At 43.3% G+C, this 144,179-nt stretch overlaps 1 protein-coding gene across 5 annotated transcripts; it reads left to right on the top strand.

Moving 5' to 3' along the window:
- The first annotated feature begins 71,031 nt into the window (after window positions 1–71,031).
- N4BP1 (NEDD4 binding protein 1) lies at window positions 71,032–118,850 on the top strand. Of its 5 annotated transcripts, none has more exons than XM_089902999.1 (7): window positions 71,032–71,433; window positions 97,387–99,080; window positions 106,369–106,499; window positions 108,072–108,168; window positions 110,304–110,411; window positions 112,059–112,192; window positions 114,018–114,128. In XM_089902999.1, exons 1-6 carry the CDS (start codon window positions 71,236–71,238, stop codon window positions 112,159–112,161), a joined length of 2,331 nt encoding a protein of 776 aa, XP_089759125.1. In that variant the 5' UTR covers window positions 71,032–71,235; the 3' UTR covers window positions 112,162–112,192; window positions 114,018–114,128. The 5 variants fall into 5 exon arrangements, with proteins under 5 accessions (XP_089759125.1, XP_089759124.1, XP_022410910.2 ...); XM_089902998.1 differs by having other exon boundaries at window positions 113,991–114,102; XM_022555202.3 differs by having other exon boundaries at window positions 71,034–71,433; window positions 112,085–112,192; window positions 114,018–118,850.
- The last annotated feature ends 25,329 nt before the right edge of the window (window positions 118,851–144,179 follow it).

Below are 144,179 nucleotides of genomic sequence, written 5' to 3'. Positions count from 1 at the left end.
GAAATCTGAGCTTCAGAGAGGTTTGTTAGCTTACCCCAGAGCACACAGCTAGCAAAGATCTGGAAGAATTCCAAACGGAGTGGTCCCTGTCCCTAACCACTGAGATATGCTGCCTCGGCAATGATTCAGGAACCCCAAGGCAGCCCCAGCTCCAGCCCACATGATCTATCCCACCCATGTGGGCTCAGGCAAGGCTCTTCCTCTCTGTGAGTGTGGTTTCCTTCTCGGTTAAGAAGTCTGAAGGACTTCCCCAATGTGGCTGCCCTTGGCCTGTGGTCTGAACTACCCTTCCTTCACCTACCCCAGCTGCCTTCCCCCGAGAGCATCCTGTTAGGACAAGCAGGACCCCACATTCTCAGACACTGCGGCTGGCAACTGGCACAGCTTTTCCTGGAGACAGATGTGCAGTGTGTTATCAAAAGCCTTAAAAATACTCCTAGCGTTTCCCTGAAAGAAGGATCAAAAGTAAGAGCACAAGTGCTCACGGGCCTAAATGTTCACGTCAGCATTATTTACAATAAGGGAAACCCAGAAACCACCTAGATATCCATTCATAGTGGATTGGTTAAACAAACTGTGGCATGTCACTCAGCAGGAATATCACACAGCCTTTAAAAACTGAAAAATGGCTCGTTTGCAATGTTATTCTTTACAGCATTATTTGAAAGGGTGAATATTAAGGAAAATATCCAAATGTCTATCAATAGTGACTGGTTAAATAAATTGCAGCATATTCATATAATGGGTTACTATAGCATGACAAAACGAAATGAGGAAGTTCTGCATACACTTGCTGTAGAAAGTTCTCTCAGAAACACTGTTCAGTGAAAAAGCAGGGTTTATAGTGTGGAACAATGATTATAGTGTGCAACCTTTTGCAGAGAAATAAAACCCTATATGCATACCACCTTGTATCATCGCAAGGAGACTCTGGAAAGAGATCCAAGAAATGAGCGAGAGTTTTTGGTGAGAGTAGTCAGAAGGGGGACAGGAATGAACAAAAGCTCCTCACCGTAAACCTTTTTATTTTTTAACCATGTGAATGAATTACTTAGTTGCAAAATTAAATATTTGAAATTCTAAATTGTGTTTTAGAAGTATATTTAACCACATGTGGAAACACTTATACTATATTGTTAAAGAGCAGAAACAGTTTACAATAGAGAATGTTTGACCTTGAGCAAGTCTTATGTCTCTGAGCCCCAACTTTCTTATCTATAAAATGGCAAAAAGGATACCCACCTCACAAGGCTATGGTGAGGTTAAAATGAGATCAGAGGAAGTAAGACATGTTAGCAAAACACACAGTTGATACTAAATAACTACAGCTACTAATGATCTCATAAAAACAGCACTGGGCTTATGTGTTGTTAAACATGGCTGTCTCTTGGTGGTGGATGCAGGTGGTTTTTATTTTCTTCCTTGTTCTTTTCTAGATTTTTCAATTTTGCCATAAAGAACATATATTCCTTTAAGAGAACAATGGAAATATTATTTGCAAGGTGACAGAAAACAATATTTAAAGTATTTTTCATAGCCCTCCCCAGCCCTGTCCCAAGGTTACTAGAAGGTTCCTGAGCGGGTCTGTGCAGGCGGATCAGCAGGGCATGGATGGCACTTACTGGGAAAGCTCTGAATTGTGGGGTCACAGGCAACTGAAGGGACAACCTAACAGTTCATCTAGCGGGAAGCCCCACAGGTGAGGATGCAGAGCCCTGAAGGCGAGGACACTGCCCCAGCTTGGAATTTTGCCATTTGCAGCAAACATGGATGGACTTGGAGGGTATTGTGCTAAGTGAAATAAGTCAGACAGAGAAAATACAAACAACAAACTAATGAATATAACAAAAAAGAAGCAGACTCACAGATATAGGAAACAAACTAGTGGCTACCAGTGGGGAGAGGGAAGGGAGGACAGGAAAAATAATGTGTAGGGGATTAAGAGGTACAAACTATTATGCTAAAAATAAATAGGCTACAAGGATATATTGTACAACAAGGGGAATACAGCCAATATTTTTAATAACTATAAATGGAGTATAACTTAAAAATTGTGAATCATTATACTGTACACCTGTAGCTTATACAATATCGTACATCATCTATACTTTGATTAAAAATATGATTTTAAAAAATGTACCTTCAGACCCTAAACATACAAAAATTGTTATCACCAACCCTTATTGAGACCTGAGTGCTGACCAGGTGCTGCTCTAAGGCTTTAGGTGCCTTAATGCAGTCAATCCTCACTACAGTCCTGTGAGGTATTATCCCATTTACAGCTTAAGAAACTGCTGTAGAGAGTAGCTAACCAACTTAGCCAAGAGTGCAGAGTGTGTAAGGAAGAGAGCCAGGATTTAAACCCTGTCGGTTCACCCCTAGAACATGTGTTCATAATCTCTATGCTCTGCTATGGACAATGCTCATTGGTGGTCAGGCTTTATGATGAAAACGGATTTTGGTTTGGGTAGGAATCAAACATCACTTGATGACAGATAGATAGATAGAAGATAGATAGATAGATAGATAGACAGACAGACATCAGTCTGGTGAACAAAACAAGGTATGAAATCCAGATATCGTAACTGTGGTTAAACCCAAGTACCACAGGGTGTATAGAAACCAGTTGCCTTGTGAGTATCAACTGGGAATACGGAGGCAGTTTGAACTTCAGGACCAGAATCAGACATTCTCCATCAGAACCATCCTCAAAATGCTGCCAAATACTCATCCCAACCAGTGGCCAGATGTTCATTGCACTTTGGGGTAACCCGTGCTAACTTTGCCATTTCTGACTGTGAAAACCTATAATCCTAGGGTCTTTCGAGGAGACTGCTTCCTAAAGAAATCCCCATTTGGGGCATGAAATCTTGGTCTATTTGTTAAAATATGGGTATCATTGGCTTGTGTTTTGTTCCAAATGTCCTTTCCCAGGAGAGGTCACACTAAATAAAACAAGGCCCCAGGTCTCTAATCCCTCCCTTTGCAGCCAGATCTTGGGAAATGTATATGTGCATTTCAGGTGGCCCTCTGTGGCTTGAGGGTGGTGGTTTGGCAGTCCCTGGCTATTGAAGATCGAGGTCTTGGTCTCATGTCCTTACCCTCCCTCTCCCGTGTCTCCCATTTCACTTGGAGGGAATCCTCTCAGTGTGAGCTCGTCAGCAGCCGTCGTGGTCACTGGGCAGGTTTTCCACTTCATTTCTTAGCCTGTTAAGTTTAATGTCCCTATGCTCGGTGAAATAGAGGGAATGGCTTCTCCCTGTGGCTGTAACAGTGGTTTTAATCTTCTCTCAGAGATTCTACCAAGATACATACAGTTCATATTTATTCACTGCACGCAGTAGATTCCTGGATCAGCTAGCATGGCTTAAATGTGAGGCACTATCAAAGCAGAGAAGCTTTTCCTAATCACTGACTTCCTGAGTGCCTTTCATGGCAGAATACCACCCAGCTCCCTCCATCCACACTGGGAATCAAGAAATCAAGGCATTATCCTTGACCCTCCTCCTTCTCCCTGCCCCCTGCGGTGCATCCACCATCAAGTCCTATTGGTTTATCCTCTAAAATATATCTCAATCTATGCATGTGCCTCCATCTGTACCACACCCCCTAGCCACCATCAGCTCCTACCTGAACTGCTGCAAACAGCTTCTAACTGGTCCCCTGCTTCTACTTCTGCTCCCATCTGATCCATTCCACAGAGCACAACCTGAGGAGCTTTTTAAATTATAAACTGGTTCATGTAATACTCCTTCCCTGCTTAAGCTCTTCAGTGGTTCCCCACACACTTAGAATCAAGTTCAAGTTTCCTACTATGATCAACAAGGCCCTGTGTGATCTGGGACTGCACAGCTATCCAACTTCTACAGCTGCCATTTGCCCTGTGTGCATTCCAGTCCAGCCATGCTCTCTGCTGGAGTTCTCCCAGAAGCAGACCTTGAGACAAGGATTCGGTTCAAGGAGATAATTTGAGAGATGCTCCCGGAAGCACTGTGAGAGAGTGGGAAACGTGTAACGGTGCATTACTGAGGGGATCACTTCTGTGGACAGTAGGGGCTCAGCTCTCCTGGGGACCCTCTGTGTAGACATGCCTCAGAGTGGTCTCAGCACGGAGTGAGGAAGCTGGGGAGTTTACCACCCTCACTGTTGAGCATAATTCTGGGGACATTAATTCCCAGTGCTCTGGCAGAGTGTCCATTTGGGCCTGGGAACACTCTTTTTCTTTTTTTTTTTTTCTTAGCTCTCCTTTTATTTTTTTTCTTTACTTTTTTAACATCTTTATTAGAGTATAATTGCTTTACAGTGGTGTGTTAGTTTCTGCTTTATAACAAAGTGAATCAGTTATACATATACATATGTTCCCATATCTCCTCCCTCTTGCATCTCCCTCCCCCGCTCCCTATCCCACCCCTCTAGGTGGTCACAAAGCACCGAGCTGATCTCCCTGTGCTATGCGGCTGCTTCCCACTAGCTATCTATTTTACGTTTGGTAGTGTATATATGTCCATGCCACTCTCTCACTTCATGGGCCTGGGAACATGCTTAAGCAAGAAGACACAGGGCCATGCCTGCCTGGATAGACTGAGGGATCTGGCTGGAAAACCGTCAGCATTGGGTTCTGCAGGACTACTCAGTGTGTTGTCCCCAGACCAGCTACCATCCACAAAATGTAACCAGTCTGTGATAAGATGAGGAGCTTGGGCCAGAATGTCGATTAACTACATCACTGAGCATGCTGCTGGGTTCCACTGACATTTTCTTCAGAGCCAGACTCTCTCGATGAAGGAAGCAGTGCATTACCGTACACTCTGGCGCAAGCTTCTTCCCACGTCATAGCCTGGCAGTGTCAGAGACCGGTGCCTTGAATAGCCCCGTATATTACCCTCCATCTGCCGCTAGAACACCCTGAGCATAGTCCCGCCACATGATCTCTATCTTTGCCGTTCCCACTACCTGAAATTATTTTCTCCCAGCTCCTCCCCAGCCTTCTTATGGTTTATGTGGTCCCACCTCAGGGAGGCCTTCCTGACTCCCTATGTAACATATCCACCAACACGGTATCCTTTGTCAGTGCAGCTATGTATTTTCTTCAAGGGGCTAATCATACATGTTTATTCTATGCGTTTGCTGGTTAGCACACTGTCAATCTCCCCACTTGAATATATGTTTCATGGGGGCGGGAAACTGGCCTTTTGCCATCACATCACCAGCACCAAGCAGAGTTAACCTTCAGTAAACACAGAATGGGTGAATGAATGAAAATCCATTCCAGCTTCCTTAGGGAATGTCCTCCTTCTGTCAGAAGGTGCTTAGTGCTGACGTGCCCTCCCCTTGGCGTCAAGAGGGAACACAGCTCCCCCATGCTCACCGTTGAGCTCCCATGATTGCAGCCACATCTTGATAACAGTGCTCCAGAGTCCAACCTCCCAAGACCAAGACTCTTCTCCATTCTTGAAAAGCTGTGTACCAACCCCTTTGGAGCCACCTACCTGTGTGGCTAAGAGCCCTGGCTTGAAATTAGACACACATAGCTTCAACCCCGAGCCCTGCCACTCACCTATTGAGAGACCTTGGGCATGTGGCTTCATCCCTGTGAGCCCGAATTTTCTCATCAGGGTCCCTGTAAGGGTTAAAGTAGACCACTTGTGTAGAGCAGGGTTTCTTGACCTGGGCACTAGTGACATCTTAAGCTGGGTAATTCTTTGTTAGGGTTGGGAGTGGGCGTGCTGTCCTGTACATTGTGAGATGTACATCAGCATCCTTGTTCTCAACACATTAGATGCCAGTAGCAATGCCCCTCAGCTCCACGGGAAAACCAAAAATGCCTCCTGACATTTTCAAATGTCCCCTGGGAGCAAAACCACTGCCAGTGGATAGCCACTAGTGTGTCTTTAACAGAATGCCTGAGAAGCTTATTACCCTATGTACCTCAGTTTCCTTACCTATAAGATAGGCATAATGATGGTGCCTAATTCATAGACTGGTGTGAGGAGTGAGATAATACATATAAAGTGTCTAGCAGAATACCTTGTAGGTGCTAGTGCTTTTAAAACTAAAAGCTACTACGTGAGGTGATGGTTGTGTTAGTTAACTTGATTGTGGCAACCATTTCACAACATTTATGTATGTTAAATCGTCACATTGTATACCTTTTAAAAAATCATATTGTACAACCTAAATATATACAATTTTTATTTGTCCATCAGAGCTCAGTAAAGCTGGGGAAGTAAAAGAAATAAAAACATGCTATCTTTCATAAGGAGAAACAAGTAAAACAAAAAGCTATTTTTATCATTAAAACTATAATTGGTTGCAATTATTGCCATTTGTATTAGAGCCCCCCTTTAATCACTATTCTGAGTTCAGTCCAATCACCCACGTAGCTTAGTTTTCCCAGAAAGCCTTATTGGTCACACTGCATCCCCCAGAGCTAGAGCCCTTTTCCTAATCCCCAGCTACCCTGGAGCTCCCCAGATATCAAGGTACCCGCTCACCTTCTAAAGCCAGTATGGCTGGCTCTGTTGGGAGCCTCATGGCTACGTCCTACTCACCTGTGGGGCATTTAGTTATCTCATCGTGGCCACCTAGAGCTGACAACTTCAACTGAGTCAGAATATTAAAGATTGTTGGTTGAGCTTCCAGAATACCATGATTTTCCTGTCCATTTGAACTTTCTTCATTAGTAAGGGCTACATTGGGCTTCATACCCAGCTTTTGATTAGAGTATTTTAAAAGACAGTGAAGTAAATGAGGTCAGTGAAGAATTTGAGGATGCTGAGCTCTCCTTTACATTTTCCTAGGGACCCAAAGAATGAGACATGGATTCCTAATAAAGCAAGAGACTGTGGTCAGCCATAAGAAAGAGTCACCAAGGAAATGTAGCTTTTAAAAGGAAAGGGAGAAAAATGGTGGCTCCCCATCCATGGACACCTCCAAGAAGAATTAGGTGTGTCAGATTTCCATGTGCTGAAGGAAAGGCTGGTACCACTGATCTTTGTAGGTCCTTCCCAATTCCGGGATTCTAAGCAGCATCCCTCCAATTACGCTGCTTCCCCCCACGTTCTGTGCATGGGCAGGACCACACTTCTAGCTATCCAGCCTGATCAGGCACCCAGCGCATCTCCTGTCTGGCCCCTGACTCAGCTGATCATTCTACAGAGTTGAACCCCACCCTCCCGACCCTGGTTAGCTGCTGCCATGACCATGGAGGGGATAGGAATGACATGCCTCTCAAATACAAAATTCTAGATTCATCCATTCCACCAGGCAGCATCTCCTAAGTTCCTGTGCTGTGTCTGGTGTCTTGTAGTCATTAGGGTTTCCAGGATGAACCTTCTATTAATGGCGTCTTCAGAGATTTCATAACTTAGTAGATTTAGAGATTTCACTGTTTACATGCCAATTTATGTGACTACGAGTGTATAAATGTATTTTTATTTTAATCATTCCTGGTGCAAAGCTTCCTAAGATTCTTACAGACGTCACTATCTCACAGTCTACATTTTTCCTGGAACTCCAAGGCTGTGATTGCGAGCCCCAAGTGCTCTGTGGCCCTGTGATACGGAGCAGCTCTCCACAGTCCTGAGTGTGGTTTTTATTGTATTCTTATTGTTCCTTTCTCTTTCACTATCCTCTGTCACTCATGAGCAGCAAGATTCTGCCTGCTCTTAACAAACCATGATATTCAGCAAGCACACGTAATGGGGCAACAGCTTGATAGCAATTCTTCCTCATCCTCTGACCCTCCAGATACACTCCTCTATCCATGAACTCTGGACAGTGGGTACTATAGTTATGCCCATTCTATAGATGAAGAATTGAGTCTCAGATAGGTTAAGTGACTTGCCTGAAGTCACAGTAGCAGAGCCGGAACTCAAACTCAGACTGACTGATTTCCAAGATCGAATCCCTATCCACTCTGCTATACTACCGGGAGCTTGTCACCTTAGCTGGGATGATCAGAGAGCTCTGTGGCTCTATCCAAATCTTGATGGTTATGAGCTTTAAAATAATTACGACTGGATACCCCACAGGTATTTCCTGAGCATGTAGTGCCATCAGGGATATGAAAGAGGATATCAAGTCCTTGACAGGCTCGCAGTCTGCCTGGGAACACGGGCAGGAAGCAGCAAGAGGACATCACCAGACAGCCTGTAAGGAATGTGTTGGGAGGGTCCAGAATAAATGGTTCAGCAGACCAACCTCAACCCAAGGCTCCGCTTTCCACCAGAGGTGCGCTGTCAGCCCTGAATCAGAACACCTTAAAGAGCAGTGGGAGGGATGAGCTCACTTTCACAGGGGCTGTTCTAGCAGGGACAGGGGTCAGAGGCGCTGTGCTGCGTAGAGACAGGCTATATGGCTCCAAAGACTCTTGCATCCATTCCCCAAATCTTGGTTGAACATTTACGACATGCAAGGCACTGTGCTAGGCTGAATGAAACAGGCAAGGCCTTGGGAAGCTTGCATTCTCACGGGGGAGGCAGCCAACAATTAAACAAACCAGAGAATTAGAGACAGTGAGAAGCAAATGGGAAAGGCGCTACTTCAGGTGGGAGGAAGAGGTGAGTGACAATCTTTCCAAAGATATAGCATGTAAGTTAGGACATAAGAGGATGAGGAGGGGCCATACAAAGAGTGTTCCAAGGATATGGAAGAGTGCATGAGAAGGCTCTGAGGCCCCCGGTGGCCCATGTGGATGAAAGCTATCTTGCCCCCCAGCAGGCTTTGCAGGTGGAGCTGTCGAAAAGAAAGAAACACTAACAAGAGGGCTCATGGGGAGTGATTAGGCAGCTGTCCCTTGTGCAGCTTTGTTGTTAAGACCTGAGAAGGGAAGATGGAAGGATGACCTGCTACAACTGGACAACTCTAAATATTTGATGATAAATGCTGATATAATAACTGATAACGATAATGATAAAAATGATCAAGAGACCAGGCCATCAGGGGGCAATGTTGCCCCTGGCATTGTGTATGTGGCCTTTTTCAGCCTCAAATAAAGGACAAAGTAGAGAGCAGTGTTCTTCATTCTTTCTGCTGCCTGTGACACACCTGAGAAGCCCAGGGACCAGTCTCACTGCCCAGAGCCAGCTGGTCCCTCGTATATGAAGGCATTCCTGCTGCTGCCAAGTCCCTACTGGGATCCAGGCACCATGATGCTCACAGGCTTCCCTGTTGCTAGAAAAACATGCTGCCGTCGAGCCCTTGTGGCTGGTGGGTAACATATCTGGCTTCCCCCTTAACTGTGAACATCTTGAGGACAGAACCAGGTCTTAACCGTCCTTATGTTCCCGGCACCTCCCCTGCCGTCTGGTGCACAGTACATGCTCAGTAACTATCGTCTGGAAGGAGGGAGGGAAAGATGGAGGAATGGATGGATAGAGACTAGATCAATTGCTCACCGCCAGTCAGGGCTAGGTACTTCACAGCTGTTCAGTAAATAGCTAAACGATGTGCACAAGAAAATGGCAGATCTCAATAAAATATTCATTGTTGCTGGTGTTGGTTGGATTAGACCTTGAACAACTGTTTCTGTAAGATACTGATTCTGTATATCCCAGAATGCCTCCTCTGACATTCACATCAAATAAAAGCACATTGTAGTATAGTGCAAAGGCAAAAAGCATAAGGACCACAGCCGGAGACCAGGTTCTGCCACTTACCAGGTTTGTGATTCTGGGCATATTTTCATAAGTCTCTGTTTCTTACCAGGGAGAGTGGGGACAAGTGTGCCCACCCCAGAGAAGGATGGTAAGCATAAAATTGGATACTGGTTTTGAAAGCGCTTTGGGGGTTTTTGTTTATTTTTTGTTTTATCAAATAAATATGCATTTATTGAGTATCTGCTGAATATTCATCACTGAGTGAGTGCTGGAGAGAAAGATAAAAGACAGCGACTGCCCTGGGGGATCCCACAGTCCAGCAGTTAAGACAGACCCCGGAATGGGAATCGCTAATTTTATGTGTCAGCTTGGCTGGGCCATGGAGCCCAGGTATTTGGTCAAACATTATTCTGGATGTTTCTGTGATGGTGTTTCTTGGATGAGATTAATACTTAAATCAGTGGACTTTGAGTAAAAGAAGATTGCTCTCCATAATGCGGGTGGGCCTCATCCATTCAGTTGAAGGCCTGAATAGAACAAAGACTGACCTCCCCCAGAGGCAAAGGAATTCTGCCAGCAGAGGCCTTTGGACTTGAACAGCAACTCTTCCCTAAGTCTCCAGCATTCCAGCTTACCCCATCAGATTTTGGACTTGACAAGACTCCATAATCATGTGAACCAATTCCTTAAAATATATATATATATATATATATATGTATTTCTCTGGAGAACTCTGATTAATACAAGGGACAGTAGCACAATAGTGAGTTATATACCCTAAGAAGAGTCCTTATGGACCTGGTGCATCCAGCAGCAATTGCTCCATCTGGAAGAGTGTAAAGAAAGGTCTTGGATATTGGAGCAGGGTCCTAGAGACTAATTTTCTGTTAAGAGACGAGAAAAGCTCTCCCAAGCATCACTCAACAGGTTCCTGCCCACTCCCTCCATTTCCTTAGTAGCTGTACGGATTTTGATCTGATCCTCTCTCTATCCTTCTCTTTCCCGGGCCTTTCCAACCTGTCATCTAGTTTGAGTGCCCAGCTGTGTGACCTAGGCAAATCCTCTAACTTCTCTGAGCCTCAGTTTACTCCTTGCTAAAAGCCTATTTCATGAGGTCTAGAAGGCACCTTGTACACTGAAGGACCCTATATTTCTTGATTATTATTAAAGTATCAAGTAGATTCATGCCCTAAGGAATATCAGTGAGTTTCTTCAGATTTCTGTCCAAGGAGGTAACGGGAAATGGGTTGACATTACAGCATGCAGTATTTGAGTTAGCTGTAAGACAAATATTTAACAAATTTGAACAGTCAGATTGTGTTATAGAAGATTGTGGAATCTTATATTCTGGAGTTTCATTAAAAACAGAGAAGCTGACTTTTTCTTCCCTCTCTGTTTCCTGGTGCGCGAGGAGAGGGGATTAAGAGCGCTGCTTAAAGGAGCTCCAGAGACGGGCACGAGCCGCGGGTAAAAGCGTGGACCCCAGAGACGGGCATGAGACGTGAAGGCTGCTGCCGCCGCCACCAAGAAGCCTGTGTGCGAGCACAGGTCACTATCCACACCCCCCTTCCGGGGAGCCTGTGCAGCCCGCTACTGCCAGGGTCCCGTGATCCAGGGACAACTTCCCCGGGAGAACGCACGGCACGCCTCAGGCTGGTGCAACGTCACGCCGGCCTCTGCCGCCGCAGGCTCACCCCGCATCCATACCCGTCCCTCCCCCCGGCCTGAGTGAGCCAGAGCCCCCGAATCAGCTGCTCCTTTAACCCCGTCCTGTCTGAGCAAAGAACAGACGCCCTCCGGCGACCTACACGCAGAGGCGGGGCCAAATCCAAACCTGAGCCCCGGGAGCTGTGAGAACAAAGAAGAGAAAGGGAAATCTCTCCCAGCAGCCTCAGAAGCAGCGGACTAAATCTCCACCATCAACTTGACGTACTCTGCATCTGTGGAATACAGGAATAGACAACGAATCATCCCAAATTGAGGAGGTGGACTTTGAGAGCAAGATTTATGATTTTTTCCCCTTTTCCTCTTTTTCTGCATGTATGTGTATGCTTCTGTGTGAGATTTTGTCTGTATAGCTTTGCTTCCACCATTTGTCCTAGGGTTCTATCCGTCCTTTTTTTTTTTTTTTATCTTTTTAAAAAAATTTTTTTTCTTAACAATTATTTTTTATTTTAATTATTTTACCTTATTTTATTTTATCTTCTTTCTTCTTTCTTTCTTTCTTTCTTTCTCTTTCTTTCCTTCCTTCCTCTCTCCCTCCCACCCTCCTATCTTTCTTTCTTTCATTCTTTCTTCCTTCCTTCCTCATTCAGATTTGATGGAGAAATTAAAACATTTACAGACAAGCAAAAGTGAGACAGTTCAGTACCACCAAACCATCTTTACAATAAATGCTAAAGGAACTTCTCTAGGCAAGAAACACAAGAGAAGGAAAAGACCTACAATAACGAACCCAAAACAATTAAGAAAATGGGAATAGGAACATACATATCGATAATTACCTTAAATGTAAATGGATTAAATGCTCCCACCAAAAGACACAGATTGGCTGAATGGATACAAAAACAAGACCCATATATATGCTGTCTACAAGAGACCCACTTCAGACCTACAGACACATACAGACTGAAAGTAAGGGGATGGAAAAAGATATTCCATGCAAATGGAAACCAAAAGAAAGTTGGAGTAGCAATTCTCATATCAGACAAAATAGACTTTAAAATAAAGACTATAAGAAGAGACAAAGAAGGACACTACATAATGATCAAGGGATCGATCCAAGAAGAAGATATAACAACTGTAAATATTTATGCACCCAACATAGGAGCACCTCAATACATAAGGCAAATACTAACATCCATAAAAGGGGAAATCAACAATAACACATTCATAGTAGGGGACTTTAACACCCCATTTTCACCAATGGACAGATCATCCAAATTGAAAATAAATAAGGAAACACAAGCTTTAAATGATACATTAAACAAGATGGACTTAATTGATATTTATAGGACATTCCATCCAAAAACAACAGAATACACATTTATCTCAAGTGCTCAAGGAACATTCTCCAGGATAGATCATACCTTGGGTCACAAATCAAGCCTTGGTAAATTTAAGAAAACTGAAATTGTATCAAGTATCTTTTCCGACCACAGTGCTATGAGACTGGATATCAATTACAGGAAAAGATCTGTAAAAAATACAAACACATGGAGGCTAAACAATACACTACTTAATAACGAAGTGATCAATGAAGAAATCAAACAGGAAATTAAAAAATACCTAGAAACAAATGACAATGGAGACACGACGACTCAAAATCTATGGGATGCAGCAAAAGCAGTTCTAAGAGGGAAGTTTATAGCAATACAATCCTACCTTAAGAAATAGGAAACATCTCGAATAAACAACCTAACCTTGCACCTAAAGCAATTAGAGAAAGAAGAACAAAAAATCCCCAAAGTTAGCAGAAGGAAAGAAATCATAAAAATTAGATCAGAAAGAAATGAGAAAGAAATGAAGGAAATGATAGCAAAGATCAATAAAACTAAAAGCTGGTTCTCTGAGAAGATAAACAAAATTGATAAACCATTAGCCAGACTCATCAAGAAAAAAAGGGAGAAGACTCAGATCAATAGAATTAGAAATGAAAAAGGAGAAGTAACAACTGACTCTGCAGAAATACAAAAGATCATGAGAAATTACTACAAGCAACTCTATGCCAATAAAATGGACAACCTGGAAGAAATGGACAAATTCTTAGAAATGCACAACCTGCCAAGACTGAACCAGGAAGAAATAGAAAATATGAACAGACCAATCACAAGCACTGAAATTGAAACAGTGATTAAAAATCTTCCAACAAACAAAAGCCCAGGACCAGATGGCTTCACAGGCAAATTCTATCAAAATTTAGAGAAGAGCTAACACCTATCCTTCTCAAACTCTTCCAAAATATAGCAGAGGGAGGAACACTCCCAAACTCATTCTACGAGGCCACCATCAACCTGATACTAAAACCAGACAAGGATGTCACCAAGAAAAAAACTACAGGCCAATATCACTGATGAACATAGATGCAAAAATCCTCAACAAAATACCGGCAAACAGAATCCAACAGCACATTAAAAGGATCATACACCATGATCAAGTGGGGTTTATTCCAGGAATTCAAGGATTCTTCAATATACACAAATCAATCAATGTGATACACTATATTAACAAACTGAAGGAGAAAAACCATACGATCATCTCAATAGATGCAGAGAAAGCTTTCGACAAAATTCAACACCCATTTATGATAAAAACCCTGCAGAAAGTAGGCATAGAGGGAACTTTCCTCAACATAATAAAGGCCATATATGACAAACCCACAGCCAACATCATCCTCAATGGTGAAAAACTGAAAGCATTTCCACTAAGATCAGGAATAAGACAAGGTTGCCCACTCTCACCACTCTTACTCAATATGGTTTTGGATGTTTTAGCCACAGCAATCAGAGAAGAAAAGGAAATAAAAGGAATCCAAATCAGAAAAGAAGAAGTAAAGCTGTCACTGTTTGCAGATGACATGATACTATAAACAGAGAATGCTAAACATGCTACCAGAAAACTACTAGAGCTAATCAATGAATTTGGTAAAGTAGCAGGATACAAAATTAATGCACAGAAATCTCTGGCATTTCTATACACTAATGATGAAAAATTTGAAAGTGAAATCAAGGAAACACTCCCACTTACCATTGCAACAAAGAGAATAAAATATCTAGGAATAAACCTATCTAAGGAGACAAAAGACCTGTATGCAGAAAATTATAAGACACTGATGAAAGAAATTAAAGATGATACAAATAGATGGAGAGATATACCATGTTCTTGGATGGGAAGAATCAATATTGTGAAAATGACTATACTATCCAAAGCAATATACAGATTCAATGCAATCCCTAACAAACTACTACTGGCATTTTTCACAGAACTAGAACAAAAAATTTCACAATTTGTATGCAAACACAAAAGACCCCGAATACCCAAAGCAATTTTGAGAACAAAAAACAGAGCTGGAGGAATCAGGCTCCCTGACTTCAGACTATACGACAAAGCTACAGTAATCAAGACAGTATGGTACTGGCACAAAAACAGAAACATAGATCAATGGAACAGGATAGAAAGCCCAGAGATAAACCCACGCACATATGGTCACCTTATCTTTGATAAAGGAGGCAGGAATGTACAGTGTAGAAAGGACAGCCTCTTCAATAAGTGGTGCTGGGAAAACTGGACAGGTACATGTAAAAGTATGAGATTAGATCACTCCCTAACACCATACACAAAAATAAACTCAAAATGGATTAAAGACCTAAATGTAAGGCCAGAAGCTGTCAAACTCTTAGAGGAAAACATAGGAAGAACACCTATGACATAAATCACAGCAAGATCCTTTTTGACTCACCTCTTAGAGAAATGTAAATAAAAACAAAAATAAACAAATGGGACCTAATGAAACTTCAAGGCTTTTGCACAGCAAAGGAAACCATAAACAAGGTAAAAAGACAACCCTCAGAATGGGAGAAAATATTTGCAAATGAAGCAACTTACAAAGGATTAATCTCCAAAATTTACAAGCAGCTCATGCAATTCAATAACAAAAAAACAAACAACCCAATCCAAAAATGGGCAGAAGACCTAAATAGACATTTCTCCAAAGAAGATATACAGACTTCCAACAAACACATGAAAGAATGCTCAACATCATTAATTTTAGGGAAATGCAAATCAAAACTACAATGAAATATCATCTCACACCAGTCAGAATGGCCATTATCAAAAAATCTAGAAACAATAAATGCTGGAGAGGGTGTGGAGAAAAGGGAACACTCCTGCACTGCTGGTGGGAATGTGAATTGGTAAAGCCACTATGGAGAACAGTATGGAGGTTCCTTAAAAAACTACAAATCGAACTACCATATGACCCAGCAATCCCACTACTGGGCATATACCCTGAGAAAACCAAAATTCTAAAAGAGTCATGTACCAAAATGTTCATTGCAGCTCTATTTACAATAGTCCGGAGATGGAAACAACCTAAGTGTCCATCATCGGATGAATGGATAAAGAAGATGTGGCACATATATACAGTGGAATATTACTCAGCCATAAAAAGAAATGAAATTGAGCTAGTTGTAATGAGGTGGATGGACCTGGAGTCTGTCATACAGAGTGAAGTAAGTCAGAAAGAGAGAGACAGGTACCGTATGCTAACATACACATATGGAATTTAAGAAAAAATAAATGTCATGAAGAACCTAGGGGTAAGACAAGAATAAAGACACAGGCCTACTACAGAATGGACTTGAGGATATGGGGATGGGTAAGGGTAAGCTGTGATGAGGCGAGAGAGTGGCATGGACATATATACACTGCCAAGCGTAAGACAGCTAGCTAGTGGGAGGCAGCCGCATAGCACAGGGAGATCAGCTCGGTGCTTTGTGACCACAAAGGAGGGGTGGGATAGGGAGGGTGGGAGGGAGGGAGATGCAGGAGGGAGGAGATATGGGAACATATGTATACGTATAGCTGATTCACTTTGTTATAAAGCAGAAACTAACACACCATTGTAAAGCAATTATACTCCAATAAAGATGTAAAAAGAAAAAGAAAAAAAAACAGAGAAGCTCCTGGGACATCAGCATGCAAAGGGCAAGAATTTAGAAAAAAATGGCATCTTGAGTCACTCCAAGGGCATAGTTGGATACAAAACCTAGATGTCTGGACCTAAAATTGGCATCAGAGGGAGGACAGGTGGGCTAGCTATTCTCTGGGATGGGAAAAGCATTGACCATGGAAGGATGTGAGTCCTCTGATCCACTCTCCCCACTAGACAGAGAAGCAGGAGGTAAAGGTGATGCATCTGCCTGGCCACAGGCCAGAGTCATCCTCAGACACCAGGGATGACCCTGCAGAAAGCCCTGTGTGGTCAGTAAATCTATAGAACCTGCCCACTAACTGAGGACCCATCACTAGCCTGATGCAGGCTGGGCCATTCAGGGGATAAACTTCTGCACGTGGGGCTCTCTACTTACCTGATGGACCCAGATTCTTTTTCAATAACCAGTTTTATTGTTCAAAGATGAAGGAGAATGCCCCGTGGACAGAAGAAACCAAATCCGTGCAGAATTCAAATGGCTGCTGCATCCTCTTCGTAGATTCAAAATATACCAGCATATACTGTTTCCCTCTTATGAGGAGCAAGCTACTAACTAGACTGTTCAAGGGGTGTTCCTTAAGTCTCAGGCTAAACTAAAGCCCAGACACACATTAGGGAATTGAAAAGTTCATAAGTCTAGAGCCTCAAACTGGAAAATAAGAAAAACGAACCAGAATTGTAAAAGGATGGAAAGGCAAGACACTCATGCAAGTATTCAGAGCCCAAAGTGGTATTGTGATAAGATCAGGGGCCTCGTGAGCCTGAGACCTGGGTTCAAATCCTGATTCTAACCCCTTATTAGTTTTGTCATCTTGTCTTTCCTTGCTTACCCTCTCTTTGCCTCGCCTTCTTTTTCTATCAGATCTAGTGATACCTACTCTCCAGGTATTTGAATCAAATCTAGTGACATCTACTCTTCTATTCTTCAACATTGTGAGCATTAAAGAACGGAGGATATCAGTAGCTAGTGTGCCTGACACATTGTGGGCTTTCAATAAACAGTCACAGTTAATGTTAATTCACCAGAAATGCTTCTTTAGGCTTGCATTAAAACACACTGAATAATTGTTTTGCAATCCAGACATACAGCAATGAGATTATAATCGAAGGAACAACATAGTGTGCACTATGTAGAAGCTCTAATTCCGTGCTACCATTTGGTTTAGAATTTAACGTTTTCATTTTTATTTTATGCCCAGTGCAGAAATGCCTCAAGTTTATTTACCAACTAGACGCTAATGTGCATTCTAAGGGAAATTACCCTCACCAGGATCTGACTATGGTTGTAAAATTATAAATAACAAATCACTTAGTGAAAAAAAAACATTCTTTTTTGCTTTTAAATAAAGGTGAGAGAGATATTGGAGTTCATAAAATAAGTCAGCTCTGTGCTTTGCTCTCTTCAACATGTCACCAAAATCCAGGGTCCCCCCGTCTCCATTTACCTTAAACTGAACCGAGGCTCCCAGCTCCTGAAAATGAGGCCACAAATGATCAATTACATCTTAGTGCATGAAGGCAAAGGTTAAATGTATTATTGCTCACCACAGGTCGACCCTAACTTCAGGATTAATGCCATAAACAAAAAAGGAAAAATATAATTAGGCCTGTGAAGGTACCAGCTTTAGTCTCCAAAGAATTACAAAGGGAAATGGTGACCCCTACTGGTAGAAAGTAGAACAGCCAGCCCGCCTTGGGCACACGGAGGGAGGAAAGGACTTTTCAGATTCAGACTGAGGCCCACTGAGGATCTCTGTGAGAAGAAAAGGATTGGATCTTCTCGTGTAGGTTGGAGCTGTTTTTGTATTTGCAAAACAGAGACTGAATGAGAGGGAGTGTTTCGGCCCAGGGTGTGAAGCCCGAAGGCAGGCTCCTTATGGACGCAGATGGACTCTTCCGCCTCCGACTCTATCCTGTCTGCCAAGGCTGAGAGGAAGGCAGGCAATGCCGCCGCCCACCAGCCCCTTCCCATACAAGCCCTGATCTCAAAGCCCAGAGCTCACTTTCCAGCTTAGAGGTTCAAGGCCCCAGGTGCAGATCCCATTATAAGGAGTCTCTTCATGGGCAATTGAGAGGGACGCATCATCCCTTAAAGTGCCCTGGAGAAGGGAAAATCCATAATCCATTGAGCCAGTCTCTGAACAATTGTGGAAGAGGATATAGAGCAGGCAGAGTGGCCAAAGATGACAGTAGCCGTCACCAGGACCACTCAAAGAAACCACACGTGGGAGTACACGGGGCTGCTCACCCACGAGTCCTGGCTCTCTGCTGTCTGGGCACACACTGGAAGCATACTTTCTGGCCCACCTATGGCTGGATGGGACCTTGTAAATAGTTCCAGGCAGCTGTTTGAGCAGAAGTCAGAGCGTTTAATCATGGGTGCAAAACCTTCCAGAGTTCTTTTATCCACAGTGAGCAGAGTTCCCCCCGTGCCCAATCTGCAAGCACCATGTACTATAGTAGAAAAATAAAACTTGAGATTTGGGGGTTGTTTGTTATGCAGCATCACTTAGTCCATTATGACTGACTCATCATCTAAGCTCACAGGTTGAGAACTTTGTACTCAGAAGAACGTTGACATTCAAAGAGGATTTGTGAGGCCATATCAGGCCAGCCAGGGCTTAGCTGCTTCTTGAATTGATTAGAACACAAGTCAGACTGGTGCTGTTTTTGGTTCGGAAGGGCACTTCCCTGCCTTTTGCACACCTTGGCACATGTAGAAAATGTTAATATGTGTATGGCACCCAGGGGTAAACTGAAGGAAAATTAGGAATATCTATATAGGATTTGGCGAAAACTGCATTTTCTTTTCTTAATGTTATATAATTATAATATGCAAAGATTTAGGGAACATGTTTATTATTAAATTTGACAAACCCTCCCTTTAAAATCTTTTTTAATATTTTAATGGAGAAACTTGGGCTTGTTTTGGTGAATATAACTTTTTTTGCATTACATTTTATGCTTGAAATGGCCATACACAATTCCTGATAATGAGTTGTTAATGATTATTTCTTCAAAGTCTTGGTATTCGCCATCCATGAGAAAATTTGTATATGCACAGGTAGTGAGGAAATTTTTAGATTATCTTTACAACAATTCCAAAATTGTTAAAGTTATTCTTCTAGAATTGAATGGCTCTTTTGAATGTTGAAATTTCCTGTGACAATGCAAATGGTTTCTTCATTCAATGGAGCTTTTTCACATCGTGTATTTCAAAAGTGATGAAACTCTAATTTGCAAAACACAACACACATATGAATTGTTAGAGCTGTCACCCTGTGTCTAGCTTGGACACCAGGGAGAGAGCTCATCAGCCACAAATGGACAGAAATATCCAAGATCCATGATGTTTCTATGTCAGGGTTTCCACCGTGAGCTGCGCCCTTCTTCAACTCCTCATTGCCACCCCATTCGTCTTATAAAGAAAGCCAATCTCCTCCCTGCCCAGCTGACAAAGCCCTCCGTTCTGGCCCTAGGACCTTCACACAAGCTATTTGTTATCTCTGCCTGGAACATTCTTGCCCTGCTTTCTCCCACCTAACCCCTATTTATACATCTAATTGCTCAGAATGCCTTCTCTGACCCCCAACCCCAATAAAGTCTCTCAGATGGAGCCTGAAGTGTCACAGGCCCATCAGACTAGGTTCATGTTTAGGTTTTAAATTAACTACAAGGAGAGTGTCCACTTCTACTGCATCAGGGGAACATCAGGCTGGAGATTTGGGGGGAGATCTTTGAAATCACAAGAAGAAATTTCCTCCATGCTAAGGGCGTGGGGCGAGTACCATATCCATCTTCTCATTTATCTAATTGAATGATCCATCCATTGATCTACCCATCCAATGATCCTAGCATTCCATCCTAATTGAACGACCCATCCATTGATCTACCCATCCAATGATCCAATGAGAACTTACTGTGTGCCAGACACCATATTATTGACTTATTTTATTGTATTTTAATAACTTTTACTTTTCCTTTGTGGCCCATATTACAATTATAAATAGATATTTATCTAGGTGTATTTGTTTCCCACTAGACTGTCAACTCCATAAGACCAGAGAGTGTGTCTTTTCTTGTCTACTACTGTATACCCAAGACCTGACACAGTCCCTGTATTAATATATATTTGTTAAATGAATAAATGAATTCATGCAAGAAGAATGCACTTGGCCATGGAAATTCTACACAGCAGAGAATCCACATAAAATAATGGAAGAGTGAATCTGAAAGAGCTTAAAATGCTAACATAAAATACATTTGGCCTACTCCCCTTGCTACCGACTCACACCCACTCTGCCCTCCTGCCTTCCCTTATTCACTATTATCCCTTTCTGCTCCTGAATCTGTTTCTCTGGCATTCTAAGTTTCTCTATTCTCTGTAGCATTCACATATGGCATCTGGTACACACTGGTACAGAGTAAGTGCTTATTAAATACGTACTGAATAAATGCTAGGATCGTTGGATGGATGGATGAATCAATCGATGGATGGATCATTGAATTAGATAAATGAGAGGATGGATATGGTACTCTCCCCCCCCCACCCCTTAGCATGGAGGAAATTTCTTATTGTGATTTCAGAGATTCCCCCCCAAATCTTCACTCTGATGCTCCCCTGAACCAGTGGAAGCGGACACTTCCCTTGTAGTTAATTTAAAACCTAAACATGAATCTGGTCTGATGGGCCTGTGACATTCCAGACTCCACCCAGGCAGCCTCTCCGTTACTCCTAATGACCAGCCTTGAAATGGAATTACTTCATTCTTCAGAGGAGAGTGCGGGAAGTTTTTGCCTCTCTGAACAGCAAGCACATACTGCAAAGACATTCTGCTTCTATAAATATGCTTTCCTAAATGTTAAAGGGTTAGCGCAATTTCCAAAGGTATCTGCCTCGAAGGAGCCCTTAGACGGTATTTAATTGAACTACTTTTTTCTTTGAGAAGTGAGGAAACTAAAATGAAAGGAGTGGAAAAGCTTCTTGGTTTTATGTCAGAATATAGGCTTCTAGATAAAATAATGGAAAGAGAATTTTCTGTTATTAAACTCGGGAAAATGAACATAAACGGCTCAACCAAGGAGAGAACAGTATGTATAGGATTTTTATAGGATAGTTGGAGGAAAAACAATCTCCTTTTAAACTCTGTTTTCAAACACTTGACAACTGTTGAAGGCACGTTTGCTGAGAAAAATCATTAGAAATCTCTCTCCCTCCGTTGGCATTCAAAAGTGAACATTAAATATAAACACGTCTACAGCAAGTTTAAATATTAACTTCTTTCATAATATCCCTAAGTGTTTCCAGAGCAAATTCCTTTGATCAGAGAAAACTGAATTTTGTAAAGGTCGAAAAGAGATCACCTAACGGAAGCAAGCTCTCTGAAAACAGACAAATGATCGATTTGTCATTTTGTATTTCTGAAAACATTTGAACGACAATTGGCATACTTTCAACCCAAGTCACATCAAGGAGCCAGCAATTAAATCCTCGCTCCTGTTCGATGTATTCAGAATGTTCGTGTAATTCTGAATTTGATGTGATGTTCTCTGGAGACAAAGAGAACTGGGGACTGCTGGGTCAGCATTCACAGGATGCTGAGAAGAGAAGGTGAATGCGTGCACTGGTTTTGATTACCGCACAGTACAAGCGGCTGTGCACAGAACCTGGCGGCACCTTTCACTTAGACCACAGTGCAAATGGCGCCCCCTAGATTCTGCAGTGAACAACCTGCACATCTGTACTTGGTGCAGTTTGTAAGTTGTACTGTGGTCTTTTGTTTGCCTACCTGGCACGGAAATATTCTTTCAAGTTGAGGGGAACCCAAACCACAGGACCCCAAACCCCATTATGGTAGCCAAAGGGGATACGTATTTCCCCTTCCCCAGAGCTTGGATCTGGGCCACGCTCAGTCAAAGTAAGCCAAAGTAAGCCAGTGCTTTTGCCCAGAACTCTAAATCTAAAAGCAGTGACACACACACAAAATGAAAGCATTAATTTGCAAAGATACATGCACCCCAATGTTCATAGCAGCGTTATTTACAATAGCCAAAATATGGAAGCAACCTAAGTGTCCATCAACAGATGAATGGATAAAGAAGATGTGGTATATATACAAAATGGAATATTACTCAGCCATAAAAAAGAATGAAATTTTACCAGTTGTAACAATATGGATGGACTTAGAGGGCATTATGCCTAGTGAAATAAGTCAGACAGAGAAAGACAAATACTGTATGATATCACTTATATGTGGAACCTAGTATAGAAAACAAACTAGTGAATATAAGGAAAAAGAAACAGACTCACAGATTTAGAGAACAAACTGAGGTTATCAGTGGGGAGAGGGAAAGGGGGAGGGGCCAGATAGGGGTAGGAGATTAAGAGGTACAAACTACTATGTATAAAATAAATAAACTTCAAGATATACTGTACAGCACAGGGACTATAGCCAATATTTTATAATAACTATAAATGGATACAAATTACTATGTTGTACACCTGAAACTTACATAATATTGTACATTAGCTATACACCAATTTAAATAAATAAATAAGTAGTGAAACAAAAAATGCAGGCAGGCTGAATGGAAATCATCAAAGACCGCAGAAGTGGAGTTGAGAGGCCAGCAGTGGTGGGTCCAGCGGGCTGCCACGGACCCCTGCTCTAGGGTGGCCCCTGCCTGGGTAAGGACATGTGGAGGGCTGAATCCAGGCCATGCTCTGCTCACCAAGCTGGTCCTCTAACACGTGGTTGCAAAGCAGGCTCCTTTTTCTAACCCACACAGATGAGGAGCCGAAGTCCTGAGCAGGAGTTCAGGTGGAGGCACCAGCAGTTTATTCCAGGGCATAACACTGGCTGTGTCCTCAGCCACCCAGCCTCCCCTGGTCTCTGGTCTCCAGCCTTCCTGTGGATCCTGCAAGCTGCCCGTTACCCTCCCAACACGTCACTTTTCTCCTTAAGGCTGCAAGAGTCAGTTTCTGTTGTGTGCACATCTGGCGTCTGTCCAGCGGGGACCCCTGACCACACACCCCTTCTTAACAACTTATCCCACCTTGCTTTGTCACGTAAGGGTCCCTGGCAAAGGCCAGAATTAATGGGGTGTGTGGAATTAGAAGAGAATGAGCATGTTGGACGAGACTACTGTTCCACTACCCAGATAATAGGAACTGGTCTCCACGTACTGAATTTTTTAAACAGACAGTGATGTTAGAGAATATCTGTCAGATGTTGGCAGATGAAACCCAGCAGAGGCAAGTGAGTTGTGGAAGGTCACCTAGCTAGTTAATAGCAGCTTCTACAAGCCTCTCTACCTTGGCTGCTCAATTGCATTATTTCCATGGACACCAGGATGTGGCTGGAGTTGAGTCAAAGAGGGGCATCACTTCCGCTCACCAAGCTGTGCCAAAACGCTCACAAGATGCTTTGCTGAAATCAGCTTGCCTTCAAAATTTAACCCTAGCCCAGAAGTGCAAACCTGAAACCTTAAGGGCAATGTTGTGAGATGTTTTCAACATTAAAAAATTAAGATCTACAGTATAGAGCTGCCTCCACTTGTGGTTCCTGGAATAAAATAACAAGGACCCTTGAGGTAGAATGGGAGGTGCATACATGAGAGAAGCGATGAACCGCTATTCGTACAGTCAGACATGTGCACGTTTTCTCCCAGAATAAAAAGAACCTTTGTCCCACACATGCTACAGAAAATGTGGGAGGGGAGCAGTAATGAAGGGCAGAGGGGCTAATCCAAGGCAAGTTTGGTTTCAGTGCCTCGCTTGTCTTAGTCTTGGTTCACAGGATACAGGACATCAAGGAAAGAATGAAAGCATATGTTGCATTTTCTCAATTACTGAGTGTGTGTTTCTTAGTGAGAAAATACAAAAATTCATCAGACAGTGTTTCAACTGTTATACCTCACACAGCAGTCTAATAAGACACAAAGGGTAGGAAGGTTTAGCCCCATCACAGAGGGTAGGAAGGGTAGGAAGGTTTAGCCCCATCACAGAGATCGGCAAACTGAGGCCGACCACAGAAGTAGCGGTCTTTCTCCCCGAGCTTCATCCAATAGACCACAGAATCCCTACAGTTCAGAGATCAGGAAAGTTTTCAATAAAGAGCCAGGTGGTAAATATTTTAGGCTGTGGAGACCATACAGTCACAACTACTCAACTCTGCCCATTTGGTAAAGGCAGCCATGAACGTAAACTAATGGGTGTGGGTGTGGTCCAGTAAAACTTTAAGAAACAGTGGCCCAAATCCGGCCCATGGCCATGGTTTGTTATGGCTGATCAGAGTGTGCCCTCCGATACCCACCCGCTGTATCATCACAGACTCTCTAACTCAACCTCGAATGTTTTCGAGGTAACATCATCTCTCAGATCCAGAGGTGGTAATTACTGCCATAAGAGACAACATCCTTTGATTCTCATAAACAATAACAGGCAGAGAGCCGTGTCAGAGGATGGTAAACCTTTCGGACACACCCCTGTTGCTGAGACAATCTTCTCTTACCAGGAAGCCGAAAGCCCCTCTCACTCCCGCCGTGGGTCTCTCCATATAGCATGTATAATTCGATGCACAGAATTAGTATGTGATATCTCCTCTCCCCTCGCAAGCATTTTTGCCTGAAAAACCAGACAGCAGTCTCATCGTGACAGCACGAGAATAACTTGTCATCCTGGTAATGGTCTAACTGCATACAAGTGTCTGTCATAATGAAAATTGGTCTCTTCCATTTCAATTCATTTTGTCAACAATCCAAGTGGAACCCGAATATATCTTCCAACACCACTGCACACAGAGCAAATAGGAAGAGAACTTTAAAGTGGACCTCATCATCATACAACTAAATATTTACATTAAAAAAGATCCTCTCTTCTGGAAGACATCCCAGCTCCACCATGCTCCCCTGCCAGCACACCTGCAGCTTTTCGTAGCTAATTAAGAAACTCCAGAAAATGCATTCAAAAGGGCCTCAGCAAACAGATGCCCACTCCATTAATTAAACAAGCCGGAGCAATCACCCAGGCTGTAATTGGAAAATGTGCTTCCTTCCTCCACTGTAAGGCAATCACAGTTATTTGCAAATGTTTTCTGATAGCTTCTCAAAAGACAAAGTAGGCTCTGGCTTCCTCTAGCAAGGGGCAAGATGTTTAGGAAAGGTTAGAGGTAGGAGGCAGTCACCCAAGTTCACTAATTAGCTCTTCTGCCCCTTCCTCTCCCTCCAGAAGACTGTGCTAATGAGAAAAGGAAGTTTAAGTGTTAAAAAAAGAAAGGAAGCTTGCTAATACTACTTAATGGCATAAAAACGTTCCCATGCAGTGCACTCTTCAGAGCTCTAATTAGGATGCACTGTGGTCCAGTGTGTGTAGAAAGTAGCCACAGCCCAGTGGTCCTCCGTTTAGCTGAGTTCTCACCAGTGCTGGGAGCAGGAGGGAGGTGAAGAAGGCCACCTGCGGAAGGAGGAAGGAAACAAAATAGCGGGGAGTCTCTCCTATCATCTCGTCTTTGGGTTCCAGGCAATGTTTTAGGGGAGCCCTGGTCTTAAGTAAAATTCCCTTAGTCATGGATTATCCTTAAGCATCTCATTCAGGGCTTACAGATGCCATGGCCTCCAGGAGCCAGTACTCAGGTTATTAAGCTATTGCTCTGAGCAGTAAACCCACCCTTCTACACTCTCCTCTGTGGTGTGGGGCTAAGACTTTGCAAATCACTTCTCCTTTGCCAGCTGGCTTCCTGTTAAGTGCCACTGATGGAGGGCACTAAAGGGAGACTGAAAAGCTGGAGGAGTAAAAAAGGACCTGCTCTTTCCTGTTTTGCTGTTTCCTGTTGGCATCAACCAAGTGATGGCCCTTCCCCTCAGCAACAACAGTGGGTCCCATTTCCAAGCTCCTTCCGGCCCTCCCAGATATAAACTCATGGCATCCTCCCTACCCACTCAGATACACCAGCCCCAGCTGGTAGCACTTCCTTCTCAGAGTTCTGAGTCCCAGTTCCATAGGGCCCCTCCTCCAAGAACCTAGGTTCCAATAGCCCCATGTTCTTAACTTTGTTTCTCAAGCCTTAAGAATAATCCATGCTTTGTGCAGTTACTACCTTTTGATACCTCAGTATTCCCTTTTTGCCCTTCAAGTCCCTATAAAAGAGAGAATTTAAAATAGAGAAAGCTAGTGAGGTTTTTTTCTACTGCCTTGACTCTGACTAATCCAATATTTGATACCGAAAGTGGTCTTAGGAAGCTGATCCTCAAAGATGGGATTCTGGGATTGGTTGGGTCATCTTGTCCTTGGTCTGTTGAAAACAGTGCTGTGGTCCTTGAGAAATAGGATATTAGTACTAGTAACCTCTAGTGAGCAGTGACACCATGATTAATCACATTATCACCTGTAATTATTTCCTTTCACAGTTTCTGCGAGTCAGAAGTTCAAGGAGCAGCTTAGCTGGGCAATTCTGGCTCAGGGTCTCTTATGAAGTTGCAATCAAGATGTCAGCTGTGGGCAAATCAAGGGACGGCTTGACTGCGGACTGGTGTGCTCTTATGGCTGGAACGTTGGTGCTGGCCGTCAGCAGGAGGCCTCAGTTCCTCTTCACATGGACCTCTCCACAGGGCTGCTTGAGTGCCCTCACAATATGGTGGCTGGATTTCCCAAAAGTGAGTGGTGCATGACAGAGTACAAAGAAGACACAGCCCCATTCCCTAGCCAGGGTTGGACACTGACCCAGGAGGTGTCCTGGAGGGAAAAGCTCTGCTTAAAAAGAGAGAGAGAGAGAGAGAGAGAGAAAATGGGAACCTGTCAGATCCTATCCCTCAGGAATTTGATCAGGAATATTTGGTGGTCAGAGCCTAATTCCTAAGGGTACACACTGGAGGGGTGCTCTGAAGCAGCAGGGTCTATAAGTGAACTCAATTTATGCAGAAGCAAAAGCCATCCAGAGGAGAAAAATATTTGGAGGGTAGAGGGTACACAGAGACTCAGAGGACAGGGAAGAAGGATGTCAGTAACAGCAGGAATAGTAAAAGCAAATATTGTGAGATGTTACATTACTTGAAGGTAGCATATCTACAAATTCCAGTGGAGGGGCCAAAAGAATCTTGCTGGTAGAAAGGCCTCGGACCCTTTCAGTCCCTGAACTATGCCTCACTCTGACTCTCTGACAACTCCCAGGACAAGCCCAAGTCTTGTCTCTTTTTTGCCATGTTTCTTCTTATTAAAACCTCATTGCTGCAGTCATCTTTGTAAGGTACTCTTCCTTACACCAAAGCAACCAGATAAGCCAGGGCTTTTAATCAAATAAAACATCTTAGGGTTTACACAGCTCTCTTACAGCCCACTGGCATCAAATCCTCACAGCAGCTCAGAGAGGGAGGCAGAACAGTGATGGCTCCATCCCACAAATGAGGAGACTAAGGCTCACAGAGATTGAAGGAATCGACCAAGTTCATGCAACTAGTAAGGTAAGTCAGGGCAAAGCTCAAATCCAGTTCTACCTGCCAACCCAGTGCTCTTTCCCATGTGACCATATAACTACTAGATAAAGGAACGACCGAAGAGACGCTGAGCCACTGAGTACCCTCCACAAGACAAGCACAGTGCCAGGAGTTCAGAAATATTAGGGAACAACAGAGAAAAAGATTTCTGCCTTATGGAGCTTCCGTTCATGTGTGTAGCCATGGGAAGCAAACTACAGATGTAAGGTGAATTCTCAAAGCCCACCATGAAATCTGCCTCTTTATCCTGCCACTTCAGCATTTCAGGCCTTGTATATAATTATTAAATACACACATGCAGCCTTATTTATTTATACACATAATTGCTATAACTGTGAGCTAGGTGAGCCACTTCACCTCTCTGAACTCCGGTCATCCTACCTACAGAATGGAGTGCAGTGACATCCATGCCTTTTGGTTTGTTATGAGAATTCAGTGGTGTGTTGCACTTAGCACTGTGCCTGACACATAGTGAGCCCTGAATAAGCAATACCCAACTGCTGTCCTATCATCTTCGTTGTTGTTACCTCTGAACTCCAGTGGGTGACAGCCAAGCAGATTTAATTTTGAAAATATGCAGATTTTATTAGGAAAATAAAAAGCGTGGCCTGTTATGTCATTAGTATTTCCTATTTGCCCCCAGTTCTGATATGGCAACTGTGAGGAATGTTTGACCCATGGGAGATGTTCAATGCAATTTTTAATTAAATTAATTAATATGTTGCCTTGAATTAATTAATTCATATTCAAGGTCCCTTTCCCCATGCCACCTTCTTCCTCACTTGCCCAGGAAGAAGGAATCTCCATGGACTGCTCAGATCTGTGAACACTATCGGGCTGAAGGGTAGAGACACCCTGTAGTAGGAGGTGAGAGGGGTAAGGAGACTGGAGCTGAGATCCAGCCCCTCTCCTCACCTCCTGCCTCCTCTCCCACATGGCACCAGCCCTGGCACAGGACTAAGCCAGCCTGGTACCAGGCACTGTCTTTCTACACCAGCTCTTCTTGTAAGTCTTCTGGCTCTAGAGGGATGGAATGAATCAGCCTTCCTTCTCGACGATAAGAACTCAGCCTTCAGTCTTCACACTGAGGGACCACATAGGCAAAGCAGGACCCATACTCCACTCCATTTCCATAGTAGTCTGTGTAAAAGGGTTGGTCCACGTTGCCCAGGTCAGCTTGCCAGAGTGTTCTGCATTGGGAGACAAGGGCCAATTTCCATTTACCACTGCTCATTTCCCTCAGGGTTCTGGTGGGAAAAAACAGGCAGAATTTGTTTTTCCTCACTTCTTGGCCAAACTTCACCTTCACACTATCTCTCACTAGGATATCTCACAGAATGAACAAATAGATGAATATGCATTTATTTATCACAGTCCCTACCTCAGGGAACTTATGCTCTGATTACGGGAGCAGAGCTGGCTTCTAGAACACTCTCCAGTGCTCTCTTTTCCCTTAGAGACTGAGAGGACCATGGGGTCCAGGTGATGCCGCTACAAGAAGATGGTGACTCTGGTTCCCTGAGTGTCTATGTGGAGAAGGGCCCCTTGCCAGCCCACATGGCCCAGGGCTGTTTGTTAACACAGCATAACTTAGACCATCCTGACTCTGTGGTTTAGGTGTGAACTGCTTAATTTCAAAGACATGCTGCAGGTTGAGTATCAATAAAATCTCCTGAGAATCTGTCTAGTCTGTCTTAATTTCTTAAATTATATTATTCCAGGATCCTAGGGGCCATGGTGAAGAGACAGGTCCTAGTAATCAATACAAAGCAGCCAGGAGGGAAAAAAAAAAAAAGTCACCAAAACAGCAACATAATGAAAGTCACCAGAAAAGCAACATAATGAAAATTACATTCTTGGAAGACCCTCTTGTTCTGATACGAAGATATATCAGTGGAGGTAGGGACTAGAGGGGTATAGAACAAATTCAGCTAGGAATGATAAAGACACAGGAAAAAAGAGGCCATGAAATGATGCTAGAGGAACCATGAGACTCAGGGAAGATGGTGGGAAGAGGGGCCTGGAGACTCCAGGCAGCCATGTGAACTTTGATCCTTCCTTTGCCCATATTCCTAGAGTCCCCAAATCATTTAGCTTCTCTGTATCTGCCCTTTCCTTGCCATCCCCACAAACATGACCAAGCCTAATCATTTTAGGCAAAGCACCATCTTCCTCAGCTGATGAAACAAACTTGCAACTCATCATAGCTGCTACTATCCACATGGTCTTGGATCATATCTCCTTTTCTTTACTGGAGATTCCGAGAGCTTTCAACTTTCTGTTTTGGCAGATTCTGCTAACAGAGGTGAACAATAGTGGCAAAGGAAAGCTTCCTTCTGAGGAGAAAATTTCCAACATAGAAAAATAACTGTCCATTCCCCCAAGCCATTTCTCCTTGTACCCGGGTGGGAATAATACATTGAGTCTGCATAATATGTCTAGCTAACTTCAATAAAGAGAGGAGGACTTTTAGAATTGAAGCCATTTGTTAGGATGGTGGAGGAAAAGGGGGTAAGGAGTGGTTCCCTCATGACTTTGTGAAGCCTGCATGTTTACCTTCAGATTTAATTTACATAAGAAAGAAATTTCTACCTGTTCAAAATATTCTTATCTTGGGTTTTCAGTTATACATGGTTAAATCTAATTCTTACTGGTACCATGGGGCTTCCTACTTCCTCCATTCTTTATTGGAGAAGAAAGTAAAATATATGCACTGACCTTTCATATCACAGCTAGTAGGCAGCAAAAAAGCGCCAACCAAGATCTCTCTGACTCTGAAACCTAAGCTTTCCAGAGTTGCCACAGAGCTGCTCTGACTAGCATTTTGATAAGCAAAGAATGGCACACCTGATGTCAGCACAAAGTACCAAAAGCAGGGAAAGGTACCAAAAGTGAGTAGCTTTCCTAAAGCTACATTTTATTATATAAACAAAGGGAACTGTCTTAAACAGTATTCTTTCAGATGTAAAAGAATCTCCACTCAAACTAGATTAAACAAGGAAAATTTAATTAGTTCAAAGAACTGGGAAGTATGTAGATTTGCTACCTTCATGCACATATGAATCAAGGGACTTAATGTTGTTCTCTGTCATATATTCTCTATCTTTATCTCTGTCTCTTTGTCCTTCACCCAGTATGTTGATCTCATTCTCTTCTATAGCAGTAAATCTTTCTCTGTTAGGCAAAGGGAGATGGTCCTTGACAGTCCCAAATTTACATTCTCCCAGCCTAACACACTCAGCCAAAAGAGCATCCCTTTGCCTCAATGTCCCTATATCAGTCCCAGAGAAGACCATGATTGACACTGTCTACCCCTGGAACAATCACTATTGCTATGAAATGAGGTACCAAGATTGGCTAGGCAGGGTGGGGTGTATAGGATTGGGGCAAGGGATGGAGATTGACATTTCCATTAGAATGTAATGGGGGAAGGATGGCTCCCAAAGTAAAGGACAAAAGAGCAGGAAAAACATTGTATATTCACTCCAGGAGTCACTAAATATTTTTGAGCAAGGGAGTAACAAAATGAAACAAGAAAGAAACAAAATAAAAAGAAACATGGGGACTTCCCTGGTGGTGCAGTGGTTAAGAATCCGCCTGCCAGTGCAGGGGACACAGGGTCAAGCCCTGGTCTGGGAATATCCCACATGCCACGGAGCAACTAAGCCCGTGTACCACAACTACTGAGCCCACGTGCCACAACTACTGAAGCCTGCATACTCTAGGGTCCACGTCCCGCAACTACTGAGCCCATGTGTTGCACCTACTGAAGCCCACGTGCCTATAGCCCATGCTCTGCAACAAGAGAAGCCACCACAATGAGAAGCCACACACTGCAGCAAAGAGTAGCCCCTGCTTGTCACAACTAGAGAAAGTCCACGTGCAGCAGTGAAGACCCAACACAGCCAAAAATTTTAAAAATTAAAAAAAATATAAAAACATGAATGCCCTGGGCAGATGTGTTGGTGGGTAAAAGGAGGCAGCTTTTAGAATAATCAGGAAGGGAGTAATGAAGGGCTTAACCTGAGGAATGGTAATACACAACGAAAGAAAAGAAGGGTCAAAAATGCCAGCCCCATGTCTACTTCCAGCCATGAGGGAATAACAGTGTCTAGACTAACCCCTCTAGGGAATTGGGAAACTGTACAAAATATATTTCCGGATATTGGGCAACAGGCAACAAAAGACTGTGATCCCTGAGAGAAGAGAAATAAACAAAGTGAATTCCATGATCACCCCAAATTTCTGCCTGAAGTCAATTTCCAGATTGTGGCAAAGAGAAGGGGAACCTGAATAGAGCACAGTGGGTATTGTTGAATTGAGGAGTCAGAGATCAAGAGTTTTAGGGAGCTGAGTTAGCTAAAATTTGTGGGGCAGAATGTCAAGAAGGAGAGAGCTTTTATAAAATGAGTTCCAAATATGTGCACAGGGACCGCCTTGATTCTTTGTTCAAATAACAAGCTCTGTATGGTGAAACTACATAAAGCTGGGCAAAGGACAAACTCTGGGGAAAGAATAATTACTAAAGAGCTGTAGACTAGATAATTCCCAGAGTTCACCCTGGACCTGGAATCATTCAAGTTCCCACCAGCAATAATGGAGAGACCTTACTGAATCACACAGTCTTTAGTAAAAGGCAAAATAACCCCAGTGTCTTAGTAGTGAAGCTAAACTAATCCCAGGGGAAAATTACTCTAAAGTCACCCTTAAAGAGCTTAAAAACGAGTCTCAAAAGAAACAAGCTACCTTGAAGCGATCAATGCAACACTCAATGATGCAAAATATACAATGTCCAACTTCAATAAAAAATTACTAGACATCTGTAGAAGCATGAAAATGTGATCCATAAGAATTTTAAAAATCAATAGGAACAGAGGTAGAAATGACAAAAACTATGTAATTAACAAGGGTCCTAAAACATCTCTTACAAATACATTCAAAATGCTTAACTAGTAAAAGGAAAGCATTAACATAATAAGGACAGAAGTGGAGGTCATAAAAAAGAATCAAATGGAACTACCAAAGATGAAAAAATACAATATTTCAAGAAAAAACTTCACTGGATAGGAATAACTACATAGTAGACACTGCCAAAGAAAAAAACTATAAAATTGAAGACATAACAACAGAAACTATACAAAATAAGGCACAGAACAACAAAAGAAGATTGAAAAAATGAACAGAGCCTCAGTAACCTATGGAACAACATCAAACATTTTTTTTTTTTTTTTTTGCAGTACGCAGGCCTCTCACTGCCGTGGCCTCTCCCGTTGCGGAGCACAGGCTCCGGACACGCAGGCCCAGCGGCCATGGCTCACGGGCCCAGCTGCTCCGCGGCACGTGTGATCCTCCCGGACCGGGGCACGAACCCGCGTCCCCTGCATCGGCAGGCGGACTCCCAACCACTGCACCACCAGGGAAGCCCCAAACATTTTAATGTATGTAAAATTAAAGTCCCAGGGAAGAGGAGAGATAAATGAGCAAAGAAAAAATGTCTGAGAAAATCACAACAACAACAACAAAAAAATATCTGATATGGGAACAACCCAAATGACCATCAACAAATGAAAGGATAAAAAAGATGTAGTATATATACACAGTGGAATATAACTCACCATGAGAAAGGAGGATATCCTGCCACTTGCAACAACATGGATGGACCTTCAGTACATTATACTAAGTGATATAAGCAGACAGAGGAAGACAAGTACTGTAAATCACATATATTTGGAATCTAAAACAACAACAATGTTTTAAAAAAAACAAAATAGGGACTTCCCTATTGGTCCAGTGGCTAAGACTCCACGCTGCCAATGCAGGGGGCCTGGGTTCAATCCCTGGTCAGGAACTAGATCCCACATGCTGCAACTAAGAGTTCTCATGCCACAACTAAAGACCCTGCATACTTCAACTAAAGACCCTGCATGTCACAACTAAAGATCCCACATGCCACAACAAAGATCCCACATGCAGAAATGAAGATCTCACATTCTGCAACTAAGACCCAGCACAGCCAAATAAATAAATATTTTTTAAATAAATAATGTAAAAAATAAAAAAACAAAACAGAGTTAAACAGTGGTTACTAGGAGATGGGGGGTGGATTGATGGTGTTTAAGGGTACAAACTTGTAACAAGTTCTAAAATAGCAATAGATATTTAATGTACAGTTTATTGTACTACAGGTATGTAATGTGATCAATATCATTACAACTGCAACCATATTACAATATAGAAATGTATCAAAATAACATGACGTACACCTTAAATTTATACAGTGTTACATGTCAACTTTATCCAATAAATAAATAAATAAATTTTAAAATGATAAATTTGATGAAAATTGCAAACTGACAGATCCAAGAAGCTCAACAAGACTCAAACAGGATAAACATAAAGCAAAGTATACCAAGACACGTTTTAATCAGATTCCTGAGAACCAGAGGAAAAAGACACATTACATACTGAGGAACAAAGAGGAAAATAATTTCAGACCTCTCCTCAGAAACCCAGAAAACAATGCTAAAAGAAAATGCTAAATGAAAATGCTGAAAGAAAAAAATTATCAACTTAGAATTTTATACACAGTAAAACTATATCTCAAAAATGAAGGCAAATAAAGATATTTTCAGGAAAAAACTGAAATAATTTATCACTAGCATATCTGCACTGTAAGAAATGTTAAAGAAAGTACTTCAGGCAAAAGGAAAATTAGGCCAACTAGAAGCTTACATATAAACAAAAGACTGAGGAGACAGAAATGGTGAATATAAAAGTCTTTTTTCTAATTTTTAAATTTCTTTAAAGATAATGGTTTGAAAAAAAAATAACAATATATTTGGGGATTTATGACATATATAGAGGTAATATATATGTGCAAAGTATGGGAGGGGGATATGGAAGTATATTATTGTAAGATTCTTATATTGTACATGAAGTGGCATAATATTATTTGAAGGTAGTCTGCAATGTTAATTATGTATATTTTAAATCCTAGAGCAACCATTTAGAAAAATATTGAAAAGGTGTTTAACTAATTAGCCAATAGTGGAAATAAAATGGAATACCAGAAGACACTCAACCCAAAAGAAGGCAAGAAAGAAGGGGAGAGGGAATAAAGAGCAGATGAGACAAATAGAAAGCGAATATCAAGCTGATAGACTGAAATCCAACTTTTTAAATTATTATATTAAATTTAAATGGTCTAAACATTTCAATTAAAAGGCAGATTGCCAAACTGGATTTAAAAAACAAAACAAAAAAAAACATGATCCACCTATATGCTGAATTCAAGAAACTCAATTTAAATATTAAAATACAAACAAGTGTAAAAGTATAGAAAAAGATACATGATGTAAATAATAAAAATAATAAAGTTGGAATGGCTATGTTAATATCAAACAGAGTAAACATCAGAACAAGGTCTATTGCCAGGGATTAAAAGGAATTTTTCATAATGATAAAGAGTCAATATATCAAGAATATGTAACAATACTAAATTTTAGTGCAAATGATAATAGAGCTTCAAAATATGTGTAGCAATAACTAACAGAATTGCAAAACAAAATAGAATAATCTACAATTACAGTTGGATATTTCAACACTCTTCTCTCAATAATTAATAGAACAGTAGACAGTACATCAATAGAGGTATAGGACACTTAACACTTTCAATCAACTTGACATAGTTGACATGTATAGACTACTCCACCCAATGACTGTGGAATACACATTCTTTTCAAGGGCGTATGGAACTTTCAACGAGACAAACTATATACTAGACCACAAAACAAGTCCCAATAAATGTAAATGGATTGAAATTATACAAAATATGGTCTTTAACTACAATGGAATTAAATAAGAAATCAATAACAATATGTGGAAAATTCCCAAAATATTTAAAAATTAAAGAACACATTTCTAAATAACATATAAGTAAAAAAAGAAATCACAATAGTAATAAGAAAATTTTGGACCTAATGAAAATGAAACCACAACATGTGAAAATGTGGGGAGTACAGCTAAAACAGTGCTGAGAAGGAAATTTATGGTTTCAAATGCTTTAAAATTAATGATCTAAGGTTCCACCTTAAGAATCTGGAACTCCACTTCTTATTTGCTACAGGACTTAAAAGACAAATGCACTAAAAAATTATAAATCTATGTGATTGGTACAAAATATATAAAGATATAATTTGTGACATCAATAATATAAAGTAGCAAGCACAAGTGAAAAGGAGTAGAGTCTTTGTATACAACTGGTATTAAATTGGTACCAATTTAAAATAGATTGTTATAAATTTAGGATGTTATATATAATATCCACAATAATCCAAAGAACATATCTATGGAATATACACAAAGGAAATGAGAAGAAAATCAAATGTTTCATTACCAAAAAAAAATAAAATAAACACAAAAGAAGCAGTAATGGAAGAAATGAGGGATTAAAAGTCACAAGACATACAGAAAGCATAACAAAATGGCAAAAGTAAGTCCTTTCCTATCAGCAATTACTTTAGATATAGATGAATTAAACTCTTTAGTCAAAAGGCATAGAGTGGACCAGAGGGCAGACAGCAGAAGCAAGAAGAAGTAAAATCCTGTAGCCTGTGGAACAAAAACCACATTCACAGAAAGACAGACAAGATGAAAAGGCAGAGGGCTATGAAGGAACAAGATAAAACCCCAGAAAAACAACTAAATGAAGTGGAGATAGGCAACCTTCAGAAAAAGAATTCAGAATAATGATAGTGAAGATAATCCAGGACCTCAGAGAAAGAATGGAGGCAAAGATTGAGAAGATGCAAGAAATCTTTAAAAAAGACCTAGAAGAATAAAAGAACAAACGAACAGAGTTGAACAATACAGTAACTGAAATGAAAACTACACAAGAAGGAATCAATAGCAGAATAACTGAGGCAGAAGAACGGATAAGTGACCTGGAAGACAGAATGGTGGAATTCATGGCTGTGGAACAGAATAAAGAAAAAAGAATGAAAAGAAAGGAAGACAGCCTAAGAGACCTCTGGGACAACATTAAATGCAACAAAATTCGCATTATAGGGGTCCCAGGAAGAGAAAAGAGAGAGAAAGGACCGGAGAAATATTTGAAGAGATTATAGTCGAAAACTTCCCTAACATGGGAAAGGAAATAGCCACCCAAGTCCAGGAAGCACAGACAGTCCCATACAGGGTAAACCCAAAGAGAAACACGCTGAGACACATAGTAATCAAATTGGCAAAAATTAAAGACAAAGAAAAATTATTGAAAGCAGGAAGGGAAAAATGACAAATAATATAGAAGGGAACTCCCATAAGGTTAACAGCTGACTTCTCAGCAGAAACTCTATAAGCCAGAAGGGAGTGGCATAATATACTTAAAGTGATGAAAGGGAAGAACCTACAAACAAGATTACTCTACACGGCAAGGATCTCATTCAGATTTAATGGAGGAATCAAAACCTTTACAGACAAGCAAAAGCTAACAGAATTCAGCACAACCAAACGAGCTCTATAACAAATGATAAAGGAACTTCTCTAAGTGGGAAACACAAGAGAAGAAAAGGACCTGCAAAAACAAACCCAAAACAATTAAGAAAATGGTCATAGGAACATACATATTGATAATTACCTTAAACGTGAATGGATTAAATGCTCCAACCAAAAGACACAGGCTTGCTGAATGGATACAAAAACAAGACCCATATATATGCTGTCTACAAGAGACCCACTTCAGACCTAGGGACACATACAGACTGAAAGTGAGGGGATGGAAAAAGATATTCCATGCAAATGGAAATCAAAAGAAAGCTGGAGTAGCAATACTCATCAGATAAAATAGACTTTAAAATAAAAAATGTTACAAGAGACAACGAAAGACACTACATAATGATCAAGGGATCAATCCAAGAAGAAGATATAACAATTATAAATATATATGCACCCAACAAGGGGGAGCACCTCAATATATAAGGCAACTGCTAACAGCTGTAAAAGAGGAAATCAACAGTAACACAATAACAGTGGGGGACTTTAACACCTCACTTACACCAATGGACAGATCATCCAAAATGAAAATAAATAAGGAAAGCGAAGCTTTAAATGACAGAATATACCAGAGAGATTTAATTGATATTTATAGGACATTCCATCCAAAAACAGCAGATTACACTTTCTTCTCAAGTGCGCATGGAACATTCTCCAGGATAGATCACATCTTGGGTCACAAATCAAGCCTCAGTAAATCTAAGAAAATAGAAATCATATCAAGCATCTTTTCTGACCACAACGTTATGAGATTAGAAATGAATTACAGGGAAAAAAATGTAAAAAACACAAACACATGGAGGCTAAACAATACTCTCCTAAATAACCAAGATATCACTGAAGAAATCAAAAAATACCTAGAGACAAATGACAATGAAAACACAATGATCCAAAACCTATGGGATGCAGCAAAAGCTGTTCTAAGAGGGGTGTTTATAGCCATACAAGCCTACCTCAAGAAACAAGAAAAATCTCAAATAAACAATCTAACCTCACACCTAAAGGAACTAGAGAAAGAAGACAAAATATGCCCAAAGTTAGCAGAAGGAAAGAAATTATAAAGATCAGAGCAGAAATAAATGAAATAGAAACAAAGAAAACAATAGCAAAGATCAATAAAACTAAAAGCTGGTTCTTGGAGAAGATAAACAAAATTGATAAACCATTAGCAAGACTCATCAAAAAAAGAGGGAGAGGCTTCCCTGGTGGCGCAGTGGTTGGGAGTCTGCCTGCCGATGCAGGGGACACGGGTTCATGCCCCGGTCCGGGAAAATCCTGGGAAGAGGCTGGGCCCGTGAGCCATGGCTGCTGGGCCTGCGCGTCCGGAGCCTGTGCTCCGCGGCAGGAGAGGCCACAGCAGTGACAGGCCCATGTACCGCCAAAAACAGAGGGAGAGGACTCAAATCAATAAAATTAGAAATGAAAAAGGAGAAGTTACAACAGACACCACAGAAATACATGCACAAATTCTTAGAAAGGTATAACCTTCCAAGACTGAACCAGGAAGAAAAAGAAAATTCTATCAAACATTTAGAGAAGAGCTAACACCCATCCTTCTCAAACTCTCCCAAAAAATTTCAGAGGAAGGAACACTCCTAAACTCATTCTATGAGGCAACCATCACCCTGATACCAAAACCAGACAAAGATACTACAAAAAAAGAAAATTACAGACCAATATCACTGATGAATATAGATGCAAAAATCCTCAACAAATTACTAGCAAACAGAATCCAACAACACATTAAAAGGATCATACACCATGATCAAGTGGGATTTATCCCAGGGATGCAAGGATTCTTCAATATACGCAAATCAATCAATGTGATACACCATATTAACAAACCGAAGAATAAAAGCCATATGATCATCTCAATAGAGGCAGAAAAAGCTTTTGACAAAATTCAACACCCATTTATGATAAAAACTCTCCAGAAAGTGGGCATAGAGGGAACCTACTTAAATATAATAAAGGCCATTTATAATAAACCCACAGCCAACATCGTCCTCAATGGTGAAAAACTGAAACCATTTCCACTAAGATCAGGAAGAAGACAAGGTTGCCCACTCTCAACACTCTTATTCAACATAGTTTTGGAAGTAGTAGCCACAGCAATCAGAGAAGAAAAAGAAATAAAAGGAATACAAATTGGAAAAGAGGAATAAAGCTGTCATTGTTTGCAGATGACATGATACTATACATAGAGAATCCTAAATATGCCACCAGAAAACTACTACAGCTAATCAATGAATGTGGTAAAGTAGAAGGATATAAAATTAATGCACAGAAATCTCTGGCATTCTTATACACTAATGATGAAAAATCTGAAAGTGAAATTAAGGAAACACTCCCATTTACCACTGCAACAAAGAGAATAAAATATCTAGCAATAAACCTACCTAAGGAGACAAAGACCTGTATGCAGAAAATTACAAGACACTGATGACAGAAATTAAAATGATACAAATAGATGGAGAGATATACCAAGTTCTTGGATTGGAGGATTTAACATTGTGAAAATGACTCTACTACCCAAAGCAATCTACAGATTCAATGCAATCCCTATCAAACTACCAATGGCATTTTTCACAGAACTAGAACTAAAAATTTCACAACTTGTATGCAAACACAAAAGACCCCGAATAGCCAAAGCAATCTTGAGAACAAAAAATGGAACTGGAGGAATCAGGCACCCTGACTTCAGACTATACTACAAAGCTACAGTAATCAAGAAGTGTGGTACTGGCACAAAAACAGAAACATAGATCAATGGAACAGGATAGAAAGCCCAGAGATAAACACACACACATATGGTCACCTTATCTTTGATAAAGGAGGCAAGAATATACAGTGGAGAAAAGACAGCCTCTTCAATAAGTGATGCTGGGAAAACTGGACAGATATATGTAAAAGTATGAAATTAGAACACTCCCTAACACCATACACAAAAATAAACTCAAAATGGATTAAAGACATAAATGTAAGGCCAGACACTATCAAATTCTTAGAGGAAAACATAGGCAGAACACTCTATGACATAAATCACAGCAAGATCCTTTTTGACCCACCTCCTAGAGAAATGGAAATAAAAACAAAAATAAACAAATAGGACCTAATGAAACTTCAAAGCTTTTACACAGCAAAGGAAACCATAAACAAGACCAAAAGACAACCCTCAGAATGGGAGAAAATATTTGCAAGTGAAGCAACTGACAAAGGATTAATCTCCAAAATTTATAAGAAGCTCACGCAGCTCAATAACACAAAAACAAACAACCCAATCCAAAAATGGGCAGAAGTCCTAAACAGACATTTCTCCAAAGAAGATATACAGATTGCCAATAAACACATGAAAGAATGCTCAACATCATTAATCATAAGAGAAGTGCAAATCAAAACTACAATGAGATATCATCTCACCCCGGTCAGAATGGCCATCTTCAAAAAATCTAGAAACAATAAGTGCTGGAGAGGGTGTGGAGAAAAGGGAACACTCTTGCACTGTTGGTGGGAATGTGAATTGATACAGCTACTATGGAGAACAGTATGGAGATTCCTTAAAAAACTACAAGTAGAACTACCATATGACCCAGCAATCCCACTACTGGGCATATACCCTGAGAAAACCATAATTCAAAGAGAGTCATGTACCAAAATCTTCATTGAAGCTCTATTTACAACAGCCAGGAGATGGAAGCAACCTAATTGCCCATCAACAGATGAATGGATAAAGAAGATGTGGCACATATATACAATGGAATATTACTCAGCCATAAAAAGAAACGACATTGAGTTATTTGCAGTGAGGTGGATAGACCTCGAGTCTGTCTTACAGAGTAAAGTAAGTCAGAAAGAGAAAAACAAATACTGTATGCTAACAAATATATATGGAATCTAAGAAAAAAAAAAAAGGTCATGAAATACCTAGGGGTAAGATGGGAATAAAGACACAGACCTACTAGAGCATGGACTTGAGGATATGGGGAGGGTGAAGGGTAAGCTGTGACAAAGTGAGAGAGTGGCATGGACATATATACACTACCAAACGTGAAATAGATAGCTAGTGGGAAGCAGCCACATAGCACAGGGAGAGCAGCTCAGTGCATTGTTACCACCTAGATGGGTGGGATAGGGAGCGTGGGAGGGAGGGAAATGCAAGAGGGGAGAGATATGGGAACATATGTGTATGTATAACTAATTCACTTTATCATAAAGCAGAAACTAACACACCATTGTAAAGCAATTATACTCCAATAAAGATGTTAACGAAAAAGAAAAAACACCATAAGAACCTGTTCATTTAATATCTTAACATATATTCAAATATATACAAAATACAATTTACTTTTATAAATATGTGATATTTAAAGCAATAGAAAATAGGAAAAATCCTCATTGTAACGTTAATTTTTTAAATTGTGTAGAATATATAATAAAAATATAAAGATTCTAATATCAAAAAAAAAGAACTAAGTAAAATCAGCCACTTTAAAAAAAAAAAAAAACTGTGGGATGCAGCAAATGCAGTTCTAAGAGGGAAGTTTATAGCCATACAAGCCTACGTAAAGAAACAAGAAAAATCTCAAATAAACAATTTAACCTTACACATAAAGGAACTAGAGAAAGAAGAACAAACAAAACCCAAAGTTAGTACAATGAAAGAAATCATAAAGATCAGAGCAGAAATAAATGAAATAGAAACAAAGAAAACAATAGCAAAGATCAATAAAACTAAAAGCTGTTTCTTTGAGATGATAAACAAAATTGATAAACCATTAGCAAGACTCACCAAGAGGGAGAGGACTCAAATCAATAAAATTAGAAATGAAAAAGAAGTTACAACAGACACCGCAGAAATACAAAGCATCCTAAGAGAGTACTACAAGCAACTCTATGCAGAAAAAATGGACAACCTGGAAGAAATGGACAAATTCTTAGAAAGGTATAACCTTCCAAGGCTGAACCAGGAAGAAATAGAAAGTCTGAAAAGACCAATCACAAGTAATGAAATTGAAACTGTGATTAAAAATCTTCCAAGCAACAAAAGTCCAGGACCAGATGGCTTCAGAGGTGAATTCTATCAAACATTTATAGAAGAGCTAACACCCATCCTTTTCAAACTCTTCCAAAAAATTGCAGAGGAAGGAACACTCCTAAACTCATTCTATGGTATCACCCTGATACCAAAACCAGACAAAGATATTACAAAAAAAGAAAATTACAGACCAATATCACTGATGAATATAGATGCAAAAATCCTCAACAAATTACTAGCAAACAGAATCCAACAACACATTAAAAGGATCATACACCATGATCAAGTGGGATTTATCCCAGGGATGCAAGGATTCTTCAATATACGCAAATCAATGTGATACACCATATTAACAAATTGAAGAATAAAAACCATATGATCATCTCAATAGAGGCAGAAAAAGCTTTTGACAAAATTCAACACTCATTTATGATAAAAACTCTCCAGAAAGTGGGCATAGAGGGAACCTACCTCAACATAATAAAGGCCATGTATGACAAACCCACAGCTAACATCATTCTCAATGGTGAAAAACTGAAAGCATTTCCTCTAATATCAGGAACAAGACAAGGATATCCACTCTCACCGCTCTTATTCAACATAGTTTTGGAAGTAGTAGTCACAGCAATCAGAGAAGAAAAAGAAATAAAAGGAATACAAATTGGAAAAGAAGAAGTAAAACTGTCACTGTTTGCAGATAACGTGATACTATACATAGAAAATCCTAAATATGCCACCAGAAAACTACTAGAGCTAATCAATTAATTTGGTAAAGTTGCAGGATACAAAATTAATGCACAGAAATCTCGTGCATTCCTATACACCAATGATGAAAAATCTGAAAGTGAAATTAAGGAAACACTCCCATTTACCATTGCAACAAAAAGAATAAAATACCTAGGAATAAACCTACCTAAGGAGACAAAAGACCTGTATGCAGAAAACTATAAGACACTGATGAAAAAAATTAAAGATGATACCAACAGATGGACATACCATGTTCTTGGATTGGAAGAATCAATATTATGAAAATGACTATACTACCCAAAGCAATCTACAGATTCAATGCAATCCATATCAAATTACCAATGGCATTTTTTACAGAACTGGAACAAAAAAATCTTAAAATTTGTATGGAGACAAAAAAGACCCCAAATAGTCAAAGCAGTCTTAAGGGGAAAAAAACGGAGTGGAAGGAATCAGACTCTCTGACTTCAGACTATACTACAAAGCTACAGTAATCAAGACAGTGTGGTACTGGCACAAAAACAGAAACATAGATCAATGGGACAAGATAGAAAGCCCAGAGATAAACCCACATACCTATGGTCAACTAATCTATCACAAAAGAGGCAAGGATATACAATGGAGAAAAGACAGTCTCTTCAATAAGTGGTGCTGGGAAAACTGGACAGCTACATGTGAAAGAATGAAATTAGAACACTCCCTAACACAATACACAAAAATAAACTCAAAATGGATTTGAGACCTAAATGTAAGACTGGACACTATAAAACTCTTAGAGGAAAAGATAGGAAGAACACTCTTTGACATAAATCACAGCAAGATCTTTTTTGATCCACCTCCTAGAGTAATGGAAATAAAAACAAAAATAAACAAATCTGGCCTAATGAAACTTAAAAGCTTTTGCACGGTAAAGGAAACCATAAACAAGACAAAAAGACAACCCTCAGAATGGGAGAAAATATTTGCAAATGAGTCAACGGACAAAGCATTAATCTCCAAAATATATAAACAGCTCATGCAGCTCAATATTAAAGAAACAAACAACCCAATCCAAAAGTGGGCAGAAGATCTAAATAGACATTTCTCCAAAGAAGACATACAGATGGCCAAGAAGCACATGATAAGCTGCTCAACATCACTAATTATTAGAGAAATGCAAGTAAAAACGACAATGAGGTATCACCTCACACCAGTTAGAATGGGCATCATCCGAAAATCTGCAAACAACAAATGCTGGAGAGGGTGTGGAGAAAAGGGAACCCTCTTGTACTGTTGGTGGGAATGTAAATTGATACAGCCACTATGGAGAACAGTATGGAGGTTCCTTAAGAAACTAAAAATAGAATTACCATATGATCCAGCAATCCCACTACTGGTCATGTACTCAGAGAAAACCATAATTCAAAAAGACACATATACCCCAATGTTCATTGCAGCACTATTTACAATAGCCAGGTCATGGAAGCAACCTAAATGCCCATCGACAGACGAATTTATAAAGAAGATGTGGTATATATATACAATGGAATATTACTCAGCCATAAAAAGGAACAAAATTGGGTCATTTGTTGAGACGTGGATGGATCGAGAGACTATCATACAGAGTGAAGTAAGTCAGAAAGAGAAAAAGAAATATCGTATATTAACACGTGTATGTGGAACCTAGAAAAATGGTACAGATGAACTGGTTTGAAGGGCAGAAGCTGACACACAGATGTAGAGAACAAATGTATGGACACAAAGGGGGAAAGCCGCAGGGGGTGGGGGTGGGGATGGTGGTTTGATGAATTAGGCAATTGGGATTGACATGTATACACTGATGTGTATAAAATTGATGACTAATAGGAACCTGTTGTATAAAAAAATATATATTTTAAAAAAATTTTTTAAAGGCATAGAGTGAATAATCGAAAAGAAAAAGTTCCAAATATATGACATCTACAAGAGGTTCATTTTAGACCTAAGAAATACGTAGACTGAAAGTAAAAAGATATAAAAAGATAATTCATATGACTAATAACTAAAAAAGAGCAGGGATGGCCACACTAATACCAGACAAAATAGACCTTAAGTTAAAAAGAAACGTTGCAAGAATCAAAGAAGAGCATTCTTTATTGATAAAGGGGTCAATTATTCAAGAAGATATAACAATTACCAAATATTAGAGCTCAAAAATATATGAAGCAAACATTAACAGAATTGAAGAGAGAAATATACAGTTTTACAATAATAGTAAGAGATTTCAATACCCCCACTCTCAATAACAGATATAACAGCTGACAGAAAATGAAGAAAGAGAGGACTTAAACAACATTATAAACCAATTGGACCTAACAGTCATATACAGGACACTCCACCCAGTAATAGAAGAATACATATTTTTCTCAAGTATACATGGAACATTCTCCAGAAGAGATCATGTATTATGCCAAAAATTTTTAATAAAATTTAAAAGATTGAAATGATACCAAGTATCTTTACCGATCACAATGGAATGAATCTAGAAATCAATAGCAGAAGGAAAACTGGAAAATTCACAAATATGCAGAAATTAAATGACACATTCTTAAACAACCAATTGTCTAAAAAGGAAATCAAAAGGCAAATTAGAAAATATCTTGACAGAAATGAACATGATAACACAACATACCAAAACATAGGATGCAATGAAAGCAGTACTAAGGGGAATATTTATAGCTGTACAAAAGAGAAAAGGACCCCAAATCAACAATCTAAGTTTATACCTTGAGGAACAAATAAATAAATAAATAAATAAACTATAACCAAAACTAGCAGAAGAAAGGAAATAATAAAGATTAGAGCAGAGATAAATAAAATAGAGAATAGAAAAACAATAAAGAAAATCAATGATACCAAAAGTTGGTTCTTCTAAAATGACAACAAAATTGACAAACCTTTAGCTAGATTAAAAAGAAACAGAAAGGTCTCAAATTACTAAAATCATAAGTTTAAAATGGGAACATTATTATCAATTCTACAGAAATAAAAGGACCATAAAAGAGTAGTATGAAAAATTGTATACCAAAATAATTGGATAACCTAAATGTAATGGACAAATTCCTAGAAACACACACCCTACCAAAACTGAGTAATAGAGAAGTAGAAAATCTGAACAGATCTACACTTACTAAGGAAGTTTAATTCTGTAAGTTAAAAGTTCTCAACAAAGAAAAGCCATGAACCAAATGGCTTTAATTCTATGAAACATTTAAAGAACTAACACCAATCCTTCTCAAATTCTTCCAAAAATTTGAAGAGAAGGGAACACTTCCTCAATCATTCTACAAGCTCAGCATTACCATGATACCAAAGCCACACAAAGATACTACCATATATTTGTGTGTGTGTGTGTATATATATATATATATATATATATATATATATATACACACAGACCAGTATTGTTTATAAATATTGGTATAAAAATTCTCAACAAAATACTAGCAAACCAAATTCATCAGCATGTTAAAATGATCACAAAACATGACCAAGTGGGATTTATTCCTTGAACGCTAGGATGGTTCAACATATGAAAAACAATATGATACACTACATTAAGAGAATGAAGTGAGAAAAAATCACATGATCCCCTCAATAGAGACAGATAAAGCAAATCCATACCCTTTCATGATAAAAAAAATGAATTCAATAAACTCAGAGTAGAAGGAAACTACCTCAACATCAGAAAAATCATATATGAAAAAACTACAGCTAACATCATATTCAATGGTTAAAGTTGAAAAGCTTTTCTTCTAAGATAAGAAACAAAACAAGGATAACTTTCATAAGTTCTATTTAACATAGTGTTGGAAATTCTAGCCAGAGCAATCACATAAGGAAAAGAAATGCAAGGTATCCAAATTAGGAAGGAAGAAGTAAAATTATCTCTGTTCACAGATGATATAACCTTATACGTGGAAAACCCTAAAAATTCCACAAAAAAAAACTGTTTGAACTTATACACAAATTCAGCAAAGTTGCAGGATACAAAATCAATACACAAAATTAGTTGCATTTTTATACATTAACAGTGGACAATATAAAAGGAAAATTAAGAAAACAATCCCATTTACAACAGCACCAAAAAGAATAAAATACTTAGAAATAAACTTAACCAAGAAGGTGAAGACTTGTACACTGAAAACTACAGAACACTGTGGAAAGAAATTAAAGAATATACAAAGAAATGAAAACACATATTCATAGACTGGAAAACTTAATACTTTTCAAATATCCATACTACCCAAAGAAATCTAGAGATTCAATGCAATCTCTATCAAAATCCTAACAACCTTTTTGCAAAAATAGAAAAGTCCATCCAAAGTTTCAAGGAACCCCAAGTAGTCAAAACAATCTTTGAAAAAAGAACAAACTTAGAAGTCTTATACTTCCTGATTTCAAAATATATTACAGCTACAGTAATCAAAACTGTATTACCAGCATAATGGCAGACCAATGGAATATAATAGAGAGCCCAGAAATAAACCCTCACTTATGTGGTCAAATGAGTCAAAAAGGGAGCCAGGACTACACAATGGGGAATGAAGAATCTCTTCAACAAACAGTCCTGGGAAATATGAACATCCACATGCAAATGAACAAAAATTGACCCTTATTTTATACCACAGACAAAAGTGAACTCAAAGTGGATCAAACCTAAACATAAGAGCTAAAATCATAAAACCCTTCTTAGAAAACATAAGGGTAAAACTTCATGACATTTGGCAGTGATTTATGGATATGACACCAAAAGTACTGACAACAAAAGAAAAAATAGATAAGTTGGACTTCATCAAAATTAAAAATTTTGTGCATCAAAGGGCACTACCAACAGAGTGAAAAAGCAACTCATGGAATGAGAGAAAATATTTGCAAATCATATACCTTATAAGTGGTTAGTATCCAGAACATATAAAGAACTACAACTCAACAACAACAAAATATACCATTAAAAATTGGGGAAAGGAGATTTCCAGTGTCCAATTCCATAAGAAAGGAGCTGAATAGACTGAAAAATTAACAACTCTTTTTGGATCCATAAGAGAGGTAAGATCAAAGGGCAAATCAATGTTGAAATTGTTACCTCTAAAATCAAGAACAAGAGGGAGATGTCCACTCTCACCACTTTTATTCAACATAGTACTGGAAGTCCCAGCCAGAACAGTTAGGCTAGAAAAAGAAATAAAAGTCATTAAAATCAAAAAGGAAGAAATAAAACTCTCTATTTGCAGATGATATGACATAGAAAACCCTAACGACTCCACCAAAAAGTTTGTTAGAACTAATCAAAGAATTCAGTAAAGTTGCAGGATACAAAATCAATATACAAAAATCAGTTGTGGGCTTCCCTGGTGGCACAGTGGTTGAGAGTCCGCCTGCTGATGCAGGGGACACGGGTTCGTGCCCCGGTCCGGGAAGATCCCACATGCCACAGAGCGGCTGGGCCCGTGAGCCATGGCCACTGAGCCTGAGCGTCCAGAGCCTGTGCTCTGCAATGGGAGAGGCCACAGCAGTGAGATGCCCACGTATCACAAAAAAAAAAAAAAAGACTTGTACACTGAAAAGTATAGGACATTAATGAAAGAAACTGAAGACACAATAAATAGAAAAATATTCCATGCTCATGAACTGGAAGAATTAAAATTGTTAAAATGTCCATACTACCCAAAGCAATCTACAGATTCAATGCAATCCCTATCAAAATTCCAAGGGTACTTTTCACAGAAGAAAAAGTCCTAAAATTCAAATGAAACCACAGAAGACCCTGAATAGCCAAAGCCATCTAGAGAAAGAAGAACAAAGCTGGGGGTATCAAATTTCCTGCTTTCAAACTATATTACAAAGCTATACTAATCAAAAGAGTATGGTACTAGCATAAAAACAGACACATAAATCAGTGGAATAGAGAGTCCAGAAATAAACGCATGCATATATGGTCAACTAATTTATGACAAAGGAGCCAAAATTAACAATGGGGAAAAGATAGTCTATGCAATAAATGGTGTTAAGAAACTAGATATCCACATTCAAAAGAATGAAATTGGACCCTTATATTATACCATACATAAAAGTTAACTCAAAATAGTTTAAAGACTTAACTGTAAGACCTGAAACCATAAAACTCCCAGAAGAATACAGGGGAAAATCTCCTTGATATTGGTCTTGTCAATGATTTCTTGGGTATGGCACCAAAAGCACAGCCAACAAAAGCAAAAATAAACAAGTGAGACTACATCAAACTAAAAAGCCTCTGTAAGCAAAAGAATAAATCAGCAAAATGAAAAGGCAACCTCACGGCATTCACAAAGATTAACCTGAAATGAATCATAGGCCTAAATGTAATCGTTAGCTCTCAAAGAAATCATAGACTATTTTGAAGTAAGAGTAGGCAAAAATTTTTCCAATAGGATACAAAAAGCACAAATCATAAAAGAAAAACTATGATAAAATTAGATTTCATCAAAATTAAAAACTCCTCCAGGATTATGTAAAAACTCCTTAGATGTGCCTTCACTTCCCATACCTTAAGCTCTTTGGGGTTACTGGAGGTTAACCCACCCAGAAAGCCTAAGTCTCAGCCCTGGGCATTTGAGGTGAAATTTGAAGCTGACACATGCACTGTAATAGATGACAATAAATTTTAAGGAAGTTTATAATGCACGCAAGAACTGCTATTTAATAGGTTGCTTTGAAAACAATAAAGATACTTTTGGAATTTGTATAGTTATCCATGTTTACGTTTATTGTGCTTACAGTTGAATTTGTCTTCTGGTGAGTCTTTGAGGTCTTCCTCACATCTTACAGCTGGAAAGAGGGAAGTGGGGAGGAGGAGGGGGCAGGAAAGGACCCCAGAAGAAAGATGGAAAGAAGAGAGGGGACAGAAGACAGGAGGAAGGAGCAAATAGTGTGATGAGACCCTTCATCACCTAACGGACCAGTAGGGGATCCACAGGGGGAAGAGGGTAAAGATGAAAACAAGGGTTTCCTAAGGTGAGGACCCCAGGCACATGGCTGAGAGGCGGGATTCTCCCAGCCTCCTGCCCATAGACCACAAGCACTTTTGCCCTGGTCTAGGGATGGAGAACCATGAGGGACACTTCTCAGCCACAAGTTAGAACTCCTTGTGGACCCTGAGAATGGGAACTGTCTGCCTTCTTCCCACAGTGCTGGGCAAGTAGGGCTCTGAAAGCCACTAATATTCTGCAAATTCTTAGACATTAAAACAGACAAGGTCCCTGTCCTCAGAGACAGTCAAGTGGGAAAGACAGATAAATGAACCCACCAAGATAAGATTACAAACCAACATAAGTGCTACAGAGAAAAAAAGAGGATATTTGTATTTAGATTCACAGTGTCAGATGTTGCAAAGGTAGGGCTCCAGCAAGGACAGAAGCCTACCCGGCTTACCTGGGATTTAGCTCTGGCCCCTCTGCTTGGCAGCCTCCAGCTGAGATGTCAGGGCCAAGGCACTTCCTAGCTGGCATTACTGACTGGGAGCAAGTCAGGGAGACAGATGGATTCCTCCCATGCAGTGTGCTTGGCCAGAGGAACACTGGGGACTAAGGCATGTTATGTGAACAAATAAATAGCCTTCCCACTTCTCAGCACCAAAATAAATTTTGAAAATTAAATCTTGAAAATCCACTTGGCAGAAGAAAAACTAAATTTAACTCCTGCTCTCCTAAAGATGTCATTTTAAAAGATGAAAGAGCAAGCCACAGAGGGGGAGAAAATATAACACATATAGTTGAAAAAAGATTGGTGTCCAGATAAATTTTTTAAAAAACAACTCTTACAACTCAATAATAAGACAATGCCCAATAAAAAATGAGCAAAAAATGTGAGTAGACACTTAGCAAAAGAAGACTTACATAAATGGCCAATAAGTCCATGAAAAGATACTCAACATCATTAGTCATCAAGAAAGTCCAAATTAAAATCAAAATGAAGAGATGCCACTGCACACTCAATAAAATAGCTAATATTAAAAAGACCAACATTGGGACTTCCCTGGTGGTCCAGTGGTTAAGAATCCACCTTCCAATACAGGGGACACGGGTTCAAACCCTGGGTGGGGAATTAAGATCCCACAGGCCGTGGGGCAACTAAGTCCGCACACCACAACTACTGAGCCCACGTGCCACAACTAGAGAGCCTGAGTGCTGCAACTACAGAGCCCATGCACTCTGGAGCCCATGTGCTACAACTACGGAGCCCACATGCCCTGGAGCCCACACACCACAACTAGAGAGAAGCCCGAAAACCGCAACAAAAGATCCTGCGTGCTGCAACTAAGACCTGATGCAGCCAAAAATATAAATAAATAAATAAATAAATATTTTTTAAAAAGACAACAAAACCAAACCAAAACAACAACAAAAAACCCACAGTGCTAAAAATAAGAAAACAGTCAGGTTTAAAAAAAAAAATCAAAAGACCGATATTATCAAGCATTGGTATAGACGCGGAGCAACGCAACCCAAGACCCTTATACATTGCTAATGGGAATGTAAAATGGCAAAATCGCTTTGAAAAATAATTTGGCATTTTCCTTTTAAAGGCTACCCATTATAGTATGACTCAGCAATCCCACTCCTAGGTATCTACCTAAGAGAAATGGAAGTATACATCCACACAAAATCTTAAGGAATGTTCATGGCAGCTTCACTCATATTAGACAAAAACTGGAAACAACTCAAATGTCCACCAAGAGATAAAAGAATGAAAAAATTAGGGTATATACATACAGTGGAAACTAGTCAGAAAAAAAAATTAATACACGTGACCTGGATGAGTCTCAAAACATGCTGAGAGAGCCGGACATGAAAGAATACTTACTGCATGTTTCTATTTACAGGAAGCTCTAGAAATGGCAAATCTAATCTTTCGTGGCAGAACAGAGGTCCGTGGGTACAAGGAAACGTGGAGTGACAACACTGTTCTATATTTGAATGTGGTGGCAGTGGACACCTGGGTGTAAACATTTATCAACACTCGTGGAACTGCACACAAAAAGGGGATGCATGTTATCGTACGTATATTATACCTCAGTAAAGTTGTTTTTTAAAAATCTCAGGCCTGGAGACTTTAAGCATGACACCACTGAGACAAGGAAGTCAGGAGAATTTTCTTGGTGAGATAACAGAGCTGAAACTTGCCTCTGGCCTTACCCTCTCCTACCAGCTCCACCCTCTGCTGACATCTTCTCCCACTGAGGCCCAGATTTATACTCTTAAGCTGCCCAGACAGAGTAGTGTCACATCCATACAACAGTCCTGCAAACAGGTAAAGAAAGGGAAATACTAGGTCGTAACAAGCCCTAGAGTGAGGAACAAAAAGCTCCTCAGCTTTGCCCCCCACCAGCTGGACAGCCTTAGTCAAGGAAGTGGCTTCACTTTGGTGGCCCTTGGCTCCTTGTCTGCAAAACTGGGGTGATCATCAAGAGCCCTGGTGACTTTGAGGGGTCTGCTTGCTGGAGTGATGAAGCAGGAGCCAGGCCAAGGGGACTGGGAAGGGAGGTGCAGGAGAACACAGTGCTTAAGAGTTCCCCATGTCCCACCCAGCTTGACTACAGAATATCATTGAATCCAGTCAAGAAAACAGGCCTGTAAGCCCTTTGCCAATTGCTAAGGGCTAAGCAATTGTAAGCGACTGGCATTTTGTCCCACTCCTGCTGCATTTTCTCTCTTCTCTCATTTCCTCAACGGATCTTGACAGGACAGTTTTCCCTTCTCTCGATGTGTGTCCCTGAACATGGAGCAGGCACCTTATTCCATAGGAATTCCCTTTTATTTATTTATTTGTTTGTTTATTTATATCTTTGGCTGCGTTGGGTCTTCGTTGCAGTGCATGGGCTTTCTCTATTTGCGGCGAGCCAGGACTACTCTTCCTTGCGGTGGCTTCTCCTGTTGTACAGCACGGGCTCTAGGCATATGGGCTTCAGTAGTTGAGGCTCATGGGCTATAGAACACAGGATCAGTAGTTGAGGCACACGGGCTTAGCTGCTCCGCAGCATGCAGGATCTTCCTGGGCTAGGGATCGAACCCGTGTCCCCTGCATTGGCAGGCGGATTCCTTTTTTCTTTTTAAGGTTTATTTTTATTTTTTTAAACATCTTTATTGGAGTATAATTGCTTTACAATGGTGTGTTAGTTTCTGCTGTATAACAAAGTGAATCAGCTATACATATACATATATCCCCATAACTCCTCCCTCTTGCGTCTCCCCCCCACCCTCCCTACCCCACCCCTCTAGGTGATCACAAAGCACATAGCTGATCTCCCTGTGCAATGCAGCTGCTTCCCACTAGCTGTCTATTTTACATTTGGTAGTGTATATATATCCATGCCACCCTCTCACTTCGTCCCAGCTTACACTTCCCCCTCCCCATGTCCTCAAGTCCATTCTCTACCTCTGCATCTTTATTCCTTTCCTGCCCCTAGGCTCTTCAGAACCTTTTTTTTTTTTAGATTCTATATACATATGTTAGCATATGGTATTTGTTTTTCTCTTTCTGACTTATTTCACTCTGTATGAGTCTCTAGGTCCATCCACCTCACTACAAATAACTCAATTTTGTTTCTTTTTATGGCTGAGTAATATTCCATTGTATATATGTGCCACATCTTCTTTATCCATTCATCTGTCTATAGACACTTAGGTTGCTTCCATGTCCTGGCTACTGTAAATAGAGCTGCAAAGAACATTGTGGTACATGACTCTTTTTGAATTATGGTTTTCTCAGGGTATATGCCCAGTAGTGGGATTGCTGGGTCCTATGGTAGTTCTATTTTTAGTTTTTTAAGGAACCTCCATAGTGGCTGTATCAATTCACATTCCCACCAACAGTGCAACAGGGTTCCCTTTTCTCCACACCCTCTCCAGCATTTACTGTTTGTAGATTTTTTGATGATGGCCATTCTGACTGGTGTGAGGTGATACCTCATTGTAGTTTTCATTTGCATTTCTTTAATGATTAGTGATATTGAGCATCCTTTCATGTGTTTGTTGGCAATCTGTATATCTTCTTTGGAGAAATGTCTATTTAGATCTTCGGCCCATTTTTGGATTGGGTTGTTTGTTCTTTTTTGATATTGAGCTGCATGAGCTCCCTGTATATTTTGGAGATTAATCCTTTGTCAGTTGCTCCATTTGCAAATATTTTCTCCCATTCTGAGGGTTGTCTTTTCCTCTTGTTTATGGTTTCCTTTGCTGTGCAAAAGCTTTTAAGTTTCACTAGGTCCCATTTGTTTATTTTTGTTTTTATTTCCATTTCTTACTTTTAGGTCTTTAATCCATTTTGAGTTTATTTTTGTGTATGGTGTTAGGGAGTGTTCTAATTTCATTCTTTTACATGTAGCTGTCCAGTTTTCCCAGCACCACTTATTAAAGAGGCTGTCTTTTCTCCACTGTATATTCTTGCCTCCTTTATCAAAGATAAGGTGACCATATGTGCATGGGTTTATCTCTGGGCTTTCTATCCTGTTCCATTGATCTATATTTCTGTTTTGTGCCAGTATCATACTGTCTTGATTACTGTAGCTTTGTAGTATAGTCTGAAGTCTGGAAGCCTGATTCCTCCAGCTCCATTTTTCTTTCTAAAGATTGCTTTGGCTCGTCAGGGTCTTTTATGTTTCCATACAAATTGTGAAATTTTTTGTTATAGTTCTATGAAAAATGCCATTGGTAGTTTGATAGGGGTTGCATTGAATCTGTAGATTGCTTTGGGTAGCATAGTCATTTTCACAATGTTGATTCTTCCAATCCAGAAACATGGTATTTCACTCCATCTGTTTGTTATCGTCTTTACTTACTTTCATCAGTGTCTTATAATTTTCTGCACACGGGTCTTTTGTCTCCTTAGGTAGGTTTATTCCTAGGTATTTTATTCTTTTTGTTGCAATGGTAAATGGGAGTGTTTCCTTAATTTCTCTTTCAGGTTTTTCATTATTAGTGTATGCAAGAGATTTCTGTGCATTAACTTTATATCCTGCTACTTTACCAAATTCATTGATTCACTCTAGTAGTTTTCTGGTAGCATCTTTAGGATTCTCTATGTATAGTATCATGTCATCTGCAAATAGTGACAGTTTTACTTCTTCTTTTCTGATTTGGATTCCTTTTATTTCTTTTTCTTCTCTGATTGCTGTGGCTAAAACTTCCAAAACTATGTTGAATAAGAGTGGTGAGAGTGGGCAACCTTGTCTTTTTCCTGATCTTAGTGGAAATGGTTTCAGTTTTTCACCATTGAGAACAATGTTGGCTGTGGGTTTGTCATATATGGCCTTTATTATGTTGAGAAAAGTTCCCCTTATCCCTACTTTCTGGAGAGTTTTTATCATAAATGCGTGTTGAATCGTGTTGAAAGCTTTTTCTGCATCTATTGAGATGATCATATGGTTTTTCTCCTTCAATTTGTTAACATGGTTTTTCACATTGATTGATTTGCATATATTGAAGAATCCTTGCATTTCTGCGATAAACCCCACTTGATCACGGTGTATGATCCTTTTAATGTGCTGTTGGATTCTGTTTGCTAGTATTTTGTTGAGGAATTTTGCATCTATGTTCATCAATGATACTGGTCTGTAATTTTCTTTCTTTGTGACATCTTTGTCTGGTTTTGGTATCAGGGTGATGGTGGCCTTGTAGAATGAGTTTGGGAGTGTTCCTCCCTCTGCTATATTTTGGAAGAGTTTGAGAAGGATATGTGTTAGCTGGCGGGTGGATTCTTAACCACTGAACCACCAGGGAAGTCGGCATTCCCTTTCTTACAGTCCAAGTCCTTTTCCCCAGCTCCGTTCCCTCTTTTCTGTGTAATTCAATCTATGGTGGACTTAGCAGTTTGGAGCAACTATGTTGTACTGAATCATTTTAAAATTCAAGATCATTCAGATCCATAAACAGAGGGGTAGCACTTTGTGGGGGAATGCACATGGCAGCAGCCTTTCTCAACACACAGCCATCTTCCCAGAAATACAGTCAGTCCTCAGCTCAGCATTTCCCCCAATGGCAGTCATGTGAATATACCTTCATTATTCTGCCAACATTGTTATATTCACTTATCACCCAACTAATCCAATTTTCTTTAAATCAACTTCAAATCAGTTTTTTTTTGTTTTTTTTGTTTTTGTGGTACACGGGCCTCTAACTGCTGTGGCCTCGCGAAGCACAGGCTCCAGACGCACAGGCTAAGCAGCCATGGCTCACGGGCCTAGCCACTCTGCGGCAGGTGGGATCTTCCCGGACTGGGGCACGAACCCGTGTCCCCTGCATCGACAGGCGGACTCTCAACCACTGCGCCACCAGGGAAGCCCCAGTTTATTATTTTTTAACTTAGCTCACTCTAAACAATAATAACCATGAAGTCATGAGTATGATGTGTTAATATCTTCCTAATTTAAAAAATTATATATATAGAATTACATTCATCCATATAACCTTTAACATCATTTCATGTACCACCATGTTCCACATACCACACTCTGGGAAACACCACCTGAAGTCACCACTGTGACCCAAGACCAGGCCTCAACACGATAGTAGCACTAGTCAACCCAAACCCCTTTTTTATTTTTAATTTTTTTTTATTGAAGTATAGTTGATTTACAGTGTTGTGTTAGTTTCAATTGTACAGCAAAATGATTCAGTTATACACACATATATATCATTTTTTTTCAGGTTCTTTTCCCTTATAGGTTATTACAAAATATTGAGTATACAGTAGGTCCTTGTTGGTTAATTACAAAATATTGAGTATACAGTTGGTCCTTGTTGGTCATCTATTTTACATATAGTAGTGTGTGTATGTTAATCCCAAACTCCTAATTGATCCCTTCCTGCCTTTTCCCCTTTGGTAACCATAAGTTTGTTTTCTACGTCTGTAAGTCTAGTTCTGTTTTGTAAGTAAGTTCATCTGTATCACTTTTTTTAGATTCCACATATAAGCTATATCATATGATAATTTATCTTACTCTATCTGGTTTACTTCATTTAGTATGATAATCTCTAGGTCCATCTATGTTCCTGCAAAATAACATTATTTCATTCTTTTTTACGGCTGAGTAATATTCCATTGCACGTATATACTACATCTTCTTTAACCATTCATCTTGGACACTTGGGTTGCTTCCATGTCTTGGTTGTTGTAAATAGTGCTTCAATGAACATTGGGGTGCATGCATCTTTTAGTTTTCTCTGTATGTATGTCCAGGTGTGGGATTGCTAGATCATATGGTAGTTCTATTTTTAGATTTTTAAGGACCCTCCATACTGTTCTCCATAGTGAGGCCCCATTTTTTAAATAGAGCTTCCACTGTATATGCTCTGTCTGGATTGAGGTTATTGCTTTTGGGGGCTTCTATTAGCCTGCTAGGGCTGCCACAACAAATTACCACAGACTGGAAGGCTTAAACAACAAAAATGTATTTCCTCACAGTTCTGGAGTCTGTAAGTCTGAGATCAAGTTGCTGGCAGCATTGATTTCTCCAGAGGCCTCTCTCCTTGGCTTGTAGGTGCTGCCTTCTTGCAGAGCATGCAGAGATGCTATAATGTAAACAGCTCAAATAGTATTACCCCCTCTTCTACAAACTCCGAAAGATTAGGTGAATGACTTACCTGCAACTCCGTGGGTAGGAGAGAGGGGCGCTCATGCCAGAACCCAGGTCTCTGACTGCCTGGCTCCAATAATAAAATAGCACAGGTCTAAAAACAGTCTAAAATTTGGGGGTCCACACCAGAAAGGCCTCCTTCTCTTGCTGCAGAGGAAATATATCAAACTGTTATAATTGTCTGCTCTGGAGCCAGGCTGCCCTGAGTTCGCTCCCAGCTCCAGCCTTCACCTCTGAGGGAGCCTGATCAAATCACCTCATCCCTCTCCATCTCTGCTCCCCCATCCCTGCAACATGGGGGTAACAATAGTACCTGCTTCAAATAAACTAATCCATGAGGAAGACTTGGCACAGTGCCCGACGTATAAGAAAGGCTCAATAGGATGTAGCTATCAACATCCTGTTACCACAGACAGAAGTCACTCAGTTCTTATCCTCACCAGCGGCTTTCCGGATGGTAATGCCAGGCTCTTGCCACAGGGTGGCACTCTTGTCTCTGACCGCCTTTCTTGCGCGAGTCACTAAAGCTTCATTTCTCAAAATGCCAGGTTGGGCAAGGATGAAAGACGGACCCAGAAAAAGATTAAAAAGTTTGGGCACTACAGCCAAAAGAGTGTCTACCCTGTCACATCAGAAGTGCAGAAACTGCTTCATTCATTCACCTCTGCTGGCTCTTAGAGCTGGGTTGCCAAGCCTGGCTGGCCCCAACATTCAGAAGAGGCTGAAGGAGCTGATAAAACTGGATGGTCCAGCCTCACCTCCGCACGCCATGCAGGGGGGTCAGGGAGTCGGGCCTGGGAGTCTGAGGGAGAAGGGTGATTGAAAGTCACTGCCACAGAGCAGAGCTCTCTCATACTTTAATGCACCTGCAAATCACCTAGGGCCCTTGTTAAAATGCAGATTCTGATTCAGCTGGTCGGGGGAGGGGCCTGGGATTCTGCATTTCTAACAAGCTCTCAGGTGATGCCCATGCTGCCTTGAGTACCAAGAGCCTAAAGGACCTGGCCCATTGCCTAGCAGCATAAACTCTTTGAATGCTTACTATGTCTAAGCTCCTCATATGTCCTAATTCGCTGAACCCTCACAATAGCCACATGCACTCAGTACTATTGTCCCTGCTTTATGGATGAGAAACAAAAACATTAACTAACTGTCTCAAGGTCGAAACAGCTAATTAGTAGCAGAGACGAGGCTCACAATACACTTTTGCTAAAGCAAATATTAAAGTAATCACAATCCAGCTTTCCTCCCTCACTTTCCAGGACAAAGAGGAAAGGTCACAGAGGCGGCAGAGCAGAGCAGAGCAGAAGAGGACAGATTCTGGAGGCAAACCTCCCAGACTCACAATCTCAACTCTGCTACTTAGGAGCTGTGTGACTTTGACAGGTGGCCTGACCTCTCTGTGCCTCATTTTCTTCATCTCAAAACTGAGAATAACAATAGCACCTACTTCAGGGAGTTGTTACCAGGATTAAGTGAGGCAATTGAATAAGGTGCTGAGCAGGCCCCTGGCACGTGGTCAGCACCCAGCGTTGCCTGTGCCCCAGTCATACTTTCAAGGCTGTGAGAATGGCAGGGACAACGAGGTCTCCCCTTTGGGTTTTCAGGAGCTCACAGTTTAATGAGGGACAGTGGGACAAAGTGCTAATGGAAGGGCCATCAGAGCACCCATGGAGAGTGACCACTACCATGCAGCACAGCAAGAGGTGGCACCCCAGCACCCTCGTGTGTAACTTACATTAATTCATTTGTATGCATCTTCCCACCTACCTCCCCCCCAAAAAGTTTAATATCTTGAGTGACTCCACCCACCACTCCACCCAACAAGCCCAGAGAGGGCATGAGATGGGGGCTGTGAATCTGCTGGGCCCTGTATGCCAAAAGCCTCTCACGGTGTGAGCTGACCACAACGTGGGTGACTGCAGTGTGTAAAGACACTTGATTTGGACCCCAAGGCCCCTAAATGCACACCTGCTACTCCATATGGCACGTTATCCATTCCAGCACTGGAGGAAAAACAGCCTGGGATTTACTGAGGCAAGGGGCCGAGTCTTGAACATGGGGCTGTCGGTTTTCAAGGGTGAGTCTAAGCAATACATTTTATTTTGAGGTCATGGTTTAAACTCTAGGTAAGTTGAGCGGGCTCCTTTGGGTGCTAGTTAACCAATATGTCTTCAAGAGACTGGAAAATATCTTAAGGCCCATCAGCAGGGGAGTGGTGAGCAGAAACTATGGTCTCTGTACAATGAGCTACCCTAGCAGCTAACAGAAGCAATGAGGTGTAGCATTATTTACAATAGCCAAGATGTGGAAACAACTTAAGTATCCATGGGTGAATGGATAAAGGAGGTGTGATGTATATGTATATACACAATGGAATACTATTCAATCATTAAAAAATAAAAAAAAGAAGGAAATCCTGCCATTTGCAACAACATGGGTGGACCTTGAGGGTATTATGCTAGGCGAAGCAAGTCAGAGAAAGACAAATACCATATGTTCTCACTTATATGTGAAATCTAAAAAACAAGCAAACAAAAACCACACCCATAGCTACAGAGGAGGGGGTGGGAGGACGGAGAATATGGGCAAAGGGGGTTAAAAGGTACAAACTTCCAGTTAGAAAACAGATGTCAGGGGGATGTGATGTACAGCATGGCGACTCTAGTTAATAATACTGTATTGAATATTTGAAAGTTGCTAATGGATATTAAAAGTCATCATCACAAGAAAAGGTTTCTGTTAACTATGTAAGGCCAGGTGTTAACTAGACATTGTAGTTAAGGTATACAGATGTTGAATCATTAGGTTGTACACCTGAAACTAATATAATGTTATGTTGATTATACCTCAATTTAAAATTTTTAATTATTAATTAATTTTAAAAAGGAATGAGGGGCTCTTGAAGTTCTGATATAGAAAGATCTCCAAGATATAGTGTCCTATGACAATAACAAGAGGCAGATTGGTATGGATAGTTTGTTACTCTTTGTGCAAAAAAGGAAGGGGGGCATGTATTTGTATGTATTCGTGTGTACTTTAAAAAGGAAAGATCCATATAAAACTAATAGCGATGGTTACCCATGGTGAGGGGTCACCAGACAGACAGGGGACAAAGGCAAGAGAGAATCCTCCTACTGAACGCCTCTTTTTAAAAATTGTGGTTAAAAAAAAAAACACATAACATAAAAGTCACCATCTTTAAATTTTCTAGCGCAGTTGTCAGGAATGTTAAGTGTATTCACATTGCTTTGCAATGGTACTGAATATGTTTTAGTACTTTGAAAATTTTTTGAACCACATACCTGTATTGCCTATTTTAAAAATTAACTCTAAAATCGTTATACCCAAATAATGTGAAAAAAGAGAATTGTATTGGGAAAAGTTAGGGGAAAAGTGCTTTGAAATCAGAATGAATTGAATTCCAATCCTGTCCCCGCCATTTACTGGACTGGGGCAAGCCAAGTAATCCTCTAAGCCTTCGTCTCCCCTTTCTTTAAAATGTACAGAAAGACGGTGCCCCCTCAAAGGGCAGTGGTGAGCATTAAATGAGAATTCTCATGAAGCCCAGGTGCAGTACCTCGCAGGAAGTAAGTTCCCCATCCACAATCAATTATTTTTTCACTGCGCCTGGAAGAAGCCTGGACACAGGAGTGCCTTTCAGGCCAGTGCAGTGGTGTGCAACCTTTGAAGGACAAGAATCGCGGGGGGGAGGGGCGGGGGAGACGGCCTCCCAGGACTCTACTCCAAACCTACTGCCCCAGAATCTACTGGTGAGACCAGAGCACTCTGATTCTAACACCCCCGCCCCTCCCCACCACCAACTCAGACCAAAGCGAGAGAACACCTAAGGTGGAGAGCCTGTGCTCCTGGTTGCACCCCGGCCTCCAGCTGCAAAACCTACCTGGACTTTGAGCTGTTTGCTCAAGCGTCCACCAGGCGGAGGAGGGCGGGCGCTGGCGGTGGGGGCGGGAGGTGGCAGGCCCAGGCGGACGGACATGGAGATGTCATTCTGGACGCAGAAGAGTTCCAGCCTCCTCGCTGAGAATGCTGAGAAAGAGAGCTTTGGGGAGCAATTTCCGTGTGTGTTGCGGGGCGGCGGGGGGAGGAGGTGCCTTTTCTGTACCTTGAATCTTGCATCTCCTTCCTCTCCACTTAAAGCAGCAAAAAAGAATGCACTGTCCCAATTAAATAAATTCATCATCCATTTATTGAGATTCTGATGCAGCTCCCCAGCTGCTCTCTCCACACCCGGGGATGCGGTGGGGAGCAGACCCAGTGCCCCTTGGTCGCCTGGAGATGCCAGTGGTAAGCGTTTATCCCAGAGAAAAGCACGGCGAGACGCGGCGGCGGCGGCTGCGCACTTTCCTTCGGTTCTCTCCGGGCCCTTCCATCCGTGGGAGGCTTTTCTTCCAATTGCCCACATCCATTTACTTTGCATCCCCTTTCGGCCTTGCCAGCTGCTCGCAAAAGACCTGCGTCCCCGGATTTCCCGGGGATTCTCATCCTCTCCCTCCGGATGAAGGGGGCTCGAAATCGGAGGCTGCACTGGCGCCATGGGGACAGCAGGTGGCGCCCTGGGCTTTGGTGGCCGAGACAAGACGGCCTTAAGTAACGACTTTCCTAGAGAGAGCAGAGGTGCCCCGTGCACAGAGGGGCGCAAGGAGTATTTGATAAGGAAGCGAGTGTGCATGTGAAACATGAAATCGTTTCCTCTTACACTGTCTCCTGGTCTAAGCTCCAGAGCTGGCAGGAGGGTGAAAGAAGGAGAAGGCGCCGGCTGGAAGGGCAACAACCTCCTCAATTGCAGAAAAGGGGAACTCGGCCCAGACCCAGGAGGCTCATGCAGGCCCCCAGGGGGAATGGCACAGCCAAGACTCCTGTCCTTCCAGCTCCTGGGCCGGCCTAGAGCCAGCCCTTAGACTCACCGACGGGGATCTTCCAAAAAATTTGCCGGTATCCGCACAGCCCTTCTTAAGAGATGGTGTACTGGGCTCTGAACTAAGATGAGTATTTCCCACGCTCGAGTCCTTTACGGATCCTTGTTCATGATTCTGGCCGTATCTCCACACCACCCGAGTTGTTAACCGACTAACATTTTTCTTAAAATCAACTCACGTTTTAAATTTAAATATAATTATGAAGGAAATATTTGATTGTTGTAATAACTGGAAGCCCGGTATTTCTTGCCAAAAACAGGACTGTAGAAAGAAATACATAACAATTACAATTCCTTAGAAGTCTGGCTGTTTCCCAGTGAAGATCGTTTGCCATACCAGCAGGCACGAGTTTTCCACACTTTAGGAAAAACTGGAATTCCAGTACAAGCTCTCCCAGTTATTCTGAATGAGAGGAGACAAGAGGTGGTGATGGGAGAGAAGGGAGCGGAGCTGGAGAGAGAGGCAGCTACATTTTTTACCGCAGTTGCAGAACAAAGGGAGCCTTGACTAATATTCCATGTCCTTCCTGCAGTATGCACGTACTTCCGGGAACAGCAAGTTATTTTTTACTCTGGGAAGCCGGAGGCGAAGGGTGGTGACCCAGCTTCCTGTGAGCCTGCCCCACCCTTTCTATGGAAAGAAAGACAGCATCTCAGGGTGAGGAGGCCCTTAGATGTTGACCAGCCAGAGAGTTGGAAGGGAACCGAGGTAGGCCTCTACCCTTTCTGCTTCTGCGGAGAAGTCTTCAATACTGAAGAACCGCTGTGCCAGTCCTGCCTCTATCACTTCCTGGTGGCGGGGACTTCAGACAAGTTCCTTAACCCCCCTAAGTCTCAGTTTCTTCATCTGTAAAATGGGCATGATGCCTACCTCATAGCGTTGTTTGTAGGCGCTAAATAGGATCATCTGTGTAGAGTCAGCCAATCAATAATTTGCAGAACACCTGCTGTTGTAAGTGCTGGGTGCATAGCCCAGTTCCTCACGTAGGGTTAAGCCTGCAAGGAGTATTTGGAAAAGCAGTGCATATAATATACTCCTCAGCTTGTATAGCATATCTTCCATGCCACAGCAACTTCAGCCACTCCCCTTCTCGTATGTGGTCTCTGCATCTTCTGAGGGCCCTCAGCGCTCCCTGTGGTGGTGACAGCATTCTCCCTCTCATTGTGGAGACATCACCTTCCTCCTCCTTCTCCAGGAAGACAAGCAGAGCCCGCTGTAGTCAGCGCTGCCCCTCCGTCCCACCCAGTGTCTGTAGAATGCCCTGAACATTACATAGGCACGCACGTGAAGTTTGTTGTCTGAAATTCCACTGCCCATGTGGCTCAGACCAGAGGTCCTGCAAAGCAAACACCTTTTGTTTGACCATTTTGTTCTGAAAGTGTCTGTAACCAGCCAGGTGTTGGACCTGATCGCAGTGCACGTGACTGAGCACCTGAAGTCTCCACCCCTCCAGCCTGGTGGCCTCACCAACACACAGGAGCCCGGCAGCCCCTTCTTCCTGGCTCAGCCACACCTCCAACAAACAGGAAACCTAACTACCAGGACACTGAAGCCCTTGCCTTTGTGACTTGGAGACCCCACTTATCAAGGAACATTGATCACCTTCTGGTGACTTCCCATCACATGTAAAATAAAGTCTGACATCCTTCCCAGGTGCACTTGGCCCCCATGCTCTGGCCTCTGCCCACCTCTAAACTTCAATCCCTTCTCCTCTTCTCATGCCCCGCCCCCAGCTTCAGGCACACCGGCCTCCTTGCTGCTCTGCAAACACACTAACCACTGTCTCTGCCTAGAAGCCCTTCTCCAGATGTCCCCACGGCCCCCCATCCAGATCACTGCTCAAATGTCGACCCCTCAAAGAGGCCTTCCCTGTCCAGCCTGTGTTGAGTAGCACAAACACAGCTTCTCCTTGGCAGAGCCCTTGTCACTGCTGGGACACTCTTTTTCTCATATTCGTCATATTTTCATGTGGAGGAAGACCAGCCAGACCATCTCTGTTGGCCTGTCTCCCTACCCATCATCACTCCCTGTTCTCTGTGGGAGGACTGAGTTGTCTGATGGATGAGTCTGGGGGAAGACACTGAGCATGCTCAGCTTGGCCGCCTTCTTCGGGGAGCCAGCCTTTCTGCAGAGAGCAAGTTCTCGTCTGCTCTCTGTCTCACAGAAGGGGCCTCCCCACCTGCCCAGGAGGGAGGGGGAAGAAGAGAAGGCCTGAGGGTATCCAGTTGTGCCAGTCACTGGACTCTGTCTAGTTCATGAGTAAAGCATTAACTAGCCATATCCTCCAGTCAGCGTTACCAATTATAAGTTTAAATGTCTGTTGGGCTCTTATGCTGGCCTGTCATTGGTTATGGATTTAGATGTGTCTCTTTTATCTATCACTGCATAACAAATCATCCCAAACGTGGTAGCTTAAGTTAACAATTTACTATTTCTCAAGAGTCTGTGGGTTGACCAGATAGTTCTTTTGCTTCCCAGGTTGTCACCTGGAATGCTGGACCGGCTGGAAGGTCCAAAATGGCCTCACTCACATGGCTGGTGTTTGGTGCTGGCCACTAGCTGGGAGCTCATCTGGGGCTGTCTGCTGGGGGGGTGGGGGGCGGTGGGTGGGGCTTGGCTCTCCTCCACATAGCTGCTTGGGCTTGGGCTTCCTCCTGGCATGGCAACTAGGTTCCAAGTGGGACTGTTCCAAAAGCAAGTGTTCCAAGAGGAAGGAAGTAGGAGCCAACAGTCTTCTTAAGTCTTCTTCTTGGTCGTAGAAGCCCTGGAATATCACTCCTACTGAATCCTATTGGTCGATGCAGTCACAGAGCCATCCCAGCATCTTGATATAAAGAGCAGTCTGCACATACAGGGAGGGAAGGGCCTTCTTTGGAAACTACCTACCACACATGGGGGATAGACTATCGATCCGTCCAAACCCCTACAGTTATGCCCCCACACTACATCATTCATTCATTCATTCATTCATTGTCTCTTCCCTTCTAGTAAGTTCATGAGAGTAGACACTTTGCTTTGTTGATTGCTGTATTCCCAGGACTCAGAACAATGCCCGACACATAGTAGGGGCTCAGTAAATATTTGCTGAATGAATGAATTAAACAGTCATTCAACTGCCCCTACCAGCCACAGGAAGTTGAACAGGCCAACAAGGATTCATGGAAGAAGTGAGACTTAAGCTTGGCTTTAAAGACAGCTAGTCCTGGCAAGAGCATGTTCTACAGATAGGCTGAGGAGAAGCAGTGATGGGTAAGTAGTGATGGGAGTTGAGTTGTTCAGTCACTTGCCTGGTGGACACACGACTGACCAGGACTCTCTTAAGCCATGTTGTTCCACATTCAATACAGACAGGACAGCAAGTCAAAGGGAACTCAGAGAGCTTTCATTATACTAGATGTGTGTGTGTGTGTGTGTGTGTGTGTGTGTGTGTGTGTGTGTGTGTGTGTGTGTCCCCCACAGGGAGTATGCAGAAGGGAGGAGGAGATGGAATCTGAATTCCCATTAGCTCAGCCCCAGGGACAGGGCTTTCCCTGAACTTGTGGAGACCAGTGGTTCTCACTGGGGGTAATGGTGGGGGTTAGTCTCTCCCCACTTCCCCAGGGGATATTAGACAATACCTGGAGACATTTTTGTTGTGGGCACAATTGGGGTGGGAGGGCACTAATGGCATCCAGTGAGTGAGGCCAGGGATGCTGCCAAACATCGTATAATTCACAGGACAGGCGCCCACAACAAAGAATTATCTGCCCCAAATGTTGACTGTGCCATTGTTGAGAAACCCTGCTGTAAAGGGTGATGGGAAAATACTGAGAATTAGGAGCATCAGGGAGCTGGCAGGCAGGCAATCTTTGTAGTAGAATTTGGTCCAGAAATTGCGTCCCACTTAAGATGACTGAATTTTATAAATAACTCCCCTCAATGCTGTAGTAGTAGTAGCAGGTTGAATTAATGTTAGGGGAGTTTCAACAGCATGGATAATAAAAATGCAAAGGAATTATAAAGGGAGAAAAATACATGATGAGAAGCAGCAGAAGCAGCAAGGTTTTTCTGCAGCGAAGGAAAAACAAGTCCCTTGCACTTTAATGTCAAGATTCTACCACCAAAATCCCTCTCAAATTCCCCCTCTCTGTCTCCACTCCAAAGTCCCTAGTCCAAGCCACCATCATCGCCCTCCCAGACCAATATCCCCTAAGTGCTCTTCCCAGGTTCACCCTGCCCCCCTCCCCCCCCAGGCTTCCTCCCCCGGGGAAAGGAGAAAGATCTTGGAACATAAAATAAATGGTGCACTTGCTGTTTAAAAACATGGGAAAGGACTTCCCTGGTGGTGCAGTGGTTAAGAATCTGCCTGCCAATGCAGGGGACACAGGTTCGAGCCCTGGTCCAGGAAGATCCCACATGCTGTGGAGCAACTAAGCCCATACGCCACAACTACTGAGCCTGTGCTCTAGAGCCCGTGAGCCACAACTACTGAGCCCGCATACTGCAACGTCTGAAGCCCACGTGCCTAGAGCCCGTGCTCCGCAACAAGAGAAGCCACCGCAATGAGAAGCCTGCACACCGCAAGGAAGAGTAGCCTTCGCTCGCCGCAACTAGAGAAAGCCCACAAGCAGCAACAAAGACCCAACGCAGCCAAAAGTAGTTGGCCCACCAGGTTCTGGAGGATCCAACCCTATTTTACCTGCGGGTGCCCCCCTGCCTCAGCACATTCCAGCCAAGAAGGGCTGCTCTCCATTCCTGGAATACTTCTAGCTCAATCCAGGCTCAGATCACTGGCCCCCTGGAGCTGAAGTTCTGATGACATCTGGAGATGGACATGCACCAGTCATATCACACAAATGCCTGTAAAACTGGCCCTAGTGCTGTGAGTGAGAGGGCCACAGTGCCCCATGAGCCTGGGACCAGGGGACTTGACTCATCAGAGAGACCAGTGAATGAATTCGTGAACAAGTCACTCCCAGAACTGAGATCTGATGGCTGAGCAGGCGTTAAGCCAGTGAAAAGAAAGCTAGAGGAAGCAACAGCTTGTGCAAATACCCTTGGGCAGTATAACCTGGGCCAGGTGGAGGGAGGAGAAGAAAGCAGGGGATGGGTCTTGCAAGTGCTGCAAGCCAAGTTAGAGTTTGAATTTTATTCTGAGCATAATGCGAAGCTCTTGTAAGGTCTTAAGCAAGAGATTAGCTGATGAAATTTGTAACTTGAGAAGATTACTCTGGCCACAGAGTAATTTCTCCCAACCTTCCAGCAGTTGTAGCTCCTGAAATTTAGAGAGAGGCCAGGAAGAATGTGGGAGAGACCCCACAGCTGTCAAAGGGAGAGATGACGGTAACTTGGACTAGTGACAAGGGAGATAAGAGACACTGAACAGTTTGCCAATGTATTAAAATTTCTGTGAGGCTGAAGCACAGTTGTATTCCTGTTCCTTACTCTAAGCCCTAGGTGTTATTACACCAAAAACAAAGAACCCGGGAAAAAACTCCATCTTGAGTCTGTTTATTGGACTGGTTGGTGAGCCAAGCAATATGACAGGTTCGAGTCTGCCTGCTTTTGAGAGCATCCCAAGGCAAGGAGGGTCCAAACATTAAGGGGTTAGTCATGAGAACATGTTATTTCCTCTTGCTTTTGTACAAGGGCAGAAAAGGGAGCCGGTTGCGTATATAACACCCAGTACAGAGTCAAACTGCCAGGATTCAAATGCCTGTTCCTAGCACTTCACTTACCAGCTCTGTGGAACGTTCCAGAACCTCTCTATGCTTCTCTTTCCTCATCTTTAAAATAGGAATGATAAAAATATCAACCACTGCTGGAGTTTTAGGAAGCCAGTAAACACTCTTCCTGACCCTCCTGCATTCAGGACTGAGAAATAAAAGCAGGTGTCAGACAGTTAGAGATCAAAGTGTCATCTTTATTACTGACAAAGCTGGACTGGAGGATGTGGTTGAGTGAAAATACTTCACACAGTCACTGACACGGTGGGCAACCGCAGACAGCAGATAATAATACACCCTCTCTGGGGGCAGGGCGGCCCAACCCAGCACTGATCCTTCTCAGAAAGTCAGCCGTCAGTGGGGTCAGAGAAGTTCTTCTCCTGCCCTGGGGGAGACCTGGCAAGGGGCACTGCATGTGTTCTTCCACAGTCAGCCCTGCTGGAGAAAAGGGTAGGAATCCACCGCCTGCCCTCACAATGAAAATATGAGAAGGGGAAATAAGTGATTCCCTCAACACCCTCTCATGGGTTGATATGGAGATTAGAGAAAACAAACAGCTACAGTATCTGGAATATAGACTCCGTGAAGGTCTTATCCCTGGTGCTAACTGTCCTGGGTGGTGAGGCCAGCCAGGTAGGCAAGACTGGCCAAGTGACGGAAGTTGTGGTTCAGAAACTACAGGAAGCAAGGGAGTTTCCTAAAAGGGGATTTCTCTCTCTCCCTCTCTCTCCTTGTTCCCTACACTCAGGAAACCTTGAGAGTTCCCTAAAGGGAAATGCTGACCAGATATGAACTGGCAAGTGTTCTAAACAGAGGGAAAAAATCCCAAAGCTGTGTCTCTGGCGATACACCAACCCAGTGACTTCTGAACACAGTCTAAAGGCCCAATTTTCTTCTGTGGTTGTGTGTATGAACTACTAGTGTTGTTTTAGGGCAGGTTTCTTGGGGGGAAGGGGAAGGACCTGTAGTGTGTTTTTCAAAGCAGCCTCTTCTCAGCCCTAATAATTAAGCAAGTAAGACTCACCAGCAGGGAAGTTGCTGGGAGCAAACAGGAACCGCCCTGGGGAAAGCCCTGTCCAATCACTGAACAACAGCAATTCCATGTAAGGTGAGTGCACCAGGAAGACAGGAAATAACACGTTGTGTTGACTCCTGCTCTGGGTGCAGTCTATCTGCAAGGCCACACTCTCCACCTGACCTGCCTCAGCCAATCTCAGGTCATCTACCTGATGGAGGAAGGCTGCTGGCTGTGTGGACACCCAGGGAAAAGCCCAGGGGAGCAGGAAGTTGTCAGTCTGTGAGCCTAGTGGCTCTCTTCCCTGTGCTGAGTCATCCTTTGGTGGGGCACCAGGGGACCACACCTGTCTGAATTTCTGAGGCATATGGAAAACCCCAGGAGCCCGGATCCTTGACAGGTTTTACCTTGGGTAATCCCTCTTACCAAGACCATTCCCACTTGGCCTTTCCAACTGCAACATCTTTAGTTCCCCTTTTTTCTCCTCAAGGGGGAATCTATACAGCGGGAGGGGGCTCCCAGGCCCATTAAGTTCAGTATGGTTGCATAATCCACACAAAGCTTTTCTGTGAAAATGGAGCCTTAAATATATTGCTAATTTAACGATAATAATAGCTAGTATTTCATGATCATTTACTGTGTCCAGGTACTACCTTAATTTTCACAGTAGGAAGTACTATTGTTACCCACATTTCCAGATGAGAAATTACGACTTAGACAAGTTAAATAATACGCCCATGGTCCCTAACTATCTACTATACCCACAATATTTAGCCCAGAGAAAGGAAACCACTATCTTCCACAATCTGCTTTCATGGACACAGAGAACATAATATCTGGAAAAGAATTCGGAGATAACTAGAGCAACCCTTGAATTTACAGATGGGAAAACAGACCTGGAGAGGGCTTAGGGTGTACTTGCCCAAGTACCCCACTAAAATCACGGAGAAGCCCCTAGTCCCACACTTCTTGTACCTCTTCTATAACACATTCTCCTCCTCCCTTCCCAGAAGAAAACACTCTCTTGACCTTTCCTTAATCATTTCTTTGCTTTTCAATTCTCCATACACATTATTCCCATTTTCTTCTCTTCCTGTTACCATTTTTACTGAAAAAACAACGGAAAGCAAAGGAAAGGGAGAGAGAGAAAGAGAGACAGAGACAGAGCGAGAGACAGAGAGAGGTGGGGGAGGGATCGAGGGAGGAAGAGAAAAAAACATCTATCAATAAATGAGAAGCTGGATAACTCAGTTTGCTAGAGTGCTATAGTGGGCTTCAAGCTGTCTGAAAGCAAGCCAAATCCCTTGTGTGACACTGGGTCAGTCCCGACTACTGGCTCGGAGCCTCAATTTCCCCATATGTAAAACCATAAGTTCATCATCCACCAGGCCACGCAAAAGCGTCGTGGCCTGACCAAAGACCACCCAGACCCCCCTCTACAGCCATCGTTGGGCCCTCAACAAACATGGCGACTGTGCGTGACGTACACTTTCGTCGCCTCCGCGCCCCCCCCCAGGGGGTGGCGACACTCAATGACGGCAGAGAGCGGGGCGCATGCGCGGCGGCGGGGCCCGGCCCGCGGCGGCGGCGGGGGTGGCGGCGGCGGCGAAGGGGCTTTTCATCCGCAGTTGCCCAGCTGCGGCTGCCGCGGCGGGATGGTGTAGCTGGGCATCCGGCCAGGCGGCAGGGCGCGGGCCGGGCCAAGGCGGCCTGGAGGGCCGACGCCGCCTGACGAGCTCGGGTACAGGGGCAGCACGCTGAGGGGGCGTCGCCGCCGCCGGCCCCCGGCGCCGCCGCGGGAGGCCGCGCCCGCCATGGCGGCCCGGGCGGTACTGGACGAGTTCACGGCGCCCGCCGAGAAGGCGGCGCTGCTGGAACGGAGCCGCGGCCGCATCGAGGGCCTGTTCGGCGTGAGCCTGGCCGTGCTTGGCGCGCTCGGGGCTGAGGAACCGCTCCCTGCGCGCATCTGGCTGCAGCTCCGCGGGGCGCAAGAAGCGGTGCACAGCGCCAAGGTGAGTCCGGCCGCCGTCCCCGCGCGATCGCCTTCCCCAGCCCGGCCCCCGCGGCCTTCTGTCGATCGGGGTCCCTGGGCGTCCCCACCCCCTTTTTCCCTGCCCTTCCTGCGCTGACCGAGCCAGGCGCGGTGGTGAGAGCGCGGTCTCCCGAGCCTCCGCTCTAGAGCCATGTGACCTTGGGCTAGCGGTTTCATCCCGGGCGCCTCAGTTTCCCCATTTGTAAAGTGGCGCTGACGAAAGCAGCTGACTCGGAAGGCTGTCGCGAGGATTGGAGTAGGTGATGTGCGTAGAGCGCAGAGCGCAGTGGCTGGCAGGCACGGAGTGAACGCGTTGAGAGTGTTGTCTGTTGTTATCTTTCCCCCCAGCCCGCGGGCTGGTGCGCAGGGCCTGATGGCTGGGCCCGCAGCCTCCTGGCCTACCACCTCAGCCACTTCTCTCTTCCCAGGTCTCCGCTACAGGGATTCTGAACCTCTTGGGGATGTCAGACCCCTCTGAGAATCTGACAGAACGATCACAGTAGTACAATACTCGGAGAATATCAAGAAGAGATAGGGATGATTAATAATAGTATTAAAAATAGCATTATTCCTTGTATTGATTTTGTGTACCACTAGCATTTATCGAACGGTTGTAGCACATCAGAAGTTATGTTCAATACTTCGGAAGGATTATCGAATTCAGTCCTTAAAAAACCCAGGGAGGTAGATTTTATTATCTTCCTGTTTTTAACAGCTGGGGAAACTGAAACTTTCGAAGAGGTGACTCACCTTCTCTCTAAATCAGCATTTCACACTTAGACTTACTTCGGGCACCTTCAGCTACTCCCTTCCCTCCCCAAGCCCAAATAGTGCAAGAGTACATCCTCCCCCTCCCGGGGAGCCAGGTTTCTCCAGGTTTTCCCATCGAGTACGTGGGAGAGCCAGGATTCAGACCGAGGGAGTTTGTTTCCAGAGACCTTGCTCTTGATAGCTACCTCCCAGATGCTGAGCACTGGGGGTGGGGATCCATTTTTGGCATCGTACTTCGGAAATTTCACAGTGCCCTTGAAGAATCTGATTAGCTGTGACTCTTGACTTTCTTAGATTAAAACAGAAGCCTGTATGCTTGCTCTTAGCGCGCTTAGAGGAGGTAGGACACTTAACTGCACGATCCTTCTCCACAGCTTAACTTAAAGCACTGCAGGTGTTGAATCGAGCTTGCTTTCCTGTTCTTGATTGTTTTGAACCAGTTGCCTGGTCTAACTCCTTCCCAGTCCCCTCCTTGTTTTCTCCCCAGCTACCCAATTTCTTCCCACTCCCCAGGGCTAAAAAGTTTGACATGACTAAGTCCTATTATGGCTTCTGAAAGTCTCTTACATGCATTCATTCCTTCCTTTTCCATTATTTTTGCAGCAGTTAAGACCTTCTTTCTTGGTATGTGCCCTCTCCCTTATTTCATTGCCTTCCCTCCCTCCCCAGTACAACTTGCCTTAGACTAATCCTCCCACAAAAAGGCATTCTCCTGCCCTGGGATCTAGTAGAGCCTCCTGTTGCCTATCTCATTCACTCTAAACTTTTCTGATTTACAAAACACTTATTTATTCAACCCCACTTTGTTTTCCTAATTCTCTGCCTTAGCAGCTCTCAGTTTAAATCTCCGCTGTAGTCTAACTAGTCTCACTGCTTTTACTGTGTGCTCTGCCTGATCCCAGTTCAGCTTTGCTCAAGGCTCACTGCAAGCATGGAAAGTGCTTCTTTTGCTCTACAGAAAAACCCTGCTGGACCCTCCCAACTCCAGTTGCCTTGCTTGTCCCTGCCATGCAGTTCAGCATAAGCTAATTGGAAAAGGTGTGTCTTACAGTATATTGGTAGCATGTGTCACCTGCCCATTTATCTTTTTGATGTGTGCTACTCATAATCCAACTCTCCCACTTATAAGAAATCCTTTTTTTCCCTTTGAGATTTATGGGGGAAAGTTGAATGCCATACTCAAGGGCTTCTTGTTCTTGTTAATTCATTTTGGAGTGTGTTTTACATTCCTTTAAGGAAGAGAAAACCATTAACTTGATTTTTAAAAATTAAGAACAGAGGGAAGGGGCTTCCCTGGTGGCGCAGTGGTTAAGAATCCGCCTGCCAATGCAGGGGACACGGGTTCGAGCCATGGTCCGGGAAGATCCCACATGCCTCGCAGCAACTAAGCCCATGCGCCACAACTACTGAGCCTGCGCTCTAGAGCCCACAAGCCACAACTACCGAAGCCCGTGCGCCTAGAGCCCGTTCTCTGCAACAAGAGAAGCCACTGCAATGAGAAGCCCGCACACCGCACCAAAGAGTAGCCCTCGCTCGCCACAACTAGAGAAAGCCCACACGCAGCAACGAAGACCCAACAGAGACAAAAAAAAATAAATTAAATAAATAAATTAAAAAAAAAAAAAACGGAAGGGAATTCCCTGGCGGTCCAGCGGTTAGGACTCTGTGCTTCCACTGCAGGGGGCACGGCTTCGATCCCTGGTCGGGGAACTAAGATCCCGCATGTCCCATAGTGTGGCTAAAAAAAAAAAAAAATTGAGAACAGGAGAACAATCTTCGGCGTATACAATCTTTTAAGTTAAGCTGGAGGAGGAGAGGGTTTGGGGGAAGGAGGACTTAGAGTAAGGACTTTTCTAAACTAGCTGGTAGAGTCTCCAAGCAGCTTTGTGGGTCCCATCAAGTGGTTCATGTTGTTTTCCTCCTTTAAAAATGTTAGTTCACTACCCTTTAGAAAACGCTTGAGTAGAGGAGAATGTGGAGCTTTAGTTAGTTAGGGCTCCATTCACTGGAGAGAGGTGAGATGGGGCTACTGGTAGAAAGTGATAATGTCCTGGGAAGTTTTTGTTTTTTTAAAAAAGGCACATGCTCTTGAGTGACCACTTTTGTCAGAGGGGAAATTTGTTGGAGGAAGCAGTACTTGAGCTGGGCTTTGAAGATCTGGGAAGATTCCCAGGTAGAGGTGGCTGCAAGCAAGGGCCTTGAAGCCAGAACAACATGGAGTGTCTGGGTAGGAAGAGTCATGCTGCCCTGTGAGAGATGAAGCCTCCAGGGACCCAAATGCTGTGCTAAGGCCACTGGGCCTTATCAGTAGGGAGTCAGTGAGGATTTGGGAGAGGAAGGATTTGCTTGAAACTCTGTATTTGAAGACAGGCAGACCCAACTGTGGAAGGAACTTTGTTCCAGTTTAGAACTGGACATGGGTGGGGTGACACGGTTTTCACTGGGACTTGGCAACTGAGTGGATGCAGGGATTGAGGGAGAGGTTTGAAGCCCTGGTGTCAGGAAGGGTGGTGGATACGTTGTTTGACCTGTAGGTTGGTGGGACCGGGTAGCCGATACTTAAAGAAAACTTCTGTGCCAGGAAATACACTAGCTGTTGCCTCTGGACCTCAAGGAACCCACAGCCTAGTAGGGGAGAAAGTTGGAAACAACATTTAAGAGTTGAAGTATGTGCAAGTAATATAGGAGAGGAAGGGTTGTTCTGCCCAGTGGGATGCTGGAGGATGAATGAGAGTTTTCCAGAAGGAAGAGCATGTGCAAAATCACAGGGATATGAGGTAGTCCCGTTTTTTCATGGATTCCTCCAGTGAAGGACAGGAATGGGGGAAGGTGCCAGCTCACAAAGCACGTGCGACCTGCTAAAGAACGTGGGTTTTACCAAGCAGGGAGGCAGCGGAGAGTAATGGAAGGTTGTAAGAACACCAGTGATGCTGTCATTTCAATGCCTCCACCATCAGGTCCATTGTTGGCTACTGATGATGTAAGTATAGAAATTGGGGATAAGTGTTTAGAACGTTTATAGCAATGTGACATTACTACAAGGGCTAGAGAAGCAATGTCTGAAAGTGAGAGGGAAACCAAAAGCGGGCATTGTCCATAGGGGCCCAGTGGGAGGGGACTGAAGTCCAAGGTGGCAGACGTCATGGAAACAAAGGAAGTTGAGGATTGAATGTCAGAGAAGAAGTGGAGGCACTGACCACAAAGAAATCGAAGATTCAAAGCAGGGGTGGGATCTTGGAGTCTGGCCTGGGTGAGGAGAGATGAGGCTGAAGAGATCTCAGTCCTGGGGAGTGCAAAGAGTTAGATCCTTCCCTTAGATCAAAGAGCCCCTGGGACTAGGTGGGGGACTGCGTAGGGAAGTGGCTGGCTGGTTGGAAGGAACGGGTGAACCGAGGTCCTCATGCCCTGTGGGAGAGGGCAGACGCTCATGCTCAGTGTCAGCTGGTTACACATATGGGCCTAGTGATGTCTGATCTTCTCGCCCAAGGGAAGCCAGTAGTCTGCATTTTGTAATGGGAAATCTGTTTTGTTTTGGTTTTTTGTTTTGTTTTAAGAGGCAGCTAATTTGTTTTAAAAACCATGTATGCTGTGAATTACATCTCAGTAAAAGTTTTGCACTAATACATTCTTTTTAAAGTACACATTCTAAAAAAAGAAAAATAGAAAGCAACCACATATGCTAAACAAAACATGGCAGTGGACCAGATTCAGCTTTTGGACTGCCTTTTTAGGACCTCTGCTTTAGGTAGTAGGAGACAAGATAAGTGAGGATACACATTTTTTTTCCCATTTGGTGAAGTGGGTAATTGAAGGCCTTAATGGCCTATAGTACTGTCTTAGTAAAGTGGGATGCCAGTTTATGCCCAGAGAGGGAGGGTGAGAACTTGAAGACAGTGCAATATGTCAACACAGATACAGTGGAACTGTTGGAGTTGCATTAGAAAAAAACAAAAAAGGACTGTGGACTTGAAGTGAGGGCCAGGGAAGGTTAGGTGGTTTGAATTTATAGTATCACTTGATCCAGAAATTCTCAAGTAGGTGATGATTTCCCCCACTCAGGATGTTGGTGAAGCCAGCACATAAAGACTAAAGGAATCTGAGGTGCAATTGAGCAAGGCAAAACGGGGCCCAGGAACTGTTTCTGAATGGTCAGCCTTATTTGAGCTAGGACAGTCCAAAAATATGCAAGACTTACCTTCTACTGTTAGTGAACTAATAGCTTGAGAGGTTCAGACTGGAGAGGAGGCAGGTGAAGGCAGAAGGGCATAATGAACTGTAAGAATAAAGGGAGGGACAGGACCTTAGACCGTGTCCCCTCCTAGACTCAGGGAATCATGCAGGCAGAGGACAGTTTCAGTAAGTGTTGGAGAATTCTAGAGGTGGTAGTTAAAGAAGCATTTCATAGATCAGAATCTTGGATCTGGAGGAATTCTGAGAACCAAGGGGTGGTACCTCAGTGGTCATGGGTGAAGTGGAAGCGTTCCTTTCAACTTAGAGAAGTGAGAGGCTAAAGGATGGACATGTGAGCCATCTAGAGATAATGCAGTGCTGAGATCATGGAGGTCCATAGCAGGGAATTGGGTGCTAAAGTTAGTTGGTGAGCTAGGAGCCTGTCCTGGAGGTTGACAAACAAAAGAGGAGTAATTGGAAGTAAACAGCATGGCTACTTGTTGTATGGTTTCCCCCGAACCTTTAGGGTACTGAATTTGCTACCTGCAGCTGCCCATCAGGTGGTGTTATTTCAGGCATTACTTCATGGCAGTGAATAGCCACCGTGAAGCATAGCCAGTGACCTACCAAGAACACCGATCTGGAGGACTTATAAGGAGAGTAATTTGGAGGACTCACCAGTCTTAAACATTGAAATTACAATGCACCTGAGAAACTGTGGTAAGGTAGGCTAACATCCAGTCTGCTTTTAATTTGAGAGGAAAAGAAGAGAGGGTCTTATGAAGAGTTGATGATTGTCCTCTACCTGAGTTTTTGCTTGCATATTTGTGGAGTAAGAGAGGAGAAAGATAAGGGTAAAGAAAACGCAATTCCAGTAGAAGTGGCCTGTTACTTCATTGACTTCTGAGGGTTAAGATGGACCCTATATTGTTTTATTTCCTTTTCCGTTAGAAGAACCTGGTACCTGGTTTCATGAATGAATTCTTGAACAGTAGATTTGTTCATGGAGGAAATAATTTATAGATGTAATACTGGGTAGTGACAAGAGTTTTTTGTTTTGATTTTACCAGAAAGGAGGTTGGAGGCCTTTTTGCTTTTTCTAGAATGATAGTTTTTAACTCACCATGGTTGTGAAAATCATCTTCTCAAGAAACAGAGGTTTGTTCAGTCTCTTTTGTGGTTAATATTTTGGGGTTATACCAGAATGTTGAAATAAGGGATACTCACGCTCATTGTACTAGGGTCAAAGTGATTGCTCATGACTGTAGTTTCCTCTTCCCTATTTGTTTACCAGCTAGTATTACAGGGTTTTAATTAAATCAGGGACAACATTTTGTTCTATGTTGACTTTTTACTAAATTAATATAATTGTATGAAGTTAGAAGGCTTGCATTTCAGAAACAGAATTATAGGGGGGAAATCCTTACAGTAATTAATTAAAGAACTGTTTTTTATAAAAATAAGTTATGTCATATGGAAGCAACATAGGAAAATCCTTTTGTTTAAAGAAACTGAATTATTTCTTTTAATTGTTAATTTAAGAGGTTCCTTTGAACTTAGAGAAAGTTTTGTTCAGTCTTAGTGCTTACAGGATTACTTTAACTGTTGAATAAGAACTGTGTGGATTCACATCTGAATTTTCTATGTAAAAGTCGGTTGTGATTATGACACCTTTTCATCGAAAATCCCTATCTACCAGTCATCTGGGATCTTTATCCATTCTTGAACCTACGTGTTTAGTTCACTGTATGTTTCATTATTAACCCTGGTATTTTTTAAATTAAGATAATAAAGTCATTACTTTGTTATAATAGGTTAATGCGGATGATATATCTCTAACAGTTAGACTGACAGATAGATCAGGATTTGGCTGCAGTGATAGAAATTATACAAAATGGTTTAGTTTTCTTTCACTCAATAAAAAGCCTTAAGATAAACAACAGTCCAAGGCTGAGCAGTGGTTAGGAGCTGTCAGGGTGAAGGTCTCTGCAGTTGTTTTGGCCTTTCCCTCATGGTCACAGAATACCTACTACAGCTCCAGCCATCAAGTCTCTATTTCAAGAAGGAAGGAAGAAGCCACAACACCTTTCTACAACACCCCAGCAGACTTTTCCTTATCTCTTTCTGGCCAGAACTATGTCATATAGCCAATACTTGCAGGAAAGAGAGCTAGGAAATGTTCAGTTTTAACTAGACACATTGCTGCCCTGAAGAAAATCTGGGTTCTGTTTGTTAAAGAAGCAGAACGTGGATATTGGTAGACAACAGGAATGACTGCCACATCATATTATCTACTTCTCAAAATATGCCTTGAATCCTCACCATTTTTTTAGTTTTGTTTTTGTAAATAGGAATTTTTTAAATGAGTACTTTATTTTTTGTTTTTAATTAAAATGTAATTCCTAAAGATACAAGGTGAGCACATGTCAAGCATTTATTTATAACTCATTTTTGAGGGAACTAGCTGGATAGGAAAACTGGTTCAAGGAACAGTACAGGAAATGAATATAGGTACTGAAAAAGAATGTTGAAATAAGACTGCTAGATTGGATACAAAACTTTTCACGTCCTACAGGATAATGAAACAGTAATTTGGGGGTTGTCACAGAAATCATATGTGTCTTTACTGGACAAAAATATGCAAGTTAAATGTGTAATTTCACAGATTCTGGGCCTTTTTCAATATAAATAGTATGTCAAACAAAAAACACATTCCGCTAGAGCATACAAACATGGGCGAGCTTTTTCTGTAAAGGGCCAGGCGATAAATAGTTTCAGACTTTATGAACCATACAGGGTCTCTGTCTCATATTCTTTGTTTTTGCTTTTTACAACCCTTTAAAAGGTAAAAACAATTCTTAGGGCCCGTACAAAAATAGTTTGAAGGCTGGATTTACACTGTCCAGTGTATTGCCACTACCACATGTGGCTGTTTAATTAAAATTCAGTGAAGTTAAATATTCATTTCCTCAGTTGTATTTCACGTGCTCAGTGGCCATGATGTAGCTATTGGATACCAATTTGTACAGTGCAGATACAGAACATATGTCATTACAGAAAGTTGTATTGGACAGTGCTGCCCTAGCTATGAAATAATCCTTGGTCGGGCCTGCTAGACAGTTCTCTAGAATGACACTGAGAGAGCATGCAGCTATTCTTTTACCTTACTTCCAGAGTTTCTGTAATTTGTGTTAATTGTGCCTTTGTAGTTATAAATAGCCTCAAAGATTACTCTTGATCACACACACACACACACACACACACACACACACACACACACACACACACACACACATATATATGCATGTAGACTAGCCTGATTGTATATAGAGTATGGCAAGAGGTATTAGCAATTACTAACACTAGAGAATTATCCTCTCTGGAAATTTCATAAGGAACCTTAGGTTACCTTTTCAGTAGCTGGGTGGTTTTCATTTGTTTTTGGTTTTAGTTGCCTCTTTTGTCTCTTCTATTTTAAAGCTAGGAAGCAAATCTCCAAAAAAAATCAAGAAAATCATCTCTACATACTTCACCTGTAGCATTTATACATTTGGATGAATGCTTCTCTCCTCAAGATTCCCAAAATATGCTAAAATTTCTTGCCTGCCAGGCAGGGACTTTCTTTATACTGCATGCCACAGAGTAGGTACCACCAGAGCAGTATCCTGAGTTGGTTCCATAGATGAACTACAATCCTTGTTTTTTAATAGTAACCTTGCCATACCTGATTAAGTGAGGTTTATTCTTAAATATGACATTCTAATTATGGTCTGTGTTGCACAATGAATTTGTCTAATTTTGTCCTAGTAAAAAGGAGGACAGATTCTTAATGATCCTGAGCAAGTAACTACATTGCCATGGAAAGTAGAGAGACTCAGTAGAAGTAGACCAAGCTTCCCTTTTGATTTGACACAGTTAATAAGTGTTTGTGATTTAAGAAATTCAGAGTAACCCAATGAAATTAATAGTTTTAGCATCCTTATAAGGTGAAAGTCAAATCTTTGTGATTGATTGCCTGGGGACCTTTGCGAAACATCAAAGATAGTTTAGGTGTAAAAGACATTCAGAGTGGTATACTACATAGCAATAGAAAAGAGCAAATTACTGAGACATGCAGTAATGTGGATGGATCTCAAAAATAGTATGCCAAGTGAAAAAAGCCATACACAAAAGAGTGCATACTAATTCTATATGTGACATACTAAGCAAGACAAGAATTGTGTAATTATGGTGGGGAAAAAATCAGAATAATTAGAACAGAGCAACTGGAAAAACACATTAAATACAGACTAGGTATTAGATGATACTAAGGAATTATTGTTCATTTTCTTGGGTGCAGTAATGACATTGTGGTTATACTAAAAAGAAAACATGTGTAATGTGTGTGTTTATGCTTGGCGTCTCTCACTTGGAAATTAGCCATGTATCCAAAGAGTGTCCATTAGTTAACCATTTACTGTTGGTCCAACCAGGGTCTTAAAGTTAACTAAGGATGTTGGAAATTATGCTTAAGCTGACAAATACTGAGCAACATAACTTCTGATATCAAAAAATGTAGCAGTGTTATAATTCAATTTAGTTTAATGTATAAATTTTTATTTTTCATAATCAGTCTCTTCATGAAAGAAAACTTTTAAGTTAAAAAAATCTTATGATGCATTGTACTCTGCACTGATAAAATCAGAGAAAGGCCATCTATTTTTAAATTAGCATTAAAATTATCAAGTCAGATTGATTTGTCCAAGGATTTTTTTTTTTTTTTGGCCATGTCTTGCGGCCTGCAGGATCTTAGTTCCCCAACCAGGGGACCAGGGATTGAACCTGGGCCACAGCAGTGAATGCGCTGCTTCCTAACCACTGGACCGCCAGGGAATTCCCTAAGGATTATTTTTATTACATGAATTTGGATTCTAAATACAGATGCCTTTGAAGTTTCAGCTTCTGTGCATTTTGCATTTTTTCTCTTTTGTCCTTAAAAAGCTAACACATTATAAGTTTGGATGTTTAGTTTCTTTATTTTCTAGGAGTTCTAGATATATAGATTTATGTAAAAGCTTGTTCTCTATAAACCAATTCGAACAGAAATTCTTTTTTGTTTGTGGTACATGGGCCTCTCACTGTTGTGGCCTCTCCCGTTGTGGAGCACAGGCTCCAGACGCGCAGGCTCAGCGGCCATGGCTCACGGGCCCAGCCGCTCCGTGGCATGTGGGATCGTCCCGGACCGGGGCACAAACCCGTGTCCCCTGCATCTGCAGGCAGACTCTCAACCACTGCACCACCAGGGAAGCCCCGAACAGAAATTCTTTAAGAAACTTTATTATCTACTTTATTAATAACCCCTGGAGATAAGAACATATTTCACATTCACACCATGAAGAAGTAAAGGCTTTTTCTCATTTATAGAGACAGACACACAGAGAGCTTTCAGCTTTGGTTCCCTAATTGTAGCCACAGGTCGAAAGTAATCCAAAAACACAAAACTGGCCCAGATTTCATAAGGGCTGTTCTTCTGTCAGTAGTCCTGAGACATGTTCTTGCACAAACAGAAGAACAGAAAAGACTAAAACCAGATTTTCCTGTAGTCTCTCATGCCACAGAAAGTGGATCCCTGTTATCTGGTGACAGATCGCCCCGTGGTCAGACTGTAAAACTCAGATTCCTGCAGACTAGATTCATGTGTGAGACTGACCTGGTAGTCTGTAGCCACTTGGTCCCTGAGGCAGTGTGGAAACGGACATGTGGCGAAGAACCATAAAGTGAAAACACAAAATCAGAAGAGAAAAGAACAGGGTAACAGCATTAGTAAAATTCACTTCCTGCTTGGGATTCACTCTAGGAGCCCAAATTAGGTAAACCTGGGCTCCCAGAGCCAATGAGGTACCCTTCTTGGGCCACTCAGTTTAATAGCTCCAAGCAGGTGAGCTCACTTGGACATCTCCATTGGTCCTACAAGACTGCCAAAGTGAAAATTTATTTTAAAAGTTATAAACATGACTTTCAGACAGTCAGGTATCTCATAAATGAGGGAACCGAAAGGAATGGAAAGGTGTTTCAAAGAGCTTTTGAGGATCTGATTATTTGAGGCTCTGAGTATCTGCACCAAAAAAAAAGAAATGATGGAATAGAATTGCTTGTAGATATAAACTGGCTAATATCTTACAAAGCAGTGAAGTTATAACCATTTCTACCAGATGGAGATAATTGGCATCTCTGCTGGACAGAAATCTACATTTTGACATGTAGCATCACAGTCCGGGCCCTAATCAATAATAAATGGTGTGTAAGACAAAGGTACATTTCCCAGAGAAGTAAATCATCTTTGGGTGGGCGAAAGAGAGTGCTCCGTTGTGATTGAGAGGCCGTCCTTTTGCCATATTTAGAAGTGTTTGATAATTTTTCTTAATGTTATGCAATCTATTAAAATGAACACCCTCCCCAACTTTTTTGTCATTTGGCCACACTCTCTCTTAAACAATGTTACGCACATCATTGATACTACTAGGCTGGATGTCAGCCTGCGTTCCCAAACTTCCTAATTCCTGTTTTGACATGTATTTGTTAGACATTTATTGATTGATTTCAGGTCTTCTCAACAGTGGCACTATTGACATTTTGGTCAGCTAATACTTTGGTTGTAGGGGGTTGTAATGTACGCTGCAGGATGTTTAGCAGCATCTCTGGCCTCTACCCCCAAGGTGCCAGGAGCACCTCTTCAGTTGTGACAACCAGAATTGTGTCCTGACATTGCTAGTTCCCCCAGGAAGAGCAGAAACACCTCTGGTTAAAACCAAGGCCAGTACCCACACTGTCTGGGAGAGTTATGATAAATGCTCTTGTTTAAATAATAAGATACTGTTGTGTGTAGAAAACAGATTAACATCCTCCCACCCCATTTTTGCCAATTCTTGAAGGAAGGGTTAAATTAGGCTCCAAAAATAAGAAAACATGCTGAAGTCCAAACCAACAAAGACTTTGAGTATAATTCTGAGGATCTTGAACATTAATCCTTCGCAGTGAGGAGCTTTAGAAAGTATTTGAGTAAGGAGGTGAAGGGTGTGCTTTCAGGCATAGCTTTTATACTGTTACAAGGCAGTGGAGTGGGACAAGACTGGCAACAGAAAGAAGAGGTTAGTGTTGGTTGTAGTGTTCACATGCAACTAGGTTTGTGAAGGATTGCAAGTGAAGGAAGAGGAAAGAAAGCTTTGAATCTAGGCATCTACGTTTCATAGAAAGGAACTTGGACCAAAGATGGAGTGGAGGAGAGCTGAGAGCTCTGATTCAGACCTGTAAAGTTTGAGGCACTTGTGGGATAGGTAGAAATGCCCAGGGGATAGTCTGCAGCCTAACAGTATTAAAGGCTAGAGGTGGACATTTGGAGTTACCATCAGAGAAATAAAAGTTACGGTTGGAACTTGAAAAGCCTATTAGAGTATAATTGAGGGAGAGGACCAAGACAGAACCTCACGGAATATCTGCATTTAATGTACAGTAGGAAAAGGCAGCAAAGGATTTGGGAGGATAGTCAGAAAGATAGGAAGTAAGGACAGCTAGTGGTATCTCAGAAGTGTGGAAGGGAAAGAACTTGTCAAGAAGTTGGTCAACAGTAGATATCGTGCCACCTACCAAGTAAGTAGAGAGCCCACGTAGGAGAGTACAGAGAAAAGGGCCTTTGGGTTTGGCATTAGTTGTCATTCAGGAAAGTGGTTTCAGCTTGAGTGGGGGCAGAATCCAGATTTCAAGGGGTTGACAGGGAAAGGGCTTTAGGCTACTTTTTCAAAAAGTGTGAAGATGAAAAGACTGAGTGGTTGCATGCATAGGCAGTCGGGCTGAGGGAAGTGTTCTGGGGGATCAGGAAGGCTCACGCATGTTTGTAGACAGAGGGACGGGGTAGGTGGCTAAAGGGGGAGGGATGAATCAAGGTCTGGGAGAATGGCATGGCTTTGAAGCAGAAGCAAGGAGAAGAATTTGTGAAAGGTAGAATTTTTAGATGAAAACAGAGAGGCAGTCAAAGGAATTCATATCTGTTGGCCTCCAGGCTCTGGTTAAATAACATCTTTTACGAAGAGTGAGAAAATTGACAGAAATGAGGTTGGGGACCTGAAGACATTATTTGGGTAAGAGTGAAGATAAGTTGCTCAGGAGAGCTGAAAGTTTTGGAAGCTGTAGAATTTCAGAGATTTACAGATGTAATGGGGATGAGGTCTAGGGCAGAGTGCGGCCCCTGGTCTGTCTCCAGAAGTAGACTCAGAGCGAGCATACAGGGAAGTCCCTGTGGGGCAGTTAAGTTGCTCCTCCTGGGGAAGAGCTCGGTCGGCATTTTGGAAATAAGACTGAGGAGAAAGATGGAACAGAAAGCAAATGTTGGAAATGCATTGGAAAAATGACTAAAATGGTTATTTTTATTTTATAGTGATATTATTAATGTAGGTGACCAGATAGAGACATGTTATCTTAACAGGTTAAAATGGACCTGTTACAGATATGTAGGTAATGATATTAAAAGTTTGTTTTATCTAAGGCACTATGGTGCTTCTAATTTATGTACGCTCTGTAGGACTCATATGTCAAAGTCTAAAAATCATATTAATCCTCCTACTTTCTTTTCTCTTAGAGATAACATATATCACCATTTATGCAAGAGTATCTTAAGTTATAAGAAATCTTTAGAATCCTGAAGTGTGCAGCCAAAGCAGAGAACTACTGGTCCGAACAGTTTTAGAAATCTATCTGTAATGTATTAGGAGCCTCCTTGCCTTTGTACTTTCTCCCTTCTCCTTGATTTGTGGTGGATTTGAGTATCTTCGGTTATATTTGTGCCAGGGTGCAGTTATGCTCCTGGCAGCTGCCAGAGCGTGTCAGTTCTACACTCATGATAGATGATCTCAAGTTGCTATGTTTTTTAACCATTATGTCTTCCTTATTTTTGCACTTGTGCTGTCAATTATCATTTGCTGTTGCGTGCTCTGCAGGTAGCAGCACCCTATGCTGTTTCTTTTATATTTTCATTCAGCTGCTTCAAACCCTGTGCAATCTGGGAGACAATCTGATAAAGTCCCTGAAGTGTGTGCCCATAAATAAGAGGTGGTAGATAGTGAAGAGTGGTGCCAAGAACCCTTTCCCCAGGCCAAACCTGCAGACTCTTGAATAGCCACTTTGATCCTTTCTGGTTTTAGCTATGTTCTGAATGGCAGGGGTTGCCAGGAGCTTCTCTCTGATTCGTGAATTGTTATATAGTTGAGAAGAGCTGAATTTGTAGAAAGTAGAATAACAGAAATTCATTTTGCCATACGAAAGGGAAGTTACTGTTGTGTATATTATATGCCCCCCCCCTTTTTTCTTAAAATCCTGAGTAAAGTAAAACAATATATGAATGCTGCAGGATGGAGGGGAAACAATTTTGACTAACATTCAAATGTTCAGGTACCAAATCCAGCCAAATGCAAATGATGACTACATAGATCCACAGAATCTTTCTTACCAATACAACTGATGGCCAGACATTTTTGTAACACTCTACGCCTGTATACTTTATTGCTCACTCCTGAACTGGAGTATAGAAATCAATTGTTGCTATTAGTAATTTCCCAAGAGTAAATTGTTAATGAAAAAATTGAATCTGAATCTCAAGGGATAATTACTCATTCCTCTTAGGGGACACACAAAAAGGAGTTTTGGGTATGTGAAGCTATAACAAACTCCTAGCACAGCTCTTCCTCAAATCTATGCAGTTAATCTTGCATTAATAGTTTTGGTTACTTGGGGGATAATGTCAGACAGCTGTGCTTGTATTGGGCACTTCTCTGCCAGTCTTCCTAGTGCTTACACAATAGGAGCTCTCCTGAGGCCCTCTGTAATCTTGTCATACAGCATCACAGCATGTTATGCATCCACTTTTAAACTTTTTTATTAAAATTAGGAAGTAGGGAATGTAATAAAATAATATATGCACATGTTTAAAACAAATCAAGTACTAGAGTTTTTATTAAGAATAGCAGTCCCTTTGCTTCTACCCCACCCTAGCTTCCTGAAGGTAACTACTTCGCATTGTTTTTAGCTGTTTGTTCTGATGTTTACCTAAATAATTATAAATAATATACTGCTATTTCTTATCAATATTAGGCATTATGCACTTTCTATACGATAAATGATGAGGCAAAAACTAGGCCCATTTTCTCAATTGCTATGGTCTGGATATTTGTGTCTCCTCAAAATTAATGAATGTTGAAATCCTCATGCCCGATGTGGTGGTATTAGGAGAATAGGGCCTTTGGGGGATGATTAGGTCATGAGGACAGAACCCCCATGGATGAGATTAATACCCTTAGAAAAGAGGCTTGAGAGAGCTCCATTGCCCCTTCCACCATGTGAGGACACAACAAGAAGTCCACAGTCTGGAAGAGGGCCCTCACCCGACCGTGCTGTCACTCTGATTTTGGACTTCGAGCCTCCAGAGCTGAAAGAAATATCTGTTGTTTATAAGCCACTCAGTATGGCATTTTGTTACAGTAGCCCAAACAGACTAAGACACCAACATAGTTTTTTGTTTGTTTGGTTTTTGGTTTTTTTAGTTAAAGCAAGAAACAGGTTTATATAATTATGACATATAAATACTACTTGTTGCAAGGCCAAGTACTTTATTATATTACATTATGTTCTCTTTCTGGTATAGCTTTTAATTTTTCCTGGGATTTTTATCTGCCCTTTTCTTACCTACTTATGAAATTTGCTTTAAACATCCCTAATATTTTACAAATATTCCTTTACATCTTAAGATATAAATATTTCTTTATATCTTAACTATTCTTTAAGCCTCTTTTTCTGGGAGAACACCCCTGGAGTCCTCTTCCCTCCTCCAGTCAGCTGGTTGCTCAGCTTATCTGCCGCATGGCTAAACTCTGTGGACTCCTATTTGCCACTCTTGGATGGAATTTACTAATTACTTTATCTCTCATATTTTTGGTGGCCTTCATCTTAAAATAGTTTCTCAAGAAAAGAATCCATGGGAGTAATTTTCTCAGCCTTTGGCATGCTAGAAATGTCTTTATTCTGCTTTATATTTGGTATGTAATGTGGATGTTATAGAATTATAGATTGAAGATCATTTTCCCTTAGCATTTTGAATGCATTGCTACCCTGTTTTCCCTGACTATCCAGACTTGCTACTGAGAATTTGACATTCTGATTATCATTCCTTTATGTGTGCCCTATTCCCACCCCGCCCACAGGATTTTTCTCTAGTGGGCCTTTAAAAAGTAATCATGCTTGGATATTCTGTGGACCCTTTCAAGGTGGGATCTGGGTGCACTGGCTCCCAAACAAGATTTAATGTAACTTTTTTCACTAATGCATGGGGTCTTATGCATTTTAGTTCCAGGAAATGATTTGTGTTATTTCTTTATCAAGTGCCATTCTGTCTTTTTGGAATGCCAGTTATTTGGACTTAGGATATCCTAGATGGACGTTTAAAGTTTCTTTTCTCTCATTTCTTTCTTTTTCTGATACTTTTGGAGGCATTTTGTCCACTTTGTCTTTTGGTTCTTCTATTGACTCTGTTTTGGCCATCATGTTCGTAATTTGCTAGTGCTCTTATTCTAATTATTTTTTTCTTAGCATTTTGATATCTGTTTTATGAATTCATTATCATCTTATATCTGTTTGAAAGCAGTAATTAAAATTCTGTTTAAGTTTTCTCCCTGCATTACCTACTTTCCTCCAGTTTTTCTAAATTTTGCGTTCTGCTTTATTGGTTTCTGTCTTCATATTTGCCAGACTTTCTTCTGACATGGGTTTTTTTTTTTTTTAATGTTTCGTACTAAATCTGAAAAGCCAGTTGGAAGCCTTGTGTCTGGGCAGGATCTGTTGATAAGTGGCCTTTACCTTGGATCAATTAGAGAATTAGCCGTTGTTTGAGAGGATATTTTTTTTTTGGAAGTCTGTTATCTGGAGAAGAAAGCTCTTCTTTCCAGGCTGGCTCACTGTTGCTGGCATTCCACTGAGTGGATGTAATCCACTTTTTCTTATCCAGTGGCTGCATAGTAGTCAGCAGTATTTGACTCCTGTGAATTCAACCATACACTTACTTAAGCTAAACAGGCAGCATCATTTACATATTAGCAGGCAGCAGGGAGCAGCTCCAGTTCTGAGTAAGATAGACTCTACCCTGCCAGCCCTGTGAATATAGTGATAAAACCTGGACAGAATGCATGGAACAGGTATTTAAGGACTCTGAAAAGTAAACAGTAGCAGGCAGATTGGGAAAGAAAACCAGAATTCACAGTACCACCAAACCAGTAGTGAGTTTACCATTTTTTCCATTGTTATCTCTCAGCCTGAACTCAATACAGCCTAATCTGGAAGTGGAAATGGGCACTAAGGCACAAAAGGAGCACCTGGAGAAGCCCTCTAGTTTAACTCAAGGGGCAGAAAATGGAGCATGTAATACTGTGCCAAAATCCGTTTTTGTTTTTCTTCATTCCATTGCACACCAGTTTCCAAACAGTCCTATGATGGTGGCAGTGGGAGCTTGCAGGACTCAAAATTCTGAAGGAGGAGAACCTTCCTCTCTGATTGGTGGGGTTGTGGTTCCAGGAGGATGCGGCCAGTGTCATTGCTTTCTCTCCCTCTCTGTCCTTTGGATGGACCAGACACAGTTGCAGAAGTGTAAGGCAAAGTGGGGTAACCAAAGCCCCATCTTTCTGACTGGAGGACTGAAAAGAAGAGCGCAGGGAAGCAGAAAACACTAGAAAGATGGCAGAGAGGGAGGAGCTCAGGAAAATGACTCCATAAAAGTTGTGTGTGATCTCCTAGGTTCATCCCCAAGCTACACATGTGCATGGATCTACTCCTTATCAGCAAAACAAAGACTTTTGAGAACAATAGAAAAACCACCATCCAGGTCCCAGATTGGCCACTGGGTATCGCACATGTGGGACAGATACAAATAGCACTGCAGAGGCTTTAAAAACTGAACTGATATTGGGACCACAGCTCACAGAAGACTGGGTACAGCTTGCAACCTGAATCTAACTAGGTCAATTACCTGCTAGAACAGAAATGTTGACATTCATCATGGGTTTAAACAAGACACAGAACTCATAATATTCAAAATGGATACAATACAAAATTACTTGGCATATGAAGAATGAGGAAAATACCAATCTCATGAGAAAAAACAGTGGACACCAGTGCCAGGATGACACAGGTGTTGGAATTATTTAACAAAGAATTTAAGACATGTGTTATAAAAATGCTCCAACAAGCAATCACAAGTACTCTTAAAGCTAATAGTAAAAGAGAAAGTTTCAGCAAAGAAATAGAAGACATAAAGAAGAACCAAATGAAAAGGTTAGAACTGAAAACTACAATAACCTAAATAACACCTCTCTGGATGAACTCAGTTTTTATTTTTTTAAAGATTAATTAATTAATTTTTGGCTGCGTCAGGTCTTAGTTGCAGCACACAGGATCTTTCATTGCAGCGTGAGGGCTCTTCGTTGTGGCACACGGGCTTCTCTCTAGTTGTGGAGTGCAGGTTTTCTCTTCTATAGTTGTGGCGTGCAGGCTCTAGAGTGTGTGGGCTCTGTATTTGTGGTGCGTGGGCTCTGTAGTTTGCAACATGCAGGCTCTCTAGTTAAGGCGTGCGAGCTTAGTAGTTGTGGCGCGAGGGCTTATTTGCCCTGTGGCATGTGGGATCTTAGTTCCCTGACGAGGGCTCGAACCCGAATCCGCTGCACTGGAAGGCGGATTGTTTACCACTGGAACACCAGGGAAGTCCCTGAACTCAGTTTTTAAATGGAGATGACGGAGTAGTCAATGAACTTGAAGATAGAACAATGGAAGTTATCTAATCTGAACAAGGTGAGTAGAGGAGAAAGTGTGGTGCTAAAAAAAATATTTGGAGAAATAATAGCTGAAGACTTCCCAAGTTTGGCAGAAGATGTAAACATAATGATTCAAGAAACTGTGAACTCAAGCATAATAAACTCAAAGAATTCCACACCAAACATGTCATAACCACACTGCTGAAAACCGAAGACACATTAAAAATCATGAAAGTATCAAGACAAAAACACAGTTCAGGGAACAGCAACTACAGTGAGTACAGATTTCTCATCAGAAACCATGGAGACCAGAGAAGTGACACAATATCATTTAAGTGGTGAAAGAAAAGGACTTTTAACCAAGAATTTTCTGTCAAGTGAGATGAAAGTGAAATAAAGCATGATAAAGCATTCTCAGTTGAAGAAAACACTAAAATCATTGCCAGTAGCCTGCTGGAAAAGAATTGCTGAAGGAAGTTCTTCAGACAGAAATGATATACTATATCTGGGTAAATACAATAGATTACTTTCTCCTGTTGAGTTCTTTAAAGTGAGTTAAGGGTTGAAAGTAAAATTTATGACATCATCTGATAGGATTTCAAATGTATGTACGTGGAATTGATGAGATAGCTGTAACATACAAGAGAGAGCAGGGAGGGTAGAGACTGAGGGTAAAGGAACCCATATGATGGTGGTGTTCTAAAATTTATACCCACAGGAGTTTAAATTATGGAGGTGACTGAGTGATGGCACGGAGAAGTCAATGCCATTGAAAGAAGAGTTTGATTACTTAACATTTCCCAAGACAAGAGGGCATGCCTCACCTTGCAGGGCCATCAGGTTTTTGGCAGGAGGCAGAAGCAGGAGGAAGGGGAAAGGCATAGCAGGGTAAACAGTTTAGGATTGGCTAATCCTAACTGGCATAATCCCTGCCAGCTTTGGGGCATAGGGGATGCCCTTGGTTGTTTGGTACCTGGTCCTGGCTTGATACAGGACTTGATTTGTGAATTAGATAAGGAGAAGGGGTGGGGGCACAGCACTGTACTCGAAAGGCATGCTGTAAGCAGGCTGGCCACAACTCCTAGGAATTAGCTAGCTGGGCGGGTGAGTCTCTCCCCAGGTCTGAAAGGCCTCCCAAGATGTCAAAGCATCATAAGATATAGAAAATAAAAAACACGAATATTATGGGTGGTAAGGTTTATACATTCCTATTGAAATGATAGACTGCTGATTTTAAGTGGACTGTGAAAATTAAATATGTAATTGATCGCATGACTACTTTAAAAACTACATAAAAAGATACAGTAAAAAATACAATAAATTACATTGTAATACTAAAAAATGTTTGCATAATGCACAAGAAGGCCAGATAGGGAAAAAAGGAATTAAAAATAGGGAACAGGCAGAAAACAAACGAATGGTAGACTTAAATCCAAACTTACTGATACTTTCATTGAAATTAAACAGTCTAAACACACCAATTTAAAAGAGATTATCAGAATGGATTTAAAAAACAAACTGTGTGTTGTCTTCAAGAGACTTATTTCAAATATAATGATACAGGTAAGTTAAAATTAAAAGGAGGGGAAAATATACTGTGTAAACATTAACCAAAAGGAAGCTTGGAGTGGCAATATTACTGTCAGACAAAATAGCCTTCAGAGCAAAGAGAGGGTCAATTTACTGAAAAGACATAACATTGCTAAATGTGTATATTCCTAATAATAGAGCTGCAAAATAGTTAAAACAAAAACTGGTAGAACTGAAAGGAGAAATTGACATACCTACAGTAATAGTTGGAGGCTTCAACATGTTTCTCTCAACAGTTGATAGAACCATGAGACAGAAAATCCGCAAGGATATAAGAGAACTCAACACCGCCAACCAACCAGGTTCTAATTGATGTTTATAGAACACTCTGCCCAGCAACAGCAGAATACACATTCTTTTCAATGCCCACGGAATGTATATCATGATAGATTATAACCTGGGCATAAAACGAATCTCAACAAATTCAAAAGAACTGAAATCATATAGAGTGTGTTCTCTGACCACAAAGGAATCAGACTAGAAATCAGTAACAGAAAGATAACAAGAAAATATCCAAATACTTGGAAACTCAACAACAGACCTCTGAATATTAGATAATTTGAAGAGAAATTTTAAAATACATTGAGCTGAAGGAAAATGAAAATAATATATATTAAAATTTGTGAGATGTAGCTAAAGCAGTGATGAAAGAGAAATATTTTTTAATTTAAAAAATATATTTATTTATTTTTGGCTGCATTGGGTCTTCGTTGCTGCACATGGGCTTTTCTCTAGTTGCGGTGAGCAGGGGCTACTTTTCGTTTTGGTGTGTGGGCTTCTTATTGCGGTGGCTTCTCTTTGTTGCAGACCACGGGCTCTAGGCACATGGGCTTCAGTAGTTGTGGCACACGGGCTCAGTGGTTGTGGCTTGCAGGCTCTAAAGCGCAGGCTCAGTAGTTGTGGCGAACGGGCTAAGTTGCTCCGTGGCATGTGGGATCTTCCCGGACCAGGGATTGAACCCCTGTCCCCTGCATTGGCAGGCGGATTCCTAACCACTGCGCCACCAGGGAAGTCCCCTGAAAGAGAAATTTATAACACATATTACATTAAAAAAGAAGAAAAGTCTCAAATCAATAATCTAAGCTTTCACCTCTAGGAACTAGAAAAAGATGAGTAAAATAAACTCAAAGTAAGCAAGGGGAAGGAAATAAAGAGCAGAGGTCAGTGAAGTTGAAAATACAGAAATAATAAACTCGATGAAACAACAAGCTTGTCCTTTAGGGAAAAAAGTCAGTGAAATTGACAAACTTCAGCAACACTGAAGAAGACATAAATTACTAATAATCAGGATATCAACTACAGACCCTGCAGACATCAAAAAGATAAGGAAATCCTACGACTTTACACACGTAAATTTGACAACTTAGATGAAATTAGCCAATTCCTCAAAAAGTGGAGACTACCTTACCCAATATGAAATGGATAATTTGAATAAGACCTACAGCTGTTAGGGAAATTGAATTAATAATTTTAAAATTCTCAAATCACAGCAAGATCCTTTTTGACTCACCTCCTAGAGAAATTGAAATAAAAACAAAAATAAACAAATGGGACCTAATGAAACTTAAAAGCTTTTGCACAGCAAAGGAAACCATAAACAAGACAGAAAGGCAACCCTCAGAGTGGGAGAAAATGTTTGCAAACGAAGGAACTGACAAAGGATTAATCTCCAAAATATACAAGCAGCTCATGCACCTCAATATCAAAAAAACAAACAACTCAATCCAAAAATGGGCGGAAGACCTAAATAGACATTTCTTCAAAGAAGACATACAGATGGCCAATAAACACATGAAAGGATGTTCAGCATCACTAATCATTAGAGAAAGGCAAATCAAAACTACAATGAGATATCATCTCACACCAGTCAGAATGGCCGTCATCAAAAAATCTACAAACAATGCTGGAGAGGGTCGTGTAGATTGATACAGCCACTTTGGAGAACAGTATGGAGGTTCCTTAAAAAAGTAAAAATAGAACTACCATATGACCCAGCAGTGCCACTACTGGGCATATACCCTAAGAAAACTGTAATCCAGAAAGAGTCATGTACCACAATGATCATTGCAGCACTATTTAGAATAGCCAGGACATGGAAGCAACCTAAGTGTCCATTGACAGATGAATAGATAAAGAAGATGTGGCACATATATACAATGGAATATTACTCAGCCATAAAAAGAAATGAAATTGAGTTATTTGTAGTGAGGTGGATGGACCGAGCGACTGTCATACAGAGTGAAGTAAGTCAGAAAGAGAACAACAAATACTGTATGCTAACACATATATATGGAATCTTTTTTAAAAAATGGTTCTGAAGAACCTAGGGGCAGGACAGGAATAAAGACGCAGACGCAGGGAATGGACTTGAGGACACGGGGAGGGGGAAGGGTAAGCTGGGACAAAGTGAGAGAGTAGCTTTGAGATATATACACTACCAAATGTAAAATAGATGGCTAGTGGGAAGCAGCCTCATAGCACAGGGAGGTTTTGTGACCACCTAGATGGCGGTGGGGGATAGGGAGGGTGGGAGGGAGACACAAGAGGGAGGGGATATGGGGATATATGTATACATATAGCTGGTTCACTTTGTTATACAGCAGAAACTAACACAACATTGTAAAGCAGTTATACTCCAATAAAGATGTTAAAAAATAATAAAATAAAATTCTCATAAAAGGGACTTCCCTGGTCGTCCAGTGGTTAAGACTTTGCGCTCCCAATGCAGGGCGCCCGGGTTCGATCCCTGGTCGGGGAAACTAGATTCCGCATGCCGCAATGAAGCTCCTGCGTGCGACAATAAAGACCCTATGTGCTGCAACTGAGACTCGGCACAGCCAAATAAATAAATATTAAAAAAAAATTCTCATGAAAGAAATTGCTGAGCCAAGCTGTTTCACTGGAGAAGTCTACAAAGTGTTTAAAAGAGTTAACACCAATTCTGCACAATCTCTTCTAGAAAATACAAGGGCAGAGAACACTCCTATATTCATTCGTAATCAGTATTTTCCCGATGCTAAAACCAGACAAGGCAGTACAAAATATAGCAAATAGAATCCATCAATGTATAAAAAAATTATACATCATGACCAAGTGGTGATTATTCCAGCGATAGAAGGCTGGTTAAATATTGAAAAATCAGTTAGTGTAATCTATCATACTGACAGGCTGAAGAAGTGAAATCATAACGTGATTACATCAGTTGATTTAGTAAGGCATTTAGCAAGTTTCAACACTCATGTTTCATGTTCATGCTCCTAGAAAAGTAGGAATATAGGGTAACTTCCTTAATTTGATGAAGAATATCTACAAAAAGTTTAACTTAATGGTGAAAGATTGAATGTTTTCTCCAAAGACTGAACGAAAGCAAGCATGTCAGCTCTTACCACTGTTTTTCAGCACAGTGCTGGAAGTTCTACCAGTACAATAAGGCAAGAAAGTAAAAGGCATATAGATCAGAAAAAAAAACAAAAGGAAATGACATAATTGTCTGCATAGAAAATCCCAGGGTATCTAGAAGAAAAAAATCCTAGAATTAGAAATATGATCAGCAGGGTCACAGGATATATGACCAATACACAAAAATCAATTGTATTTCTATTTATCAGCAATGAACACATAGGAACCAAAATTAAAATGCAGTGCCATGTTCAGTTGCTCAAAAAAATGAAATACTTGGGCGTAAACCTCATAAAACGTGTATAGGACTCAAAACTATAAAACAGTGATGAAAGAAAGCAAAGATCTGGAGAACTGGAGAGACATACCATGTTCATGCATCAGAAGAGTCAGCAGATGTCATTTGTCCTCAAATCAGTGTGCAAGTTTAACATAATTGCTAAATAAGATTATGCTAAAATTTGACTTGGAAAGGCAAAGAAACTAGAATAGCTAAAAATAATTTTTAAAAGAAGAATAAAGTGGGAGCAATCATTGTCCAATTTTAAGACATTAGATAATTATAATAGTCAAGACTGGTATTGGTGAAGGGGTAAATTCATAAGTTGATGGGACAGAATAGGAAACCCAGATATAGACCCACACAAGTTTGGCCAACTGATTTTTGACAAACAGGCAAAAGCAATTCAATAGAGAAAAGATAGTCTTTTCAGGAAATGATGCTAGAGCAACTAGATATCCATAAGCAAAAAATGAACCTCGAACAAAGCCTCACATTTGATAACAAAAATGAACTCAAAATGGATTATAGATTTAAATGTAAAACTTGTAGACTTTTCCCCTTGATGTTTTCCTTGTATTTCTGGTGTTCCATCTCCTTGTAGGAATCTTGTAGTTCGTGTGTAAACAAGGAATATGTACACATTTGTATATAAATTCTAGTGGAGGACATGTGGCCATTATAACAGCAAGTGTACATAGTAGGTGCAAGTTTGTAAATCCTCATTGTAACTGGTTGCACAGGTTGAACTTTTTTAAATAGCACCATTTTGGATAACGCCATTCTGATTTTAGTGTAAAGTATAGATCAGATATCGCCAGGCTCATTTCTTACAGATGCCTGTCCAGAAAGCTCTCACTGATAATTTGAAGTAACAGTGTTTATTATTTAGTAAGCACGTGTGAGACACTATTGTCAGAACTTTACATTTATTATTTCTTTGAATTTCCTCAAAACACCTGAGATTGCACTGGCCTCTCTCTCTTTCACTGTTGCAGAAACTGGGCTCAGAAGGGTTAGGTAACTTGAGCAAGGTCACCAGTTGCATGGCTGGAATTTGAGCCTAGGAACTGGCTCCAGTGCCCAGGTTATTAACAAGTATGCTCCATTGTTTGTGTGAGTGCTTTTTGCATGTTTACTTGATTCACACTTCAGCCTCCAGTGGCAACCTAATTGCTTAAGAACCCAGTTCCCTTTTTTACCTCGTTCAGGCCTCTTTCAATATCAAATTTCACTGGAAACCTGAAGCTTTATATCTGAGAAAGGCAGTACTATTCAGCATTCTGTGGTTCTTTATATTTAGATGTACATTTAAATAGTCTGGTCTTTCTTGGAAAACAGATGTAAAAGTATATAGGGTATATACATTGTTCCAGCCAGCTAGAAGAATTTTTTTGTTAAACTGATCTTGTTATTAAATGCCTTCAGAAAAATCAGTCTGTTTCATCTGGAAACAATAGTAGCAAAACAAAAGTCAAGGTTTGTTCTGGAGTAAATCATTTGATTTGATTATCTTCTCTCTTAATTATGTCATAGGAGTAATAAATGACTAGTAGCAAGCAAAGATGTTTATTCTTTATAGACATAAATAAATCCAGTCTTGTCGTTATCCACTGTGCAGCTGGGCAAACTCCTAAGATCACATTGCAAGATACACTATTGAAAATGTTATACATACCTACCTTTTAGACTTAGATGCAAAGTTTTCAGTTCCTCTGAAAACAATTAAGTGACTTATATCTGTTATTTTAAATATTTCAGTTAAAACGTGGTATTTTTTCCAAGGATGTTAGCATGCTTTTGACTTTTGTGCAGCTTGATATTGGTAATTTCATGTGTAACATAGTAATGTGCTGTAAGGAGCTTTTGTAAATTGATCTGATTTCTTATTTTCTCTTTACAGGAATATATTAAAGGAATCTGTGAACCCGAACTAGAAGAAAGAGAATGTTACCCCAAGGCCATGCACTGCATTTTTGTTGGGGCACAGAGCCTGTTTCTGAAGAGCTTGATTCAGGACACCTGTGCCGATCTCTGCATTCTCGACATCGGTCTTCTTGGCATCAGAGGAAGTGCCGAAGCTGTGGTCATGGCTAGGAGTCACATTCAGCAGTTTGTAAAGCTCTTCGAGAATAATGAGAACCTACCCAACAGCCAAAAAGAATCAGAGGTAAAAAGGGAATTTAAACAGTTTGTTGAAGCTCATGCAGACAGTTACACAATGGACTTGTTGATTTTACCCACTTCCTTGAAAAAAGAACTTTTGGCACTCACCCAAGGTGAGGAGAATCTATTTGAAACAGGAGATGATGATGTAATTGAACTTAGAGATTCTAAACAAACAGAGTTTACACAGAATGCTGCCACAGGGCTGAATATTTCCAGAGATGAAATTGTTTTTCAGGAAGAGGCAAGAAATAAAGCTGGGACTCCTGTTTCTGAGCTTACAAAACAAATGGACACAGTCTTTTCTAGTTCACAAGATGTACTTTTTGTTCCAATAAATGGTGTAACGCCAGATGAAGAGGCGCTTTCCAAAGACAGAGTTTGTCACAAAAGGAGGTTTTCTGATTCTGAAGAAAGGCATACCAAGAAACAGTTTTCTTTGGAAAATGTTCAAGAGGGAGAGGTTTTACATGATGGTAAGACATTAGCTGGAAGTGTAATCATTGACCTATCTGATTCTTCTACTGATGCCGAAAATTTAAGTCCAGACGTAAAAGATACTACTGAGGAAATGGAATACAACATCCTTGTAAACTTTTTTAAAACCATGGGCTATTCCCAAGAAATTGTAGAAAAGGTCATTAGGGAGTATGGGCCATCTACTGAACCATTATTACTCTTGGAGGAAATTGAAAAGGAAAATAAAAGATTCCAAGAAGACAGAGAATTTCCACCTGGTACTGTGTATCCAGAGACCAAGAGAACCAAAAATAAAGGTGTTTGTAGCAGCATGAATGAGCTTACAGCAGATTCCACTCCAAAGAAAACACAGACTCACACACAGCAAAATATGGTAGAAAATTTTTCTCAGTTACCATTCAAAGTAGAATCGAAACCGTGTACCTCAAATTGCAAAATTAATACTTTCAGAACAGTGCCAATAGAACAGAAACAAGAAATCTGGAGTTCAAATCAGAACTACATTTGTAATATAGACCTTGAAACTGATGGCCTTTTACCCTCTCTAGCCCCTTCAAGTCCCAAAGAAATTGTCAGTTTTGTTTCAAGAGGAGCTTCAAGTCACCAGCCCAGAATTCCAGTTTTTCCTGAAAATGGTGTGCAGCAGCAAGCAGAACCCTTGCTTCCAAATAATATGAAGTCTGCCTGTGAAAACCGCTCGAGGTGTTGTACCTCTCCTCAGTCTAAGCCAAATTGTCCACCCCTTTCTCCACCAATGCCGCTGCCCCAACTGTTACCTTCAGTTACTGATGCAAGGTTGGCAGGACCTTCTGAGCATATCGATTCCTCAGTTACTGGGGTTCAAAGATTTCGAGATACTCTGAAAGTGCCCTACAAGCTGGAATTAAAAAATGAACCAGGGAGGACGGATTTGAAGCACATTGTTATAGATGGGAGCAATGTTGCAATTACGTAAGTCCACTCTCTTCAAATTATCGTTTTCAGTAGGCCTCTTAGCCATGTCTCAGAATTGCATGTGTTTGTAGAACTATCCTGTGCGTCTGTGTAGTTGACCTATAGCCTTACCTGACAAAAAGAAAGAAGAAAACAGCTGATTGGGAAGGTTTTGTTATTCCACCCTCTGGCATCGTATAAACTCTTCCTTCACTCTGCTGAACCTGTGTTTCTGAGAGCAAGGAATGATAGAAAACTTGCCTTTTCACATTGCGTTTCCCAGTGATAAGCAGTAAAGAGACTTTTAAATCCTTAGGTTCTTAATGCTATGAACACCATTAGGTTTTGAATACGAGGATGAAGCTTAAGACAAAAAAGAGATTTTTTTCTTTTTATGTACAGCATGCCAGGTCTTTAGCCATGTATGTGCAGGGATAATAGGTGTGATGTACTTCTGTTATACTTTTGTTGATAGAGTGATAGCAATTTCCTTTCTAAGGAAGTTCTTCAGTTTGGGCTTCTTTGTGGGCCTCTGCTCCTACTAAAAGTTTGTATATTTGTTTTTAGTAAAAGGAGTTAAATGATCGTTTCCATTTAGCCTGTCTTGGAACCCTCTTAGGATTCTGATTTTATACTTCCAGTGTGGGATTGGATTTGTTCTCTAAGGGGCGGTTTGATATAGTGACTAAGGAGAGTTTGGGGGTCAGAGAGTCTCCACCTCACTGTGGACCAGCTGTTTGACATCAGGCAGGTTTCGGCCTCCTGAGTTTCACTTGCTACAGCCTTTTGCCCCATCCTAAAGGACATCTTTATCACGCCATTTCAACAACTGCTAGGTAGCCTCCCTCCGGTTTTCAAAACCAGTTACTCCACTGATTTTGAAGAAGTCTTCAAGGTGTAGCATTTAAGTAGCTGCAGTTCAAGAAATGGGGCATGGAAGGTTGGCAGGACCTTCTGACATGGAATGAAGTCATTGAAATACAATTGGCCCTTTAACGATGGACATTGGACATGGAATGAAGTCATTGAAATACAACTGGCCCTTTAACGATGTGAGGTTAGGGGGCACCGACCCTCTGCCCAGGCAAAATAACTTTACCATTCGGCCCTCCATAAAGCTGTTCTGCGTCCTCAGATCATACAGTACTGTAGTATTTACTACTGGAAAAAATAATCCACGTTTAAGTGGACCTTGAAGTTCAAACCTTGTGTTGTTCAAGGGTCAGCTGTACTTTTCTGAATTGCTGAATGTTTATGTGACCTCTTTCCTAGGAGTTCTAAAAGATCAGTTAATCCCCTGATTTTTCAGGAATACTTGATAAAATTGAAAAATAAAGTGAATTTTATTATTAAAATACGCATTTATTATGTATTCGTTATTTTTTGTTTTGTTGATTTTTTTTTTGTTGTTAGAATTTTCAAAGAAATTCACAAGAAGATAATAGGATGAATTCCGTGTTGGTTTCATTTGGGATTCGCATGTGCCCATCACATACATGGCCCGTCTTGTTTCATCATTTCAAACATTGTTTCACCTATACCCCCGCCTGCTGCCTTTCACCCATTTTGAAGGAATTCTCAGATATTTCATTTCCATCTATAAATATTTTAGTATCTGTTTTTTAAAATGCAGGGATTCTTTTGATTTTTATTTTTTTGAATGGTGCTGTACTTTGCTGTCAAAAAAGAAGAAAATGGCCAGCATTTCGTATGTTAAAGTTTGAATATAGGCAGTAAAAATGTGTAATATACTTGTCTCCATTTCCAAATAATACTGTTTATTGTCATTTCACTTTGCTTTTTGGCAGTTCTTTTGGGGGAAACCCAGCAAATGACCCACAGCTGCATAGCATTATCTAAGTAAAAATGTAAAGTGCAATTTCAGTCAGTCACAGTCCAAGCCCCACAGTAGTTCCTCCTTGTTACAATTTTTTGAGCCAAATGATGATATAAAATTTAGGTCACGATTATGAGTAATATTAATCCTTTCTCATTTTTCTGTGTATAGAGAGATTTCCCAAATTGGTGTTCAAAGACTAAGAAATGCAAATTAAGGTAGAATGAGCAGTGATAATGACACTTCAAAAACCTTTATGTGGTAACTAGTACATTTCTCAAAGGGGTCACTATTGGAATTTAGAGTGGCACTGGCTATCCAGGACAGGGTGTTTTGCATATCTAGTCCCTCCTACTTTGCCCATACTGCCCCCCGGCCATTGTGACACCCCAAAACAGTGTCACATATTTCCTAACACCCTTCAGTACAGTACCGTTTCTTTTGAAAACCGCTGAATTAGTGCACTAAGGGAAACCATAAGCTGATTATTTGAGAGAGGATTTCGATTTTCTTTGAATTCACAGGTGTCTCAAAAGCAACTCTTTTACAAAGGATGTATTATCCTAAGAAGACAGACTTACACTTAATTTGATGTAGATTGATCTGAAAACATCAGTAATTAAAATTACCTCTTACTCTGGGAAGAAACTCTTTAATGGGTACAGGGTTTTATTCTGGAGTGATGGAAATGTTTTGGGATAAGATACAAATGGTGGTGGCACAACACTGTGAATGTACCAGATGCCACTGAATTGTTCACTTAAAAATGATCATTTTATGTTATGTGAATTTCACCTTAATTTTTTTAAGTCAGAAAAAATTATTATTCTAAATCAACTGCTTCGATATTATATGTGAATTATAGACTATAAATTCCCTAAAAGAAGCGATGCGTGTCTGTTCTGTTCCCTGAACTACCCCCAAGGTCCATGGTGCCTGGCACATAGTAGCCACTTAGTGACGATGGCTTGAATGAATCAATGAATTAAAGACTAAGAAAGATTAGGATTGTTTAAATGATTTTTCACCACCCATTTATATTGCTATTCCAACTGCTATTCTACTAATCAATTTGGGTTACATTTGAACAAATATTTGGAGTCTTTTTTTTTTTAATAAATTTATTTATTTTATTTTTATTTATTTTTGGCTGCATTGGGTCTTTGTTGCTGCGCTCAGGCTTTCTCTACTTGCGGCGAGCCGGGGCTACTCTTAGTTGCATTGCGCTGGCTTCTCCTCGCCGTGGCTTCTCTTGTTACGGAGCATGGGTTCCAGGCGCACAGGCTTCAGTAGTTGCAGCATGCGGGCTCAGTAGTCGTGGCTTGCAGGCTCTAGAGTGCAGGCTCAGTAGTTGTGGCGCATGGGCTTAGTTGCTCCGCGGCATGTGGGATCTTCCTGAATCAGGGCTCGAACCCGTGTCCCCTGCATTGGCAGGTGGATTCTTATCCACTGCGCCACCAGGGAAGCCCCCAAATATTTGGAATCTTAAAACACTTGTTATGTGTCAGGTGCTCAACTTTATCTTTTAAAATATCGTCTTCGCACCAGTTTTGTGAAGTAAAAATTAATCTGTAATGTATATAATATGATATGGCCTAAAAATCTTGTCCAAGATTATGCAGATAGGAGATTTGGGCCCATGATATTACTCTCCAGAGCCATCACACACCCTGCCTCTTCCCACAGAAGCTGAGGTTGAATTTTTAGGCCTTGGCAACATTGGATACCTAAGTCTTGAGTTGCTCAGGCACTGCTGAGTAAACCTCGCTAATTTGACCCAGCTAGTTGAGGAAGTAGTTAAAAAGGAAATTTGAGTTCTTAAGCAATAGGTTTGAACCCCACCTTAGAGCCATTCAGGCCCACCCATCCCTGGGTTTCTGCAAAGCCTTGTTTATTTGTCTGTCCAGTGTGGTGTCTGCAGTTTCTAACACACCGTGAGAAATTCCAAAATACCCTACTTAATGCTGCTGATTGTGCGTATCTCTACTTGGTTTTTCCCATTTGTCACCACGAGTGAGTCAAACGATGAGTAAGTGGAAATTGTTTGTGGTGTGTGGCTAGGCATCACCATGGAGGCCAGATAACACTCGGTCTCTGTCAGTTTGAAACTTCAGCATACGAGCACCTGACTTATCTGTGTAGATAATTTTCCATGTAGATGAGGTTTGTCCCTTCACTTGCCTCTACATTTTAACCATTTTTCATGCTAGTCTTTCTATATCAGGGTTCCATGGCTATTTTTATTAAGTGGAAGCTATAGAAAGGGATTCTTCTTTCCTGGGTAACTCAAAAGGCTTCTCACTCTTTTCCCACACTGCCCTGTCTTGGTTCTGTGATGGCCATGAGTGTTTATCAGGTATTTATTTATCACCCACCTCCTCTCTGCTTTGGGCCCTCTTTCTAGTTGACTGTCTGCTACAATATGGAAAGCAACCAGATATTATAAGTTGTTCCCAAGTTTATGGAAACAGGAGTTTAAATCTCCCTTGAGAGCCTGCACATCTGGCTTCTCAGGCTTAATATCTGTTAATTCTATGTTTGGATCTGCGAACCCCAGAGCTTTGGCCTTCACAGACGTAGAGAGGTGTTATTGTATGTATACCCTTTGTCTCTGAGTCCGAAAAGACCACTGGTCTGAGTTTACCTGTCAGCAAGTTGCTCTGGTTTGATTGCAGGGAGGCTAGGAGACAGCACATTTTTTGCCTGGTCAGGGTGTGAGAGTAAAAGTAGGCAAGGTCAAGGACACTTCGTATTATTTTAAGGTCAGTAATTTGGCTCCACTTGATTTTGTTTCTGTTGTTTTATGGATGAGTCTTGTTCTCTACCAGAATTTTGAACTGCTATTTATTCCTAAAACAGCCCTAGAGATTTTTCAGGGTATTAAAAATGATTTGATCTTATCACTGAGGATAACTAACCCTTTGGAAATTTGTTTTAGTGCTAATGATTCTAGAAACTCCACTTTCCCCCTCTAAGCTTGTGAGGGGTCCAGGGCAGCAGAATTTTATCTACTGTCATTTCCCTCCTTTTCCTTAGTGACCCAAGGTAATGGACTGGGGACTTTATTTCCACCCAGTTTCTACTGTTTCCACCAACAGAAGCATTTAAGGAAAGGAGGAGAAAAAGAGTTCATACACATTTGTGTCTGATGAATAAACTAAGAAGGCACTTTATAAGCTTTTTTAGTGCATTTATCTCAAGGGTAAGACCCCCCTGTACAAAAACTACCCCCCCTGCCCCAGTAATAGATGTCATATTGCTACATTCTTGCCGTATTTAAATGCTTTTTTATAAATAAACCACTGCTAAGTTATTTCATCAAGAATGGGTTTGTTTACTTGCATACGTTTTCTGGGGTATAGCTGATGCCTGTGCAGTCTCTTATTTATGGTTCACTGAGAAGAGAGTGGGCTTTAGCCTCTAAAAGGAGGCATTTCTGAGCCACTCTTCTGGACTTCAGATGTTTCTTACAGGTCCAGCCCATTCCTGCTCCATGAGAATGTAGATTTAGTTGGGGACAGTACCGGTGGGGGGTAGTTGAAAGGGCACTGGCCCAGGAGTGAGGAAATGTCAGTCTAATCCCAGCTTATCCACCCTCTGACAGTGCAAGCTGGGCAAGTGGCTCTGTCCCTCAAGAGGTGTTTCATTCTTTTTATCTCTAATGTGACTTTAAATGCATTCCTAAGTTCTGTGGTTCTGGTGCACAGTACAAGATAGCAAGTCAGAGAAAAGAAGAGGGATGGTTGAGGGCCTGTGTCTAGAGACAGCTTCATAGAAGAAGAGTGACTGGCCTTGGGTCCTGAGGGCATTCGGGGAGGAGGTTTAAGAGATAAGAAAAAGCTCAGAATCCAGGAAGAGTCAAATGGCAAGACCACCTGGGCCAAAATCCAGAGTGTGATGACGGATGGTGGTGGAAGCAGAAGGTATGCTTTGGCCAGATCCCCTCTGACTAGTCAGGTGTGGAGGCGCCCTCGAAGCCAGGCACTGGATTTGTGTAGGAGAATGATGCTGTAGAAGGCCCTGAGCAGAATCAGAGACTGCGTGGCTGCATTTCAGGGTCAGTCTGACTGGAGTCAGTGCAGGTGGGTTAGAATTAGCAGAGCCTGGGGGTGACTTGGGACACTTTGTGCCTGAGGAGGCAGAGCTCCAAATGAAGGAAGTACCTGCCAAGTGGTTTTGAGATGTGAGAAGACAGGACTGAAGATGCAGAATTTACTGTCATTGCATCATAGGCGGTCATTGAGGCAGTGAGGACAGATTATGCTAATCTCAACTGTAACATCACAGGGATTTCTCCCTTTTTCTAATACTCATGAGTAGACAAATGGATTACTACCTGCAAAATTTCAAACTTTTAAAAACACTTTTTAAATAAAACCTTTACTTTTACTTAACTGCTGGAGAATAAATTTTAAATATTTTTCTTCTTTTCTTTTGAAATTTGATACCAGGTTTTGGGGTGGGGAACAGTTTTTAATCCTCTATACCAGGGGTTACAAGTTAGGGGCCAAATCTGGCCACCACCTGTTTTTATAAACATGGAATTTAGCTACACCCCTTTACTTACCGTTGACAGTTCAACCGTGGCGCAGCAGACAGTGCCTGGCCTTTTGCAGAAAAAGTGTACTCAGTCATGTTCAGTAGTGTCCCGTGTTTATTTTCTGCCTGCTTTCTGCTTCGTTCAGCAAAATCACAGCCATGGCCCCCAGGTAGTTTCATTTGAGCCTTGCCCTCAACTTGTTTCCTGGAAGCTGTAAACTGAGTCACTTTCACAGTTCTCCAGAAAAGGGGATGCAGCCCTCCCGGAGCCACAGGCATTCGCGAAGCCTTTGGAAGTTGTGGTGGTGAGGACCGTGTCATGGAATAGTTCTGATCGCAGCTGCTTCTGCTTCAGCAACAAATTCCTTCATAAAATTCATAGAACATTCTTAGAGGCCCGTGGACTAGGTCTCTTTATCTGAAAACAAAAATAAAAGGTGTCATAAGGGCTTCCCTGGTGGCGCAGTGGTTGAGAGTCCGCCTGCCGATGCAGGGGACACGGGTTCATGCCACGCTCTGGGAAGATCCCATGTGCCGCGGAGCGGCTGGGCCCGTGAGCCATGGCCACTGAGCCTGTGCGTCCGGAGCCTGTGCTCCGCAACGGCAGAGGCCACAACAGTGAGAGGTCCTCGTACTGCAGGAAAAAAAAAAAAAAGGTGTAATAAACAAGTATTGCCCTGAAGCTAAAACTGCCTTCTACCACAAAAGCACACTCATTTAAATCAGCTGAATAAAATACAACAGAAATCACAGAGCTATTAAGAATCCTACCTCCTATCATGGGTCCTCTCTTGGCTTTGCAGAGCAGCAGACTATTAAAGGAAATTATTAAATTAAATAATTAATTATTAAATTAAAGTTATCATGGTGAAACTTAACATACTTTAAACACGCTTTAAACTGAAATAAATTTTACTTTTTCTCATATAGCCATGGTCTGAAAAAGTTCTTTTCTTGTCGTGGAATTGCGATTGCGGTTGAATATTTTTGGAAGCTTGGCAACAGAAACATCACTGTATTTGTCCCGCAGTGGAGAACAAGGCGAGATCCTAATGTCACAGGTGAGGCAAACTGCTTTTTCCAGATTACTAATTAGGTATTTAATGAGTTGGCTTGTAATTGCAACACACACTACTTAGAATAGAGTCATGTGTAGCAACTTTAAAAACAAAACTGTAAATTCTTTGCACCCAGTAAAAAAAAATCAGTTGAAGCGTGTTACAGCATAAGAAATACTTGGGGGAAGGATGGAAAGTTAAATAGCTGTTTATATAGAAAGTTATATTAGACTTCATTATATATCACAAAAATTTTCTTTGACTTTCTAAAAAGTTGATTAAATATGTCTTTCTAGTGGCCTGGGTTTCTTACTCTTTAAACAGTATTTTTGAAAATGGCCATTTGATAAATTTGGAACCCTCAAAGAGAATGTCTTTTTAACAGCCTGTTTAATAGCTTAATATGAGTCATTTATGTTAATTGAATGGTACTGCGTGGCTGACCTGCAGGCCACACACAAAAGATTTGAACTTACTATAAATCCTTAAATATTCCAGAGAAGCTTGAAGCTTTTCGTTTCTTGGGTCGTAATAGGAAAACCAGTGAAAGGGCTATGCCAGGCAGCTTAACACATCAGATTACCTGGAAATACAAGGTAGATTGGGAGGAGGAAGCGTGAGAACAGGACTCACCCAACACATTTACAACAGGAAGTAAAACTTAGTCACTGTTGAGGTGGAAATGGTAAAACCACATTTCCCAAGTATCCCAGTTTGCCTCACTCAGGGGAATGTATTGGTCCTAGCAGAAGGTACTTGAGAAATGAGGCAGATCCACTCATTTCAGTTATTTTTGCAGTAAGATCCCTGTAAGAGTCTTATAAGCCTTATGTGCTGTGCATTTCTAGAATCATAAAGACACCATGTTTGGGCACTTCAGCTTAAGTCAGTGGTGAGTACCATTGTAGGGAATGTAGGTGTGGGGATCTTAGATTCTGAGCTTTTAGCTTCATTTTTGCCCATTACTCGTTTGTGGCTTTGGCCCTCCTTTATCTTCTGTCACAACCCACTCCCATGAAAATCAGTAAACATTTGTACAGATAACAGAGAGAGGTTAGATAGGATGCCAACCAGAGGGAGATTTGACAAACTCTTGGAATAGAGCCCAAGCCTGCCTTTCTGGGGATCGGGACAGAGCAGTTTGTCTGCTTCTACTGCCATCACTCTTCCTGTTCCCACCCCTGCCCTCCCTCCCAGGGACTCTTGCCCTTACTCTCTTTGTCCTCTACTGCTTGTAATGTGGCTGTGAAAAAGTTCTTAATGGTAAGATCCATTAAATATAGGTTTATGGTTTACTCTTCTTAATTTAAGAAGCAAATGAGTTGAACAGTTTTAAGTTTAAAAAATAGCTAAAGTCAGTTTTTATGTTATATTTGTCTTAGTATATGTCTTGCTTGATTTTTTTTTTTTTTCCCTTCCATCCCAGTAAGTTAGTAACATTGAGTCTTCTTGAGTCAATAGAAAAAGGGTTTCCCACAACTCTCCAGGTGAAACATTTGGGAGTGCTTTCATTTATTTAAATATCTGGGAAGATAGCCTTTTTCTGAATGTGTATTCAACTTATTCCATGAACAGAACAGCACTTCTTAACCCAGCTCCAGGAGCTCGGAATATTATCTTTAACTCCTGCACGGATGGTCTTTGGAGAAAGAATTGCTTCTCATGATGACAGGTATGAAAGGCTGGTTTCCTTTCTAAAGTGGGTGTGGGGTGGTGAGGGGCCAACCACCTGCTCCACCGGACGGTGGACACACTTGGCTCGGGTTTGAGAATTTTAACATTTATGGTCATTAAGGTTATACATTCAGTGTGCTTTGCTGTGCGGTTTAGGAGATTACCAAAGAAGCTGCTGAGTTAGAGTTTTTAATAAAACATGACTGAGAATCTCTAAGTAAAAGCAGGTGTTGAGTTTGTAGTCTCTTTGATACTTCCTAAAAGTAGTGTTTGTCTTGTCCTAGTGTGGCCGCCTCAAGAGTGGTTTTCAAACATTCCTCTGTCTCCTGCTGGTTATACTTGGCCAGTGACTTAGTCTGTCATTGTGATGCCTGAGCCCTCAGTATTTCTTCCACATCATAGAACATGGTCTCAGCTGCCCCTCATGTTATAGGAATAAGCTGCATTTCTTAGGTTGTTACATTGCTCAGAGAACAGGTGCTGAGAGGACAAGTGTCTGGGAACCTAAACAGTGGCTGCCTGTTCTTTCCTCTCCTGCCCTCACCCTCTTTCTTTCTCTCTGGCCTCTAGCACTGAAGCCCCCTAGTGGTTTAGCCTCAGCGTTCTACCACAGTGCTCCCCCGCATTGAAGACAGTGCTTAGCTTGTAACCCAAGGTAGTGAGTGATGGTCAGATGGGTGAGAGCCGAAAAGAGGGGCTTAGCAGGGGAAGGGGACTTGGGGTGACAGCGGACATTCAGCAGAACGTCCAAAGGGCCTTCTCACTGACAGCCCCTTACCCTTCACCAGGCTGGTATGAGAGACCAGATCACGGGAGAGTCAGGGGTGGCATGAAGAAGAGTGTGGGAGGGGGCACCTTTGGGCCGGGGCGTAGGTGAGAAGGTACTGGGAGAGTGGGATGGAGGGCCCACCCTTGCTCCAGCTCTAAGATACTGGGTAGGGACCATGGAGTGCTCAGGTGAAAAGGCAGGTCGGACCGCCAGGCTCGTGAAGAACCTTCAGATGCTCTAACGCTGCAGCTTCATTCTCACACCAGCAGAAATTGAATGCATACGCAAGTGTGTAGGCTAGGCTTTTGCTTAATTTATATGGCTCTCTGGGTTTTTAGCAGATGTGAATATGAGTCCTGATTCACAGTACATGCACGGAAGCCCTTACTACCTATTTTTGTTAATACGTCTGGGCAGATATTACCACTTACAGTTCATGCCAGTTAGAAATAATTTAAGATACTTATTAATAAATCCAAAATGCTAAATCATATTTACTTACCAAGTTTCCTAAGATTTCTGAAACTAATGAGGCTTGTTTTTTAATCTTCTTTTAAGTACTCACTACTATTAATAAAAGCAGTTGTTTGCACCTTTAATTCTAGTAGTGATTCTCTTACTTTATTGTTTCATTATCTTTGTCTACATTGCCTCAGGCAAATGCGGTTATCCTGATTAGGAGATAAAACTCATATTATCCTCACAAATCTCTCATTAAGAGGGCTTGAACATGAATAATCTCCAACAATGAAATAGAATTCTCCTTAATATTTAATTCTTAAACTCTTTTGATTACCATGTATCTTTTCATAATTTGCATTTGAGTGGATCTATAACTTGGACTAAACTGAATGGCAGTTCTGGACATCTCTTCTTAAGTCAGAGCAGAAGATGTGAATTTAGGCATTAAAAAAAACATTGCGAGGCCGACTGTGTCAAGCAGCTACTCTTAGAACCAAAGTACCGTAGCTTATCAACTAAAACCCTAACAGTGATTTCACAGGCTTGTCAACTCTTATTCATCCTCTGCTCTAGTCCTCATGCATTATCTTATTACCACCCTTTATTGATAATACAACTTCTCTAGAAAGATGTATAAATTATGGTTGAGATTATTTTGAAAAAGAGTTAGATTGTATGAAAACCAGATCTTCATTTATAATTATTCTAGTAATTTCAGATGTTCAGTATTTCAGATTGATCTTCAGTTGACAAGGGCTTAACTTTCTGCTTCCCAGCCTTGGTTAAATTCTTTGGTGATTTTCCTGTGAAGAGGAAATCCTTTTGTTTTCTTATAACACAGCTTCTGTGAGCCAGGGATGCCTGCCTGCTTGCCCGTTTTAACCACTTTTATATTACCATAGGTTTCTACTACACTTAGCGGACAAAACTGGTGGCATAATTGTAACAAATGATAACTTCAGAGAATTTGTGACTGAGTCAGCCTCTTGGAGAGAAATAATTACAAAAAGGTAATATTTTGTCTTTGATCAGAGATGTCTTTTGTTGTTTATTATTTATTTTGCGTCCACCTTGGAAGCAGTGCCGGGGGCCTAAAGTATCATAAGACGATGCTCCCACTCCACAGGACGGCTGGCCCTTCTCAGTAAGTGGGAGGACTCAACACAAAGCAGTAGCTCCAGCAGGTGATGTGTGAACATGCTCTGGTGCCTACAGGTGTCTTCTGTAGATCAGTTTTCCCTGGCAGGAGGCAAGAGGCACATCTTTGTGGCACAGTTAACTCTCTGTTAACTGTGATGGAGCAGAAATGGCCACCTGACTTCACCTTGCCCTGATGCCGAGGGATACTTGAGCAAGTCATTGGGCCTCCTGACTTTACTCAGTTATGAAATATGAAGGTTGGGGTTCAATGACAACTATGAGTTCATCAGGAGGGTAGGACCAAAATCAATATGCTGATTGGGCTTTCACTTTTGGGAGAGGAGAGAGTGTTTCTACTTTTTACTATCTGATGCTTTTCTTGAGCATTTTACCATCATTTTACCAAGTTTAGTCATCTGTATTGAAAACATGTTGAATATCATCCAAAGTAACAAAGTCAGGAGTTTGCAGTCACTACTGTAAGTTTTTTGTCTGTAATGACACTCTGAATGTGTTCAGCTGCATTAAGATCAGTGAACACAGCTTCCAGGACTTTCCATTAGCAAGCATCGTCTGACAAGTTACTTAACAAAAAGCAATATTCTTATGGTAGTGCCAGGGATGAGTCATAAATGCCACAAATCTAAAAAACATACCTCAAGGCTGTGTATATCTAGTATAACTATTCTATAACTAGTGTAACTACCTACTTACCTCTTTAGGGGTTTCACAGTTGCCACTTGTCTGATATTTATATTTTGTTGAATCATTGGAGGATTTTAGAAAATGATTCTTTGGTTCATCATTCTAGAAAATGATGCCCAGGTGAAAGTTAATTACTATATGCATTTTGACTGAAAAAACTGTTGTTGATAGCTGAACTCAGAATTGGTCTTTGACCTGGGTACAGTTAAACAAGGCATTAATTTTCTAGTATGTGCTTCTGTTGGATCTGTGCCCTGGGCTCATTGTCAGTATTGGACACTCATCTGTGTATGCATGGAAGGTTTAAATGAGTCAAGACTCAGTCACACACCAACCCATTGCCTTCAGAATTCATAAAACAAGGCAGAAACCAAAGTCCAAGCAGCAAACCAGTCATTTGGACTTTTTTCTTTTTTAAACATTTTTGTAGACTTGATAAATCATGCTCAACTGACCTTCAATATTCTTTCTTCATACACTGTTTCCCTTTTTTAAAAGAACATCAGTGGGTTTGCTTATGGACTCATTTATTCAAAAATTAAACCTTGGTTGAGCACCTGTTGTATCCTAAGACAGCCTTTCAGTCTTATTTTTCAAAGTTACATTGAAAGTCAGGAGAAGGAACTGCTTCCCAGGCCCAGATAAAAATCTGAAAGTCTTGCTAAGAAATGTGAGAGCCAGTAGGGTAAAAGTTTCTTACTCTATTGTATTGACCAATATTTGTATCCAAAAGAGAAATTAAAATGGTTTAACTGGGGTGTATTTGTTTTTTGCTTTAGGCAGTTAAGCAGCCTTTAACTTTTTTCCTCCAGCACTGTAATTGTTCTCCATGTTGTAGATTGCTCCAGTATACCTTTGTGGGGGACATATTTATGGTCCCTGATGATCCTCTGGGAAGAAGCGGACCTCGATTAGAAGAATTTCTTCGGAAGGAAGTCTTCCTTAGGTATTTCCTTTTCCAGATTGTCTTGCTTTTACAAGTTTGTTTCAGTTCTTTGTGCTTCAGGGCGAGTGCTCTCTCTCTAAAGATTAAAAATGGTGTTTTATTTTTTAAAATAGCCTTAGATTTAGTGCTGGTGAAATATATGTGGAATGTCTCCCAAAGACCAGATCTTCATTTGTGGTCCTTTTGGTTTTAATCCCAGGAGAGGATGGGGAGCCAGATTTTCTGTAGGTCTAAGAAGACAAAGCAGATTTTGCTAGTGGTCACTTATTAGTGAATGCTGCTTGGGTTCATGGTGTGTGTCTGAATATCTTTTTTAAGTTCATTTTCCCAAGTCATTTGCTTTGAATATTTTATGCTTATATTAATTTATTTACTCTTCAGGAATCACTGCCTGGGGAAGTGTTACTTTCTACCTCACTTAATAGAGAAGCCAGTATTCTTTATTTATCCGAAATTGATTTGATAGCTTAGGTTTTCTTTGTTGTGGATTTGGGTTTTTTGTTTGTTTGTGTTTAAAGACATGTTGCTTGCTAGTGGTTGTTTCTGGTTTCAGAATTCTCAAGTAATGGACACTGTTAACTAAAGCGTCCCGTGTGCCTGAGTGGCAGATCATATTCCCCAGTGATAGACCTTTTCCCTTTTTTAAAGTAAGACAGGCTACATTTCTGTGTATTTCTCAGCAGATGTTTGCACAGGGATGCTATGGAGGTCTAAACCGAAAGGAATCAGACGCACAGCTCCCCCAGCTTTTTAAGGCAGTGAGACTATAGCTGATCCTTTCCATTTATAACAGGATCCTTTGGGGGGACGGGTGGTTCACACAGAGCTGTCTTCTGCACACAAGACCAGCATGATTTCAGCTCCCAGGTCTTGTGAATCATTTCTCTTTTGAGCCTTTGGGTTTCATTGCACAGATGAGGACTTAGTTCCCAAAGGTCCTGCTTCTCTACCGACACCAAGAGAACGGCAGCCATTTTTAACACCTGTTGGATGTCCATATGTCTCATTTTTCTTTCAGAAGTCTGAACTTGGAAATCCTCTGCTAGGCTTTAAGACCTGAGGCCTGTGTGCAAGCATCAAGGCCCATGGGTCAAACAATGGAAGGAGAGTTCCGGCTCCTTCTACAGCCTCAGCAGCCTGGCAGCAGGGTCAGTCCTGCCTGCTCACCTAATGGCTCTTCACAAAAGTGTTAACTAATTGAATAAGAAGTTAGTAATAGCTCCCCCCACAGAGGGACTGAGCTTTTGAAGTTGGGAAAAGTGTTCAGGCAGCCCCATTTCTCAGCTGCAAGGCAGAGTCAAGTCGGAGGCTTTTTAACAGTACGGACGCTGTATACACACTCACGTGCATTCAAGTTGTGGGCACCAATGTCTCACTCAGACTTGGGGGGCGGGGGAGGCAGCCTCTCTGCCCAAAGTGGTTTCCTTTTTCTCAGCCCTGTCAACCAGGCTCCACAGAGAATCAGAATCTGCAGGAGAGTAGGGCCCTGTTTCCAGTTCTTTTGAAAGCTTCCAGGTGATTCTGGTACACCCTGGTTTAGAGCCAAGCAGCTGGATAGGGTCAGTCCTCACAGCGGCAGGCCAGGGAGGTGGAGTCGCTCATGAAGAGCTAGCATTCCCTGTCATGACTGATCGGGAATTGGTGTCACTGGCATCCTCACGGGCCCCACTGCGGACAGCTGCCACCCGTGCCTTGGCTGCAGTCTTCTGTTGCCTTCAGAGGCCAGCGAGCAAGCAGCTCCTTGAGCCCTGGTGTCAGCAGATGTTTAGACAGATTTCTTTTTTATCTCATAACCCAGCTCACCAGGACTTGCTTCCGTTCACAGAGATGTGCAGCCCCTACTCAATGCCCTGCCAAATGTGGGCATGTTCGACCCCAACTTCAGAGTCCCTGGCACCCAGGCAGCCAGCACCGGCCACCAGCCTCCAGCCCGGATTCAGGGCACCCCACCCAGCCACTGGCTTCCTCAGCAACCCCGCTTCCCACTTTTGCCAAACCTTCCCAACATCCAGCAGAATCTGCCCATGCCAGCACAGAGATCTTCTGCGGAAACCAACGAGCTAAGGGAAGCCCTTCTGAAGATCTTCCCTGACTCAGAGCAAAGACTGAAAATCGACCAGATCTTGGCAGCTCATCCGTACATGAAAGACCTGAACGCGCTTTCCGCCATGGTGTTGGACTGAAGGCCGTCGGGAACTGGGGCTCCGGGCTGGAGATGCACTCAGTCTAGTATCTGCACGTGGCGGCAGGAAGTGACAAAATGTGAAGAACCCAATTTCCCAGTGGAAATGCTGTTGTAGTGTATAGAAAAAAAACAGATGTTTTGTGTATAAAAAAATCTGGGTTTTCAAAACCAGCTTTTTTCTATATATAAATTATGCTGCTATTACAGATTTAACATTTTCTGTAAAAGGAAAGTCTACATTTTCTGCCTGTTCAGAACTGTTTAATAGCAGTTACTCTTGAGTGTACTTACATTTTTATGTTTTTTAAACTATTTTCCTTAACGCTGAAAATATTGACAAATGGATATGATTAGCCTTTCTAAATAAAAAAAGAGTTGCTTTCTTAGGGAAGGCAAGACCTCTTATATTTTCTTGAGATGACTATGTCACATCCGCTAACATGAAGTGTGCTCACCCCTCCCAGCCTCCTCTGCCCTCACCCCTGGAATTAGAGTCCCTAGGAGTTAATTTTGCTCCTCTGGGGTCTTTCATTGGAGCCATTTGTGAGAGTGAACAAGTGGTGCCACTAGATGGCACCTTGTGCCTATAGCCGTTGTTAACAACCAGGGCAAGGTTAGACGCACAGACCATCCAGGCCGGAAGAAACTTGAGAGCTCACTTAGTCTAGCCCTTCCTCCCCTCCCACCCTGCAGAAGAGGGAACTGAGGCTCACAGTGCCCTCCGTCTGGACGCGCCCAAGGCCACAGCCGTGGACGGGATTCCTCGTCCTGGGCTCAGACACACTCGCCAGCCAGTCCCTGACTGACTCTAGAAGTCACATATTAGCTTCTGAAGATACTAGTGGGATGTGAGAAAGTTTAGTGAAGAGCCCCATCATTAGAGTAATTTTGTGTCCACAGCCTTGGGAGACCACCCCCCATGTGAAGTTTGTGCAGCTTTGCCAAAAAAATGGTTTTCTATTCTCAAGAATGACCCAAGCCAGTAAATAGCATTAGTAGCTTCTGTGGGGACCCAGAGCCCCATATTTGTCTTTCCTGTGTTTGTCTCTCTAGTGTCCTTCTAAGCTGCCCTTCCTGTCTGTGAGTCTTTCTCAGAACTGATGTCTTAGTATTGTGTTTTCAGTGTTGCCTAAATTCCGTGTCAGTGAAATACTTTTTCTGGCTAATTAATTCCTAACATCTTTATTGTTCTCTGGACCTTCAAAGGGCTTCGTATTTTATACCTGTTCTCTCCCTAGGCTGCTCATGGTCAGTTTCACGGCTGCCTTGTAGATCACATCTCTCCCGGTCCCCAGAAACAGCTGCCGAGCACTCGGTGCTGGTTTGTTCTTCATGGTGAAGGGACTTAGTTGGCCACGAGCAGACCTAGGTGTCTCCCCCCAGTGCTCCCTCCAGGCGTGTCTGACCCCCGCATCCCTCGAGGGGTGAGTCCAGAGTCCTCCAGGTGGCCAAAGTCGTACTTCAATCATGTTTTCTCTTGGATGCCTTTAAGATGCATCCTGCTGTGGAGCCGCTTGTCGGCAAGGGGGCAGGTTGCCCGAGTCACCCAGCTATGCACGTGGCGGTAGAAGACTCGAGGTAGGCCGGAAGGCGACATTAGTCCCAGCCCCTGTGCCTCAGCTTCACAACTGGTGGTTTTTAAAAACAACAGCAGAGGTGTGAGGGCTGGGTCTTGCAGTGACTCTGACCTTTGGGGTCAGGGTTTTGTCCAGCAGCCTTGCCAATCCAGCACTTCTCCTGTTTCAGAGAAGGACCTAGAGGGCATACCTTGATTGCCAGGACTTAGCCACAGGTCTTCCTGGAAGGCGGCTGAGCCTCCACTGATGCCAGGTAGAGCTGGCTAGGCCTAGAGGTCAGGAGTTTTCTGGGCTCTAGAAGTGACTTGACCTTTGACCTATGAATTGTGTAAGCCTCTGTGGTCTTAGTATTGTTTCTGAGAGCTCTACCTGCCCCTTTCCACTTTCTCGGCTGCAGGAGGGAAGAACATAGAAGACCAAGTGGGAGGAGTGTCAGAAAAGCATTACTTACTTACCTTGGTAAATGAAACAATTCATGGTTCGTTCTTAAGTCTATCAAGTTTAGTTAAATTTAATATTTTACAATTCAATTTTCAAACGATTATTAAAAAAAGTCCATTACTTGTTCTCAGGCTCCTCTTAATACCAGGCTCAGTGTTGATGCTATAAAATATTTCTTGATGGTCTGCCTCCCATGGAAGAGTTCTAAACCACCTTGGGAGAGTCAGCAGCAGTGCTTCCTGTAACTCCTTGGGGCTGTAGGGGGCTGTCGTGTGCGGCGGCTCTGCATCCCGTATTCCATGGCATTCCATGGAATGAATGAAGTAGGTGGCAGGGCAGGGGATGCCACCCTCATTCAGTAGACTGATGTCTGCTGCTCAGAGAGGTTGTCCAGGGTTAAAGAATAAGTAGGTGGTGATGCGGAGTGATTCCTGGGCCTGCATTCTTCCCCAGGCCCCAGGCTGCCGCCTCTGGGAGAAGAAAGACTGGTTTGACCTTTCTGTCAAGTAGCCGGTGTTTGAGACCCTGTAGGCTGCCAGCTGGAAAAACAGTAAGAAGGCCTCTCAGCCATCCTGGATGAAGGGTCAGCATTGTCCTGGCAGGCGTAGCGGGCCATGGCTGTGTCTCCAGGGACTCTGGGGGCCTGTTGCAGCTTTTGGTGTCCGTGAGAGGAGGGATGGTTTTGCTTTATTGCCCGGGCTTATTGTGGCACGTGGGGAATATGATCCACGCATAGAAGCCCCTGAGGCTCTGAGCGCACCCCGCCACCGCCAGGTCCATGCCCCTCACCCCAGGCCCTGGGCCCGGGCACCACCCCCTCTCAGGCCCAGCCTGCCTCCCACATACCTCTGAGACACCGCGTTCTTTGGAGGTCCCTCCCCAGTTCCGCCTCCCCACCAGCCCTTCCACGTCCCCACCTGTCCTTCCTTCCGTCCATCCGTCCATCCATCCCTGGGCCCATCTCCTCTCATCTCCCAATGGTAGTTTGTTTGGTTAGTTACTCAGACTCCATTTCTGCATTATCTACCTCTCCATTATTCCCCATGTCCTCCAGATCCTTGAGATTAAAATAACCTGAAAGGAACTCTGTCGCTACTTCCCGCCCCCACCCTTGCCACTCTTCACTCCCCTGTCTGCAAACTTGGCCTCCACCCCACCACGTGGGAATAGTCTAGGAAAGTCATCGGAGACCGCCCAGTTGCCAAATTCAGAGGCCTTTTCCCAATCCTTAATCTCCGTGTCCACATTCAGTGACCGTAGCGTGACATCGTTGACCTTATTTCCCTATTTTCTGAGATTTCCCTCACTCCTGAACAGTCTTCATTCCTCTTCCTTCTTTTACCTAAAGGCCAGTTCAACTGGTGGTTCTCAAACCTTGGACCAGCTATGGGACTCACAGCGGGGAGGGCAGCTGTTAGTAAAAATGCAGATTGCTGGGCACTACCCCCAGAGATGTTTATGCAGTAGCTCTGGAGTTAAGCCTGGGAATCTGCGACTTCAGCAAGCTCCCTGGATGGTTCCCATGCGGGTGGCCCAGGGACCACATTTTGAGAAGCCCTCACCCTTAGGGGCCAGCACACTTCCCTGACTCCCACCGCCCCTCTTTGCAATGGCTTCCAGTCCCAGCTCCAGCCCTGCCCTTCACGAGTTCATTTCTAGCTCTACCTAGAAGCCCTGGGACGTCTTCAGACCCACTGTCCCCCAGACACTGGGCCTGCGTCTGTTCCTTGCTCTCCTTTCCCGCCCCGCCCCCCCCCCGCCACAAGATCTCCTTGCCCACCCTTGTCCCTTTTTGGCCACTGCCCCCCAGTCACGCTCTCATGGCCTCCCTGTGGGCGTCAGCCTCTGACCAGTCAGCCCGCCTCTCAGCTTTCCCCCTCTCCCTCCCAGACTCCACAACCGCTAGATTTATCTTCTAAGAACACGTTTCTGCACACCCCTCTTCTTGTTCAGTGATCAGTGGCTCTCTTGACCAGAGCGTCAAGTTCAGACCTCCCTGAGCTTAGTATCCTTGGCTGTCCACCTCCCAGTTGTACCTGACTGCCCACTTTGTATAGCCCGCCTGCCCACTCACTGCAGCCACCCAATTTCCTCTGTTACCTGTGAGCTCCCACCTCTGAGTGCATCTCTTCTCTGCTAGAAATGCCCTTTCTCCCAAATGGCTTCCCCGCTCAAAGGCCCAGCCCTGCGTCCTCTGTACCCTCGCCTAAAGCTTCTGACAGAAGCAGCCTCATGGTGTTCTGTGACCCCATAGCATTTGTGTCTTGCTTTCGGCACTTGCCACTCTGGCTGGTGTCACCGCAGCTGACTGTGTACCGTGTCTTACCTCCTTTTCTAGACTGTGAGCTCCTCGTGGGCAGGGCTGTCTGTGTTCACTCTTTGTATTTCCCACAGCACCTAGCACAGTGCCTTGCACTTAATAGGTGCTGAATAAAGTCTGCTCAATTGAACTGGAGGATGGTGCCTTCTTGACAGCGGCATCTAGCAGCCAGCAAGGCCTTCGGAAATCAGATTCTCAGCAGTCACTCCTGGAACCCACTGCTCTCCATTTTCCCTTCACGTCAAGGCTCTAACACCACCTGGGCCAGGGATGGGCACCTGCCCCAGGCTGAGCCAAGCAGTGTGCTCTGACGTCCTGCCCACAGGTGGCCGGGACAGACACCTGGCCAAGCTAAGGCCAGTCAGGACCACTCCTTGGAATTGTCCCCTCTGGTGGTGGTGGGGGAGGCTACAGAGTGTCACACCCAGGTCTGTTGGAGGCTGCTTCCTGCCCTGGGTCGGGGGAGGAGCTGGTCTAGAGCGGGAGAGAAGCAGAAGCATGACAGCATGATTCCTGGTGGCATGAGTTCCAGGTTCCTGTTGTCATGGAAACCTGAGGGCTCTCATGTCTTTCCTCAGATGTCGAGGTGCCTGTTATCCTGACACACTTCACTTTTTCCTTAAGTTGGGTTTACATCCCTTGAAATCAAGAGTCTTGAGTGAAATACATATCACTGTCCTTACACTTGGCAGATCAAATGAGGGAAGCTCATTGTATCGTTAGGAAGATCCCAAAGACCAGAACATCAGCACTGCAGGAGTGTCCCCCCAGTCAGTTTCCAAGTAACCTCAGGAGGCTCCACCCACACCCTCACGCAGGGTGGTTCCTCCCTGGAATCCTCCGTCCTCTTGAGGTTGTGCCATAACAAATGCCCTGATGTGAATTTCCTTGCTCCGTTGCCTAGCTGGGCAGAGACCAGGCCTGCTTCGTCAGAGTTAGACCTTCCATACCCTTCCGCGTGCTCACCGGTAAGAGATCGGTGATGGGATCCTCTTTCCTAGCCCAGGGCTGTCGTGAGGAAGAAATGGGCCAGGAACTGCCTGACACAGAGCCCGCTCAGTGACTGTGGTGACTGGCTCTGCCCAGCAGCGCTGTGGGCACTTATGGAACTGTTCACACCCTTACAGATCATCCCAAAGGTAGAGATCTTGTGTCTCCAAAAGCTCAGCAACCTCGTCTTCTGGATTCTGAATGTTCTTCTCTGTCCCTGCTGGCTCACCCAGAGTGTGGTCCAGACCCTCCTCAGAGCCTCGGCAGGGCTGCAGAGAGGTCCTGCTGTGACCTGGAGAGGACATCGCTCCCCTTAACAGGCTCGGCCCCCTGGAGAGCCCGTTGGTGTCGCAGCAGAGAGGGAACCAGAGGGACACCAGCGGAGCCGCTGCTTGGCCACAAGATGCGCGGGAAAGCTGATCCCTGGCTGACACAGCACCCGCCAGGCCGGGTCTTGCCTCATCTGCTCCTTACGCCGCTGCTTTGAGGTCTCCATATTGCAGGAGAAGAGACAAGGCCCGGCGATGCTGAGACTCGCACTTCTCAAAGCCCGTGTGTCCAGGATGCAGGATTTGAATTCCCGCAGGCCATTCCACCTCCCCGAGAGGCAGGCTCTGCCAGGGCGACTTAGCAGCCAGAATGGCGCCCGAGATGGACCCCCTCCCCCACCCAGGGAACAGAATGGAGGGCTCGTGACCCGGGTCAAGGTTGTCAGCCTGCTGGGCAGAGGGAGGCTGTGGAAGGAAGCTGCCTCCCACCTCCCACCTTCCTGAGTAGTGGGGCCCGTGTCCAGCCCTGTTCCTGTGGGAGGACGCCAGGAACACGTTATTTTTTTTAAGTTGACCAGCACTGCAGAAGCACCGTCCAGAGTATGCCTGTGTGCACGTCATACCCGCCTTCCTCTTCATTTAGGGGGACGCACAGCAGTAAAGTGACCTTTGATGGGTTTTAAAAACGGAAAGCAGCCTTTTTTACAGCTCAGGTTCCAGTCTTGTGACATCTGTAGTTCCAGGGCTGGTGATAGTCATCGGGGAAACTGAGGCTGGGCACGCAAGGATTTGCCCAGAAACTGGGCATCAGTGCCCACAGCCAGTGCTGGAGCTGCAGCCCAGGGGCCCCGGGGCTCCTGGAATCAGCCCCCTGCCACCTCCTTCCACACGACTCCCAGCCGCAGACTAGGGCCTTTGGGCCTTTCCCTCCCACCACTCGCCCCACAAGTCCCCAGGGAGCCCTACTCGCCCCACAGTCTGAAACCCAGCCTGGGGTCAGGCCTGGGCAGCCCTGCCCTCCCCGCTCCCGGCTTCCAGAGAGAGGAGGAGGGGGCCTCCCCTGAAAAGAATGCGCTTGTCTGCCCGCCTGTCTGGCTCCGGGATCAGTCTAGGGTTTCAGCCACCAAAAAAGGCTGAAGGAAGGAGAGGGCCTCCCGCAGCTGGCCTCGAGGAGCTGCAGAAGCTGCTTTGCTTGCATGACCTCCCCAGACTAGAGGGTCTCTCAATGACAGCGGGTCCCTCTCCCCTTGCCAGCCCCTCCTGAGGGTACAACACGCGCCCCCTCCCCACCAAGGTGGGCAGGGCACTGGCGCTTCTTCCCATTTTAAGGCTAAGGAACCTGAGGCCCAGTGGTGAGTGGCGGGGGTAGAGCTGGAGCCCCGGCACCCGCATGCTCTGTGTGCTCTCTTGCCAGCCCCTCTGTGATGCCTCCCTCTCCCCTGTCCCTAAGCCGCTGCTGTGTGCCTGGGACAGTGCTGGGGGAGGGGAGAAACAGCCCTGAGGGGCCTTTCCAAAGCGCCCATGCTCCTCCCGCCCTGGCGATGAGGGCATGGGCCCTTCTCTGGCACTTCCTGCTGTGTGACCTTGAGGAAGTTACGCAACCTCTCAGATGAGGCTGGTCCCCTCATCTGTGAATGAAGTGAGGATGTTGCCCTCACAGCTGGCGGCTTTCAATCCTGAGGCACATCAGAGTCATCTGGAGGAAGGGCTGTAAACATGCTCGTGCCCAGGCCGCACCCCAGACTAGGGAGATCAGCGTCTGGAACCCCCGGGGATCCCGGGGTGCCCTCAACACACCGACACCCTATGAAGAGTTGTTGCCACCGGGATAAAATCCTAAGACAAGGGCCTGGCACCTGCGAGTCCCTCCCTTTCCTGACACCCCCCTTCAGTCCCACAGGTGGCTCCAGGAAGGGCTCGTCCTCCAGGCTTCATCTGACCTTCAGTGTTTTCCAAATCCCAAGCCCCACAGAGGCGGAGGAGTGCAGAGCTGGGCAGCCAGGGGGCCCCTCCCTCCTGGGACAAGCGGCTGGGACTGGCTTGGTCTCCCCACCCCCAGCCCAGCTGTGCGTCCTCACTGCTGGGCAGAAGCTGGCTCTAATTACCTGGGACTCTTCTGAACAAGGACAGAGGGAAGGGAGCGCCCGCCGCCCACCAAGCACACAGGCCTCTTTCCACCAAACCAGGGTCTTCCCGCAGCCCGTCGCTTGCCCCGCAGACCCCAGTCACTGCCCTGCATGGCACTGGTGGGCCCTGGGAGCCCAGCAGGATCGGCGCACGCCGTTGAGGACTGGAAGAGTCCGCCACGCGGAGACCTCCTGTTTCACAGGGCAGAGGCCGGCAGGCTTGGGCTCTGGCGACCATCAGCCGTTAGGTGAGGCAAGCCTTGCGTCCAGATCTCATACACTGCCTCCCTGGGAGATGCGGGGTCTCCTCTCAGAGTGTTTCCAGCCATCTGACACCTCCAGCTTTCTCGCCCCAGACCAGGAACCTGGGCATTGAGGACCAGCCTGAGCATCGCGCACAGATGGAGGTCGTGCTGAGTGAGGACACTGGAGGGTGACTGCTGGCACAGCTGGTGGGAGGAGGCCCTCGTCTGCCACAGAGCTGGCGGCCGCAGAGGGGCTGCCTACCTCAGACGTCCCAACCCCCCCGCCCCCTGCCACCAGCTTGGAGCCATCTGCTGCTGCCATCTGAGGCTTAGCGGAGTGATCGTCCCAGCCTAAACCACCCCTGGGGCTCTGCATCCCCCGTCAGGGTCGTGGTGAGCCCCAGGAAAGTCTGCAGCCTGGCCCTGAGAACCCTCGCAACAGGAAGTGACTTGACAACACGAGCCTCGACCCCCTCCCTTCTCCACAGCACCCTCCAGACTGAATCCAGACCTCATCTGTTTGGTCTTTCCAGGCGTCCGTCACAGTCCCAGCCACAGCGCCCCACCATCTTCCTCCTTGGATGAGTCTCTGCAGCTGCCCAGTTGGACAGGCAAGAATGATTCCCCCACTCTACAGATGTGGAACCTGAGGCAGGCCTGTCCTGTGACCTGCAGAGCCATGACTTGAACCCAGGTGTCCACACTCCGTCCCTCCACTGAATGACTCAGGAAGCCACAGCTGGGTGTCCATGCATGCATTCATTGATGTCAACCTCTAGTCCCTTCTGAGTACTGCATTTCTGCTGGGATGGGCAATGGTGGGGGACCGACAGCCTATTTGGGCGAGGAGACCAGAGACAGAAGTGCGAATGGGGCAAATGGGATCAGCCACGAAGAGAGGGTGGGGCTGTGAATGGAAGAGCGTTCCTGGCAGAGGAACAGCACATGGAGAGGAAGGCCACAGCGGAGGCTGGAGAGGTCAGCGAAGAGGGTTTGCTGCATCCTAAGGGATGTGTTCTGCCTTCTTTCCCTGAACTGGGGGCCCGCGGGGGGCCAGCCGGGGTGCACGCTCTGCTCTTTGGAAAAGCCCTTCCCAAGCCTGTTCCTGCACCTTGCAGACAACCCTCGCTCCAGCCCTCCCTGGCTCTTGGAACAGGAACGTGGCCTAAGTTTCTGGCTAACCCAGCTCCATTCCTGCAGTGGGTAAAGGGAGTGGTGGAGGGAGGGCACTGCCTGAGGAATCCCTGCTGGGCTCCCCAGGGTGTCTCCTGGGAGGCCCACCAGTCAGCAGCATGTGGTGGTCTGTCACCAAATGGTCACGACTAGATCTTCCCCAAGACTGAGCTGGGTCTCCTCTGCAGCAACACCTCTGGCCCTCCATTTGTCTCCTCCCTGAAGAGCCAGGACCAAGGAGTGATGCCGTCCTGCCGCCTGTGACCGCAGAGTTCCAGGGCTTTCCCTGGTATCAGGGAGACCCACTGGCTCCTCTTTGGGAAAGGGGCGAGGTGGCTTTTCTAGGGGCAGAGATTCGTTCCTAATCATGACAGTGTATGAACTCCTGAACTCCTCTGCGCCTCAGTTTCCCCTATCATACACTCGGTCACCCCCGTTTGGCAAGATAATGCCTGCTGTCTGCCCCTTATTAATTAAGCGGGCTTAGTTCCTTTGTCCTTTTTTCAACTTTTTGGGAAGAGCACACACATCATAAATAGACGGCTCACTGAGTGTTCCCAGACCCATCACACCATGTCACCAGCATCCAGACAAAGGAACAGAGCACGTGAGCTTCCGGGAGCCCACTGTGCCCCCCCCCACCCCACCAAGGTAACCACGACCTTGACTTCCCATGGGCTTTAAGAGGGCTTCACCCTCCTCCTGTACAGAGCAGACCAGGACCCTTCAAAAAAGGGGGTGGGGGATGGGCTTCCCTGGTGGCGCAGTGGTTGAGAGTCCGCCTGCCGATGCAGGGGACACGGGTTCATGCCCTAGTCCGGGAAGATCCCACATGCCATGGAGCGGCTGGGCCCGTGAGCCATGGCCGCTGAGCCTGCGCATCCGGAGCCTGTGCTCTGCAACGGGAGAGGCCACAACAGTGAGAGGCCCGCGCACCGCAAAAAAAAATAAAGGGGGTGGGGGAGAGAAAGAGAGATCAGAAGGGCCGGCTTCCAGGACTCCTGTGCACACCTGAGCCCTGGAGCTGGGTGGGACCCTGTGTGCCCCGGGGCTTTACCAGCCAGCCCTGCCCAGGGGAACCCAGGAGACACCTCCGGAGAGCAAATCTACAGAGGAGCACTTGTCCATCACTTTCCAAGAAAAAGAACACTTTTTTCTTCTCTTTAAAAATTGTATGAGGTCTTCAGAATCACATGCCCAATTGGTGGACCACAGAAAAGTAGCGAAGTTTCATTTTTTTAAAGCTGGAACATTCAAGGAAGAGCTGTCCAGCTGGCCTGCATTCCAGGGCCGTTTTTCAGTGCCCTGCCTTCCCTAGCCCCTCTCTGGAGGCAGCGCCCCCCTTGCCTGCCTGTCCTCCTGCACTTGGTAATTGCAACCAGCTGTCCGGAGCGGAAACTCATGCTTCCAGGCCCATGCAGGCTGCTATCTGCGTGGCTGTAAGGGCAGAAGTCCCCATCTCTCCCGCCCCCAAGCCCATCTCCTCTCAGGTCAAGGACTGCCCCCCGCCAGTTCTGGTCCCAGCTCTGCTGTGAACTCCCTCAGGCCCGTTCCTTCCCCTGTCGGGGTGTCAGTGTCCCAGTATGTAAAACCAGTGAGTGCCCACACTGCTACTGGACTGGCCCCCTGTGAGACAGACCCATGGACGTAAGAGCACTGAGACATTTGGGAGGGATAGTTCTCCAGGCATCAGCTCCAAGGCCACTCCTCCAGGAAGTCTCCCAGCAAGGCCCCCTCAGCACATCAGCCTCTGGCAGCTTGTACCGTCTATTCATTTAGCAGCTTCTACTTGCGGCACAGGGAGCACACAGCTGTGAACAAGGTGGCGTAGCCTCTGCCCTCAGGGAGCCGTGGCCTGGGTCCCTTACCCAGCTGGCATCTCCCATTCCTTCTGGGGTGAGTGTATGTGGGTAGTACACAGGGGCTGAGATTGCACTTCTCTTATATGTTTCTGTCAAGAAACTTGGTTGCAAGAACAGACACCCTCTCAACCTGGCTGAAGCCAGGAGCAAATTTATCGGGAGCCACCAGTCCCAGTTCTGGCTCTTCCAGGTCTCACAGGAGTTCCTTGAACAAACTTCACCCCTCCCCAGGCCTGGATCCCCATCTCAGGATGAGGGGTCGGGGGCTGACCTCTGAAAACTTGTACAGCTCCAATCTTTGCTGATTCTTGGAATCTCTTTTTCTCATCCAGAGAAAAGGAGGTCAAGACCAGGAAGAACAAACTGAGGCTTCCTTAGAAAACAAGCAGAAATTTCTTATAAAGTTAGATGAGTATCTACCCTATGGCCTAGCAGTTCTCTTCCTAGGTATTTACTGAAGAAAATGAAAACATATGTCCACACAAAGACTTGTACAAGAACATCTATAGCAGCCTTATTCTAATCGCCGAAACAGGAAGCAACCCAAGTGTCCAAACTAATTGTGGAACATCCATATGGTGGAATATTACTCAGCAGATACTCAGACAATACTATTCCGGCTGTACAGATGATACGCGCCACAATACGGATGAATCCCACAGTCGTTACATGGAGTGAGAAAAGCCAGACGAAAAGTACACACTGCACGAATCGTGTATGGGAAGTTCTAGCACAGACAAAGCTACCCTATGGGAACAGCAATCAGAAAGTGGTGGCGAGGGGAGGCCCAGAGGGAACTATGTGGGATGACAGAACTTGTCTTATATCTTGTTTTTTGTTGTTTTTTTTTAAAGAAGATGTTGGGGGTAGGAGTTTATTAATTAATTAATTAATTTTTGCTGGGTTGGGTCTTCGTTTCTGTGCGAGGGCTTTCTCTAGTCGTGGCAAGCGGGGGCCACTCTTCATCGCGGTGCGCGGGCCTCTCACTATCGCGGCCTCTCTTGTTGCGGAGCACAGGCTCCAGACGCGCAGGCTCAGTAGGTGTGGCTCACGGGCCCAGCCGCTCCGCGGCATGTGGGATCTTCCCGGACCGGGGCACGAACCCGTGTCCCCTGCATCGGCAGGCGGACTCTCAACCACTGCGCCACCAGGGAAGCCCGCAAACCTTCAAATTTTTAAATCACTTGTATAGATTCAGAGCAGTTCCAATCAAAATTCCAGCAGGATTTTTTGGTAAAAATTTGCAAACTGATTCTACAACCTATGTTGAAAAGCTAAAGAACCTAGAATATCCAAAAACAATCTTGAAAAAGAGCAACAAAGTTGGAGGAATCGTACTACCAGATTTCCAGATTTAGTAGAAAGCTACAGAATCAGGACATTATGTTTCTGGCAAAGGATAGACACATAGATCAATGGAACAGAAGAGTGTCCAAAAATAGAATCACACAAATATAGTCAATTGATTTTTCACAAAAGTGCAAAGACAAGTCGATGAAGAAATGATGTTCTTTTCATTAACTGGTATGTCCGTGTGACAGAAGGACTCTTAGGTGGCCCCGCATGACCCTTGCCTCCTGGTGTTCACACCTTTTTTTTTGTTGTTTTTTTTTTTTTTTTTTTTTTTGGTGTTCACACCTTTGTGTAAACCCATCCTCTTGAGTGTGGGTGGGACTTGTGACTTGCTTCTAACCAATGGAATATGGCAAAGTGACAAGGGATGTCGTTCCCCTGATTACATTATGTTGCATGAGACTCCATCCTGTGGCAACTTGCTCCACAGCCTCTCCCTGCTGGCTTGATGGAGCAAGTAGCTGTGTTTAGAAAGCCCACATGACAAGGAACTGCAGGAGACCTCTAGGAACTGGGTGGCCTCTAGGAGCTGAAAGTCACCAGCAAGAAGCCAAGGCCCTCAGTCCTCCAGCTGCAAAGAAATGAATTCCACCAACAATTTGGATGAGTGTGGAAGCAGATTCTTTCCAGTCAAGCCTCCAGATGAGAAGATAGCCCAGCCAGCACCCTGATTGAAGCCCAGTGAGACCCTAAGATGACCCAGCTAAGCTGTGCTCAGACTCCTGACCCACAGAAACTGTGAGATAATAAATGTGTTTCATTTTAAGCCGCTAAGTTTGTGATAATTTATGATGCAACGTAGAAAATCCATTAGCCAAAAAATAAAACCACTACCTATATCTCACATCATATACAAAAGAAGTTAACCCAAAGTGGATCATAGGTCTCAGTGTGAAACCATAAAACTTAGAGAAAAAAACAAAAACACTGAACACAGGTGTATTTGGTCAGACAGTGGCCAAGGTAGGAGCCATGGGGCAGGGCGGAGGCAGTGTTGGAGGGAAGCACAGTTGTGACCCATTAGGACTCGAGGTCCAGAGCTGCCCAAGGTGGCATGGGAACAGCAGCAGCTTCGACCCTGGGATCTTCCTGGCGGCGTCTCTGGTCTCCTCTGGCTCTCAACTGCCCAGTCCTTCGGTATTCTCTAATCTGGTCCAAATCTGATTGGTTTGGCTAACGCCACCCCAACAGGTCAGAGTTCTTTGCCCCAGGCCCCTTCATCGTTGGCTGACCAACCTATGGATGCACAGTCCTGGCTCAGTGCCCACCCTAGTTCAGTTTCCACCCCTGAGCACGGCCAGCCACTGCCACCTCCCAGTGGGGCCACAGGAGGGACACTGGATCATACAGATGCCGTGACTGACACACCAGAAAGGCACATCTCCGTGCCTCGACGCCTCTGCTGCCCACCAAGGCGCTAAGTCCCTTTTGTGCCCACGTTCTGAGGTTCCCTGGAGAGGGACACACCGCAGGCCAGGGATCCCGTGGCCCTCTGGCGCCTCCCACGCCCACGCTGCTGCTGGGCTGCAAGCTCAGGCAAGCTGCAGCTGCCCGGAAGCCCCATCTGAGAAGGCTGGGAAGCCATTCCACCAAGACAGGTGTTAGAAGTTGCCAGGGCGGGGTTGGTGCAGAAAGCTACCTGGGAAGTGCCAGCCCATCCCTTTCTAAGAAGACGCTCCTCCAGGGAAATGGGCAGCGCGGCCCTGAGTCACCACTAACAACGGGCACCAAGGGGCCTCCAGGAAGAGTAAATTCACCAGCACTTCTGTGTGCCAGAGACCAGGAGACGGGGAGACTCTCAAGTAGCTGAACAGAGTGGCTTGTGAGCCAAGCAAGCGTCAGCATTTGCGGAGGGAGGAACAAAGGGGTCCTACAAAAGCAGAGTTAGGTGGAGGGTGCTGGGCCCCAGACGAAAGAGGGGCTGAGTTCTACGCTGCCTTGACTAACCCCCAATCAGTCCCTGATGCAGTGCCCCCAACAACCCCCTGCTGTGTCGTTTCATTCGTGCCCAGAGCCCCCAGCGTTCTCAGAGCACTCCGCCGTCCTCCCTCCCAGGCTGGTCTGTAGAGTTCAGTCATGTCTGCATAAGCACCGTCTTGGCAGGACACAGTACAAGGATTAGCTGGCCTCCCAACAGGCAGTGGCTGGCGGCAGGGTGGGGTGGGGACCATGACTCCTAGAGTGTCCCAAGGACACGAAAGCTGTTTCAAGAATCACAAAATACAAATCGTAGTTTGTTTCTTCCTGTGGGCTCGTAAAGCCGCCAACATCTTCATCAAGATAGAAAAGTAGAAGAAAGAAAACAGGGACTATGCAGGAGAAGGAGTCACCCAGCGGGCTCTCCCTGACCCCAAACAAGGTGCCAAGCAGGCATCCAACCAGTTCACGATGTGGGGAGAAGACATCAGAGGTAAGAGACAGGGCGAAAACCTCCAAGGATGGGTGGAGGCGAAGGCCTGTGACTCCCGTGCCTCCTGCGATGTCTCTGTTGCTTGTCATGAGATGCAGGTCGCCATGGTGATGGGTAGAGGAAAGGTCCGACAGAGGAGATTGGGAAAAGGTCTCAAGCGGAGATGCTGGGGGCGTTTGCTTGTTTTGTTGTGTACCCCGTGAGCCTTTGTCAACTTATATTCATTTGAGGTGGTCTGAGGACTTTACATAGCCTCCCCCTAGCGCTGACCAAGGGCCACCGGCTAACGGAGCCTTCCTGTGTCAGGTGACAAGGGTGATCCAAAATATAAAGGGCTCCATCCTGGGAGGCTTCCTGGAGGAGACACATGTGGGAATGGGTCTGACAGGCTCTAATCGCCCTGGACCTTGGGAGCATGCAGCAGGACAGAGTACTCCGGGTGGTGGGGGCTACCAAGGCCCCTGCAGGAATTAGCAAGTTGTGTCCAATGGCCTGGGAAGAGACCAAAGGATCCTCAGCCAGGGGGAGGAGCTGCCAAGTGGACCAGGGTCTGAAGTTCATCAGCTCCTGTGGCCGTCAGGATCTGCTGCCACCCACAAGGTCCCCAGCCATCCCGGTGCACCTCCTCACTCCCTGTCACCAGCTGGTGCCCAAGGGATTCCTGGAAGCATTGGAATTCTGCCCTGAGGTTGCTGCAGCCTCAGCCCTGAGGTTGCTAGAGGTTGCTGGCCCCTGCCTCTCACCAGCTTCGTTTGAGCCTCGTGCTTTGAACACAGAACTGGGCACACTGCTCACTGCCGGGACAAAACAGACACAGCAAGACAGGGTTCTGGCCCTCATGGAGCTTACATCCAGTGGGGAAATGAAACAGTACTCACATAAACTTGCAAATAGACATAATGACAGTGGAGATAGATGCAAAGAAGAAATGTATAGGGTGCTGTGCGCATAAGGCAAGAGGGAGGACGGGAGCAGGGGATTGGTCAAGGGATCTGTTGCTACATAACAAACTACCCCCAAATGCAGTGGCTTAAACAACAATAATCTTTCCCTATCTCTCACGGTTTCTGTGGATCAGAACTGTAGAAAGAAATGACCCAGTGCGGATGGCCCGTCTCTATGATGCCTGGGGACTCAGCTGGAGGACTTGAAGTCTGGGCGCTGGAACCATCTGAAAGCTCACTCACTCCCATGTGAGCCTGTCTTGGCGGTTAGGACACTCATGCGGCCTCCATCTGAGGCCCGGGCTTCCTCACAACATGGTACCTACATTCTAAGAGTAAGCAGCCCAAGAGAGAAAGAGCCGGAAGGAAGCCACGTTGCTTTGTAAGGGCTTCAGAAGTCATACGGTGTCACTTCTGCATTTTCCATTGGTCGAGGCAGTTATAAGGATGGAGCCAGGTCCAAGTGTAGGAAACAGAGACTCTCCCTCTTGGCAGAGGAGCATCAATGCCATCTTGTAAGAGCCTGAGAGATGGGAGATATATATATACACACATACATAATATATATAGGTGCGGCCATCTTTGGAAAATAGTGAATACGGTCCCAGAAGCAAGCCTTGCACGATGCTCTGGAGTTAGCCAGGTTCCAGGAGCATTCCAGGCAGAGGGCAAATCATAGGGACTCCTCTGCGGTGGGAAGGAGTCGGGTGTGTGTGAGCACCGAATAGAAGCCCTGTGTTCCTAGAATGAGGGTTTGCGGGAACAGAAAGTGAGGCTGGAAAGGTGGTGGGGGACCAGAGAGCACCGGGCTCTGGGACCATGGGTGGGTTTAGGTTTTGAGCCTGAGGGCACTGTGAAGCTGGAAGTGACCTGATCAAACAGATGTGTTTTTTTTGTTTTTTGTTTTTTTTAATATTTATTTATTTGGTTGAGCCAGGTCTTAGTTGCGGCAGGCAGTCTCCTCTTAATTGTGGCATGCGAAGTCTTAGTTGCTGCACGCGTGTGGGATCTAGTTCCCTGGCCAGGGATCGAACCCAGGCTCCCTGCACTGGGAGCGCGGAGGTTTAACCACTGCGCCACCAGGGAAGTCCCGAACAGATGTTCTAAATGCTTCGTCATCTGCTGCGTGGAGATGGGCTGGGTGGGGTAAGAGCGGATGAATGGAGACAGAAGCGCCAGTGTCCCCTGGGTCTGAGAACCACCTGCCTGGGGGCAGAGGAGCGAAGACTCATCCCATTCAGGGGCATGAAAAAGGCCCCAGAGAAGGCGGGTGGGACTGCCAGGGAGGTGCCAGGCAAAGAGGGAGAGGTGTCCCGGAGGGAGACTCGAGGCAATGTGAGCTAAGAGCTGCCCCGAGAAACCCCTTGACCTGCTGACGAACCTTGTAAAATCTCTATGACAGGTACAAATCCGCCCGAGGCACCCCAGGTAAAAGGAATGCTGTACTTCTAGGCGCTTCTCAATGACATTTCTTGGTCTTTCTAAATAAAGTGAAATCCTTTTGGAGCCCCCATTTGCCAGGGTCGCAGAGACCCGATACCCACCACGCCTTGGGGCTTCTTCCCCTGCCTGGGGTTGTGCGAACACTCCAGAACGTTGCCATCTGGATCCACGGGGGCGAGGTCTGACTGCTCAGCTGAGGTGTCCCGTGCTGGGGCCCCTGGCTTAGGGTGGTGAGGCCCAGCTGAAGACAGATGTCTCTAAACCCAGGTCTGCCGCAGGGTGTGGTTGAGACCGCCAGAGACAGGACGGCCCAACACCACAGCCACCCGAGGGCCAGCTGCTTCCCAGAGCTGTGTCTCCACCATGGGGAAAATGCCATCTTCTGGGAGTCCAGCTTCCAGTGTTGGGCCCCTCCCTCTTCCTCCTTCAAAGCCCACAGCCCTTCCCCTCCCCACCTCGGCCGTCCAGCGCAGCCCTGCCAACGAGCCCCCTGTTCATCCACAAAGCCTCTCTGAGGCTTGGAAACCTGACGGGCCACTCATTTCCTCCCCTGGGCCTCAGGTGAGTCACACGCCTGACCTCCGCCTTCTGGGGATGCTTGGACATCCTGCAGTGTTGACAGCAGTGGAGGGTAGACCCCAGGTTACATGTTTAAGTACCTCATCCTGCTGCATTGCCCTTAGGTGACATGTGGTGAGGCCTCGTTTTCCCCAACGGTGGAGGGAAGGGTTGGCCCAACTGATTTTTGAGGGCCCCTCCAGCCCTGCTGTTCTGAGATTTTGGGTGAAGAGAGCCAATTGCATCAGCAATGGCATCAGAGGGCGCCCCTCCCCCAGGCCTGCTGGGCAGGGCCCGACAGACAGCCTCTCCAGAGGCTCCCAAAACGGCAGATAGCCACCGCCCAGGGAGAGCTCGCCTCCCAAACAAAGGCTGCCTTTTCTTGTCTTCCCGCATGCGATCCAAACCAAAACCCAACATGCTCTTCCCAGCCGCCTGGCTGCCCCTGCGAATCACCTGCACGGATGCCAGATGAAGCTGCCTTCCCTGGAGTCCTTAGGGATCCCAGCAGACCTGAATCCAGCCGGGAGCCAAGGACGGCTCTGGAGCGGGGAGCTGGGGAGGGATGCTCCATGTCGCTGTCAGGGCTCCGAGCTGGTGGGAGTCTGGCCAGCACATGACATCACTAAGGTTGGGTGAAATTCGGCAGCAGGGCCCGCCCCATTTCCCTGCCCAAGATGGGGGCAGCTCAGTCTAGAGGCAGGAGCCGGGGCTTCCCTCCCAGGGCAGGGTCTGTCTTCAGCACGGCAGGCCCTGAGCTAGAGCTCTGCTCTGGGCTCCTAGCCAAGCCTCAAGTGCCTGGACTGATTCCCGGGGCCCTGAGCATGCTCCGAGGTTGGGAACAGCCTCGACATTTAAAGCCCTAGCATCCTCTCTCCTCTTGACCTTTCATTCGTCCTTGTCACCTCCTCCTTAGCGGACTGCTTGCCCCTCTATGTGACTCCCACTCTGCCCTCAACCAAAAGTCACCCCCCACCCACTGCTGCTGCCTGGGGCCCCTGGGGTCTTTCCACTGGGGGACCTTGTAAGTCCTCTTGGTTTTCAGGGCAATGCCAGCATACCCAGACTCTCTCCTGGGACCAAATAACAGCTCCCCTCTTATCAGGTACCTACCACGTGTCTTATGATCAACAAAGTGATGACCACATATGTCTTATGAATCCCCGTTTCACCAAGGAGGAAACCCGGGCTCAGGGGATTAAGTGTTTTACCCAGGAACACACGGTCGGGATTTAACTCAGACCTGTCTGACCCCAGAGGCCATGCAGTCTCTCTACTGCACACCCTTTCCTAACTTCACTCCCACCCCTGAGCCTCAACTGAGTCATAGCCCTCTGCGCCCCAGCTGGGCTACTGTGGTGGCCAGGTGCCTCCTCTGGAGAAAGCAGCACCCCCTATAGGTCAGGACAGGCCTCCGGGAAGAACTGTCAGTCAGACAATCCACAACCACCAGGTCCAGCTGGCTTTCCGGTGACTTATCCACCGTGTGCTCTGGTTCCCTCTGATGCTGCGCCCTGCCCTCCTGCCCCTTGGGAGAGCTGGCAGTGGGGAAACGGGACCCACTTTATTCCCTGCACATCATGAAGCTCTGTTCCTGACTTCCATTCCTCAGATCTGGAAACTGGTCTCTTGTCCAGGCCCCTGTTACTTCTTTTTCTATTTTTTTAAATTTAATTTTTTATTTTGTATTGGAATATAGTTGATTTACCATGTTGTGTTAGTTTCAGGTGTACAGCAAAACGATTCAGTTATACATATACATGTATCCATTCTTTTTCAGATTCTTTTCCTATATAGGTTATTACAGAACATTGAGTAGAGTTCCCTGTGCTATACAGTAGGTCCTTGTTGATTATCTATTTTATACATAGTCGTGTGTATATGTTAATCCCAAACACCTAATTTATCCCTCCCCACCACATTTCCCCTTTGGTAACCATAAGTTTGTTTTCCAAGTCTGTGATCCTGTCTCTGTTCTATAAATAAGTTCATTTGTATCATTACACCTGAGGAACTTTAAATACTGATGCTCGGGTCCCACCCCCAGAGATTCTGACCCAATTGTTCGGGAGTGTGGGTGTCGGCAGCTTGAAAGCTCTTCATGCGACTAGAGTGTACAGCTAGGACTGAGAGCCGCTGCACCACACTGGAGCTGATCCATACTTATCTCTGTCCCCGGGTGGGCACTTCGGTCTCATTCAGGGTTGGCTGGATGAATGAGGTGACCCCAGATAGTCCAGGGAGCTGGGGTGGCTGCTGCTACTGCCCTGAGATGGGAGGAATACTGCCTGTTCTCTTCTCCTGTTCCCTCTCCCTCTCCCTGCTCCCTCCTTCTTCTTTTCCTCCTTCTTCTTTTAATTAATAAGCTTTCTTAGAGCAGCTTAGGTTCACAGCAAAACTGAGCAGGAAGTACAGAGATTTCCCACATACTCCCTTTTCCTACACACATGCAATCTCCCTGCTACCCACACCCCCACCAGAGAGGCACTTCTGTTACAATCAGTGAACCTACAGCATCACCCAAAGTCCACAGTTTACATTGGGGTTCTTTCTTGGTGTTGGACATTCTGTGGGTTTGGATAAATGTATAATGACATGTATCACACGGAATAGTTTCACTGCCCTAAAAATCCTCTGTGCTCTGTCTACTCATCCCTCTCTCTCCTCAACCACAGATCCTTTTACTGTCTCCATTTTTCCAGAGTGTCAATATAGTTGGAATCATTTTCAGATTGGCTTCTTTGACATAGCAGTGGGCCTTTAAGTCCCCTCCATGTCTTTGCATTGCTTGATAGCTCATTTCTTTAAGAGCTGAATAATATTCCATTGTCTGGATGCACCACAGTTTATGTATCCGCTCACCTACTGAAGGACATCCTAGTTGATTACAAGTTTTGACAACTAAGAATAAAGCTGCTATAGACATCCATGTGCAGGTTTTTGTGTGGACATAAGTTTTCAGTTCATTTGGTTAAATACCAAGGAGTGTGATGCCTGTGTCTTATGGTAAGAGCATGTTTCATTTTGTAGGAAGACAAACTGTCTTCCAAAGTGACTGTACCATTTTGCATTCCCACCAGCAATGAATGCGAATTCTTGTTTCTCCGAGCATTTGGTGTTGTCAGTGTTTTGGATTTTGGCCATTCTAATAGGTGTGTAGTGTTATCTCATTGCTTGTCTCATTGTTTGAATTTGCTGTTCCCTAATGACTATGATGTCCAGTACCTTTTCATATGCTTATTTGCCATCTGTATATCTTTTTTGATGAGGTGTCTGTTATGAACTTTTGCCCATTTTTTGATTGGATTTTTCACTTTTATTGTTGAATTTAAGAGTTCTTTCTATATTTTGGCTAACCATCCTTTATCAATCAGGTATGTCTTTTGCAAATATTTTCTCCCAGTCTGTTGCTAGTCTTCTCATTCTCTTGGCAGTGTCTTTTGCATAGCAGAAATTTTAATTTCAATGAAGTCTAGATCATGAATTATTTCTTTCATGGATTGTGCCTTTGGTGTTGTATCTAAACACTCATCACCATACCAAAGGTCATCTAGGTTTTCTCATAGGTTATCTTCTAGGAGTTGATCCATTTTGAGTTAATTTTTGTGCAAGATATAAAGTCTGTGTCTAGATTACTAATTTTTTTTTTCATGGAGATGTCCAGTTGTTTTAGCACCATTTGTTGAAAAGACAATATTTGCTCCATGGTATGACCTTTGCTCCTTTATCAAAGATCAGTTGACTATATTTATATGGGTCCATTTCTGGGACATTGATTCTGTTTCACTGAACTATTTATCTTTTCTTTCACCATACCACACTGTCTTGATTACTGTAGCTTAATAGTAAGTTGGGTAGTGTCAATCATCCCACTTTCTTCTTCCCCTTCAACATGGTGTTGCTGTTCTCAGTTTTTGTCTCTCCAAAATTGTCATCTTGACAATATTGAGCCTTTCTTTCCATGACTATGGAGTATTTCTCCATGTACTTAGTTCTTCCTTGATTCCATTATTCAGAGTTTTGTAGTGCTCCTCATATAGATCTTGTACATATAATATTTTGCCAGATTTATATCTAAGTATTTTACTTTGGAGGGTGCTAATATAAATGGCAATTTGTTTTTAAATTTCACTTGTTCATTGCTGGCGTATAGGAAAACAATTTACTTTTGTGCATTAACCTTGTATCCTGCAGCTTGTTATAATCACTTATTAATTTCAGGAATTGTTTTTGGCAGTTCTTTCAGATTTTTCTATATAGTTCTTGACGTCATCTGTGAGCAAAGAGTTTTATATTTTCCTTCCCAATCTGTATACCTTTCATATCTTTTTTTCTTGTCTTATTGCATTAGCTAGACCTTCCAGTGAAAGAAAATGAATGGTGTGAGGGACATCTTTGCCTTATTCTTGATCTTAGCAAAAAAGCTTTGAGTTTTTCATTATTAAGCATGATGTTAACTGTAGGTTTTTGTAGATTTTTTTTAATCAGGTAGAAGAAATTCCCCTTTACTCCTAATTTGCTGAGAGTTTTTATCAGGAATGAATGCTGGATGTTTTCAAATGTTTTTCTGTATCAATTGATATGATCATTTGATTTTTCTTCTTTTAGACCATTGATGTAATAGATTACATTAATTGATATTCTAATGTTGAATCATTCTTGCACATGTGGAATAAATCTCACTTGGTCATGGTGTATACTTTTTATTATACATTGTTGGATTTGGTTTGCTATATTTTGTTGAAGATTTTTGCATCTATGTTATGAGAGACACTGTTTAGTGGGTTTTGTGTGTGTGTGTGTGTGTGTGTGTGTGTGATGTTTTTTCTGACTTTGACATCAGGGTAGTGCCTCATCACTACCTCATCAGGGTAGTGCCTCATAGAATGGCTTGTAAAGTATTCCCTCTGCTTCTATATTCTGGAAGAAATTGTAGAGCATTGATATAATTTCTTCATTAAGTACTTGATAGAATTTACCAGTGAACACATCCGGGCCTGGTGTTTTCTGTCTTGAAAGGTTGTTAATTATTGATTCAATTTCTTTTAATAGATATTGGCCTATTCGATTGTCTATTTCTTCTTGTGTGAGTTTTGGCAGATTGTCTCTTTAAAAGAATTGGTCCATTCCAACTAGGTTACCAAATTTGTGGTCATAGAGTTGTTCATAATAACATTCCTTTGTTATTGTTTTAATATCCAGGGGATCTGTAATGATGTTCCTGCTTTCATTTCTGATATTAGTAATTGTGACTCCTATTTTTCTTAGAAGAAATCAATGGCTAGAGGCTTACTGATTTTATTGATCTTTTCAAAGAAACAGCTTTTGGTTTCATTGACTTTTCTCTATTGATTTCATTCCTGTCTTCAATTTCATTGATTTCTGCTCTAATTTTTATTATTTATTTTCTTCTGCTTATTTTGGATTGAATTTGCTCTTCTTTCTCTAATTTCCTAAGGAGGAAACTTACCTTATTGATTTTAAATCTTTTGTCTTGTCTAATACCTGGATTCAATGCTATAAATTTTCCTTTAAGTACCACTTTTGCTGCATCCCCAAAATTTTGATAAGTTGTGTTTTCATTTTCATTTAGTCCAAAATATTTTGAAATTTCTCTTGAGATTTCTTTTTTCACCCATGTGTTATTTAGAAATGTGTTGTTTAATCTCCAAATACTTTGGGAGTTTCCAACTATCTTTCGGTTATTGATTTCTAGTTTAATTCTATTATGGTCTGAGAGCAGACATTGTATGATTTATATTCTTTTAAATTTGTTAAGTTGTGTTTTATGGCCCAGAATGTGGTCTATCTTGATGAATGTCCCATGTGACCTTGAAAAGAATGTAAAATCTGCTGTTGTTGGATGAAGTGGTCTATACATGTCAATTATATCCAGTTGACTGATGGTGCTGTTGAGTTCAGCTATGTCCTTACTGATTTTCTTCCTACTGGATCTGCACATTTCCATTAGAGGGTGGTAATGTCTCCAACTATAAGAGTGGATAATCCATTGCTCCTTGTAATTCTATCAGTTTTTGCCTCACATATTTCAATGCCCTGTTGTTGGGTGCATATACAAAAAGATTGTTGTGTCTTCTTGGAGAACTGACCTCTTTATCATTATGTGATGCCCCTGTTTATCCATGATAACTTTCTCTGCTCTGAAGTCTGCTCTGTCTGAAATTAATAGAATTACTCTTTCTTTCTTTTGATTAGTGTTAGAAGGGTATAACTTTCTCCATTCCTTTACTTATAATTTGCATGTATTTTTATATTTAATGTGGGTTTCTTGTAGACAACATATATTTGGGTCTTGCTGTTTTTTTTTTTGTTTTTTTTACTCCACTCTGATAATCTCTGTCTCTTAATTGATGTATTTAAACCATTGATATTTAAGGTGATTATTGATATAATTGGATTAACATCTATAGTATTTGTTACTGATTTCTATTTGTTCCCCTTGTTTTTTGTTCCTATTTTTGTCTTCTACACTTTTTCTATCTTTTTCTGGTTTTAAGTGAGCATTTTATATAATTCCTTTTTCTCTCCTTTCTTAGAATATCACACTTTTTTATAAATGGTTGCCCTAGAGTTTATAATATATATTTACAATTAATCCAAGTCCAATTTCAAATAACACTATACCACTTCACTATAGTGCAAGCACCTTATAAATATTCTAAATTTCTCTCTCCCATCCCTCATATCATTGCTGTCATATATATATATTCAAATGCATTGTTGCTATTATTATTTGGAGCAAATTGCTATCTCTTAGATCAATTATAAAAATAAAAGTTTTTATTTCACATTTATTTATTCATTCTCTAATGCTTTTGCTTTATGTGAGTCAGAGCTTCTGACCCATGTCACTTTCCTTCTTTCTGAAGAACTTCTTTTAACATTTCTTTCAAGACAGTTCTACTGATAACAAGTTCCCTCAATTTTTAGTTGTCTGAGAAAGTCTTAATCTCTTTTTCACTTTTGAAGGATAACTTTGCAGGGCACAGAATTCTAGGTTGGTGATTTTTTTTTCTCTCAACACTTTAAATATTTAACTCCACTCTCTTCTTGCTTGCATGGAGAGAAGTTAGATGTAATTCTTATCATTGCTCCTCTATAAGTAAGATTTTTTCCTCTGGTATCTTTCAAGATTTTTTTCTCTATCTTTGATTTTCTGAAAATTAAATGTGATATGCCTAGGTGTAGTTTTTTTGTATTGTTTTGGCATTTATCCTGCTTGCTGTTTCTGAGCTTCCTGGATCTGTGGTTCAGTGTCTAACATTAATTTTGGAAAGTTCTCCGTCACTATTGTTTCAAATTGTTGCTTCTGTTCCTTTCTCTCTTTCTTCTCCCGCTATTCCCATTACACTTTTTAAGTTGTTCCACAATTCTTGGATATTTTGTTCTGTGAGGGGTTTTTTGAGCCTTTTTTCTCTTTGCTTTTTAACTTGGAAGTTTCCATTGTCATACTTTCAAGCTCAGAGATTCTTTCCTCAGCTAATGAGCCCATCAAAGGCATTCCTCATTTCTGTTATGGGTTTTTTTCTGTTTTTTTTTTAAAGCTCTACCATTTCTTTTAGGTTTTTTCTTGGAAACTACATGTTTCTGCTTACTTTATCCACCTGTTCTTGCATGTTGTCTACTTTTTACATATTAATCATATTTTTTAAAAAAATTCCTGGTCTGGTAATTCTAACATTCGTACCATATCTGACTCTGGTTCTAATGCTTGTTCAGTTTCTTCAAACTGTGGTTCTTTCCTGTTAGTGCGCCTTGTAATTTCTTTGTTGAAAGGCAGACATGATATATTGGGTAAAAGGAACTGTGGTAAATTGGCCTTTAGTAATGTAGTGGTGAGGTGTAGGAGGAGGGGAAGCATTCTATAGTCCTGTGATTAAGTCTCAGTGTTTCAGTGACCCTGTGCCCCTGAACTGCAAATTTCATCAGTGCTTCTCATTTGTGCCCCGCTCCCCACCTTAGGTGGGACAGGATGGCTGGAAGGGACTGGAGTTGTGTGTTTCCCTTCCCCCACATGGAAGGCTAGAGTGGGCTGGAATTAGGTATTTCCCTTTCCCCAGGTTGGTTAGGCTCTGATAAAATCCCAATAGTTCAAGGTCTGGCAAAATAGATTCTCCTGGCCTGTTGAGAAGAACAGAGAGCTGTGGCGTATTTCAAAATGATCCCTTTTCCCTTTTCCCTTCCCCCTGCCAGAAGCACAAGGGGATTTTTTTCTTCAGTATTCACTTTGAGAACCTGGTAGAGCTCCTGGAGGTAAAACTCACAAAAGCATGGGAAACCGCCATGACAGGGTCCCCCTGGAGTTTTTAACTCTCAGAGTTGTTCACATTGAGCCTCCAGCAATTCACTGTTTACAGTTCTGGTTTCCCTACCCTGGCACTGGTTCTCAATGAGGTTTCTGCTCCAGTAAGTTGTGATTCTCTGTAACCAACCTATCTGTGTCTCCAATTTTGCAACCTCACTTCTCTGATGGATTTAAGAAGAGTTGTTGATTTTTCAGTTTTTAAACTTGTTGTTAGGACATAGTGGCAAATTCCAAGCTCCCTACATGCCAGGCTGGAAACTGGAAGTCCCTTCCTCTGCCGTCTAATGCCTGCCCACCAACAGCTCCTCCCCAATTATGGACAGGCCCATGCAGGTGACTCTCTGGGGCCCCAAGTGCAAAAGGGAAGAGCATATGCTGGGGAAGTTACATTTGACCAGTGGAACTGAACCAGCAGGTGGTACAGGGAACCAGCACCACCCCCAGCTCCACTCCACTCTCCATCCTTGGGCCCCACTACCTTCCTCTGGGAGGCACCTAAGTTCTAGGACCTGTACATCCTCAGTCTAAAGCACTCTCCCCACCCACCCACCCCAGGCTCCCTCCTAACTTTCCTAATTAACTCTGACTCAGCCTCCAGAATAACTCAGGCAACCTGGCCCCAATCTAGTTTGGGATTTTCTGATATGCTGTCATGGAACAGAGCCTGACTTGTAGAAGGCCTTCAATAAATCTCTGGGACAGAAATGAGTGCATAGCACTGTGTTTCTTTCTGTTAGTGTGTGTGGTTCCTGCTGTAATCAAACATTCATTGAGATGATTATATATACTGTACATCTTTCCCTTTAGGCCATGAGGATTTAGTTTTTCATAACTGAATTCCCTACTTTTAGCACAATGTGGCATATAGTAGGTAATCAACAAATATCTCGTGAATGGATGGATGTATGGATGATGAGAGGTGAGTTGAGTCCCTCATTGAACAGAGAGGTTTAAATGTGTTTGGGAGCTCATGTCGCATACATGGCGGCAAAGGTGGGAAAGCACTGTTCTGGGATGAACTCACTGGTGTTCTGGGGAGACTGTCAGCAAGACAAGCTTGCACCTGGAGGCCAAATACCTTGTGGAATTTGCAAAAGCATTTTTCGGTGGATGTGTTGGGGTGGCAGGGAAAGGAAGTGTTTCGCCCTAGTCAGCAGCTCATGTCAAAGGCAGGCAGGGAGAGAGCAGGCAGGGCCGTCTGGGAGGAGAGTTTGTTGGGACCAGACACCCAGAAACCAGTCAGTGTTCCCAGCAGATACTGACTGATGGGCAGCCTCTAGGTGGTAGACAGAAATGGGCCCTCCAAATCCAGGGTCTGTGGCTCTGCATTGGCAGGGAGGTTGGGATCCTAACTGGTGGGCTGTAGGAAACTAACAGGATGATGAAAGCTCATGAGGGCCTTAGGGAAGGCGAAGGTAAGGGGACTGGTGAGGGAGGCTGATGTCAGAAGCAGGTCTTCCCTGGGTGGCAAGAGCCCTCAGTGGGAGGAATGGAGGCCAGGCTCTCATGTAGCTAATCTTAGACTTCCACCAGCCCACGGATAAGAGCCTCATGCTGTGAACTGCAAGGTTCTGGCTCTTCCCATGTGTGAGACCTCAGATTTGTTGTGGCAATGCAGAAGGTCAGAGACCCACAGGCTTACTACACAGGTGGAGAAACAGGCCCAGAGTGGGTAAGATAATATCCAGGGTGCCACAGGAAGGTAACAGGTGACCTGAACCTGGGGCTGATGTCCCAGGGCTCCAGGGCCACCCAATTACTATCTTCGGAAGGTTGCTGTAACCTCTCTGAGCCTTAGTGCACTCATCTATAAAATGGGGATAATAATACCTACCTTAGAGGATTGTTGTATTAAGTGAGATCATTCCTCTATTCAATAAATATTTATTGAGGGCTATGGCAGACACTGCTAGTTATCTTCTCTTCTTGGAAACAGAGCCCCCACTGTTAGCTGGGAACACAGCCACCTGGAATAGATTACACTGCCCCCATTTCCCTTGCATGTGTGGTGATGAGACTTGGGAAGATCAGTGGAAGTGGTATATGAAATTTTGAGAAGCCTGACAACAAGGAAGCATGATTTGTATTCCCTCCTCTTTGCTGGCTAGAATTTGGCAGTGATGGCTACAGCAGCCATCATGGACCATGGCGCTGAAATCAAGGTAGAAGGTGCGTGAGTTCCTGATCATCATGGGGTCCCCATTTCATAACTGTGGGGTAAGAAATGGGACTCCTTACCACTGGCCTTTGTTCACATGAGACAAAGATGAATGTGTATTTCTTTAAGTCACCATTATTCCTGGTTTTCTGTCACTCACTGCTACACCCAACCCTAGTTGACACAAGAGCCATTCATGTGCCAGGCCCTGTACTCTACACGGGGGAGAGAACAGAACCACATGCAGCCCCTTCCCTCCCGAAGCTTCCAGTCTGGTGGAGGCGAGAGACAATCAGAAAAGCACATACAGAAGTGAAAAGTACAAATGTGTTGTCGTGAGGGTGGACAATACAGGGCCTTGACCTCCTCAACACGGAAGCAGCAATCTGAAGGTTGAGAGGATTTTCCAGGAGGTGGAGAAGTGAAGACGGTTGCAGGGTTTAGGAGACACCTTGTGGCAGGAGGGACAGTGGCACAAAGTGACAATAGAAGAGGGCCAGGGAGGCCATGGGCAGAACTGGGACTGCATGGCAGCCACGGCAAGTGCAGTCTAGCTCCTCAAAGCACTATTGACAACAACACCTGTAAAGCGCCTAGCAGGGTGCCTGCTCGTCGGGACTCAGGAGGGCCCCCAGGCCAGCAGAGTGAGGGGAAGACATCGGAGCAGGAAAAAGACTGACGTGGAGCTGGGGCAGGAGAGGAGCAGGGAGAGGACCAGTAAGGCCCTTGATCACTTTAAGGGCTTGGTGTGCATCTCACGTGTGACCCTTTCCCTTGGTGCCTTGGACAAGCTCTCACTCCTGAAACCTGGGTAAGAACGGCTTTTTATCTTTTTTTTTTTTTTTTTTTTGCTGTACGCGGCCTCTCACTGTTGTGGCCTCTCCCATTGAGGAGCACAGGCTCCAGATGCACAGGCTCAGCCACCATGGCTCACGGGCCCAGCCACTCTGCGGCATGTGGGATCTTCCTGGACCAGGGCACAAACCCGTGTCCCCTGCATCGGCAGGCAGACTCTCAACCGCTGCGCCACCAGGGAAGCCCTTTTTATCCTTTTGAATAGAAACTGACAAAGGACTTCTCTGGGGTTGACGAAGGGCTTCTCCGGGGTCCCCAAAGTGCAGAACAGAGACAGCAGACACAGAAGACAGAGCCAAGGCCAAAACCAAGCATGAGAAAGTGAGGCCTCTGGCAATCTGCCCAAAACTCAGGAAGAACTTCGGACTCCCCAGAGCAGGGTGGGTTTGAGCCTAGCTTATCTGGACCTCGGAGGCCAGACGCCCCCTCCGCTACACAGTCGGTGACACAGCTCTGAGCTGCCTGTCTAGGGCAGCGGTGGGTGGGGGGAGTCAGTGGCCAGGAGAGGGCTTTAGGGAAACTTGAAAAGCCCCGGGGCCAGGACAATGGAATATTTTGTTCCTTCAGCACTCCTGAGTCATCCACCTCTGCTGGCCAGGTCCCAGCCCCCCGTGCACGGGGGCTGCAGCTTTCCCGGGGAAGGTGAAGGAGATGCCCAAGATGCTGCTGTAGTTGCTATAGAGACGCTGGAGCTCAAGGCCTCATCAGGCCCCTGAGCTAACCTGCACTGGGGTGTGAGAAGAGCCCAGGCC

The sequence above is a fragment of the Delphinapterus leucas genome, chromosome 20 (assembly GCF_059928025.1).
Source record: "Delphinapterus leucas isolate spDelLeu-1000000601 "Yukka" chromosome 20, BTC_Dleu_Yukka2, whole genome shotgun sequence".
NCBI classification, from domain to species: Eukaryota; Metazoa; Chordata; class Mammalia; order Artiodactyla; family Monodontidae; genus Delphinapterus; species Delphinapterus leucas.
The sequence above is the reverse complement of the archived record's forward strand: the minus strand, read 5'-3'. Positions and strand labels throughout refer to the sequence as shown.

Bases quoted from the DNA above. Each gene is read 5' to 3' on its own strand.
- N4BP1 (XM_022555201.3), top strand. From the start codon at position 71,236: ATGGCGGCCCGGGCGGTACTGGACGAGTTCACGGCGCCCGCCGAGAAG. The intron at 71,434-97,386 runs GTGAGTCCGGCC...TTCTCTTTACAG, and splicing joins AAGCGGTGCACAGCGCCAAG to GAATATATTAAAGGAATCTG. The intron at 110,412-112,084 runs GTAATATTTTGT...TCCATGTTGTAG, and splicing joins AGAGAAATAATTACAAAAAG to ATTGCTCCAGTATACCTTTG.